Source organism: Lithobates pipiens, unplaced genomic scaffold, assembly GCF_037356315.1.
Source record: "Lithobates pipiens isolate NorthernLeopardFrog02 unplaced genomic scaffold, aLitPip1_a1.2 Scaffold_18, whole genome shotgun sequence".
In the NCBI taxonomy this organism is placed as follows: domain Eukaryota; kingdom Metazoa; phylum Chordata; class Amphibia; order Anura; family Ranidae; genus Lithobates; species Lithobates pipiens.
The window spans coordinates 62,724,359-62,868,537 of NW_027507758.1; the positions used below are offsets into that span (position 1 = coordinate 62,724,359).

Here is a 144,179-nt window from a genome sequence, read left to right on the forward strand (position 1 = left end):
GAAGACTGGGAAGAAGAAGCAGCCAGGTGGGCTGGTCAAGAGCAGCCATGTGGTCTAGCATTTCTGCAAGGAATAGAGCTGGGGTCGGTGTCTGCAGGAAAGTAGAAGGTGATGCAGGAAGCAGTTCACTCTACATGTGATACTTTTCCAAGGGACTGAGAGTTCCTAGCCTGTTGATAGGAACATGGGCTGTTGCTGAGCTAACAAAAAGACTTAGTTCCAAAAGAAGTGAACCCAGCAGAGCTGTACAAAGGAACAAGGGTTGTCCAAGAGGATCAAGTGGCAGCTGTAAATAGGGAGGGAGTTGTCCATGGTTCTGTTGTCATTGTCAAGTTGGACATCCCATAATCCCTAACCTATCCAAGTTATCCTCCCCTAATAACATAACAAAAACAAGCCAAAAGACTGATTTCTGTGTCTGGATGCAAGAAGGAAATGCTATGTGACTGATTGTGCAGCAGTGGGGAACCCTGACATTTGCAACTCCCATGGGGTAGTGCTACACTGTTTTGATATAACAACCTAAAATTTGGGATTTTCTTTTATGTTGCTAAGCGTATGTTGATTGGTTTGCGCAAAATTTATCACATCTGCAAACTATGGGATATTTTTTACTGTATTTTTATTTTCACTAATAATATCGTTGATCAAGCAGGACTGTGACATTGCGGTGGACAAATTGGACAAATTGACCAATATACGATCATGCAGTCTATGAAAATAGTACCCAATTAAAGCCAATTAGGACTGCAACTCTCAGAAACTGGGCTGACATGCAAATGGAAATCGCGCTATAGCTGGCAAACAGGCCAGTCAGATCGGCATATGTGGGAATAGTTCAAGTCAATGGGGCTCAAACCTGCAAAAGTCCTCACTGAAGGCTTGTATACCAGTTATGGGCCATAAAAAGTGTATGGGGACCTGGGTACTGCCCCAGTGAACATTTTTTAAAACAATTGCTTTTTCAGGAGCAGTAATTTTAATAATGCTTAAAGTGAAACAATAAAAATGAAAAATTCCTTTAAATATTGCGCATAGGAGGTCCCCTTAGTCTGCATGTAAAGTGGTGCATCTGGCTGATGAGTATAACAGTGCAACGGTGTGAGGATCCCCCCCCCCCCCCCGGGCCCTTCAGGTCTGGTATGGACTTTAAGAGGAACACCACGCCAAATTTAAAAAAGAAAATTGAGGTAGGCCCCCCCCTCAAAATCCATACCAAACCTTTATCCGAGCATGCAGCCTGGAGGATAGGATAGGGGGTGAGCGAGTGTCCCCCCCCAAACCATACCAAGCCACATGCCCTCAACATGGTAAAGGGTGCTTTGGGGGGGGGGGCCAGGAGCATCAGAGGAGGTTTGTTTTTTGAATCTTCAGCAGCGGCGGAGGAAGAAGAACGGAGGAAGAAGGAGAAAACCAGGGAAGAAGAAGGCCAGAGGAATAAGTGGGGAAGAAGAAGACATTTTTAATAAAGGAATTGCCAAAAACTGGCTATTGTCTTTTGTCACATTACACTACTTTTTTGGTGTAAGGGTAGGGGGACGATGTCCCCCATACTCATTCACATAGGGGGCAGGATCTAGGGGTCCCCTTGTTAAAGGAGGCTTCCAGTTTCCGAAAGCCCCCCTCTCTCAGACCCCGACAACCAATGGCCAGGGTTGTTGGGAAGAGGCTCTTGTCCCCATCAACATGGGGACAAGGTGCTTTGGGGGTGACCCCAAATCACCCTCCCCATGTTGAGGTCATGTGGCCTGGTATGGTTCAGGAGGGGGGGCACTCGCTCATTCCTCCATTTTCCTGACCTCCAGGTTGCATTCTTGGATAAGGGGCTGGTATGGATTTTGGGGGGGGTCCCACGTCAATTTTTCTAAAATTTTGCCGTGGGGTTTCCCTTAAAATCTACAACAGCCCTGAAGGGCCTTGTATATACTGAGGGGGGGGGGGGGGGCTAAGCCATTTGTTTCCTTGATTTTTCAATATCCAGATTTTTGGAATTCCACACCATAATATTTTTGAATATTTACATACCATTGGATGCATTTGAAGAGTTAAAATTATGGAATAAACCAACCTGATGGCTTGAACCTTTGAAGGTAGCTAGGCATGCCACTACGCTACAGACTTACACAACCAGATACTTTTATATACAACTAGATTTAATACAGATTTAAAGGGTTATGAATTGTTTGCACTTATAAAATATGTATTTTGAGTCTGCAAAAGTCAAACAAAGCAAAAAACAATCAACTTTTTAGTTCAACATTAGTATAAACATTTGTTACAGTAATGTACTTGGGCCAAACAAAAAAAAGGCATGGGAACAATGCTCCAGCATTTGACAATAGTTAGAAGGGCCCTGCTCAAAAGAGGTTACAATCTACAAGGGTAGGACACTAAAAATTATATACATTAAACAAATCACATTAGAAATGCAGTGATACAAATCAAGCTAATAACAAGCATGATTAATCTTTTTTGTGATCAGAAGTCCTTGCCCCAAACCTACATGGCAGAATTATCATAAGCAAAAAAAGACAAAATTAATACAAAAGGCAGCCCACAAACTACATTGACACACACACACACAGCAGGAATGAATTAGTGGGAACATTCATTTTTATCTCAACCATTACATAGCAGTTGTAAGTCTAACATGTGAGATTAAGGCCCCTTTCACATGGGGCTGTCCATTTTGACAGACTCTGCTTGCTCAGCAGGGATCAATCCGTTGATCTCTGCTGGGCAGGTGGATGACAGGCCTGTCTCTGCTCACTGTGCAGGCCCTGCTCTTCTCTATGAGGGATCAGATGAAAACGGACCGTCTGTCCGTTTTTAGCAGATCCAATCCGCCAGACAGATGGAAAATAGGGTTTCCATCCGTCTGAATTTAGCAGATCAGATGTCAGCAGACATGTCACCGCTGACATCCGTTGCTCCATAGAGGTGTATGAAGCGTGCATTCAGGTCCGCCTGCAAAAATGACACCCCCTAGAAGCAATCATTAAACCACAGCCTTAGTGGGGTGTGCAGGGTTAGGAACACTCATTGAGTGTTCTCTGTATTACGGGAGCCGACAATTCATATAGCCGTGAGTGATTTTAAAAGACTTTTTTTCCCGCAGAAATGACACTTTGTGCAGGGACAGTTCTAAGCACGGGAAACATGCGCCCCTTCACAGGCATACTATACACACCCCCCAGGTACGAAATTTAAAGGAATATTACACTTTTATTGTTTCACTTTAATCATTATTAAAATCACTGCTCCTGAAAAAATGGCAGTTTTTAAAAAAAAAATTTGCATTGATCCATGTCCCCTGGGGCAGGACCCAGGTCCCCAAACACTTTTTAGGACAGTAACTTGCATATTAGCCTTTAAAATTAGCACTTTGGATTTTGAACGTTCGAGTCCCATAGACTTTAATAGGGTTCCAAAGTTCACACTAAGTTTAGGTCTGTTCGCAGGTTCTGGTGCGAACTGAACAGGGGGTTGTTCGGCTCATCCTTAATCATAAGCATACATTAAATTATGTGTGCAGCATCACAGACGTATACATCCATACCTGGGCCAAAACACCCCAGTTCTAGATTTGGTGCAAACCCACACTTGCTTGATTTATAATGTGATCGTGGTTCAATTATGTGAAACCCATCAAAAATGTAATCTCTGGTGAAAAAGAAAATTTAACATCACAACATATAAACCTCTAGCCAGGTAGCAGGATTAGGAATTCAACCAAGAAACTCAGTACTGCTAGGCAAAAATGCTAGGCTGTGAGCCACCATGCTGGTCAACTGCATCACTGTGGTGTAAAACTGTCCAAAGTCCCAGGGGTGCAATAAGTTAATCAATGCAGATGTACTGTGGAAGACAAGAGAGCCAGTGAACAATCTGTGGTGGGGAAATGTTAAGGCTTGTTATAGTCCTTGACCATGGAAAACATATGACACAATTTGCAATGGTGGTGGATCCCTCCTACACATAAATACTACATTTAGACAAGGAACTGTCACTCTGTCAGGAGTTATGTCTACCAACATAGGAAGGACAGAACTTCTCTAAATGAAGTGGCATGTTTGGGATCCAAACCCAGAAATGCAGTGCTGGTAGACAGAAATGCTAACTTCCAAGCCACCATACTGCCATATGTGGAGCTCTCATACACATAAATACACATAAATACACATAAATTACGCATTTCTTTTGACATATAGGTGGTGGAATTACATTAGTCAGGAGTTATTCTTCTTGATTTGTTCTGTGATATTTGGTGGTTCTTGGTGTGTGAGTGTAGAATAGTGATGTTACCCTCTGAATTTTGGGAATGCCATTTTGATTTCTGATGTCGGTACACATATCCCATTTTTTTGGCTCAAATTATGATCATTTGTAAATAATAAAAAACACACAAAATTGTGACTCATTTTAAATTTGCATCAGCTGGTATTGTTTGTGGTTTGTAAAGGGAAAGTGACAGAAAAAAATATATTTTACCAAAACATTCCACATTTCATATTCTAGCATTCTTAAAAACAAAATAGATGAAGAAGAAGCAACATTGTTGCAATGGCAATTTCTTTGAGAGAAAGATACATTTCATTTCAACATGAAAAGGATTTATTTGGGGAAGTTACAATTGTAGCATTAGAATCAATGGCTAAAACTTGCATTGGGCTACATAAGTCACATTTTCACTCCCAAAAAACGCTCTTTAGCCCAGCGCTCATTTTGGTATTCACTATAACTCCAAAAAATTGTGTAAAAAAAAGCCATGGGAGTTAAAATGAGAGTAGTTTGCAGGCCTAAGCATGCTCAATTGTGTTGGCACCTAGTTGTAAAGAGACAGGGAATTTATCTCTTCTCAGACTTGTAAAGATATTTCAGTGTAGAAATCACACAGTTTAAAAGCAGATTATCTTTAAACAATATACTGCATATTTCAGTACCATTTAAGTAACTATATCATGCTCTAAACATTTACTTGTGTAATAGTCGTGGTCCTAACAAGAGTAAGGGTTTGGGCGCTTCGTTTTCTAGGAGCTATAGTAAATTCAGTTTTGAGAGTATTTTTGCACCAGCACAATAGTGAATACTGTTTTAGCGCTAATTATCATGCTTATTGCTATTTAGGGCATGGTGTTATAGTAAATGACCCCCACAGTGACACTTTTTGGGGACCGGTGACACTCTTTACAGTGATCAGTGCTAAAAAAATGCACTCTCACTGTAATAATGACACTGGCAGGGAAAGGGTTCACACCAGGGGTGATCAAAGGGTTAAATGTGCTCCTAGGGAGTGATTTCTATCTCTGTGGAGGATGGTTTAACTGGAGGAAGAAAGAGATCTGTGTTCCTGATTAGCAGAAAAACAAGATCTCTCTCTACCTCTCTGACAGAACGGTGGTCTGCCTTGTTTACATAGGCAGACCCCTGTTCTGCCTCTCCTGCAAATGATTGGCAGGTCCCGGCACCCATCGCAGCCACCAGACCCACTGATTGGACACAGCGGGAGCCAATCACAGCGGGAGTGGGTTGCCGGCAGCGCGTGTGTGCATCCAAGACTCTGAGGAGGAAACAACGTAGAGGTATGTTGTTTCATGCAGCTGGGTCGCACTGCCACTGTAAATGTGCGGTGGGTGGTCCAGAAGCAGTTAAAAAAAGAAAAAAAATGGGCCCCTGCAGGATAATGGTATAATGTTCTAGTATGCCTGGCATACAAGCACATTAGGACATACCTTAAAAGAAGCCCTCCAGCAGTGCGCTGTCAACGCCAACAGTGCTTTCATCTTCACCCGGTCTTCCCTCCGGGTTTGCGGGCTCTGGCATGTGCACAGGAGTCAAGGCCATACCTCCCAACATTTTGAGATGGGAATGGAGGACACCTATCAGCAAAAATATACATGCATAGGACACACACCTGCCACTCCCCCTTAAAGGAGACTTGTACAAAAAAACAAGATTGGTTAAACCCACAAGTGCTTTTTTACCACTACTATTCCTTTATATTGGCTTTTGAAATTTACAAATTCAGCAATTTCGAAATAAGATGAAAGGTTTAGTGTTGGGAAACACTTTTTGAAAGATAAAAAGTGCATTTTATATACATTTATATAGATTAGACTAAAATGAGGGACAAATGAGGAGGAATGAGGGACAGAGGGACATTGTTCCAAAACAGGGACAGTCCCTCAAAATCAGGGACAGTTGGGAGCTATGGTCAAGGCTGCAGCACAGCTCTCTCAATGGACAGCATGCCGTCCAATGAGAGCGCAGTGACCATGCGCTGGTGATGCCACTGGCTGCTACTAAAGTAAATATCTCGTAAATACTGCACGTTGAGGAGATATTTACTATACCTTCAGGTAAGCCTTATTATAGGCAGGTATAAAGAAAAAAGAGTTTACTTCCACTTTAATTCTTTTTTTTTTTTTTTTGCACAATGTAGAAGTTTGCATCATCAGATGTTGTGAAATGAACTGTAAATTGAGGAATACATCTGGATCGTAAAAGGTTACGTGAAGAAAAAGGAAAAGTTTCACTGCACAAATCAATGTTACAGCAAGAAGTGACAGTAAAATAGAGAAGAGAGATCGGATGTGGTTTAGGTGGGTGTAAGAGTAAAATGCCTGATTTCAAGGAAGTATTGAAGGATATGTACGGTATGTCATATAAACTGGGATTGTTTTTAGTGCCAGTAAAATTACATAACTTGTCAATTCTATAGAACATGCAGGAAATTGTCATATTAGTAGCAGGTGGGTGGGGATGTTGTAGGGAATAAAATTGGCTAATTTTAAAATTCTCATGAAGTTAATATTTCAGCTTCTGATGGACTGCGGTTGGCTGATTCATCCACTGGCTTCTAATACCTCTTGATGGCTTCACTGGCGTAATCTTTACGTATCAAAAAATATAGCTGCGCTAAAACTTATAAAACAAAATTATAAAGTGACATAATTTTTCTAATTTACAAAAAATCCCAAAAACATGCAAAAATAGTGCCAAAATAATGATTTCCAGGCATATAAGTAGTCCAAAGAAAAGGAAAGATGGATAGGATGCTGAATCTTAGTCCATTTTCGGTGACTCTCAAAAACCACCCTTTACACACGTAGCAGGTGCACCCAGAGTAGAAAGAGATTATCCACCACCAAATTAGAGGAGGCTTACCAGCTGTCAAGATCTCTTTTTAAGGAGATCATACGGGCTTGTAAAATGTTACGTTCCTGGTCCCCACACTGGGCTCAGTGCAAACAAGAGAGAGCCGGCCGGCTCGTTTTTTATACGCTATACGCTTATACTCTGCTGGGAATTCGTGAGTTGTTATTTTACTTTTTATATTTTAATAAATCTTTACGGAATTATGCTATGGGAGCTTTTTTTCTTCTCTCTTTGCCGTACTAAATGAATGTGGTGGAACGAGATATACCATAAAGAGGGAGCAGATAGATTGGTGTTACCAACAGAGCCCAGTGTGGGGACCAGGAACGTAACATTTTACAAGCCCGTATGATCTCCTTAAAAAGAGATCTTGACAGCTGGTAAGCCTCCTCTAATTTGGTGGTGGATAATCTCTTTCTACTCTGGGTGCACCTGCTACGTGTGTAAGGGGTGGTTTTTGAGAGTCACCGAAAATGGACTAAGATTCAGCATCCTATCCATCTTTCCTTTTCTTTGGACTACTTATATGCCTGGAAATCATTATTTTGGCACTATTTTTGCATGTTTTTGGGATTTTTTGTAAATTAGAAAAATTATGTCACTTTATAATTTTGTTTTATAAGTTTTAGCGCAGCTATATTTTTTGATTGTTGTATATTGTGTGTGTCTCGCATTGGGTTGCAGCAAGAACTTACTACTGTCAGTATTAACACTTATATCAAGTTTTTTGTTTTATTTACACTTGATTTTTTCATATATATTTGTCTAGCACTTTGTTTAGACCAGCGCTGTTTTTCAAAGGTTTTATAGGTAATCTTTACGTATGGCAGATTTGTTCCTTGGAAAGGGCACATGTAAAAAGCAGATGCCAAATGCGTAAAAACAAATTTTATGGAATTAACTGTAAAGCATATTTAAACTCCAGCTAATTTTCTTTTACAATGGATTTATTGAGGTTTTTAGAAATTTTACAGTATACAGTTCAATGGCTCAATACAGTAGCGCTTAACAGGGACAAGGAGCAAATATACAGGTCTATTGTAGGTAGAAAGTAACGGGACAAAGAAATACATGACTATTCCCCAAAAATCAGCAAGGTGTGCGATAGTATGTAAATGTTCCCAATGCACATGAATGAGGTAGGGTAGGGGATGCTCCTCTCCTGCGAAATCAAACATACATAAGTGTATGTGTATGGGGGGGGGGGGAGAAGAAAAAAAAAGGGGGAGGGAGAGGAGGGGAGACCTATATGACTCCCAAGAGAGTGTAAAAGCAAGTGAAGAAGGTAGAAGAAGAAAGAAAAGAATGAGATTATGGGGAGGGGGGCAGTCCTTTAGGGTCCAAACTGAGGCCCAGGATCAAGGGTGTCAGGGGGCCAATCACACTGAGAGTAAAGTGCGATCTAGATTGAGGCCATTGTTATAGGATAGCCTATATGATGTCAAGATCTTGGCATGGGTATAGTTTAAAGTGTTCCTAAACCTGCAACAGTAAAATCAGTCTGTATATGCAGTAAATCATGCTTGTTATACTCACTGTGGAACCTAAGGGGTTAATCCTCCGCATTGTGTAAAAAGGCTATTTGATCCCGTCTTCTCTGATTCTCCCCTTATTCCACTGTCCCCAATCTATCTCCTGATAAGACAGAGCCTTTGGAGTCAGGCTGCACATGCTCAGATTGGTTTGTATTGTTAGTGGGTTTTTTTTCTTGGGAGGGTGCAAGTGATCAGCACAGGGCCAATCAGCACTGTCCAGACAGAGGATCAGGGGTCCTGCAGCCTCATAGGACAGTCAGAGGAGAATGAAAACCCCTCCTACAAGCTTTAACCAGAAACCAATAGCAGTCACAAGACTGCTATATACTGCTGATGAGAAAAGGTATTTAGAGGTTTGTATTTACTAAAATAATTGCATTTCCATGTTTGGTGTACTGTGGGAGACCAGATATAGTGAATGCAGGCTCCTGGGTTTAGTAACACTTTAAAGTGGAGGTACCCGCCCCCCCTACTCACAAAAAAAATACATGCCAAATGTGGCATGTAAGGGGGCGAGGAGTGCTTAACTTCCCTGGCGGTATGATTATTTCAGATTTTAGGTGCTGAAAGCGGTACCATTATTTTGCATGGAAATTTGGCGTTTTATATTGTAGGCCTGTACTTAGAAATAATTCACTTAAATCCATCCAAACAAGATTCTAATAGACATCCCGCTTATGATAAAATTTTAAATATGAAATCATAAATTATAATATAATATATATATATATATATATATATATATATATATATATATATATATATATATATATATATATATATTAAAATAAATAACTATAAATAATTATAACAAATAATAAATAATAATATAATAATAATAAAAATTATTCAATAATGTAATGAAATCAAAAAACACTGAAATGTGCTGAGTTGCAGAATTGTCGCTGTCATTACTTTTAGTGTTTGATGACGAATATCCCCACAAATTACTATCGCTCAATTCTGCAAGTGATTCTAATTTATTATCGCTGTTTTCTAGCTGGTCTATAAACACTTTTGATGTAAACGGATATTTTTTGGTTGCTATGGACAATCTCCAGTTTCCTGGCATAAAGAACAGTATTTATAATATAAAACTGCATGCAGGACACTGGACAAACCACTAGGGACAAAGGAGATGTGTAATTATTTGATACAGTACTGTAATCTTACAGATTACAGTATACTGTATCTATACTGTGTTTTTTACTTTTTGAATTTGGCGCCGAACTCCATCCCCTTGCGTCACAACGCTCTCAGGGAACGGAGCTCTGCGCTGTCACAGATCAAGCAAGACATGGGGGCTCACAGATCACAGCGGGGAGACATCGCTGGATCCAGGGGACAAGGTAAGTAACCCCCTCCGAGTCTGGCTCAGGAATACCACTTATTTTAATTAAATCTCACCCCGAGCCAGACTCAGGAATACCGCGAGGAAGGTTAAAGCGGAAGATCCACTTTTGGGTGGAACTCCACTTTAACTTCCCTGGCGGTATGATTAATTCAGATTTGTGGTGCTGAAAGCGGTACAATTATTTTGCATGGAAATAGATTAGATTAGAATCACTATTGCTCAATTGTGCGAGTGATTCTAATTTATTGGGAAAAAGAAGGAAGAACTGCGCAATCCCTAATATTTCTTATTAGGATATAAAACCACCCCACAATGAAAGAGAGTGCTTGATCTGACTTGAAAAATCAAAAATCAAATCTATTAACTGAATATGACATATGAAATTACCTACGACATATGAAAATAACATACGTTATCACCCGTTAGTGTGAACCTAGAAATATTGACATATAATGCTGAGTCTATGTGTGCCAAGTGTTCAAAAAGAAGCAAATAAAATTGAATAAAGCAAAAATATGATATAAATGAATATGAATGAATATAACAATAATGTAAAGTCCTTGTGAATTCAGCTGAAAAACACCCCGTGTCCAAGGGAATAAGTCCAATTTAAGACCCTTTGTTGACGTGAAGCAAATTGAGGTGCACCTCCACCAAACAGATAACAATGGCCCCTTACCAGATGCCCCAGTAAGGAGCACTTTATCGTAAATCAGTTCAGGAAATACGTCAATCTTGAACCATCCAAGAGGAGCACTTTATCGTAAATCAGGTCAGGAAATACGTCAGTCTTGAACCATCCGAAACAGGGAAAAAAACCTTTTGGAGCAGGACTCAACTATATTCCGATGGAAAATCAAAAGGTCCACCATAGGAAGAAAAAGATACTCCAAATAGTGTAAAATCATTTAATAAAAACAAATATAAAAAGAAATGCACTTACAAAGGTAAGAGAACACAGGGCATATCATCAAATGGACAAGCGTCGGCCGATCGCGAACTCCAATCGATATCCCATTCAGTAACAGTTCAAATTGAGGCATAGAAGCGTGTCACGCCACCCAACGCGTTTCGTGAAAAGATCACGTCGTCCTGGGGTGTGGATTCTAATTTATTATCGCTGTTTTCTAGTTGGTCTAAAACCACTTTTGATGTAAAGGGACCGTTTTGGTTGCTATGGACAATCTCTAGTTTCCAGGCAGAAAGAACAGTTTTTATCATATAAAACTGCATGCAGGACACTGGAGAGACAACTAGGGACAAAAGGCATGTGAAATAATTACATACAGCAATGTAATCTGTAAGATTACAGTATACTGTATGTATAGTGTGTGTTTTACTTTTTGAATTTGGCGCCGTTGTCCATCCCTGTGCGTCGCAATGCTCGCAGGGTATCGGAGCTCAGGTCCGTGATGAATTAAGCGGATGATGAGCCGCTCACACTGCGGGGGGGACATCACAGGATCCAGGGGACAAGGTAAGTAAGCTCTTCCTGGATCCTGCGATGCGATCCCAAGTCTGGCTCGGGGTTAGCGCTTTTGGTTCTGAAATTCCACCCTGAGCCAGACTCGGGAATACCGCCAGGGAGGTTAAGATTGAGGTAAGCTTCTCATGAACCATGGTGCCCATGAGAACTCCAGCCGGTGCCAGGACAAGGTCATCCAGCACCCAGGACAAAGATTCCAAACTACGTCCCCTTCCCTTGCTAATGATGTGCAAGCTTAGGGGGTCCTACACCCAGTAGTCACTTGCTTGTCAAAATTATTGCTGCTGTCATTACTCCTGTCAGCCTTGCAACAGAAGGAAGGCGCTTCAATTTCAATCCATGCATATAGGTTGCCCAGAAGTCTATCTGCTGTACAACTGCCCTGTCGGGTTTTCTCCATTCAGTCAGCTCTGCAGGCTATAGTCTGCAATACTGATCAATGTATTTTGATGGCAGGTAAGTCTCCTCGCTGTCAGAACACAATAGCACAGCGGGGAAGATTCCCCCACCCACCTCAAATGTGTGGATGGGGGCATCGATTCTGTTTTTTCATTTGAACCCCCTTTTCATTTAAAAACAATATCATTTAGTCTTTCCCTAATTCCCCACACGGCAGAACAGAGTTAATCCTTATACTTTTCAGTATAACATTTTACAGTAGTGGCCCTTTTATTTATGCTTGTTTAACCAGAGTAAAGCAAACAGATAACTATACATATGAAATATATATTTGAAAACTATTTATCTGCAAAATGGTTTGTATTTCTGTCCATCCTGTCCTGTAATTTACACAGCTTCTCCCCACAGCACAGCCCGAGCGAACAGAGGAGGAGACCTAATCTTTTCTGCTGCAGTTTCACTTTCATTTACATGTGTCCTCCCCACAACCACCCTGTGACTGGACAGTAAAATGGAGAAGCAGCACACCTCTGCTTCTCTCTTTGTCACTTTGCTCTCTCCTCCTATCAGCATCACTCCTTGCACTGTAGAACACCAGTCTGGTTCCTTCAACTGCTTCTGCCACACCCTCTCTGAGCTCTGCTTTACAGGCTGCACAGTAGATTGCAAGAAGCTGATACAAATTCACATTCAGGCACTTACACTGTTTGCATTTAAAAAAAATACAACTAATTATGCATTAATGCATACAGAGCTGCATTAATGTGTGCCTTTTATATCTGGCTGGAGTTCAGCTTTAAGTATTGTTATATAACAAACTTTTAGGCACTTTAACCATTATATATGAATGCGCATCATAACTTGACAGATGCAATCCTAGCAGGAAAGATAAAGACTAATTTGAGTTTGACAAGACCTCAACCTGCATCGATTTTGAAACAAGTGTATTTATTTAATATTTAATGCATGTGAAGCATATAATGTACAGATGTGACTCATCACTATATTAATTGTCTTAAGACAGATAGATAAATCCTGGCACTGTGCTGTGCGCCCTCCGCGTATGATAGCGCTGTCGTTTATTATCTTCATAGCAGTGCTGTAATCTGTTACATAATTGCAAGCGATAGTTATTTCTCCCTATCATAAATAATTTCATGTGATGTGGAACGTGAGTCTGACTCACACAGTATTATTGGATATATCCTCATCTCCAGCCTTGGGAATCCTAGAAAAGATAACATTTTAGTAAAAATGTTATAATCAATTCAATGTACAAGGAGCAGAACTCAATACAAAGCAGTGTAGGATTGCAGATGGACTTTGCATATTCTTAGCTGATTATCTAACTATCCATTTCTGCTTGAAACATTTCTAAAGACGAAATATTTTTGTGGTTTTTCATGGAGCAACTGAAGGGTTAGAACCTCTGTTATATTTTCTATTACTGTGTCCCCTCTGGGAAGATTCCCCCTCTCTATTTCTCCTGGTGACTGATGACTAGTGATGAGCTAATGATGAACTAGTGATGTCATTCCTGGACTAATCAGCTGCGGCACAGGGCTGCACATATACAAAGGGACAAGGATGCTCGTGACATCCCTAACCATATTAGGTCAATAACATTGTCCTAATACAGCCAGTTGGCCATAATAGGTCAATGATGTCATGAGCATCCCCACCCCTTTGTGTACATGCAGCTGGAGGCAAGGAATCTCCTGTCTGCTGCCCATTGACCCGGCACTGAAATGGGTTTGGACCAAACCCCGGTGTTCTGGCAAAAGAGCCTGCTCATCAAAATCTCCAATTACATCACTTCTGGTGACTCTCCAGCAGCAGTATTTGTAGATTTTTACGATTAGCGTACACACTACGGTACACGATGAGTTGGCTGTTTTGACAGAACACTGGCTAAGGAGTAAAAAAGTTGTCACCGCCTTGGAAGCGGCCATGTTGTTGGTTACTAGCAGGCAGACTAACAATGTCCACTCATTATATTGTGTACCGTAGTGTATATGCTACCGGTGTTCTATGAAAACAGCCAACTTGTCAAAATCTGCAATTACTGCTGCTGGAGAGTCATCGGAAGTGACATGGTTAGAGATTTTGATGAGTTGGCTCTTTTGGCAGAACACCGGGGCTGAACCCATATTCATCCCTAGTGGTGATGAAAATCAAAATGAGAAAATGATGGGAGGCCCAAAATGTAAAGGTCTCTACGATGAAGCCCATCTCCTGGGCAAAACGGAGGAAGATATGGGACTGGTAGAGATCACCACTGGCATGTTTCATTAGAGTTTTCATGGTTACACTGACATTGATAATATGGGATAGAGGCCTGTATGATTAAAGTGGTTCTAAAGGCTGAAATTTTATTTACCTGCTATCTCTGCATAAGGTAAAAAACCTTCTGTGTTCAGCTCCTCCTAGGAGGAGTGGCTTTCTCTGCTCTCTCCCTCCTCCCAGCACAGAGAGGCAACAGCGGGAGCCATTGACTCCTGCTGCTGTCAAATCCTGTGACACAGGGTGGGTCCAAGCTGCACTGTCTGTCTGTATCTTTGAATAAAGGAGTGTCATGATAGGAAGCAGCTTCCTATGGTGGTACATCGAGAAGAGGAGGAGCTAGGAGGGGACTTTAGAAGAGGAGAATCAAGATTAATTCATTAGAGAAGGAGCTTGGACAAGCGGGGACCACCATTGGCATGTTCCATTAAACCATTGGTTATGTGGTTTGTCATCAGACATTTAAGGTAAGGTGTAAGGGGCCCCTTACACAGGTTTATGCCTGCCCCCCCCCCCCCCCCCGGGCCTGACCACCAACACTCTCCATGGCCCGGCCATTGGTCATCCTACTGAGTCCTTCAATACACCCACTTTTATTTTAAGACTTTTACAAATCAATACATAAAGATGAAGAGTGTATTCCAAGTCATCAAAGCTTTCAAGAATTAACATTTAAGGCCCCTTTTTAACACTGGTGGAACGATCGTGTTCACCTGTCCGTTATTCAGGTGAACTCAATCAGACACCTCATTGCTCTCTATGGAGCAATGGATGACAACGGACGTTTACACCTACCGGCATCTGATCTGCTAAAAACAGACAGATAGGGAACGGATTGGATGACAGTTGGATGGAAACAGACAAACGTTCCATTCCATTCGATTGCCCCACAGAGATCAGCATGCTGTGTCCGTATCTTCTCTGCATCAGTGGAGCAGACACCAACCTGTCATCCACTTTCTCAGCGGGGATCAGTAACGGGGGCCTAGGAAATTATACCTTGTGCAAAATATCAATACAAATTACAATTACAAATCAATATATAAAATGAAGAGTGTATTCCAAGTCATCAGAGCTTTCAAGATGATTTAACAGTTAAGGTCCCTTTCACACTGGCGGACCAATCAAACGCCTCATTGTTGTCTGTTTTTCAGGCGGACCAGATCGGGCGCCTCATTGCTCTTTATGGAGCAGAGGATGTCAATGGACATGTGTTTGTTCCCACTTGCCGTCATCCGATTCGATCTGCTAAAAACAGCATGGGAGTATTGGTAAAATTTTCACCTAACCTTCGTTCACATGGCCATTCAAAGAGCAAGCAAAAAGACAGCCCAGTCCAGCAAAGAGACAGTCTAATAGAGCAAATAGACACCCCCATTCAGCAAAGAGACATTCCAATCCAGCAAAGAGACATCCCTTCCAGCAAAGAGATGGAGATGAACCACTCTACCACCGGTCACGTGACCTGATGCCCTGCCCACCCTCTGCTGCCAGCCAAAGGAAGCCGTAGCTGTAGTGGGTCGCTCGGGCCCCCTACATTTGATTTGGCTGTCCCCCCCCATGACGGCCCTGCATGTGAATGGAAAGGGAAGGTGGACCACTGCAAGCACAGCAAGTATTTTACTTACAGCATTTTTCTTTTTATATTTTTCTTCAGTCATTTGCAATGTACCTTTGAACGTGCTAGAAACTTTGACTAGTCAATTCCCTAGGACAACCCTCCATCCTGCAATGTCACAGCCTTCTTTCTCTTCTGAGAGTGTTTACATACTGTCTGTACTGACCCAACCCTCCACTCACCTTCCTGCATCACCTTTTTTTGTAGCTGCAGAGGGAGGTGTGAAGAGGAATACTATCGCGTCTGCTGGAGATGCTGGTATCACATCCAAGATGGCAAAACTCAGCAGCATTCTCTGAGCTTTTGGATGTGTACACAAGGGAGGCTTGTACAGGTAAATAACATGCAAAAATTTTTACTGGACGATTGCTAGTGAAAAAAATGGTTGGGCGGGGTGTGTGTGATGTCATCACGTGTCGGAAGGTTGGGAGACACCAGGGCCAGTGCTTTTAATATTGATTCCTTTTAAACACTGCCTAAATGTAAGTGTAGCTCTATGATGAGGTTTTCCCTGCTTGTATCTAATACATATTGTTGCGGAAATTCACTCTCTGATGGCAAAAGGACTGGTTCACATAGTCCATTGCAGTCTGCTGATGAAACATAACATTGGGAATTTATTGCCAGTGGGAGCTTCTTGCCTGAAGACGGAGTTTGTGCTATCTTGATCTCTGTAATTCTGGGTCAATTCTTTTTGGTAAGCGGCCCCCTTTTTCTTTCAAAGGACCATGTTTAAGCAATGAAGCACTGTCAAATGGAATTTTTGCAGCACTGAACACTTGATTCACTATCAATCACACAAGGACTTTGTATTATATGAGTGGATGGTGTGTTCAGGGTGATGTGCAGTGTTAGTTTTCCGCCACACACAGCGTTTTGCTTTCAGGCCAAAAAGTTAAATTTTGGTCTCATCTGACCAGAGCACCTTCTTCCACATGTTTGCTGTGTCCTTCACATGGATTCTTGTGAACTGCAAACTGGACTTCTTATGGTTTTCTTTCAACAATGGTTTTCTTCTTGCCACTCTTCTATAAAGGCCAGATTTATGGAGTGCATGACTAATAGTTGTCCTGTGGACAGATTCTCCCCCCTGAGCTGTGGATCTCTGCAGCTCCTCCAGAGTTACAATGGGCCTCTTGGCTGCTTCTCTGATTAATGCTCTCCTTAACTGGCCTGTCAGTTTAGGTGGACGGCCATGTCTTGGTAGGTTTGCAGTTGTGCCATACTCTTTCCATTGAACAGTGCTCCGTGAGATGTTCATAGCTTGAGATATTTTTTTATAACCTACCCCTGCTTTAAACTTCCCCACAACTTTATCCCTGACCTGTCTGGTGTGTTTCTTGGCCTTCATTATGCTGTTTGCTCACTAAGGTTCTCTAACAACCCTCCAAAGGCTTCACAGAACAGCTGCATTTATACTGAGATTAAATTACACACCGGTGGACTAATATGACTAATTAGGGGATTTCTGAAGGCAATTGGTTCCACTAGATTTTAGTTAGGGGTAACAGAGTAGAGGGGGCTGAATACAAATAAACACCACACTTTTCACATATTTATTTGGAAAAAATTTGGTAAACCATTTATCATTTTCTTTCCATTTCACAATTATGTGCCACTTTGTGTTGTTCTATCACATAAAATGCCAATAAAATACATTAATGGTTTTGGTTGTAACATCACAAAATATGGAAAATTTCAAGGGGTATGAATACTTGAAGACACTGTATTTGTGATTTCATGGAGCCATGAATTCTTCTACAACCACTTGGTTTACTGCTCAACTTATGGAAAGCATAAGTATGAAACCTAACACATTTGTAACAAAGGAACAAAAACTGTGATGTCAGCTACCATATGGTTCAGATAAGACTTCAATGTGTCAGGATGTGTGGGTATCTCCCTATTTTTTTCAAAGATATATGGAAACCAAATGTAAATCCTATGTCTTATTCCCACAAGAATGTCTAGTACTCCAGCAGGTTACACATCAGTGTGGCTGAGCTGACTGCTATCTCAGAGATCTTGCAAACAACATGCAAGTTGTCTGGATTACCTCTACGAGAGCACACTGTCAGGCTAGGTTCACATGGTTGCGGGTGCGAGAATCGCAGTGAAATCCGCACCTGCAACTATCCACAGTCAAAAGGTGCTGCTCTTTAAAATGTGCAGCCATTCATTCTTAATGGCACCCCCACGTATCTAAAAAGAAAGAGCGTTTGTGGATGCGGGAATCACAGGGAAATCACATTTTGAAAATGCCGCAGGAACCTTTTTCCTGCATCAAATGTTTGGGCGTCCTTGCCCACACAAAAGCAGGCTGCAAACCCACAAGAGTGTGAATCCAGCCTCAAAAACACCATCACTAATAGAGCTGGAAAAATCTTTCATGTTGTGAATTCTGCCTGTCTGCTGCCATCTCTTTCCACAATTTCATGGACTCCCTGCATGCTTTGCAGCTTCTCCACTGCTGTTTACTTTCCAGTTCTAAGGACTACATATCCCATGATACCTTGCTGCCTGTGTTCTGTCAGATTAGCGAACCCATCAGATCAGTGAATGGAAGGGACGTTCCGTGTCAGCTGACTGACCAAAAATACTTACTGCACATGCGTTCCACTGCTAGCAGGTTTTCGAATCTGACAGAACACCTGCGGTCAGAAGGCGGTAGCGGATATCTTGTTAGATCCAGCCACGTCTTGAATGTCACATTCATTATAGCAATAAAGTAAGCATATGGATTTGCTAATCTGACAGAACACCGCGACCGAGTGAGGGTGTCCAAAAATATTCGTCAGTGCCTTATGACTATAAGTTTGGCGCTGAGCAGTGTGGGGTGTACCAAGATGGCTGTCGCCACTTTCTGACTGCAGCCTTTCAAAATTTAACATCAAAAGAGTCTTAGGGGTTTCAAAATACTGTATAGAAGCATACAGTGTCTTGAAAAGGTTTTCATACCCCTTGAAATTGTCCACATTTTGTCATGTTACAAACAAAAACCTAAATGTATTTTATTGGGATTTTATGTGATAGACCAACACAAAGTGGCACATAATTGTGAAGTGGAAAGAAAATGATAAATGGTTTTCAATTTATTTTACAAATAAATATGTGAAAAGTGTGGTGTGCATTTGGAAATGGAAAGAGTATGGCACAACTGCAAACCTACCAAGACATGGCCGACCACATAAGCTGAAAGGAGAGCATTAATCACAGAAGCAGCCATGGTAACTCCGGAGGAGCTGCAAAGATCCACAGCTCAGGTGGGAGAATCTGTCCACAGGACAACTATTAGTCGTGCACTCCACAAATCTGGCCTTTATAGAGGAGTGGCAATAAGGAAAGCCATTGTTGAAATAAAGCCATATGAAGTTTTGTTTGCAGTTTGGGAGAAACCATGTGGGGGACACAGCAAACATTTGGTGCTCTGGTCAGATGAGACCAAGATTGAACTTTTTGGCCTAAAAGCAAAATGAAAACACCATCCCCACTGTGAAACATGGTGGTGGTAGCATCATGTTGGGGGGATGCTTTTCTTCAGCAGGGACTGGGAAGCTGGACAGAGTTGATGTGAAGATGGATGGAGCCAAATACAGGGCAATCTTAGAGGAAAACCTGTCTGCAAAAGAGTTGAGACTGGGGTGGAGGTTCACCTTCCAGAAGGACAAAGACCCTAAACATACAGCCAGAGCTACAATGGAATGGTTTAGATCAAAACATATTCATGTGTTAGAATGGCCCAGTCAAAGTCCAGACCTAAATCCAATTGAGAATCTGTGGCAAGACTTGAACATTGCTGCTCACAGACACTCTCCATCCAATCTGACAGAGCTTGAGCTATAATAATAATATTATTCTTGATATCACTAGAAAAATAAAAGCCTTTTAACCACTTGCTTACTGGGCACTTAACCTCCTCGCGCCCGCCCTATAGCCGAATTACGGCCGTAGAGCAGGCGCGTTCGTTCGGGCGGTCGTCCCTGGACGGCCTGATGTTTACTTCCGCAATGCGCGCCGCCGCGGGCGCGCATCGCGGAAGTTCTGTGTTCGCCGTGTCCCCCGGGGACAGGCAAACACAGATCGCTGTAAACGGCCAATCACAGCGGCCGTTTACAGCGTGATCGGCGTGTCCAATGGGAGATGATCTCATATGTAAACATATGAGATCATCTCGCAGCGCCGCTCTCCTTCCTCGCACAGACAGTGCGAGAGGGGAGAGATGAACGGCTGCAGCGGCAGCCGTTCTGATTCTGGAAAAAAAAAAAAATTAAAAAAATGAAATAAAAAGTGCCATCCGCCCCCAGCAGTGCCATCCGCCCCCAGCAGTGCCATCCGCCCCCAGCAGTGCTATCTGCCCCAGTGCCATCCACCCCAGTGCTACCTGCCCCCAGTGCCATCCACCCCAGTGCTACCTGCCCCCAGTGCCATCCACCCCAGTGCTACCTGCCCCTAGTGCCATCCACCCCAGTGCTACCTGCCCCTAGTGCCATCCACCCCAGTGCTACCTGCCCCCAGTGCCATCCACCCCAGTGCTACCTGCCCCCAGTGCCATCCACCCCAGTGCTACCTGCCCCCAGTGCCATCCACCCCAGTGCCACCTGCCGTCAGTGCCACCTGCCCCCAGTGCCACCTGCCCCCAGTGCCACCTGCCGTCAGTGCCACCTGCCGTCAGTGCCACGTGTCATCAGTGCCACATAGTGCCATCTGTCATCAGTGCCACGTATCAGTGCCATTTGTCATCAGTGCCACCTGTCAGTGTCACGTGCCATCTGTTGTCAGTGTCACGTGTCATCAATGCCACTTATCAGTGCCATCTGTCATCAGTGTCACGCGTCATCGGTGCCATGTATTAGTGCCATCTGTCATCGGTGGCACATATTAGTGCCACGTATTAGTGCCATCTGTCATCTGTGCCACGTGTCATCAGTGCCACGTATTAGTGCCACGTGTCATCAGTGCCACGTATAAGTGCCACGCGTCATCAGTGCCACATATTAGTGCCATCTGTCATCAGTGCCACATATTAGTGCCATCTGTCATCAGTGCCACCTGTCATCATTGCCACGTATCAGTGCCATCTGTCATCAGTGTCACGTGTCATTGTCCTGGTGCTTCAAAAGTGTAATAAATAGTCAACAAGTTAGATGTGTAACTTATGTTCCTAGAACACATGATGGCGCTACCTGCATGTTGGGCCTCTCTATGTGGCCAGGCTGTGAAAAAGTCCCACACATGTGGTATTGTAATACTCAGGAGGAGTAGCAGAATTTTTTGGGGGGTGTCATTTGTGGTATACACATGCCACGTGAGAGAAATAACCTATTACAATGACAATTTTGTGGAGAAAAAAAAAAAATGAAAAATCTTAATTTTGCAAAGAATTGTGGGAAAAAAATGACAACATCAAAAAGCTCACTATACCTCTTACTAAATACCTTGGAATGTCTACTTTCCAAAAAGGGGTCATTTGGGGGGTATTTGTACTTTCCTGACTTGTTCGGGTCACAAGAAGCGAGATAGGCCACCAGTACATCAGATGTGATCAATTTTGTGCGATTCGCACCACAGCTTGTAGACTCTCTAACTTTCACAAAGACCAAATAATATCCACTAATTTGGGTTATTTTTACCAAAGACATGTAGCAGTATAAATTGTGACCAAAATTTATGAAGAAAAATTAATAATTTGCATAATTCTGTCACAGAAACAAAGAAATATGCGTTTTTTTTCAAAATTTTCGGTCTTTTTTCATTTATAGCGCAAAAAATAAAAACCCCAGAGGTGATCAAATACCACCAAAAGAAAGCTCTATTTGTGGGAAAAAAAGGACAAAAAATTCATTTGGGTACAGTGTTGCATGACTGAGTAATTGTCATTCAAATTGTGAGAGCACCGAAAGCTGAAAATTGGTCTGGGCAGGAAGGTGTTTAAGTGCCCTGTAAGCAAGTGGTTAAACACCCTTCCTGCCCAGACCAATTTTCAGCTTTCGGTGCTCTCACACTTTGAATGACAATTACTCAGTCATGCAACACTGTACCCAAATGAATTTTTTGTCCTTTTTTTCCCACAAATAGAGCTTTCTTTTGGTGGTATTTGATCACCTCTGGGGTTTTTATTTTTTGCGCTATAAATGAAAAAAGACCGAAAATTTTGAAAAAAAACGCATATTTCTTTGTTTCTGTGACAGAATTATGCAAATTATTAATTTTTCTTCATAAATTTTGGCCACAATTTATACTGCTACATATCTTTGGTAAAAATAACCCAAATTAGTGGATATTATTTGGTCTTTGTGAAAGTTATAGAGTCTACAAGCTGTGGTGCGAATCGCACAAAATTGATCACATCTGATGTACTGGTGGCCTATCTCGCTTCTTGTGACCCGAACAAGTCAGGAAAGTACAAATACCCCCCAAATGACCCCTTTTTGGAAAGTAGACATTCCAAGGTATTTAGTAAGAGGCATAGTGAGCTTTTTGATGTTGTCATTTTTTTCCCACAATTCTTTGCAAAATGAAGATTTTTCATTTTCTTTATTTTTCTCCACAAAATTGTCATTGTAATAGGTTATTTCTCTCACGTGGCATGTGTATACCACAAATGACACCCCCCAAAAAATTCTGCTACTCCTCCTGAGTATTACAATACCACATGTGTGGGACTTTTTCACAGCCTGGCCACATAGAGAGGCCCAACATGCAGGGAGCGCCATCACGTGTTCTAGAAGCATAAATTACACATCTAACTTGTTGACTATTTATTACACTTTTGAAGCACCAGGACAATGACACGTGACACTGATGACAGATGGCACTGATACGTGGCAATGATGACACTTATACGTGGCACTGATGACACGTGGCACTGATGACAGATGACACTAATATGTGGCACTGATGACACGTGGCACTAATACGTGGCACTGATGACACGTGGCACTAATACGTGGCACTGATGACACGTGGCACTAATATGTGGCACTGATGACACGTGGCACTAATACGTGGCACTGATGACATGTGGCACTAATACGTGGCACTAATACGTGCCACCGGTGACAGATGGCACTAATACGTGGCACCAATGACGCGTGACACTGATGACAGATGGCACTGATAAGTGGCATTGATGACACGTGACACTGACAACAGATGGCACGTGACACTGACAGGTGGCACTGATGACAAATGGCACTGATACGTGGCACTGATGACAGATGGCACTAATACGTGGCACTGATGACAGATGGCACTATGTGGCACTAATAACACGTGGCATTGATGACAGATGCCACTTATACGTGGCACTGATGACAGATGGCACTGGGGACAAATGGCACTGACAACAGGTGGCACTGGGGACAGATAGCACTGCGGGCAGGTGGCACTGGGGTGGGGTGGATTGCACTGGGGTGGATGGCACTGGGGTGGATGGCACTGGGGCGGATGGCACTGGGGCAGGATGGCACTGGGGCAGGATGGCACTGGGGGAGATGGCACTGGGGCGGATGGCACTGGGGCAGGATGGCACTGGGGGGGGCATGGCACTGGGGGGGGGGGTGGCACTGGGGGAGGATGGCTCTGGGGGAGGATGGCACTTTTTTTTTAAACTTTTTTTTTTACTTTTTTTTTTTTTTTTGTACACTGACGGCTGCTGCAGCCGTTCTTCTCTCCCCTCTCACACGCTGTCTGTGTGAGGAGGGAGAGCGGCGCTGAGAGATGATCTCATATGTTTACATATGAGATCATCTCCCATTGGACACGCCGATCACGCTGTAAACGGCCGCTGTGATTGGCCGTTTACAGCGATCTGTGTTTGCCTGTCCCCGGGGGACACGGCAAACACAGAACTTCCGCGATGCGCGCCCGCGGCGGCGCGCATTGCGGAAGTAAACACCAGGCCGTCCAGGGACGGCCAGGCGAGGGAAGCCGCCCGCCCTAAGGCCGTCATTCGGCTATAGGGCGGGCGGGAAGCGGTTAAAATTTGTTTGCAATAACTCCATCAGTATGACCAGCAAAGCAGCTTTATTATTATCCAATTAACCACCTCAGTACAGTGCAGTTACACCCCCTTCCTGACCAGACCAATTTTCAGCTTTCAGCGCTCTCACAGTTTGAATGACAATTACTCAGTCATCCAACACTGTATCCATATGAAACTTGCGTCCTTTTTTCCACACAAATAGAGCTTTCTTTTAGTGGTATTTAATCACTAGTGGGTTTTTTATTTTTTGTGCTATAAATAAAATAAAACGTAAATTTTGTGAAAAAAATGCCTTTTTCTTGGTTTCTGTCATATATTTTTGCTAATTAGTAATTTTTCTTCATAAATTTTGGCTAAAATTTATACTGCTACATATCTTTGGTAAAAATAACCCACATTAGTATATATTATTTGGTCTTTGTGAAAGTTATAGAGTCTACAAACTATGGTGCCAATCACTGAAAATTGATCACTTCTGATGAGGCCTTCAGTACATCAGGTGTATCTCATTTCTTGAGACACTAACAAGTCAGGAAAGTACAAATACCCCCCAAATGACCCCTTTTTACAAAGTAGACATTCCAAGGTATTAAGTAAGTAGCATGGTGAGTTTTTTTAAGTTGTCATTTTTTCCCACAATTCTTTGCAAAATGAAGATTTTTTATTTTTTTTATTTTTTTTTACTAAATTGTCATATTATCAGGTTATTTCTCACACACAGCATATGCATACAACAAATTACACCCCAAAATACATTCTGCTACTCTTCCCGAGTACGGCGATACCACATGTGTGAGACTTTTACACAGCCTGGCCACATACAGAGCACCAACATTGATGTAGTACCTTCAGACGTTCTACGAGCAAAAATTACGCATCTCGTTTCTCAACCACCTATTACACTTTTGAAGGCCCTGGAGTACCAGGACAATGGAATTTCCCATAAAATGACCCCATTTTGGAAAGCAAACACCCCAACGTATAATCTGTGAGGCATAATGAGTCTTTTGAACGGTTCATTTTTTTCCAGAAGTTTTTGGAATATGTGGAAAAAAATTAAAACGCATTTTTTTTTACACAAAATTGTCAATTTATAAGATATTTCTAACACATAGCATGTATATAGCAAAAATTACACCCCAAAATACATTCTGCTACTCCTCCCGAGTATGGCGATACCACATGTGTAGGACTTTTACACAGCCTGGCCACATAGAGAGGCCGAACATTGAAGTAGTACGTTCAGGCGTTCTAGGAGCATAAATGACACATCTCATTTCATTCCTACCCATCACACTTTTGAAGGTCCTGGACCACCAGGACAGTGAAATTACCCACAAAATGACCCCATTTTGGAAAGTAAACACCCCAACGTATATTCTATGAGACATGGGCTGCAAATAGGTACTCGGGTACTCTGATGGGCTGGAGATAGGTACTCGGGTACTCTGATGGCCTGGTGACAGGTACTCGGGTACTCTGATGGCCTGGTGACAGGTACTCGGGTACTCTGATGGCCTGGTGACAGGTACTCAGGTACTCTGATGGCCTGGTGACAGGTACTCGGGTACTCTGATGGCCTGGTGACAGGTACTCGGGTACTCTGATGGCCTGGTGACAGGTACTCGGGTACTCTGATGGCCTGGTGACAGGTACTCGGGTACTCTGATGGCCTGGTGACAGGTACTCGGGTACTCTGATGACCTGGTGACAGGTACTCGGGTACTCTAATGGACTGTGACAGGTACTCGGGTACTCTGATGGACGGTGACAGGTACTCGGGTACTCTGATGGCCTGGTGACAAGTACTCAGGTACTCTGATGGCCTGGTGACAAGTACTCAGGTACTCTGATGGCCTGGTGGCAGGTACTCTGATGGTTTGGTGACTGGTATTTGGGTACTCTGAAGGGCGGTGACAGGTACTCATATGGACTGTGACAGGTACTCGGGTACTCAGATGAACTGTGACAGGTACTCGGGTACTCAGATGAACTGTGACAGGTACTCGGGTACTCAGATGGACTGGAACAGGTACTCGGGTACTCTGATGGCCTGGTGACAGGTACTCGGGTACTCTGATGGCCTGGTGACAGGTACTCGGGTACTCTGATGGTCTGGTGACAGGTACTCGGGTACTCTGATGGCCTGGTGACAGGTACTCGGGTACTCTGATGGCCTGGTGACAGGTACTCGGGTACTCTGATGGCCTGGTGACAGGTACTCGGGTACTCTGATGGCCTGGTGACAGGTACTCGGGTACTCTGATGGCCTGGTGACAGGTACTCGGGTACTCTGATGACCTGGTGACAGGTACTCGGGTACTCTAATGGACTGTGACAGGTACTCGGGTACTCTGATGGACGGTGACAGGTACTCGGGTACTCTGATGGCCTGGTGACAAGTACTCAGGTACTCTGATGGCCTGGTGACAAGTACTCAGGTACTCTGATGGCCTGGTGGCAGGTACTCTGACGGTTTGGTGACTGGTATTTGGGTACTCTGAAGGGCGATGACAGGTACTCATATGGACTGTGACAGGTACTCGGGTACTCAGATGAACTGTGACAGGTACTCGGGTACTCAGATGAACTGTGACAGGTACTCGGGTACTCAGATGAACTGTGACAGGTACTCGGGTACTCAGATGGACTGGAACAGGTACTCGGGTACTCAGATGGGCTGTGACAGGTACTCGGGTACCCTGATGGACTGTGACAGGTACTCGGTACTCTAATGGACTGTGACAGGTACTCGGTACTCTAATGGATTGTGACAGGTACTCGGTACTCTAATGGACTGTGACAGGTACTCGGGTACTCTGATGGACTGTGACAGGTACTCGGTACTCTAATGGACTGTGACAGGTACTCGGGTACTCTGATGGACGGTGACAGGTACTCGGGTACTCTGATGGACTGTGACAGGTACTCGGGTACTCAGATGGACTGTGACAGGTACTCGGGTACCCTGATGTGTCGTGACAGGTACTCGGGTACCCTGATGTGCCGTGACAGGTACTCGGGTACCCTGATGTGCCGTGACAGGTACTCGGGTACCCTGATGTGCCGTGACAGGTACTCGGGTACCCTGATGTGCCGTGACAGGTACTCGGGTACCCTGATGTGCCGTGACAGGTACTCGGGTACTCTGATGTGCCGTGACAGGTACTTGGGTACTCAGATGGGCCGGGACCGGTACTCGGGTACTCAGATGGGCCGGGACAGGTACTCGGGTACTCAGATGGGCCGGGACAGGTACTCGGGTACTCAGATGGGCCGGGACAGGTACTCGGGTACTCAGATGGGCCGGGACAGGTACTCGGGTACTCAGATGGGCCGGGACAGGTACTCGGGTACTCAGATGGGCCGGGACAGGTACTCGGGTACTCTGATGGGCCGGGACAGGTACTCGGGTACTCTGATGGGCTGGGACAGGTACTCGGGTACTCTGATGGGCTGGGACAGGTACTCAAATACTCTGATGGACTGTGACAGGTACTCTGATGGACTGTGATTGACAGGTACTATGAGGGGTGGTGACAGGTCCTCTTTATTGGGGGGGGGCAATCAGTGTGATTGGTGTACACTGTATGCGGTAACGAGATGTTACCGCAATCTCCTCCTCACACACGATCGGTGTGTGAGGAGGAGAACCCGGTAACATCCCGTTACCGTGGTTTGTTTACATTTTAGTGATCGGCTGTGAAAGGATCACAGTCGATCACGTGGGTAAACAGCCGGCCAATGGCTGTTTACCAGCGTCGGTGACGAGCAGTGTTCCCGGGAAACACGCCGCCACCGACGTGCACGCGCAGCGCGCTCGCGCGCATGCGCCGTGCACGTTCGGGGTGTGACCATCTGTGATCGGCCGTGACTTCATCACGGCCGATCACGTGGTAAACAGCCATAACGAATGGCTGTTCACCCCCTTCGGTGGCGAGCGGTGTCTCCGTGACACGCCGCCACCGAAGAAACAGGGATGCGCGCACGATCGCGCGCATTCCCTGTTTAAACGGGAGGACGTCATATGACGGCCTCCCGCCACAATAGATGCGCCGCCTGCCCGTCATTTGACGGCCGGCGGTCAGCATCCAGTTAAAGAAGAAGAGAATGTGCGCTACATTTCAAGATTTCAACATTTGTGACGCTAGTTTGCAAGACCGATCGCTTCCAGCTCGTCCTTGTTTCCGAGCATGCGTGTATGTACTTTGGACTTTTGTCCGACGGTTGTGCATGATTGGAAAATCTGACAACAGACATTTGTCCGTGGAAAATTTTAAAGCCTGCCATCCAACATTTGTCTGCGGAAAATCCAATAACAATTGTCATGTGGAGCAGACAAACAGTTGGAATTTCTGCCAACAGCCTGTCATCACACAATTCCCGTCTGAAAATCCGATTGCGTGTACGTGACTTTAGAGCTGTGTAAAGCTCAGGACTGGACGGACACTTAGCCTAGGTTAACCTCAATGTGGGGCGAGAAACGCTGCAATCTATGCACATTTCCTACACGACATTCAGTTGGCACTGCCCTTGTGATCCACTGCCAGTGTCAGTGCAAGCTTAATGACACCCCAAATATAGGTCACAAGTTTGTGGGCATCAGATCAGATAGTACAAAACATACAATCCGATTGCAGTGCAGTTCTAAAATTGCTGCATGCACGACTTTGGTGTGGCATGGGGGTTGATTTACTAAAGGTCAATAACTGTGCACCGTGCAGAGTGCAATTGCACTCTGCAAGGGCACTTGCTCCAGAGCTTAGTAAATAAGGTAAAGCTTCACTTTGCAAAGAATATCCAATCACATGCATGGAAAAACATTTTTTTGCTTGCACATGATTGGTTGATGAAAGTCAGCAGAGCTTACAGTGGTGTGAAAAAGTGTTTGCCCCCTTCCTCATTTCCTGTTCCTTTGCATGTTTGTCACACTTAAGTGTTTCGGAACATCAAACCAATTTAAACAATAGTCAAGGACAACACAAGTAAACACAAAATGCAATTTGTAAATGAAGGTGTTTATTATTAAAGGTGAAAAAAAATCCAAACCATCATGGCCCTGTGTGAAAAAGTGATTGCCCCCTAAACCTAATAACTGGTTGGGCCACCCTTAGCAGCAACAACTGCAACCAAGCGTTTGCGATAACGTGCAATGAGGCTTTTACAGCGTCCTGGAGGAATTTTGGCCCACTCATCTTTGCAAAATTGTCCTAATTCAGTTACATTAGAGGGTTTTCGAGCATGAACGGCCTTTTTAAGGTCATACCACCATATCTCAATAGGATTCAGGTCAGGACTTTGGCTAGGCCACTCCAAAGTCTTCATTTTGTTTTTCTTCAGCCATTCGGTGGTGGACTTGCTGGTGTGTTTAGGATCATTGTCCTGCTGCAGAACCCAAGTTCGTTTCAGCTTGAGTACACGAACAGATGGTCGGACATTCTCCTTCAGGATCTCTTGGTAGACAGCAGAATTCATAGTTCCTTTTATCACGGCAAGTCTTCCAGGTCCTGAAGCAGCAAAACAGCCCCAGACCATCACACTACCACCACCATATTTTACTGTTGGTATAATGTTCTTTTTATGAAATGCAGTGTTCCTTCTACGTCAGATATACTTGGACACACACCTTCCAAAGAGTTCCACTTTTGTCTCATCGGGCCACAGAATGTTGTCCCAAAAGTCTTGGGGATCATCAAGATGTGTTGTGGAGAAATTGAGACGAGCTTTGATGTTCTTTTTGGTCAGCAGTGGTTTTCTCCTTGGAACTCTGCCATGCAGGCCATTTTTGCCCAGTCTTTTCCTGATGGTGGAGGCATGAACGCTGACCTTAACTGAGGCAAGTGAGGCCTGCAGTTCCTTAGACGTTGTTGTGGGGTCTTTTGTGACCTCTTGGATGAGTCGTCGCTGCGCTCTTGGGGTAATTTTGGGCGGCCGGCCACTCCTGGGAAGGTTCACCACTGTTCCATGTCTTCGCCATTTGTGGATAATGGCTCTCACTGTGGTTCGCTGGATTCCCAAAGCTTTGGAAATGGCTTTATAACCCTTTCCAGACTGATAGATCTCAATTACTTTCTTTCTCAATTGTTCCTGAATTTCTTTGGGTCTCGGCATGATGTGTAGCTTTTAAGGATCTTCTGGTGGATCTTACTGTGTCAAGCAGCTCCTATTTAAGTGATGCCTTGATTGTGAACAGGTGTGGCAATAATCAGGCCTGGGTGTGGCTAGAGAAATTGAACTCAGGTGTGGACAACCACAGTTATAGTATGTTTTAACAATCACTTTTTCACACAGGGCCATGATGGTTTGGATTTTTTTTCACCTTTAATAATAAACACCTTCATTTACAAATTGCATTTTGTGTTTACTTGTGTTGTCCTTGACTATTGTTTAAATTGGTTTGATGTTCCGAAACACTTAAGTGTGACAAACATGCAAAGGAACCGGAAATGAGGAAGGGGGCAAACACTTTTTCACACCACTGTATACTTATTTACCATCACCCCCTGCCTCCATCACCTGTCACCAACACCTTCTGCCTCCATCACCTGTCACCATCACCTCGTGCCGCCATCACCTCCTGCCACCATCACCTACTGCCACCATCACTCCCCGCTTCCTGCACCTGTCACCATCACCTCCAGCCTCCATCACCCCCTGCCTCCATCACCCCCTGCCTCCATCACCTCCTGCCTCCATAACCTCCTGCCACCATCACCTCCTGTCACCATCACCTCCTGCCACCATCACCCCCTGCCACCATCACCTCCTGCCACCATCACCCTCCTCCACCATCACCTCCTTCCTCCATCACCCCCTGCCTCCATGACCTCCTGCCACCTTCCCCTCCTGCCACCATCATCCCCTGCCACCATCACCCCCTGCCTCCATCACCCCCTGCCACCATCACCCCCTGCCACCTTCAACCTCTGCCTCCATTACCTGTCCCCAACACCTCCTGCCTCCATCACCTCCTGCCTCCATCTTCTCCTGCCACCATCACCCCCTGCCTTCATCACCTGTCACCATCACCTCCTGCCACCATCAGCTGTCACCATCACCTCCTGCCACCATCAACCCCTGCCTCCATCACCTCCTGCCACCATCACCTGTCACTATCACCTCCTGTGACCATCTCCTGTCACCATCACCTCTTATCACCATCACCCCCTGCCACCATCACCTGTCACCATCACCCCCTGCCACCATCAACTGTCACTGTCGGCTGGGCTGTCACTCCATCCCCATGGACTTTGCCTGGATAGACCACCACGAGAGAGGGCTCCTCAGTTCCGTCTGCTCAGCCACCTGGTTACTGTTTTTAAATGCTGGCGCAGCTGACGCGATGCACCATGACCATCATTCGCCTCACAGCAACACAGCCTGTGAAATCCGCCCCCCTGGGCCCGGGTGGCCCCGTCCACTGGCCCTAAACAGGATCGGCACGGCAAGCTCTGGAACGGTGCATGCGCTCTTCCAAGCCACCCTGATCACCACTATTTTTACTGCCACTTTTGCCCTATTACAGGCATTTACGGGCAGGGAGAAAAGTGCCTTGTTTTTACGGGTGGTTGGCAACACTGAATGTGGTGCAGGTGCAGTATAATTCCCATACGGTTCATAGTGTGAACCAAGGCTTAACCACTTAAGGAGTGAGCCTCTTTTGAGATTTGTTGTTTACAAGTTAAAACAGTTTTTTTTTGCTAGAAAATTATTTAGAACCCCCAAACATACTTTTTTTTTTCTAACACCCTAGAGAATAAAATGGTGGTTGTTGCAATACTTTATGTCACACCATATTTACACATCGGTCTTACAAGCGCACTTTTTTTAAAAAAAAACACACTTTTTTAAATTAAAAAATAAAACAGTAAAGTGAGCCCAATTTTTTGTAAAAAATAATGTTACGCCGAGTAAATTGATACCCAACATGTCATGCTTCAAAATTGTGTCCGCTCGTGGAATAGCGACAAACTTTTACCCTTAAAAATCTCCATAGGCTACATTTAAAAAATTCTACAGGTTGCATGTTTTGAGTTACAGAGGAGGTCTAGGGCTGAAATTATTTCTCTCACCCTACTGATTGCGGCAATAACTTACATGTGTGGTTTGAACAATGTTTTCATATGCGGGCGCTACTCATGTACTGGGACTGGGTGCGTTTAAAAAACATATTTTTTCTTATTTATTTTAGCTTTTATTTTTTATTTTTGCACTGTTCTTTTTAAAAAAAAAAAAAAAAAAATGTGTCACTTTTATTCTTATTACAAGGAATGTAAACATCCCTTGTAATAGAAAAAAAAGCATGTCAGGACCTCTTAAATATGAGAGCTGGGGTCAAAAAGACCTTAGATCTCATATTTACACTAAGGCCCCTTTCACACATGCGGATGGTATGTCCGTATTTCATCCATCCGTTTGCGGATGAAATACGGGCATACATTCATCCCTATGGGATAGCGGGTGTCTGCGGATGAACATCCGCAGACACCCGATTTCCTCCGCCTCCGCAACAGTCCGATTCTGCAGACGGAGGAAAATCCTATTTTTCTATCCGTCTGCAGAGCGGATCGGATGAACACGGACACACGGAGAGCGGAGAGCTGACAAGGCGGTCCCCGCACAGTGTGCAGAGACCGCCCTGTCCGCAGCCGGCTCAGCGGGGACAACGGAGCGATCCCCGCTGAGCGAGCGGATCATCACGGGGCGGATCATTACTGATCTGCCCCGTGTGAAAGAGGACTAAAATGCAATACAATGAAAAAAATTTTTTTTAATTACCTTTAAGAGCTATGGGCAGGGTCATCTTTAAGGCAGGGCAAAAGGGGCAGCTGCCCTGGGCCCTGTTATTGTTGTGGGGCCCAAAGCAGCTGCTTCATACTTGCCAACTATCCTAGTTTAAATTCCCTTGTCCCTTGAAGTTTTAGTCCTGTGCTGTGTCCCGATTAGGGATGAGCCGAACACCCCCCTGTTGGGTTCGCACCAGAACCTGCGAACAGACCTAAACTTCGTGTGAACTTTAGAACCCTATTAAAGTCTATGGGACTCGAACGTTCACAATCTAAAGTGCTCATTTTAAAGGGTAATATGCAAGTTACTGTCCTAAAAAGTGTTTGGGGACCCGGGTCCTGCCCCAGGGGACATGTATCAATGCAAAAAAAAAGTTTTAAAAACGGCTGTTTTTTCAGGAGCAGTGATTTTAATAATGATTAAAGTGAAACATTAAAAGTGTAATATTCCTTTAAATTTCGTAGCTGGGGGGTATCTATAGTATGCCTGTGAAGGGGCGCATGTTTCTGGTGCTTAGAACTGTCCCTGCACAAAGTGTCATTTGTGCAGGAAAAAAAGTCTTTTAAAATCACTTGCGGCTATATTGTGGGGTCCCATAATACAGAGAACACTCAATGACTGTACTCTGTATTAGCAGGTTTCCGTTACATCAGAGGGGGCGGGATCACCCATACGTCACTGGGGAACCCCTGGCTCCCTTCACCAGCGTCAGAGGGGGCGGGGTCAGGTGACGGGTGGCCCCGCCCTCCTAATATAAGAAACGTCAGCGTTGGGATATCCGCAGTGTCTCCGCAATGGAGACAGAAGACGGATGTATGGACAGCGCTGGACTGAGAGATCCCCCTCGCTGGATATAATCATCCATCGCTGGACCCCGGAGATTCATCGCTGGATAGCAAGAGTGGATTAGCACCGCTGGAATCTTTTTTTAATTTATTTTATTTTTAATAAAGGAATTTTTCAAAAGTGTGTTTGTCTTATTTAACCATTTTTACACTTTCTTTGTGAAATGGTAGGGGTACTTTTGTACCCCCTTACCATTTCAAACAGGGGGGGGCCGGGATCTGGGGGTCCCCTTGTTAAAGGGGGCTTCCAGATTCTGATAAGCCCCCTGCCCGCAGACCCTCACAACCACCGGCCAGGGTTGTGAGGATGAGGCCCTTGTCCTCATCAACATGGGGACAAGGTGCTTTGAGGGGTCACAGACCCCCAAAGCATCCTCCCAATGTTGAGGGTATGTGGCCTGGTACGGTTCAGGAGGGAGGAATGGGCCGCTCTCTCGTCCCCCCTCTTTTCCTGCGGCCTGCCAGGTTGCGTGCTCGGATAAAGGGTCTGATGTGGATTTTTAGGGGGACCCCACATCAATTTTTTTTTTAATTTGATGCGGGGTTCCCCTTAATATCCATATCAGACCTGAAGGGTCTGGTATGGATATTTAGGGGGACCCCAGGTCAATTTTTTTTTTAATTTGACACGGGGTTCCCCTTAATATCCATGTCAGACCTGAAGGGCCTGGTAATTGAATTTAGGGGAACCCCCACGCTTTTTTTTATTTTATTTTTTATCAATGAATGAATGAATTGTCGGCTAATACAGAGAACACTTATTGAGTGTTCTCTGTATTACGGGACCCGACAATATAGCCGCAAGTGATTTTAAAAGACTTTTTTTCCTGCACAAATGACACTTTGTGCAGGGACAGTTTTAAGCACCAGAAACATGCACCCCTTCACAGGCATACTATAGATACCCCCCAGCTACGAAATTTAAAGGAATATTACACTTTTATTGTTTCACTTTAATCATTATTAAAATCACTGCTCCTGAAAAAACGGCCATTTTAAAACTTTTTTTTCCATTGATCCATGTCCCCTGGGGCAGGACCCAGGTCCCCAAACACTTTTTAGGACAGTAACCTGCATGTTACCCTTTAAAATTAGCACTTTAGATTTCTCCCATAGACTTGTATAGGGTGTTCCGGCTTTTCGAATTTGCTGCGAACAACCCAAATTGTTCACTGTTCGCCGAACAGGCGAATAGGCAATGTTCGAGTCGAATATGAGTTCAACTCGAACTCGAAGCTCATCCCTAGTCCCGATATCTCAGTGTGAAGTGCTGCTACCAATGCTGCTCAGCTCTGCCCTATTGTTGTGTACAGGTGACTCACCTACAGACCCTGTGTTTACATGTAAATAACCGGCATTCATATGTAAATAGCGGCAGCATCACTAAGTAAATAGTTGCGGCCGGCAGCATTGATATGTAAATAAAGGCAGCATTCGTCTGTATATCATGCCCCCCTGCAGTGAGGAGATGATGTGCTATAATCTCTAGCAATTAAACAGTGAGCCGTAATCTGGTCTGTAACCTCTAGCAACCAGTCAGTAAGAAGTAATGATATGCTGTAACTGCTGGCAACCAATCATAATTTCTGCCTTATCTGATACAGTAAATAGATTTTAAGTCTAGCTGCTAGTTATATAGTTATTGTATGTCTCAGAGCAGGTGGAGAGTGAAATTGCATGGGGGGGGCCAAGAAAATTTTTGCCCATGGTCCAATCAATATTAAAGATGGCCCTGGCTATGGGCAGATGTGACATTTTGATGTCGCTTCCGCCCTGCAATATTATGGAGATGGATGGGGGCCATCTTCCCCTCGCTCGTCTCCATAGCAAGCAAGGGGAAACATCTGATCGCCTCCGCCGCTGTAGACGGCTCCGGTAAGCGGAAGAGGGCACCGGAGCATGGCGGGAGGGGGGGCCCCCTCTCCTGCCACTGATAAAGGTGATCTTGCGGCGAATCCGCAGCAGAGACCACTTTTATTGTAAAGCGGACCACAGGCCGAAGAAGGGAATACCGGGGTTATGGCAGCTAGCTGCTGCCATAGCAACAATATTCCTCTTCAAACTTAGACCGTTTATGGGCGTGCGGCGGTCCGTAAGTGGTTAAACAAACCCTTTGGCAGGTAAAACAACTCCTGTGTATGTATTTCATCTTTGATTTAGCTGATTTCCTGGAGTTCAACTTTAAACTGATTCTAAATGCAGAAGTTTTTTTTTTATCTTAATGCATTCTATGCATTAAGATAAAAAACCTTCTGTGTGCAGAAGTCCCCTTCAGCCCCCTCAGCCCCCTAATACTTACTGAACCCCATCTCGATCCAGCGATGTTGCACGAGAGCCTAGGCTAGACTTCCCTCCTGATTGGCTGCTGTCAATCAAAGCCAGTGAGCCAATGAAGAGAGGGGGTGGGGGGACGTGAGCCACGGCTCCGTGTCTGAATAGACAAACAGAGCAGCGGCTTGGGTGCCCACATTATTATTATTTTTTTTTTAAACAAAAAAAAAAACAAGACTTGAAAATGACTTTAACATCCATGAACAAAATCATTACTTTATGAGTACCAAACTAAGAATACTTGTACTGTAATTAGATTTTCCGTGTTAGTGCAATCTGTTGTCCCGGATATCAGATATTCCAGGCTGAGGACAATAACTTTCTATTGGATGACTAACTAGAAGTCTACTGAAGTCTGAAAGGGTCAATCAATCAAAATGGCGGGTTGTTTTATTTAAAGACATTCACAGACAGATATATAAAGGAAGTAAGATTTTAAAACCGATTTTCTCATCAGAGATAAAGGTGATACTACACAGGGAAGTTTCTATAAATCTGCGTTCCTGACAAGTAATGCTATGGAACATTACAGGTTTCTTTAGTTTCAGCTCCTGATAACGTAGAACAATAATCTCCTTGTTGTTACTACTATGTTACATATCACAGTTTCTGCAGATAATGGTACTTTCATACAGTATATGAGAACGTGAATCATACTAGGGTTTTAGGTTTGCATGGTCTGTTTTTTTTTTTTTATTAATATTTATTTTGGTTTATTGATGCAAATATTACCTAAAGACTACATTCACAATTTTGCAATGTGTTGTGTTGCGTTGAAGCCCAACTCTGGGCTGGTCCAAAAAATGAAATGTGGGCCCGCATCCCAGCATAGTCAGGATTTAACAAGTTGAAGACCGGGCATTTTCTGGCACTTTTTGTTTGTACGTGAAAATCACTTTATTTTTATTTTTGCAAGAAAATTAGTTAGAACCGCCAAACATTATACATTTCCTTAAAGCAGAGGCCCTAGAGAATAAATTGGTGTGTTTTGCAATTTTTTTTGACATGCGGTATTTGCGCAGCAGTTTTGGGGAAAAGAAATACACTTTTTTTTTAAAGTAAAAAAACACAAAACTTAGCCCAGTTTTTTTTGTAAAATAAGAAAAAAAAAATTGTCAAGTAAATAGATAGCAAACATGTAATGCTTTAAAATTGCACACGCGCGCACAAGGGTGACAAATGGCATAAATGTTACTATCCATAAGTGACGTTTAAAAGCCTTTACAGGTTACCCCTTTAGATGTTCAGGGGAGTTGGTGCTAGAATTACTCCCCTTGATCTGACATTCGTGGTGATACCTCACATGTGTGGAACGATCGTGACTTGCGTGCATTTGGGACCGTTTGCCTTTGTGTGTTAACGTGGGGGGGGGGGGGCTCTTCAATTTTTTTATTAAATTATTAATTTATATATATATTTTTTTATTTCTACACTGTTGCTTTCATTTTTTATTTTTATCACTTCTATTGCTGTCACAAGGAATGTAAACATCCTTGTGATAGCAATAGGCACTTGATGGAGGGATCTGGGGACTATAAGACCCCAAATCCCTCCTTTGCATTTGAGAGCATTCAAAACGCCAAGTTCGGCGTTTTTAAATACTTTCGTTTTTTTATATCTGGCGCCTTTAAAGGGGTTGTAAACCCTCGAGGTTGTTCACCTTAACGCATAGAATGCGAACACATAAAAGCAGCCCCCTTTAATTACCTGAACCCTATTGTTCCATCCATGGGGACAAGCACAGCAGTTCTGGCCATTGTCTTGGGTCCTCATTGGATAGATTGATAGCAGCAGGAGCCAGTGACACGGGAGGAGGGAGGTGGTCCTGCTGTCTGTGTCAATGAACGCAGCAGCAGGACTCGGGAGTGCGCCCACACAAGTGCCCCCATGGCTCTCCGTGGGGGCCCTCGAGAAAAGGAGGAGCCAGGAGCACCTCTGGGGGACCCCAGAAGAGGAGGATTAAGGCTGCTCTACGCAAAACCCTTGCACAGAGGAGGTAAGTATGACCTGTTTGTTATTTAAAAAAAAACCTTTAAGGTTTCAGTAATCCGGAAGTGATGTTGCAACGTCGCTACCTGGTTACCATACCCAAGTCCCAATCAAAGCTAATTCTGGCTTTGTTTGGGTCTCTGGCCAGCCGGCGGACATGTGGCTGGTTGCTCGGGTCTCCTGATGGGAGGGTAGAGTCCTTGTGAGCCGTGGAAGGTGGCGGGAGGGTGGGTGTCCCCTTCCGCTGCTTGTAACAACAGCCGAGCAGCTGCTTAGCCTCATCGGTTGTTATTACAAGAGAGCCGACCGTCTGCTCTAAAAAAAAGCGGTATCGGGGTGATGCCTGCAACAACCATTTTAAGTCAAATGATGTACAGGTACAGTATCTCACAAAAGGGAGTACACCCCTCACATTTTTGTCAATATTAAATTATATTTTTTTTATGTTACAACACTGCAGAAATGAAACTTTGCAGAAAGTAGTAAGTGTACAGCTTGTATAACAGTGTAAATTTGCTGTCCCCTCAATATAACTCTGCACAGACATTAATGTCTAAACCGCTGGCTACAAAAGTGAGTACACCCCTAAGTGAAAATGTCCACATTGGGTCCAATTAGCTATTTTCCCTCCCCGATGTCATGTGACTCGTTAGTGTTACAAGCTCTCAGGTGTGAATGGGGAGTGTGTTAAATTTGGTGTTATCGCTCTCACTCTCTTATACTAGTCACTGGAAGCTCAACATGGCACCTTATGACAAAGAACTCTCTGAGGATCTGAAAAAATAATTGTTGCTCTACATAAAGATGGCCTAGGCTATAAGAAGATTGCCAAGACCCTGAAACTGAGCTGCAGCACGGTGGCCAAGACCATACAGCGGTTTAACAGGACAGGTTCCACTCAGAACAGGGCTCACCATGGTCCACCAAAGAAGTTAAGTGCCCATGCTCAGAGTCATATCCAGAGGTTGTCTTTGGGAAATAGACGTATGAGTGCTGCCAGCATTGCTGCAGAGGTTGAAGGGATGGGGGGTCAGCCTGTCAGTGCTCAGACCATATACCACACACTGCATCAAATTGGTTTGCATGGCTGTCGTCCCAGAAAGAAGTCTCTTCTAAAGATGATACACAAGAAAGCCCGCAAACAGTTTGCTGAAGACAAACAGACTAAGGACATATATTACTGGAACCATGTCCTGTGGTCTGATGAGACCAAGATAAACGTATTTGGTTCAGATGGTGTCACGCGTGTGGTGACCAGGTGAGGAATACAAAGACAAGTGTGTCTTGTCTACAGTCAAGCATGGTGGTGGGAGTGTCATGGTCAGGAGCTGCATGAGTGCTGCCGGCACTGGGGAGCTACAGTTCATTGAGGGAACCATGAATGCCAACATGTACTGTGACATACTGAAGCCGAGCATGATTCCCTCCCTTCGGCGATTGGGCTGCAGGGCAGTATTCCAACATGATAATAACCTCTAACACACCTCCAAGACGACCACTGCTTTGCTAAAGAAGCTGAGGGTAAAGGTGATGGACTGTCTCCAGACCTAAATCCTATTAAGCATCTTTGGGGCATCCTCAAACGGAAGATGGAGGAGCACAAGGTCTCTAACATCCACCAGCTTCATGATGTCATCATGTAGGAGTGGTGTCAGCAATAGGGTATTTTCCACCATGACTTGTAATCTTATACAGGAAGTGAATTGTCACTTCCGGTTCCGGCGGTTTGGTGACGGTTTGTGGACTTCCGGTTGAGCGTCTGCATGGCGCCATAGCGGCGTGATGTCACACGCCGGTGTTTGGCGCCATGGAGAGGGGCTATTTAAACCCGGCTGTCGTTTTCAGCCAGCCGAGGAGTATAGAGGAGCTTGTGACATTCCTTTATCGCAACGTGAAGGTATAGAACACTGTATGGCTGTGTTTGGGAACTCTCTAATTGGGAACATTCTAATTGGGTACATCTGCTATTTTTGATATATATCATATTCTTCCAAACCAGGTCATCCTTTGGGAGCGATCTGATTCTTGGGGAGGCGTCTTACTCCTGTTTAAGGTTGTGGGTATTCGTTTGCATTTACCCCTCCTACGGGGGGGATCCATCAAGATACCCCATATTAGCGGTGTGGGAGTCACAAAAGGTGAGAGATCTTTTACTGTGGTTGAACACAGCCAATATAAATGTTTCCAGGTGAAATCGTGTGCCATAGCACCAGATTTTTATTTATTATTAATTTTTATATATATATTGTTTGCATACAGACCTCGTCAGTGTTAAACAACAATCTACCAGACAATTGTTCAGTGTATGGTCAACCCGAGCTCCTGAACTTATTTTGATCTTTTTGTTTACTCACTAGCGGGAGGTAGGTTTTGATCAGTATTAGAAGCCTGTTTTGATCTGCCTTCCTACTTCCCTCTATGTTTGATTAAGATTTTTCTTTTCCTTTTATGATTTGATGTTTTTACAGGCAATATATTTGTATGATATAGAAGCAAGGTTGTAGCAAATTTACCCCTCTCTACGGGTCATCTGGCACTCTATGGACCATTTCTCTGGTGTACGTGCATAACAGGATTTTTAAGAACTATCTCTGCACTGGTTTTGATCCCTATGCCCCCCTATTTTGGAGGTAGGGGTAACATGTGATATCATGTTTTGCATTGTAACATATATTTTCAGTATCTTTGTTGGGGATATGGGGCTCTGAAGCCACGCATCTGCAAAATTGTGTTTGTGTTAACATATGTTTGAATATTTGGATGCACTAATTTTTGTGTTCTTTTCTAGTTATATACATGTTGAGGATTTATTCTTCTATATACCCAGATAAAGCATTTTGTGTCATTTTCCTGAGGAAGCCCTATGGGCGAAACATGTCGAAAAATGGGAACAGAATGATCTAGTTTTTTGAGTACTGTAATCTCTGTTATTTCTGTAATGGGTTATATGTATAGGCCTATGATAACAGATTGCTCTTTTTTTAACCACTTAATAACCGCCCTATAGCCGAATGACGGCTTCAGGGTGGTTTCTTAACTGTGGGAGGCCGTCATATGACGTCCTCCCAGAATTCCGCTCTCGCGCGCCCCCTGGGGCGCGCACTCGAGAGCATCTGTGACCGCCGGGTCCTGTGGACCCGGCGCATCACGGATCACGGTAAACGGCCGCTCGTCGCGGCCGTTTACCACGTGATCGCTCCGTCAAATGACGGAGTGATCACTTGTAAACAAACCGGCGTCATGTTATGACGCCGGTTCCTCCCTCCCCCTCTCTGTACCGATCGGAACAGCGGAGGGGGAAGAGATCGGTGTCAGCAGCGATGTGGGCTGCATCTGCAGTGCCCACATCGCTGCTCACCGAAAATTAACCCCTCAATTCCCTGCAAATACTCTGCAATACCCTGCCATTACTCTGCATTACTCTGCAATACCCTGCAATACCCTGCATTACTCTGCATTACTCTGCATTACTCTGCAATACCCTGCAATACTCTGCAATACTCTGCAATAGTCTGCAATAGTCTGCAATAGTCTGCATTACCCTGCCATTACTCTGCAATACCCTGCCATTACTCTGCATTACTCTGCATTACTCTGCATTACCCTGCATTACTCTGCAATACCCTGCAATACCCTGCAATACTCTGCAATACTCTGCAATACCCTGCAATACCCTGCAATACCCTGCAATACTCTGCAATACCCTGCAATACCCTGCAATACTCTGCATTACCCTGCAATACTCTGCAATACCCTGCAACGCTCTGCAACACCCGCCAATACCCTGCAACACTCTGCAATGATCTGCAACACTCTGCAATGCTCTGCAACACCCACCAATACCCTGCAATGCTCTGCAACACCCGCCAATACCGTGCAACACTCTGCAATGCTCTGCAACACCCTCCAATATCCTGCAATGCTCTGCAACGCAATACTCTGCAACGCCATACTCTGAGATACCCAGCCATACTCTGATATACCCAGCCATACCCAGCCATAGTCGGTGATACCCTGCAATACCCAGCCATAGACACCCCCCCCCTCCCGCCGCCCTCCGGTGCTTCTACCGACTCGCCAATACTATCAAATCCAGAATCTTTTTTTTTTTTTTTTTTTTCAGGCTTCCCAGCTTAGAGGTGAGATGCGGGGTCTTATTGACCCCACATCTCACTGTAAAGAGGACCTGTCATGCCATATTCCTATTACAAGGGATGTTTACATTCCTTGTAATAGGAATAAAAGTGATCAAAAAATTTATTTTTGGGGAAAAAAATGTCAAACTAAAATAAATAAAGTAAAATGAACAATAAAATTTTTTTTTTTTTTTTTAAAGTGCCCCTGTCCCCATGTGCTCGCATGCAGAAGCGAACGCATACGTAAGTCCCGCCCACATATGAAAACAGTGTTCAAACCACACATGTGAGGTATCGCTGTGTACGTTGGAGCGAGAGCAATAATTCTAGCCCTAGACCTCCTCTGTAACTCAAAACATATAACCAGTAAAAAAAAAAATTAAATTGTCGCCTATGGGGATTTTTAAGTAGCGACGTTTGGCGCCATTCCACGAGCCTGTGCAATTTTGAAGAGTGACATGTTAGGTATCGATTTACTCGGTGTAACTTCATCTTTCACATTATGCAAAAATTTGGCTAACTTTACTGTGTTTTTTTTTTTTTAAGCACAAAACAGTTTTTTTTCCAAAAAAAGCATTCGAAAAATTGCTGCGCAAATACCGTGCGAGATAAAAAGTTGCAACGACCACCATTGTATTCTCCAGGGTGTTTGCTAAAAAAACATATATAATGTTTTGGGATTCGATGTAATTTTCTAGCAAATAAATGATGATTTTTACATGTAGGAGAGAAATGTCAGAATTGTCCTGGGTGCTCCAGAACGCCTAATGGCGTTCCCTGCATGTTGGGCCTCTGTATGTGGCCGCACTGTGTAAAAGTCTCACACATGTGGTATCGCCGTACACGGGAGTAATAGCAGAATGTGTTTTGGGGCGTAATTTGTGGTATGCATATGCTGTGTGAGAAATAAACTGATAATATGACAATTTTGTGAAAAAAAAAAAAAAAGTAAAAAAAATCTTGATTTTGCAAAGAATTGTGGGAAAAAATGACAACTTCAAAAAACTCATCATGCCTCTTACTAAATACCTTGGAATGTCTTCTTTCCAAAAAGGGGTCATTTGAGGGGTATTTGTACTTTTCTGGCATGTTAGGGTCTCAAGAATTGAAATAGGCCGTCAGTACTTCAGGTGTGATCAATTTTCAGATATTGGCACCACAGCTTGTGGACTCTATAACTTTCACAAAGACCAAATAATATCCACCAATTTGTACTTATTTTTACCAAAGATATGTAGTAGTATAAATTTTGGCCAAAATTTATGAAGAAAAAATTACTAATCTGCTAAATTTTATAACAGAAATGAAGAAAAATTCATTTTTTTACCGAATTTTCTGTATTTTTTCTTTTATAGCACAAAAAATAAAAAACCCAGCGGTGATTAAATACCACCAAAAGAAAGCTCCATTTGTGTGAAAAAAAGGACAAAAATTTCATATAGGTCCAGTGTTGCATGACTGAGTAATTGTCATTCAAAATGTGAGAGCACCGAAAGCTGAAAATTGGTCTGGTTATTAAGGGTGTTTAAGTGCCCAGTGGTCAAGTGGTTAATTTGTGTCAATAAATATTTCATTGTTATTTTATTTATTTTTTGTATTATGTGCTTTTTCTATCTTGGTATCCTTAAAGTCCCGTATCTCCAAGTGTCTTTCATGTTTCTTCAAAAAATTGGGATGTTGATATCACATTTTTGAGGAACTAAACTCCACCATCTACATCCAACACTTCCAAATATACTTTACACTATAGAAAAGTTTAATTTCTTCAGTGTTGTCACATGAAAAGATATAATGAAATATTTACAAAAATTTGTATTCACTTTTGTGAGATACTGTATGTGATTTGGCGGTAGGTGGTTAATGCTCATTTTGTCAGGTAGGGACATATTAGAGAACAATACTTTGTTGCTGATCCTGATAGTGGCGACCACTCCTCTGAAAACACTTCCCTGTTTTGGTTGTGTCCTTTCCCTCCTCACTGCCGTCCTAATGAACAATGTAGGCAGTGAAGGTGGTGTTCTATCGAGAATTACCTCCCATCAAAAAATGCCTCTGATGGGTCTGCACATGCACAGCACAAAACGTCACTCCAGCTGATATGTTGATCAGCTGGTGTGACATCAATACAGCGCATGCTCAGATCGTCTGAAGCATTTTTCTATTGGAGAGTATTTGTATAGCTGTCAGATTGTGCCCCGCTGTTGCAGGGTGTGTTTTCCGCATGCTGCAGTGTTCTAGTAGCATTGGGGAGGGCTACCCACAGTAGTTGGGTCTTTTGTAAAAGCCTGCATGCTATTAGGCTCTGGCCTAGCCATTCGAATGCTGGTTCTGCCAGTGAAGGACCTCCCATCTAACAGAACATCACTTGCTAAGCTGGTTGCGCCACATCAGGTGTGATCTCTCTGAGCTGCTGAGAAATGGCAGCAAAGTAACTTATTTTCTTTGGGAGTGTGCATGAAATCAGGGAGTTCTGGGAAAAGAAGTTAAAGTTGCCTACGTCTGCATCATTACACTCCATCCCACTTGAAAATGCTGTTTTTGGCAAACTCATTCTGTGCAAAGTCTACACAAGGTCTTCCAAAGATAGGTTTCATCTTCTGGGACAAGAGGTTCTGTCTTTAGGTACATCAGTATATGGTGGTTCAGAGAGCCTCATGGGTCTGTAGGGTCTGGTATGGCTTTTGAGGGGGACCCCAATGCCATTTTTTTTTCCATTTTGGTTCGGGGTTCCCCTTAATATTCATACCAGACCCAAAGGGCCTGGTAATGGACTGTGGGGGAATTCCATGCCATTTTTTTCAATGACTTTTATGTGTATTGCCGGGACCAACAATTCATTATAGCTGCAGGCACTTTTAAATGACTTTTTTTCTTTTAGAAATGTAATTTTGCTCTCGGACTGTTCTAAATATGGGAAACATGTGCCACTTTAAAGGCATACTATAGACATACTATAGACATCCCCAGGTACGAAATGTAAAGGAATATTTCGCTTTTATTGTTTCACATTAAGCATTATTAAAATCACTGCTCACGAAAAAACGTTTGTTTTTAAAACTTTTTTTTGCATTGATACATGTTCCCTGGAGCAGGACCCGGGTCCCCAAAACCTTTTTATGACAATACCATGCATATAAGACTTAAAAATTAGCACTTTTGATTTCTCCCATAGACTTTTAAAGGGTGTTCTGTGGCTTTTGAATTTGCTGTGAGCACCCCAAATTGTTCGCTATTCGGTGAACAGGCGAACACCCGAAGTTCGAGTCGAACTTACGTCAGACTTATGAAAAATCCACATCGTGAAAGGGGCCTTACTAAGCTCTGGAGCAATTGCTCTTTGCAAAGTCCACAGTCTTTTCCCCTTTAGTAAATCAACTCCAGTGAAACTGTTATGGCAGAGGTGCCGCTGATGTCCGAACGAGGAGAGCTACCAGCAGTATAGAGAAATCCTGGCTAGTAGCTGCGCTGCAGTACGAAGCTGCATTTTGACAGCTGTCAATGATTGTTGACTGATTTGAGCAGGACACTATTTTATATTTTTTCTGGAGGTCAGTTTTTGTGCTGGGCACTTTGGGGGGAATTTACTAAAACTGGTGCACACAGAATCTGGGGCAGTTGTGCTTTGCAACCAATCAGTTTCTAACTCTAGCTTGTTCAGTTAAGCTTTGACAATAAAACCTAGAAGCTGATTGGTTAATATGCACATCTGTACCAGCTTCTATTTAGTTCCCATAATGTTTCATTAAGGATATTCGAAATAATAATACAGAGAAGGGAGAACATAGAAAACCAGAAGTGACAAGGGCCCAATGGCCTAAAGAACTACATGTATTCCGTAACCGTAACAGTGGTTTACCGCTTGCTGACCACATTATAGCCGAGTGACGGCTACAGTGCGGCTCGATAACTCTGGGAGGGCGTACATTGACATCCTCTCAGAATCCCCACTCCCACACCCAGGAACATCCCTGACCGCTGTGTCCTCACAGATCACGGTAAATGACCGCTGATAGCGCCCGTTTACCACGTGGTCGCTCCGTCAAATGACGGAGCTAGCACTTGTAAACAAACCGGTGTCACAATCGGTTCCTCTCTCCCCTGCCCATACCTACTGGTACAGTGTGAGGGCAGAGGGGAGAGATCGGGTGCAGCAAGCGCTGTGGGCTGGATGTGTAGTGCCCACAGCGCTATGTGCCCATTCCAGCCATCCATCCATGCTCAGAACCTTATATCCATTTTCCTGGGTTGACACATTTATTGAACCCTTGAGGATGTTTTCAAATATTTGTTCCCAGTGTTTGTCCGTGAGGTCTAAAGATCCAGATTCTATTTCAATATTTTCATTAGAATTTTGTGTAAAAAGAGTAGAGTGTACAACTCGTACACAAACAGTAGTATCGGAATAGAGATAAGATAGCTGCACCAGATTCTGTGTGCTCCAGTTTTAGTAAATCTCCCCCAATTTGTGTTTTGTTCTATTCTATATAGACAATATTTGCTTAAACCGGAGTTCAGCTTTAAACTAATACATCACCAAAAATTCCAAGAATGCCGGCAAGGGATAAAGTTTGTATAAGTCTGGTTTCTTGGCAGTGGCCTGTTCCAGCATTTATTATATCTTGCACGGAAATGATCAGGCACAGCAGCATCAGTCTTCCCACTTCCCTGAAATGCCTTCTATTTCCTGCTACTCGCTGCATCTCCCTCTAGGATGACACACCAGCATGCATGGTGGTAAAACACGACACTTCTCATCAGCCGTCAGCATAATAAACGGTATTGGTCACTATCGACTGATTTCCATTTGAACCCATAACCCATTTTGTGGATGCAATGTTCAAAACAAAGCATTAATCTTGCATGGGGTAGAGCGAGAGATGAGCTCTCAGCAGTCACACCATCCTCTGGCTCTGTGACATCACAATCCGGAGAGCTCCCATTGGCTGGCTGGGCTGACGGCTCATCTCAAGGGACTTATCCTTTTCCACTCAGGTGCTTCAGATTCAGTTTACAAACAATCACATGCTCTGAGCCCAGCGATGACTTACAAATTTACTATAAAGTGCACTGCTGATGTCACCTCTGCTTAGTCACATGAGCACCGTATAAAAATCTCCAGTTACTGTACAGCCAGATGTTCAGCTAAAAGCCCGCATTAAATTATCTTTAATTAGTGATAATGCCTTCGCCCGGCTTAATGTCAAATCAATGCTTGAAGGAAATTTAACCTTCTGACTGCCGGAGGAGCAGAATATGCAATAGATATTAAAGGATATTAAAGGAGACCTGGGCAAGAGAAATGCCAGGGCTTTCATTGCTGACCTTCAAAGAATACTATTAGCTTGGCTGTTTCTAGTTCCTATGGTATTCATAAGATAGATTTACCTAATGAGTAGAACGAATTCACTTTGCAAAGCAAATAAGGCCAGACTGTGCTCATTGCAATCATCCAATCATATATAAGGACAAATGATTTTTTTTCCCCCCAAATATTCAATTGCAGTTGGGAATTTAAAGTTAACACAGATTCATTTTATTCTTTAAGCACTTTACCTCTGGAAGATTTAACCCCCCCCCCCCCCCCCCTTCAGGACCAGGTCATTTTTTGCGATACGGCATTGCGTAACTTTAATGGACACTTGTGCGGTCGTGTGACATTGTACCCAAATAAAATTTGTCCTCTTTCCCCATAAACAGAGTTTTCTTTTGGTGGTATTTGATCACCTCTGCATTTTTTATTTTTTGCACTATAACTATTTTTTTTTTTAAAAAGCCTCCAGCGGAAGCTCTTTACTGAGATCGGTGTAGCAGTGTATCAGACTGGCACACTGCACTACCGATTGCCGCGATGCGTGCCCCCCACAGGCGAGCGGTGGCTTTTATCCTGCAGGGCATCATATGACGCCTAGTCAGGATAACTGAACATCCGCCCGAAATGCGTTAGACGGCTTGGGAGGAGGCGAAGGTGAAACCTTTCTGACATACTCAGGACTGAGCTGCTCTCCAGTGTGCACTTCTATTTCCTTTTCTTTGCAGTTGTCGGGCCCCTGGGAGGCATCACTGGGTAAACTCAATGAAGCTTTGAGCAGCCCTTTGGGTTTTTGGGTCTCGTATCTCTCCATCTAATGGTCATAATGCAGTATTTACTCCTGCCCATAATAAAAGAACATTTGTCCAGCAGAAGGAATAGCCCAAGAACACAATTTTCCCCCAATTTGTGCAAAGCAAATGTACATATGTCACGTACCTGTTTGAGGAGCCCGAGATGATGAAGGTGGCTTTTTGCACAATCCCGGTCCAAGTACCCCTGAAGTTTGTGACAGGCACTGCTAGGGCATTAGAAGGGTGCAGGTGCCAGGAAACTGGAACTGTGGACTTGAACTGGGGAGTGCTGATGTCAGGTAAGCAGGTATAATGTGCATTGTCTTCCACTCAGCCAAACCTTTGCATGTGTGTCATTATAAGTTCCTTTGGGGTCAAAGAATTATGCAAAGAGCTGCAAAATGTCCTATACGGCGGGGGAAATAATCATTTGATCCCCTGCAGATTTTGTATGTTTGCCCACTTACAAAGAAATTAAGGGTCTATCATTTTTATCATAGGTGTATTTTAAATGATAAAGACAGAATATCAATCAAAAATCCAGAAAAAAAACACACAATTCAAATGTTATAAATTGAGTTGCAGTTCAGTGAGTAAAATAAGTATTTGATCCCCAAAACATGACCTAGTACTTGGTGGAGAAACCCTTGATGACAAGCACAGAGGTAAGACGTTTCTTCTAGTTGGTTGCAATGGGGGTTATTTACTAAAGGAAAATCCACTTTGCACTGCAAGCGCACTTGAAAGTAAAGTCGCTGTAGATCAGAGGGGGACATGCAAGGAAAATAAAAAACAGCATTTTAGCTTGCACATGATAAAATCAACAGAGCTTCCACTCATTTCAGATCTACCCCTCAGATTTGCAGCGACTTTACTTCCAAGTGCACTTGCTTACTGGGCACTTAAACCCCCCTCCTGCCCAGACCAATTTTCAGCTTTCAGCACTGACGCACTTTGAATGACAATTGTGCAGTCATACAACACTGTACCCAAATTACATTTTTAGAATTTTTTTTGCCCACAAATAGAGCTTTCTATGGTGGTATTTAATCACAGCTGTGATTTTTATTTTTGCTAAATAAACAAATAAAAGATGGAAAATTTTGTTTCATAGTTTGTTATAAACTTTTGCAAACAGTTAATTTTTCTCCTTCATTGATGTGCACTGATAGGCTGCACTGATTGGCACTGATAGGTACAGTTAAGGTAGCACTGATAGGCACAGTTAAGGCGGCGCTGATAGTCACAGATAAGGCAGCACTGATGGGGACAGAAAAGGCGGTGCTGATGGGCACAGATAAGGCGGCGCTGATGGCCACTGATAAGATGGCACTGATGAGCCCTGATAGGTGGCACTGATGGGTGGCACGGCTGGTTGGCACTGATGGGCACTGATAGGTGGCACTGATGGGCACTGGTAGGTGACACTGATGGGCACTGATGTGCAGCACTGTTGTTGAGGTACTGATTGTGGGCACTGATAAGTGGTACTGTGGGCACTGATGGGTGGCACTGTGGGCACTGATGGGTGGTGCTGGTGGACACTGGTAGGCGGCACTGTCGCCTATTGCTAGGTGGCACTGGCAGAAGGCACAGGTGGGCACTGAGGATCTAGCAGCAGCTCGCCGTGATCGGGACTGATGTCCCCCTCACAGCCGCCGGTGATTCGCTTTTTTTTTTCTCCTGACCCTGTCGGCGCGAGGAGAAAAAATAGCCAATTACGGCTCTGTTGACATCACATGATCAGCTGTCATTGGCTGACAGCTGATCACGTGGTAAGGGGTCGGGATCGACCCCTTACTCCGATCTGTGATCCAGCGAGTCTCATAGATTCGCTGATCACAGAGCGTTCCCCGCGCGCCCTACAGGGGGTGCGCAGGCTGCTTGGGCATGGGAGGACGTCAATAGACTCACCTCCACTACATAGACTTTGGAGTTGATTTACTAAAGGCAAATAGACTGTGCACTCTGCAAGAGCAGTTGCTATAAAGCTTAGTAAATGAGGTAAAGGTTCACATACCTTCCAACTTTTAGAGATGGGAATGAGGGACATCTATCAGCAAAAGTATGCAGGCATAGGACACACCCCTTGCCATGACCCCTTAAAGGAGAATTGTACAAAAAATAAAAGATTGGTTCAACCCACAAGTGCTTTTTTCCCCACTACTATTCTATATATATATTGGCTTTCAGAAATTAACAAATGCAGAAATTTAGAAATCAAATGAAAGGTTTAGCGCTTTGGATAGATAAAAAGTGCATTTTATATACATCTATATAGATCAGACCAAAATGAGGTACACATGAGAAGGCACGAGGGACAGAGGGACATTGCTCCAAATCAGGGACAGTCCCTCGAAATCAGGGACAGTTGGGAGCTATGGGTTCACTGTGCAAGGAATACCCAATCACATGCAAATAAAATAAAAAAACAGCATATTTGTTGCACATGTTTGGATGATGGAAGTCAGCAGAGCTTCTGCTCATTTACTAAGCTCTGGAGCAACTGCTCTTGCAGAGTGCACAGTCTATTTGCCTTTGGTATATCAATCCCTCAGTTCCTTAATGAGGTGCAAAGTTTCTGCAGTAACCTCTGACAACTATATTCTTGGACATCTTTTGACATCCTTTAAATGAAGCTTGCCCACTGTGTGCCTATAGCTCCATTCCCTTTATGAGCCCGACCTTTGTCATATTATACCGTAATTACACAACCATGAACAAAGTTGAAATGCTGACTGATTTGAGTGGGAAAATTAGAAAAGTACTCAGGAGTCATGTGAATCGTGGCTTTTCAACTAAATCTGACACATCTGTTGACCATACTTGTGACTAGACTTGCCAAAAATACTCAGAATAATACCGTTTATAAAAAATTATGTTTATAGTTTCATTCTAACGGGATAGAATTCAGAAACAGTTACAGTTCTACTATGCTGAAACAGGGTTCAGTTCATGACTACTGTAATAGTCCAAAAAAGAGAAGGTGGAAGTAAAGGCCGTTCTTTGTTATGATACAGGGAGTGGTCTCTTTTGGCAATAAAAGTTGCATCATGTTTTTGTGGGACTGCTCGCAACTGAAGCAAAAGCTCTCATCACAGGAGGAAGTGAATGAATATGCAGCAAAAAACGGTTCGGAGGAGACCTAGCATTACAATGAAAGGTCTTAACTTTTGGACCCCAGCTATCCCATGTAATAAAGTGGTGTTATATGTAAATAGAAATTTTAAAAAATGCTTGCCTTACTCCCTGGCTTTCACCAGCAGCACTTAGGCATGGTCTTGTATCATGGACCTTTTAGGCCGGGTTCACACCGCTGCGATGCGGGAACGCCGCGAATCCGCGGCGTTTTCCCGCATCGCACACCTCCCGCCGGCAGTTCACACTGCCCTATGCGGACGGCTGGGAGTGTCAATGTTATGTTAATGACACCCCCAGATCCGTCCGCATATCGCAGTGCGATCTGCCGACTCGCACAGGAATCGGATCGCATGGTGTGAACCCCCATGCGATCCGATTCTGTTGCAGACCAAAAAAAGGGTCCCGTGCGAGTTTGCTGTATGGCTGAACTCGCATCGCTACGGAGATCGGATGTGATTTGCTGTGCGAATCACATCCGGATCTCCCCCCGCAGCAGTGTGAACCCAGCCTTAATGAGATATCAAATAATTAGGGCTCCTCAACCGCACAAGAAAATGCACACATTTGGTCCAAAGGTTAAAGCAGACCTAGCAACTAAATGCAATGTAAAAAGTGTAGAACGCCACTTACCCGGTTCGATCCATGTGAATGTGTGTGATGGCCTCAGCCAATGCTGTTCCACTGGCCACATCAACTGACGCATTTTACCCCCGCCAACGGGTATAGTCATATCCCCCAGTGGGGAGTGGAACGTGGCAGTGGGTGTAGCCAGTTGAGGCCATCACATAGATTTACATGCATTGGGCTGGGTGAGCGGCATCCTACACTTTTTGCACTGGCATTTCTGGATAAATGAAACCTGAAGCCAGAACTCCTTTTCCTAAGTTCCAGCGGGGAAACACATCACGCCTCGAGCTTAGAGTGGTACTACAATGTTTTCAAGGCTGCAACAAAATGCAGTGTCCACTTATTAGCTAGACCCTCATCTGCCCCAATAATAAAACAAGCAAGTATGATATCAAGGGTCTCCCTCACGGAAGCCCCACCTAGTACTTGGATGGACCTTCACAAACACAGAAACTATCCATCCTAAACTCTATATAAAATACATAGAACAGCAGCTAGCATCACATTTGTTGATTACAAATAAACAATAAATATATAAAACATGCAGCGCTAGATTTAAACGAGTGAATCAGAATAAAGCAAAGTGCTTGAAAAGGGAAGCCGGAGGAGAGAGTATCCCAGCACCAGTCTCAGTGTGACAGATCGGACCATACACCACCACGGTGATCAAGCAATTCTCTTTACCGGAAGGAGTGGACCCTCATATTATAGAGAGATCAAACTCACTAGATGGACATCGAATGGGACTCTCAATCCAGGGGAGCAGTGACACTTCATGTGGGAGATTCCAACAGGGATAAAGCCAGTGGCCCAATGACCACCTCATAAACCTCCGATTTCCAGCAAACTGACACAAATCCACTTCTGATGGTAATGCAATTCACTGTCTCCAGAGCTTCTCCCTTGTGGACTCCCTGGCCAGGGAGTCCTGCTACTCACTTGTTTCAGTACTTCAGGTCAGTGATCCAGAACCAGTGTGCAGAATTATTTCTAATTTTCCTGATCTGTGTACTTGTTCCTGGTCACTGACTTCATGTGCATTGAACCCAGATGTTTAGCATACAAGCTAGGCAAATAAAATAAAACTTGGTAAAGGGAACCTTTTCCCCCACATGGTTCACTTAAAAAACATGAAAAACCCTCAGGATCCAGGTGGACCCCACCAATGGACTCATCCTTAAGCCATTTTAAAGCATTTATGCCACTAGGTAGTGGCATAAACACCCAAAGAAGAACCAACAAACCCAAAGAAGATACCAATGGAATTCTAGTGGCAGATGGAATGAACGAACGCCCACTTTAGTCACTTTTTTAAGCTGCGTTTTCATCCCCTGAAGCATAGGAGTCCACGGGAGTGAAATAATGTCCTATTTGCACGAGGCCTAAGGATTTAGGTAGAATAAGCCAAAATGCAGTCCAATTTTTTTTTAATCACGGGCCAAGAATGGACTGACTGAATGCCTGTGTGAATGTTGCCTTATGCCCCGTACACACGAGCGGACTTTTCGACATCCAAACTCCGACGGACTGAGTCCGTCAGACTATCCGATCGTGTGTGGGCTGCAACGGACTTTAGCTTCGCAAAAGTCTGACGGACTTTAGAAATGAAGCATGCTTCAAATTTTCCCGACGGAACTCCGCCGGACCCGGTCCCCTTCGAAAAATTCGCTCGTGTGTGTGCTACTCCGACGGACTAAAACCGACGCTAGGGCAGCTATTGGCTACTGTCTATGAACTTCCTACGTCGAATCCAGTCGTACGTCATCACGTTCGACTCCGTCGGAGTTTGGTGTGATGGTGTGTGGTCAAGTCCGTTCGGTCGAAAAGTCCGCCAGAACTCCGTCGGAACTCCGTCGAAACTCCGGCGGAACTCCTTTGGAGGTCTGTCAGACTTAATCCCTCTCGTGTGTACGGGGCATAAGGGATGAAACTGTAACCAACTACTGTTCATGTTGTTTTGAACTCCAAGACCCTGAAGCAGGAAACTACCTGACTCTTGGAAACAGACTGATCACACAAATTGTACCTTCTGGTATACTTCCCATAAACTGTAACTACAAAACCACATCATTTTTTTGTACAGCACTGTATAAATTGTCAGCACTATATAAATACCTGTAAAGCCCCATACACACTATCAGTTTTTCTGCTGAGTTTTTCCTTCAGATTTACCAAAACCATATAATATGAGGTCAAACCTTAGGAGTTCCAATTTGTATGCAATCAGGCAGGCTCTTGCACTACATGGTTTTGGTAAACCTGAAGGAAAAACTCAGCAGAAAAACTGATAGTGTGTATGGGGCTTAATAGATAAATATTCCAAATCCATATGAATTCTAGGAATGAGAAGTGTTCAATAAATGTGGGGACTTTTAAGAAGTCGGCATGACAGGGAAGTAGGATTTGTCATAATAAAAAGGGGAAAAGACAAAACTAAATGTCCCATTAGAAGACTAAGTGAAAGTATGTACTTTACATTTGATCAAAATAAATTATAACTGCTGCACTTGGTAAGGAATGTGCACGGTCACCAAAATAAGCTGCTAGCACAATATTGATGAAGGTCAATACAGGTAAATAAAAAGGGTTAAGCATGCAGGGCTAAACATTAGAACCTAAATTTCATAAAAGTCCACGAACAGAAAAGTCCACAGGAGATATCCAGAAAGGGCTTCTGAGGTTAAAGTGCAGATGGAGGAGCTGGAGATGTACGACACTTCTGTATTCTGGGACGCGGCGGTCAACGTGCTGGTTAGGAGCGCTGCTTTTTAACCAAGACATGCTTGTGTACACTTCTGCCATGTGAGTGTAGTGCTGGCTCCTGACAAGCATACGCTATATATTTTTGAAAATTAATATTTCTAAAACAACAGTTGGGTTTTTGGCTAATTTTGCTAAATTATGGATGCAGTACCAGTCTAGCTTGGATTGTACTGAGTTCTCCTTGGCTGCAGGTGTCGCTGTCACCGGCAGCAAGTGGTAGAACGCAGTCTAGTTAGGTGTATTGAGTGCCACGTTTTCTCAGAACCAGCCCAGTGGGAGTGTTCTCCTGCTGGGAGGTGGTATTTAAGGTGCTGCGATCACGTGCTTTGGGGTTCCGGTCCAGAAGATATTTTCTGTCTGTTTGGTCCTGGTCCTCCTGACCAGCCCCCATGGCCCTTCTGGCATGGGGTGCGGATCCATGCAATTCCGAGCCTCAGGGCTGGATAGCCGAGGCGAAGCAACTGCAGGGACAGGCCTGAATGGATTTGAGGCCCTAAAGATCCAAGGGTGGTCCGGTGTCATCTCATCTGAGGAGAGGCCCAGCAACTGGAGAAGCATCCAGGGGAGGACTCTTCGGGAGAAGTCCATGAGTAAGGCTGCTTTCTCTGAAGGAGTCTGGAGGCTCAGTTGAAGGACACTTTATGGATCCACATTCATACGGTATCGCCGGACCGCTTGAGAGATACTGGTACTGTATGATAGTTCTCGAAATTTGTTGTCTACGTCCCTCAGTTATATCCAAGTCTGTGGCAGAGACTTTTTCCTCAAGTGTTCTATATCCAAGTCTGTGGCAGAGACTTTGCTTTATTTAACACCGTATCGGCTGCTAGGCCTAGTGAGAGGAGGTCTATCCGGAGGTTGTGAGAATCCAGCTGTGAAACAGTAATTCTCTGGATTTCATCTATAAAGAGACTTTCTATTTTTGTAGTCCAAAAGTACCTGAACTTTCCTCTTAACCCTCTACCCTCCATATAAGAGACTGTGTTATCTTCTAAATAAATAACCCAAAAGAAGATCCAGTGTCAGTTTCTGCATTTCTTTGGGTCATCTACCACGGGAACCCCTAGACGGAGGTAAGGTCAAGAAGGTAACGGTAAGCCCAATAAAACCAGCAGCTCCTTCAGGGGTCAGTGTTACTCTTAATTATACATTAAATTGGATTGAGATCTCTGCACCATGAGGGGTGTCTCTTTTTGTCCCTCTACATGAGTGATCAAGCTCTGGAGGATACGATTGTATTACCTGGAAAGTTATACAGAGACTGGCGATTTCACTTGACTGCTGCCTGTTGCATTTTTGACCTTTGTAATGAGGGTCTGGAGAGGAGGGTAAAAGGCAGTGTGATTGGGTGCTAGTGAGGGTTTCCTCACTTATGTGCTATGTAGCTGCACTTTATCCTCAGTAGCCCTTTCTGGAAATCTCCTGTGAACTTTTCTCTTCATGGAATTTTATGAAATTTAGCTTCTAATGTTTAGCCCTGCGCACTTAACCCCTTTTACATTACATTTGCATTATACTTGCTTAGGTTTGCAAGAAATCATTTTAGGGATAATGGATTTCTTGGATTTTGTCGGTTTTACCAATACATGGGAAATCCCATGGAATATGCAAACACAAGTATGCTATTCCTTATTGAATCACCATGCATATCCTTTTCACTCTGAATATTCTATGCAAGGTTACTATTCCCCATCATAAAAAAATATTTCCAGAGCTAAAATGCCTTCCAAGGGTCTCATGATCACAAAAATTCAACACATGCTGGTGACTATTGTGAATAGGCCACTATATATATGCCCAACTCCTAATCTTCAACCTCATTCTTAACTCAAGCAAAATGTTAACCTAAAGTCAACCTCATAACCAGCACTCATAATATTATGCAGTTCGTTATTGTATGGGTGATTATTTTAGGTATCAATAATATTAGCAATAATATTATAAAAGTTTTATGTATCAAATCCATTCAAACTTGGAATATATGAACAATAACATTTTGGCACTATTGTACAATGTGCCAAATTATTAGCCCTCAAAACCCATTCTTATAGATTACACCAGTGTTTCTCAACTCCAGTCCTCAAGGCGCCCCAACAGGTCATGTTTTCAGGATTTCTCTCAGATGAAACTGCTGTGGTAATTACCAAGGCAGTGAAACTGATCAAATCACCTGTTCAAAATAATGGAAAAGCTGAAAACATGACCTGTCGAGGCGCCTTGAGGACTGGAGTTGAGAAACACTGGGTTACACTAAAAAGCCCATGTTGAATCATTGACACTTAAGGGCCCATGTTCAAATGTCCACTCTGAAGGGCCAATGCTGACGTTTCTACACTAAATGGCCAATGCTAAACACCACACTGAAGGACCCATGCTGAAATTTCAACACTGGAAGGCCAGCCTGAAATGTTCACCCTAAAGATCCACTGTAAGGGCCTGTTCTGAAATGCACACACTAAAAGACCTATGCTGACTTTTACATACTGAATGACTAATGCTAAAATAACCAGACTGAAGGGCTCATAAAGACATTTTCACACTAAAGGACTGCTCTGAAATGTCTACACCTTAGAGCCAATGCTGAAATATCCACACTGTAGGTAGAATAATGAAATTTTCACACTGAATGGCTATACAAAAATGACCACACTGAAGGCCAACCTCAAGGGAGTGTGCTGAAATGCCCACAGGGTAGGGCTCATGGTGAAATGCCTACACTAAAAGCTCATGCTAAAATGTTCACATGGACGGACCTATGCTGAAATGTCCATACTGATGGCACCACACTTAAGGGCCTGTATGGAAATGTCCACACTGAAGGTTTTACCCTGAAATGCCTTCACTTGAAGGTCCTGTACTGAAATGCCCACACTAAAGGGCTCACCCTGAAATAACCACACTGAAAAGTTTACCCATAAATGTCCACACTAAAGAGCCCACATGGAAATGTCCATATTGAAGGGTTCACCCTGAAATGTCAATAGCAAAGGGCACATTGTGAAATGTCATCACCAGAGAGACCAGGTTGAAATGTCCACACTGAAAGACCCACACTGAATTGTCCACATTGAAGGTTTTACCCTGACGTGTCCACACTGAAGGGCCCATACTGAAATGACCACAGTTCAGGGCCCATAGGGAAATGTTCACACTTAAGTGTTCACTCTGAAATGTCTACACTGAAGGTCCCACACAGAAATGTCCACACTTAAGACCCCTTTCACACTGCTAGCGCGGCTGCATAGTTTTAGCAGCGCTTTTCGTCTGCTAGCAGGGCACTTTTAACCCCCGCAAGCAGCAGAAAAAGGGTTAAAAGCTATTCGGCGGCATTGCCCATTGATTTCAATGGCAGGGGTGGTTTAGAAGCGGTGTATACACCACTCCCGCCCCACCTCAAAGACGCTGCTTGTAAGACTTTTTTTTGGGTCCTGCAAGCATACCACCCTAGTGTGAAAGCACTCAGGCTTTCACACTGGGGAGGCTTGAGAGGTGCTTTTCCGGTGCTTTACAGGTGCTATTTTTAGCGCTAAAACGGTTGAAAAGCGCCTTCAGTGTGAAAGGGGTCTAAGGGTTCACACCGTAATAACCATGCTGAAGGGTCTACACTGAAATATGCACACTGAAAGACCCACACTGGATTGTCCACGCTGAAGGGTTTACCCTTAAATGTCCATAGTGAGGGGCCCATTGTGAAATGTCATCATCAGAGAAACCAAGCTACAATGTCCACACTGAAGAGCCAATACTTAAATGTCCACACCGGATGGCTCACACTAAAAAGTCCACACCAAACGACAAAAGTAACTGGAATAACTATTTTCAGACCGTAAAGGGAACAATGTGTTGTGATATGATAGGAAACAAAAAGGCCAGGGTCTGTATATTCCAAGGGATTTTTTACAATCCATTATACAAACAGAAATCAAGAACCCAGTGTGTGAAAGTTTAAAGGTTGACATAAACAATTTAGGAGGAACTCTTGTCATAAAAGAAAGTATATATTTATGTAGCCAAAACAGCCCCTGCCATCAGTAAAGACATTTTCTCTTTCTGTCTATTCAGTCCTTGGATCTGTCAGTGTCATAAATGCTAAAAAGGACTTTATAGTGAAGACATTTTCCACCCTGTAATTCAGAGCAGTCCATTTGTAGACACAGGACTCTTAAGCTGGACATACATTATACAATTTACTTTAGATTTACCATATACTATGTAATCCAAGGGCCTGACTGATTGCATACAAAATGAAAGTGCTTAGGTTTGATCTCATATTATAAGGTTTTGGTAAATCTAAGGGAAATTGTACAAGAAAATTGTATGATGTGTAGCAGCTGGCTTTAGTTCTGCCTAAGTACCCTGGTGTCTGTACCATGAAACTATCAGATCTGCTCTTAAAGCTGATTTCTTCAATTCTTTTTACCCCATTCCTCTATAGATTATCAACCAGATCAGTTTTTTTAGTTCAGGACCGCTGTATGCATTTAAATTAATCCATAAGCAACACAGTTTTGAACAAACTGAAAATGTACAGGTTTATCTTGCTGATGTCATATTACTCCTGTATTCTAATTAACATTCCCTGTAGAACCTGGAAATAAATGCGCATATATAAACATTATTTGGCTGTAAACATTCAGCCAATGGGGGATAGTTCCATTACCTTAGTTCACAAGGGAAATATATGTGAGGGAAATTAGATGCTCTAATAAGAAGGCATACAGAAAATTGAAAGAAGCTTTAATTAATTCAGTGTACTCTAGTGTACTAAAGAATAACAAAAACTCTCAGGGGATATTGAAAAGTGGACCGATTTATTACAGAGATACAAAAAGACAAAATGTCCACAGCTGTATTTAGATTTATCAATCTTTCAATTTGAATAATATTTTTTGTTTTAAAATATATTTATTGACTTTTATCGTGATGAACAAACAGAAGATAATAAAAAAAAAAACGTCTGTCATATATTCAGACATTTTCAATAAAATTACATATAGATAAATTCTCATGTAACAACTATATAATAATCAGGAAAGAACCAGGTCAACACTATGAAATGCTAGGCCTTAACGCAAAGGGTGTCACCCCACTCTCCCCGTCACTGCATATGAGAGCAAACTGTGACAGGGGGCAGGATAACAACACCCAGCCTTAGGTTAAATTGTTTAACATTATAAATTCAGTCCTTGTTTTCATTGTTGAGGGCTTTAGGACAATGGTTCAGTTAGGCAAGTTCCTAAACCAGTGAAAATTAAACTAACAAAGAGGTGACATCTGGTCATTGTGACACAACTCACTAACACTTTAAAGAATCTAACAAGTGTAGAGAAGAACAGAACCAAGAAGGTGAACTTATTTATCAGTCTTAAATCACAGTTAACGCTACCTATCACCCTCTATAATATAACCGGAAGTCTCATAACTGACCCTTGAGAGATAATTTCTCTGCGTTGTGAAAAAAGAGGGAACGGAGAAAAGGATAGACAAAATAAGGAGAAAGGTAGAGGAGAGAGGGAAAGAAGGGGTTGTTTATTTTATGATCTTTGGGACAAGAGGAGGACTAGGACAAAGAAGTAGAAAAATTAGGGGAAGAGGAGCTCGGTGTCTGTGTTATACCTATGGTCATGATAAAGGTACATGAATGTATGATGGCCAGGGCTCCCACATTCGTTCAAACAAAGCACTTTGGCCATTGACAATATAACAATTCTTTAATATATCATAATTCATGATATTTTGTGTTTAAACTGTAAGATACTAGGAGTATCTTCCATGCTCCCACAATAGTGATCTTAGCTGTCAGCAGTATAAAGTAAATCAGACGTTTCGACGGACACAGCCACTCTTTAGGCACTAAATTGAGCAAGGCCAAGCTTGGTTGCTGATCAATAGAGAGCCCTTGCGAAGCATCGAGAACAGCCTGTTTCAGAATGCCCTAATTTTAGGGCATTCCCACCATATATGCAACATCGAACCCTGCAATGAACAGCCCCTGAAGCATTCCGAAGTTTGCGTAGCATACATCCTGGCCAGGCGAGTGGGGACCAAGTACCATCTGGTGAGTAACTTTAGTCCGGCCTCAACCAAAAATACGTTGATTATTCCCTTATAGGCAACCTGAAGCCTGGCCAACCAGGCTTCCAGGTCCTCATCACAATTGAAGTCCCTATCCCAGGCCAGCATGTACAGCTGTTTCTGAGGTGGGGTAAGCAGCGACTTATACATCGTAGAGATGCCCCCTCTAGTGCCCTGATCCCTAGTGCATTGCTGTCCGTATGTAGTCAATGAAGGGAATTCTCTTGTTGGCGAAATTGGGCCTAGGAAATGAGGAATTTGGAGAAAACTGAATTTTTCTGAGACAGCATTTGTAGGACAGAGGAGCAATGAGTAAGGGTGAAGGGGCATCTATAAGTGAAGAAGTGGCCTATACGATACAGGCCCTTGTCTGTCCGCCACTATGTCCATACCAGGGGGAGAAAGGCAGGATTATGGAATATGTGTGCCAATGGGTCCCAGGGGATCCAATAAAGCAAAGGAGTGGGATAAGGTAGGTGCTCTTATTAAGGGGCAATCTTTGAAACGGCGCCATAGTAAAAAATCGATTTTGAAGGAGGGGACGACCTGACGTTCCATCTGAACCCATTCCAGTCTCTCGTGGCGAGAGTACACAACCGACAGTTGCATCAGTTGGGCTGCCTTATAATACGCATAAAAGTCACGTACACCAAGACCTTCTTTGACCCTAGGAGCGAACAAAGTTAACTGAGCTAATCTATGGCCTTTTGAGCCCCAAATAATCTTTAAAACTTTTGACTGAAAACAGTAAATCCACCATAGAGAGAGACACCGGTAAGGATCTAAATAAATAGAGAAGTTTGGGCAGAAGTGTCATTTTGACTGGGTGTATCCTACCAAGCCACGAAAGACCATATAGGGCCCAGCTAGAAAGCAGAAGTTCTAAATGTCGAAAGCAAACCAGATAATTTACCACGTATAATGCTGAGTATGTGGGAGGGAGGTTAATTCCAAAATATGGGAGAGCTGTATCCATCCATTGAAATGGGAAGGAGTCCTCTAAACCAGTGGTCATCAACCCTGTCCTCAGGACCCACTAACAGGCCAGGTTTTATGTATTACCTCGGGACTAGAATACTGCAATCACTGAGCAGCAAATTATATCACCTGTGATGTATTTCAGTTATCTTGCAAACCTGGCCTGTTTGTGGGTCCTGAGGACAGGGTTGATGACCACTGCTCTAAATGAGAAAATGTTGATTCAGGGATGTTGATGTTCATGGCGGAGGATTTTGTTTCATTCACTCTGAGCCCAGACACCTGACCAAACTCATGTAGGGTCCTAAGTATATTCCGAAGGGAGATAATGGGAGAGGTGACTATCAACAACATGTCATCCACAAATAATGAGCACTTGTGCATAGAAGAACCGCACTGCACTCCCTGTATGTTCGCGTCTTCTCTAATGGCTATAGCCAGTGTCTCAATCGCCATGGCAAAGAGCAACACATCCTTGCCTTGTGCCATTTTCAATTGAGATGGGGCAGAATGATATCCCATCAATTTTACCCTAGCTTGTGGGTGAAAGTAAAGTGTTCCCAGGGTACACACAAAAAAAATGGACCAAATCCCCAGTGTTCCAAAACCTGAAACAAATAACACCGAATCGAAGGCCTTCTACCAGTCTAATGACAGGAGAAGTCCCTCTGAACAAAGTCCACTGGCCAACCAGTCCATAATAGTGAGATAACGTCCACCATTCTGCGAATCTGATCTGGTCCTTGACACCCCGGGATAAAGCTCACCTGATCCCTATGGATATATTTATTTATAAAGGAGGACAATCTGTTAGCTAACACTTTCATGAACAATTTAAGGTCATTATCAATAAGTGAGATGGGCAGATAGTTCCCAACTTCCCCAGGATAGTTATTAGGCTTCGGTACTACTGAAATATAGGCCATGTGGGAGACAGGGTCCAGAGGGACCCCATCCCAAAGAGCAATCAAATATCAAACCAATTTGGGATCAGGGAATCTTGAAATGTGCGATAGAGAGCCGGAAATCCATCCGGTCCCAGAGCAGAACCCAACCTAGTAAACTTAATAGCCACCAACACCTTCTGTGCTGTGAAAGGGGCTTCCATACATGACCTAGTGCTGAAACAAGACACCCTGCAGGTATTGGGTACATAATTGCGGGTCCTCTCCACCCTGATTTTTATAAAGAGATGAGTAAAAGTTACTGAATGCTTCCAATACCTTATGGGGATTCTGGGAATATGCAGAACAGCGTATCCTGGGAACAGCAACAGTTCCCGCACGTGGGTTAAGCTTATGGGCAAGTAAGGACCCAATCTTATCCTTATGCATGTAAAATTTAGTGGAGGCCCAATGGACACTTCTCTGCCCTAGTTGTCAATGCTAAATTTAGCCCTACCCTGAGCTCATCAATTCACTGAAGCAGCGGGCCATTAGGGGAACGCTTATGACGTTTGAGCATGGATTGTAGCTCAGTGCCCAATGCATGGATCCGCGCCTTCCATGTTTGATGTATTTGAGATGATAGTTGGATTAGTTTTACCACATATTACTGCCTTGTGGGCTGCCCAGTAACAGGGGAGATACCCTCCATGATATTCTCACTAAATTACTGCTTTAAGCTGATCCGTATGTCCTCACACCAACATGGATCCGATAGGAGGGATTCATTGAGCCTCCACTGGTGAGAGCGAGGGGGACCCGATAGCATGGAGAAAGACACAGAGACCATAGAGTGATCAGACCATGTCATTTCTATGATCATGGCTTTTTCAGACACTGGGGACCAGAGTGCACGAGACAAATATATGGTCAATTTGGGAGTATGTTGTGCGGGTTGGAGAGAAAAGGGTGTAGTCCCTTATTACAGGGTGGTACTCACGCCATCAACTAGGTTAAGAGAATGTACCATCTTTGCCACCCGTAGACCTGCCTTAGGAGCTCGCTTAAGGCACGTACGAGCAGGGTTAGATTTATCTAAGGACGGATCTAAGGCAAGGTTGGTATCTCCCCCAAATACAACCTGGCCCTCTAAATAAGGGGTTAGAGTATCTAGCATCTTGGTAACAAAAGGTGCCTGACCGACGTTAGGAGCATAATAAGAGATGAAAGAGCAAAGTTGCTCTCCCACCATACCCTTTACCATTGGGGTCACTGATTTCCTGTTTGAGAGTGAAAGATACGCGTTTCGAGAAACATATAGCCACTCCTTTGGTTTTATCAATGGCATTAGTCATACAGAAGTGTGGGTAATGTTTGTGAAGAAAGGATGGTTGATAAGTCTTAGAAAAGTGGGTTCCTTGTAGAAGGCTATCGGCCTTACAAGAATGATAGTATTGAAACACCTTCCGACATTTGATAGGGGAATTCAGGCCTTGAGTGTTGTGGGATATCACCCGGTAGGGGGGCATCGTATGCCTAAGAGTAATTATGGTGCCCTAGGGTAACAAGAACACTTAGATCAAAATTGCCACTCACCTCAACCCAAAGTATGGATTCCTGCTGGGGATAGGCACCGAGACTCCTCATCACGTGATATCCAGGAGGTGACCTAGTTCTCCAAATGGAAACAAAAAGAAGAGAGATAAGAAAGACTGAAATAAGAGGAGGGGGAAAAAAAGAAGAGACAAAGACCTCAGCCATGGGAGAAAAAGAGGTCCCAAGACTAGGGCAAAAAGGGTTTGTGTCCCAAACCAGTGTGACACGAAAGTCGGGCCAAAAGTCTGAAACATCAGGATATCAGCTTGAGTGAGTGCACACATCAACCCGGCCAGGCTTAAGCAATTTAAGCATATGTAACATGGAACATATGAGAAGACCTACATAGTGATGAGCTCTAGGATCAGGTCCAAGATCCTCCAGAGTGAAAAAGGGGAGGTTAACAGGAAGGGCCAACTCTCAGGGCCCCCCATAACCAGATAAGCCCCACCAATCAGAAGAAGGGCACAACAACCCATCCAAGATATCTAGGAATCACAATGTAAATCTCCCCCAACTATATAATGATAGTAAACCTGTGGAAGCACCAATACAAGGAGGTGCAGGCAAATAAATGGTCTCCCATATAAAGAGCTAAAACCACAAAATGTTTAAAAGTTCCATGTAATTTCCAAGGGGTAACCCATAATTTGAATAATATTTAAGTGTTAATGTATATGTATATGTTTATGTATACCCTAAACTTTTTTTTTCTTTTTAGCTTTGAGAAGGGAAGGTAAAACACTTGCAGGGTTATTTTTTTAAGCTGTGTACCATTTGGGAAATTTTCTTTCTCTTCCTGTCCCAGAGACACTACAAGAAATTACAGTTAATCTCCCACAGTGAGGAGCATTCCTCTCTAAGCCCTTGTACACACGGTCGGACATTCCGGTGGACAATGTCTGATAGGAACGTGTTGTCGGATAATCCAACGGTGTGTGGGCTCCATCAGACTGTTTCCGTCGGACCAAGTTTTCCAGCTGGGCTATAAAATTTTCCGACAACAAGATCCGATCGGACTTTGTCCGATCATGTGTAGAGAATTCCGATCGGACAAAGTGCCACGCATGCTCAGATCAAATTCCTAGACCAAAGCTATTGGCTACTAGCCTGAACGTAGTCCCGTCCTAACGAAATAACGTCATCACGTTAAGTACGATCAGATTTTCTGACAACTTTGTCCGACTGTGTGTATGCAACAGTTTCGGACAAAATCCGTTGGACAAAATCCGTCTGACAAAATCCGACGGACAAAATCCGACGGATTTGGTTGTCCGAATGTCCGACCGTGTGTACAAGGGCTTAGACAGTTGTCCCTGGAATAAATGTCTTCATTGAAAAAGTTACCCTTGTCTCTTGTTATCGGACAGCTCTAAAATATTATATCTCCCCTCAATTTTTTTTTTTGGGGGTGATAATGGTCAGTTGGTCACCAATACAAATACATATTGCCACACAGAAGAAAGATTACCATGTGAAAACAAAGGGAAAAAAGCCTAAAAATAGTATATAAAAAGTATATATATAGTCTGTATAAAGAAAAATTAAGGGACTTGCTTTCATAAGATTATGTGAATATTGTGTTGATTTTGATGTTAAACTATAATGAAATTATAAAACCTAAAAAATAAAACAAATGCAGCCAGGGCACTGTGCTATCATGTGAGGTGGGGGGGGGGCATCACAAGGAGGTTGGGGGGGGGGGGGTGGGGGGTAGATAAGAACTGTTCTAGGAGGGGAAATTTTTGGAGTTGTGCTTTGAGGGCTTATGTTGGGAGGGGGGGTGGGAGAAGAAGATTTGTGGGGGGTGGGTTGTGCTAGAAAGGGTGGATGGTGCTGCTGCTGAATGCAAGCCATTCAAATGGCCTCGCTGCAACTGCTCTAAAACTGTGTGGTGGTTTGGCCTTTTCAGGGTTAAAACAGGCGGTAAGGAGGCAATATTCTACCCCCAGACTCCTGCTAACCACCCTCTGAAAAGCAATTCACATTGGATCACTTTTCAGAGGGGCAGCAAGGGCTGCAACCCAACTGAATGTGATCTTAGAGCAAATTGCCCCATGCTTTATACGTTTTTTTTCCTTCCTCTGGATCGACTGTGGGTTCAAAGGTCTGGGAAAGAGTTTTTTATTTTGTCTTCTTTTTTAATCTTACTAACCATGTAACCAGGGCTGTCTTTAATGCAGGGCAAAAGGGGCAGCTGCCCTGGGCCCCATCATTGTTGTGAGGTCCAAAGCAATACTTGCCAGCTATCTGAGTTTAAATTCCCTTGAAGTTTTATTCCCGTGTTGTGTCCAGAGATCTCAGTGTGAAGTTCTGTTACTAATGCTGCCCAGCTGTGCCCTATTGCCTTGTACAGATGACTCACCTGTGTTTACATGTAAATAACCTGCATTGATGTAAATAGTGGAAGCATTAATATGTAAATAGCCACGGAATGGGGCATTAATATGTAAATAGAGGCGGCATTCATATGTGCTGTATATCATGCCCCCTGAGGTCATATCTACCATCACTTCTGCTGAATGCTGCCCACTAGGGAGGTAAAGGGGCATGTTTGAAAGTCCTGCCAACAATTGTGTTCATTAAGCCTAGCATCAGCCTGTTCTGTAAAGGTAAGCAAATTGGAGGTGGAAGCCATTTTCAAAATAACATGGTGCCACAGCACCCTGACTTGTGGTGAATGTGAATACGCACATCTCAGCAGATCCATGAGGGTGTCATCAACAATTAATGGTGCTGCTATGTATCTTGCTAAAGCACCGCACTTTTCTGTGGTGTCAGGAAAGCGATTTTGCATGCGTTCCCGACACACAAATGTGAACGCAGGCTAAATGTCTCTGTTACATTGGTGGTCAGTGTAAATCTTCTCATTACATTGGGGCTTGATGTATAATCCTTTCATTCACATTAGTGGCTAATGTGAAGGTCCCCCTTACATTGTGGTCAGTGTAAATCGCTCCTTACATTGGTGGCCAGTGTAGAAACTCCATAAGGAAAAAATACAAACTTGCATTTGTGGTCAGTTTTGAATACTCCCTTACATTGATGGTCCATGTAGAAGCCCCTTTTAAATTGGTGGTGAGTGTAAATCACCCCTTACATTGGTTCCCAGTGTAGAAACCCCCCTTTATTGGTTGTTGATGTAAAATCCCCCATTATATCGGTTGTCAGTGTAAATTCTTCACTACATTGTTTGAAATTGTTTGCACGGGGTCCAACCAATATTAAAGATGGCCCTGCATGTAACTATGTGTTAAACCCTGGTTGCCAGCTGTTCAGTATTGTATGTTTACTTTGTACAACTTCATTCACTGTGGAGACCTGGGACAGAGAGGTCACATTTATTGGATAAACATCTGCTGGAGTTACTACAACAACATTAATGTTTTCCATAAGAAGGGAGGTCAGGTGATGGAGCGGGTCCTGATAACGCACATACATCCAACGGCGGTGAGCAGACATTTTCCTAATCTCTATGGAAATGTTATCTGACTCACCAAAACAGGAGTCTGCAGAAAATGATTTGTATTTGCTACTGTCCACTACAGAAATGTGTAATAGTAACAATCTCTATTATTTATTACACAGTGATATATTATGTCAGACTTTCACTAAGCGGAATGCCAAGAATTATCTTTTTTTGCAAATGCTCCATGTAATTATCTGTATCTGATATCCAGAGAACCACCGCAGATGCTGAAAATCACTGTTTGAGTCTGTGCTGCATACAGTACAGTGGGAGATGGGATCTTCCAGGTACTGTTCCAGTGGCTTCCCTTCTGCACACTGACCACAGGGGATCTCTCGGTACCACCAATTAGAAAAACATTTTTATCTATTGAATACAAGACATTTTCTGATTGAATGAGGATAGATTGTGATGTCATCCACCCCTCATCTCCACCTTGTCCAATCAGGTAAAGTCTTGTATTTATTGAAAATTAAGGCGTTTTCTAAAAAAGGGGCAGTGCCAGGTGAGTGAATGTCTATGTTCAGTGTGCAGAGGGGAAGCCACAGGAATAGCAACCAAAAGATCGTGGCTATCACTGTATGTAGTGCAGACAACTGCAATGATTTTGAGCATCCCTGTTGACACTCTGGATATCAGATATGGATATTTACATTGAGCCAAGCTAGACAAATGGAAGTTTGAAAAAAATAATTCCTGAAGTTAAAATCTAGTTCAATTTACCTCCAGTCATTATTAAAGTGAACCTGTGTTTAGGCTATGGACATTTATGTATAAACACATTTCTTATCAAACAGTAATTGAGCTTTTGAACAAGCCTTCACTGACCTCTGTAGCAGTAGCCACTGCAGAGCAATTCATCCTCAAAGTTAAGAGCAGAAGGACTGAAGTTGTTAAGGTGGAGCTTTACCCTCCCCATGCACTTAATACATTTGCACGTCTCCCTCCTCCCACTCTCACAATGGGACAAAAATAGGATTTTTGTACTCACCGTAAAATCCTTTTCTCTGTAATTCACTGACCCACACAGCTCCTCTCTGTAACAAAATGGGTTGTTAGCCCTATCACTGGAGATTACTAGGCAAAGTTGTAATGCAACACTTCAGAACTTTTAGTTCCGCCCAGGGGGCGGTCCCTAGGCTACAATCCCCATAGTCTAGAGAGAATGAAAGGATAAGTTCCCCTTGGGGTTTTCAGGCAGCAACAAAAAGCAGAAATAGATTCGTAAAAAATATATTTGTTTTATTGGTTCAACGGCTTATTCGCCATCATAGATTTAAAATACAGGCTCTGGTATATATTATTACAGCATATCAATGGATAGAAAATATATGCAACACTTAATACAAAAATGGTTACCGGAACAATTTGCAAATACAACAATTTTTCAAAGGTTGCAAATAACACCCAGGCTGCCCCAATGCATTTCGACCTTCAAGGAGTCAGGGTCTTCTTCAGGGGGGGAAAAAAACAACAAAGCCCAAGCGAAAGGGATAATTATATTGTGTATTCTGCAAGTAATCAAAGGAAAAAAGACTTTCACTATAATAGGTTTTTACCAAAAAATAAATTAATTTTCATAACTTGTTTCAATAATATTTACCAATTCCACCGAACCGTTACTGTTCAACCAGAGACTTTTAATAAAATCTGAAAAAAGAAATGTGCCTTCGCTCAAAGGGTCATCCTGGATCCGCTGCCCTGCTGTTCTGGCCCACCTCAACCACCTACCAAATGGAAAAGGGAGCAGAGGAAAACGACTTCACGGGGGCATCGATCGCTAGCTTGCAAGAATTGACAGTATCTGGAGTTTCCCCAGGGAGACCAGAGGAACAGAGGAGGAGGTTCTTGGCACACCCAAGGTGGCCGCACCTAAAAATAGTAAAATACAATCAGATATAAAGCAAATATATCATGAAAAAATATGCTAACTAGATATTTAACTAGTGTGTTACACAATTGTGCTAATCTGCAAAAGCGTATGTGAATGGGAATAACAAAATAGGAGGGGAATAATACTTTGTTGCCCAAATAATATTTATATAGGTAATAAACAGGTGTGAAAATCCCACTGTGATAATCGCATTATTGTAAAATAGTGTGGATGTAGTTCAAAAACCAGTTAACTAGTAGTGCAACCAGACCAAGATGTGTGAATGTGTGTAAAAAAAAAAAAAAAAAACAATCCCCACAGTCTGCCCTACCAGCCTCAGTATGTCAACAAGCAGTATAACATAAAGAGAAAAAAAGGAGGGGCGGGTGTTGTGTCGGTCGGTAAATTACAGAGAAAAGGATTTTACGGTGAGTACAAAAATCCTATTTTCTCTTATATTCACCGACCGACACAGCTCCTCTCTGTAACAAAATGGGACGTCCCTAAGCAGTGGCAAACGAGGGGTGGGAAAAACAGCATAAAAACTTCATCCACCATGGCAAGTGGGAACTAGTAAAACTGAACCCACAAAAAAAAACACAGCAGTGCGTGGAAAAATCACCATAAAACCACAGGGTATCCTCAACAGGAGTGATCCCCAAGACCGCAGACAACTGTGGAAGTAATGCAACAGTGCATTAACATAACAGTACTGCATTTTTTCGAAAAACCAGGAGAAAATATCGGTTGCATATTTAATTGCAACTACACGGCCGTCTGCAAAACTTTGTGGCCAAAACAGGCATCAGCCGATGCACTGACGTCTACCTTGTAAAACTTGGTAAACGTATGGACAGACGACCAGGTCGCTGCCTTACACACCTAAGCAACCGACGCTTGGTGTCGGAAGGCCCAAGACGTTCTGATTGCCCTTGTGGAGTGGGCCATGACCGGAAAGGGGGGCACCTGCTCCTTCAAGGCGTAGGCTAGTACTACAATCTGTCTGATCCACCTGGAAATGGTGGCCGATGAGACCGCCATGCCTTTCTTGGGACCAGCTACCGAAACAAACAGTGAGTCTGACTTCCGAAAGGGAGCTGTGGCAGACAAATACACCTTCAGAGCCCTAACCACGTCCAAAGTGTGCAGGGCCACCTCTTTAGGGTGCTTTGGCTTAGGACACAGCGATGGTAATACAATGTCCTCATTAATATGAAAAGCCGAGACCACCTTCTGTAGAAAGGACTGTTGCGGACGCAACACTACCTTATCCCTGTGGATAACCAGATAGGGCGACTTGAAGGACAAGGCTGCCAATTCCGAAACCCTCCTGGCCGAGGTGATGGCCACTAGAAAGACCACTTTCTGGGAAAGAGTCAAAAGGGGAATCTCCCTGATATTCTCAAAAGGCGGTTTTTGAAGCACCGACAACACCAGATTCAAATCCCATGGGGGTAACGGTGGACACACCGAAGGGACTACGTGTCGTACCCCCTGAACGAAGGTACTCACTAAGGAGTGCGATGCCAGGGGTCGTTGGAAAAAGACAGCTAAGGCTGAGATTTGCCCTTTGATGGTGCTTAATGACAATCTCTGGTCCACTCCCTGCTGGAGAAACAGCAGGATCCCGGATATGGAAAAGGATCGCGGATGCCATCCTTTCTCCTCACACATGGAGATGTAGGCCTTCCAGGTACGATGGTATATCTTCCCAGAAGAAGATTTCCGTGCCCTCAACATAGTTGGAATCACTGAGTCTGACAGGCCCCGGCTCCTCAACACTTGGCTCTCAATAGCCATGCCCTTAAAGCTAGCGATGGTAAAGCAGGATGGAAAATTAGACCTTGAGATAGGAGGCCTCCCGCAACGGCAGTCGCCAGGGAGCATCTGCCAGCAGACGCACCAGGTCTGCATACCAAGGACGCTGAGGCCAATCTGGGATCCCCTCGTCTCCCACTCTGCGAAGCAGACGTGGCAACAATTTCAGTGGAGGAAAGGCATAATTCAGCTGGTACTGATCCCACCGAGCCACCAGCGGGTCTGACGCTTCTGCCCATGGATCTCTTGTCTTGGACACGAATCTTGGCACCTTCCGATTGAGATGGGAGGCCACATTTGGTGTTCCCCACTTCAGGCACAGTAGCTTGAATGTCTCCGAATGCAATGCCCATTCTCCTGGGTCCATCATCTGTCGACTCAGCCTGCCAGCTCTCCACCCCCGGGATGTAAATGGCCGACAGGGCCGGTACGTGACGCTTTGCCCACCAAAGTATGTGAGCGACCTCCCGAGCAGCGGCTGAGCTTCTTGTTCCCCCTTGGTGATTTGCGTATGCCACAGCCGTGGCGTTGTCCGACTGTATCCTGATCGGACGCCCTTGAAGACGACCTCCCGAGCAGCGGCTGAGCTTCTTGTTCCCCCTTGGTGATTTGCGTACGCCACAGCCGTGGCGTTGTCCGACTGTATCCTGATCGGACGCCCTTGAAGACTCACCGACCATGTGTGGAGACACAGCCTGATCGCTCTCAATTCAACCAGATTGATCGGCAACTCAGATTCTTTTGTCGACCAGAGGCCCTGAGCCGACTGAACCCCCATCACTCCACAACAGCCGGATAGACTGGCGTCTGTAGTGATCACCGTCCATTTCAGAGGAAGGAACGATTTTCCGGACTGAATCACCAGGGACCTCAACCACCAGATCAGAGAGTCCCTGACTGGCTGGCTCACCTTGATCTGTCGATCTAGGGGCAACTGAGATTTGTCCCATTTTAACAAGATCTCCTTGTGGAACTGGGCGTAGGGTACTGCCTAGAAGGAGGCTACCATGAGTCCCAGTACTCGCATGCAAAACTGGAGCGACGACCACTTGCGGTTCATCAGTAGTTTGACTGTGGATCTGAGAGTCTGCAATTTGTCTGAAGGGAGAAAAACTCTCGCTTCCCTGGAGTCCAACAGCAAACCTAGGTACTCCAGACGCTGGGTCGGTACAATCACCGACTTCTTTAGGTTCAACAGCCACCCAAATTCTTGCAGGGTCTGCATGGTGATCGCCACATCCTCCTCTAATCCCTCAGGAGGAGCTCATCTAGGTATCCCACGATCGCGATGCCAGACCAAAAGGAAGAGCCACACATTGGTAATGGGCTTCCCCGACTGCAAAACGCAGACATTTTTGATGCCAAAGGCATATGGGTATGTGCAGGTACACATCCTAGATGTCTAAGGACGCCCGGGAGTTCCCTTGATGGAGCGCAGCGACTACTGAGCAAACTGATTCCATTCTGAACCTCTGCACCTTTACAAAGTGATTGAGGGTTTTCAAGTCCAAGATCGGACGTACCCCTTCCTTCTTGGGAACCACAAACAGATTTGAGTAGAATCCCTGGAAGTGTTCAGTTTCTGGAACTGGTGCAATCACCCCGCGATTCAGAAAATCCCTTACCGCCCCCAAAAGGGCCTCCCGGCGAACTGGGGATACGGGTATGCTGGAGGGGAAGAATCTGTTTGGCGGCCAAGAGAGAAACTCTATCTTGTAGCCTGTGGAAATCAGATCGCAAACCCATTGGTCGGATAACCGGGAGGAGAACAGGGCTGCAAACTCCCGAAGGCGACCCCCCACCCGAGACATGGGTGGGGGCAAACCTTCATGCGGTAGCACTTTTATTCACAGGCTTGTTAGGCTTGCAGTTCCAGGGACGTTTTTGACCGTCTGTGGGAGTCCTGTCGGGCTGGGGACGTTTCGTCGAAGCTCCGGGCGGACGAAAAAGCCACTTGTGAGCGGAAAAAGAGGGCCCTTGCCTACGGCGTGGCTCCTTAGCTTTCCTGGCCTGTGGGAGTAGTGTACTCTTACCACCAGTGGCATTTTTAATAATGTTATCCAACGAGGCTCCAAAGAGCCGGTCGCCAAGGAAAGGAAGGTCCGTCAGGGCTTTAGCCAAATCAGGCACCTCAGCACCACAGCTGACACTGAAGCCCTGGATAACAGAGGGAGAGTATCCAGGGCCGCGTCACAGACGTACTTAAGGCCTTGCACTAGTTGGTCTGCTAGTTCCACGCAGACAGGGGAGGTCTGGTGCTCTCCCAATTCGCGGGTGCAAACGTTTTGCCCACTCAGTCAATGTCTGCGACACCAGTGCAGATGCCAGTACAGGTCGCACGGCTGACCCCACAACCGTAAACAAGGAACGAGCCACCGCCTCGGCCTTCCTATCCATGGGATCCTTGAATGCAGGAGTCCCCTCAACAGGGATTGTGGTTACTTTATTTAACCTGGATACTGGGGGTCCACGACCGGAGGAGCCAACCATTTTTTGAGAAGGCTTTCCTCAAATGGGTAACGCACCGCCATGTATTTAGGGGCTGAAAAGGTCCGTTGTGGGCGACCCCATTCCTTGTAAATGAACTTGTCAAAATAAGTAAAATACGGGAATATCTTAGGTGAACGTCGTGGCTTGCGGGACCCAAAAGGGACCGGTACATCAGCAGATGCATCCACTGGCTCCTGAATCTTCAGGGTATCACGCACAGCTGTGATAAGTGCTCCAACAAGCGCTTTGTCGCGCACGGACGGGGACTCATCCTCACTGTCTGAACGGTCCTGGTCAGCTTCATCTGACAAGACAGAGCAGGGATCACCAGCCTCAGCAGGACCAGAGTCTGTGTCAGAGCTCTCCCCAGAGGACGGGGGGAGGGGGCAGGGGCCGCTTTTTAGCACCTTTCTTCCCACGCACCGCCTCTATCTTGGCAACAAACTTGAGGACCGCCGTCTGGGTGTCCATAGGGACCACGCAGTCCGCAGGTGACCCGGTTGCAATTGTCTGGATTTCAGGGGGAAGAAACACCAGTTTTTGAAGCCATGTTGACCCTACCCTGTCTGCCACCCGAAGGGGACTTAGGACAGTGACAGTCGCACCCTCCTTGCTGCCGCTGACTGAGGGGTTCTAACCCGCCGGACTCACCGCCCTGAGGAGTTCTGCGCTGCTTTACAGCAGTGCCTGTAGATCCCTAGCACGCCCAGATACAGAGGGACCAAAGCTGTGTCAATGACAGTCCGTCAGCACGATCGGTGAATGATCGCTGAGCGATCAGACACACGTGTCCAGATTACACAGAAAGCCTCCCAGCGCTCTGTGATGACAAAACAGGAAGCTGAGGGCACAGGAGCTGCTGCTAGAGCACAAAAAACATGGTCCGGCTTCAAGAAAATGCCCGCCAGTGTTCTGAATAGGAAATCACTGGGAAAATGGCTGCCTGAAGCCCAGAAGCATGCTGTCCCTTGCCCACACTGAAAATGGCTGCCAGCCAGCACCATGAGAAGTAGAAAGAAACATGTGGCAGGCACAACGCTGCACCAACACAGTGGCAATCCTCACAGGCTCCCTCCGGGATTAAGGCACACAGGATCCAGCCACCCCAGCACAGCCAGAACCCAGGTGAGAGCCCAGGGCACACACCGCTCAGTACATGTACAGCCCCCCTGTGAGGGGGGGAAAGGAGGGGAGTTAGGGACAGGGGAGAGAAGAGAGGGGGGTGAGGGGGCCCCCGAATCGACCTCCCAGGGAATGCCCAGTTGCTCAACCCTGCCGAGACAGGGAGAGCTGTACTTACCAGTCCTGAAGAGCTGGGAGACATTCCATTGTAGCCAACTCCTGATCAGTACAGGGAAGTCTACTGGCCCGGCATACTGTGACGCAGACATCAGTAGCCCGGTCATATGTATGCCCCAGAACATAAAAGCTCACGACCACCTCTGGAGCTGAGGTATGTCGTGGCCTGCTGAGCCGTAGCTGCGACCTGCACATGCTCGATGGCCGGACTGGAGAGACTACAAGGATAAGTGAACCAGCCTGTCACCCAGTCGGCTGTTGAAAGAAGATCACAGGATCATTCATCTTGCGCAAAAAGCCAAGCTTCTGCATCAAAAAAACATGGACCTATGGGCCCGCAAGGTTCCAAGGTGTATCTCCTTCACTAGGCAAAATAAAACTGAGGCTGCTAGGGCAGACTGTGGGGATTGTAGCCTAGGGACCGGGCGGGACTAAAAGTTCTGTAGTGTTGTATTACAACTTTGCCTAGTGATCTCCAGTGATAGGGCTAACAACCCATTTTGTTACAGAGAGGAACTGCGTCGGTCGGTGAATATAAGAGAAAAAATGTTTTATCTCATATTACCTTTTCAGGGGAATATCTGATGTTTCTGGGATTCTCACCTAGGTGAGAATAATGCCCATTTTGGTCATAGCCTCCTAATGTCATGGATCTCAGTAGGTGTTGCCTATGCTCATCATTAGGGGACCAGCTGGCTCTTTCTGGTTCTTGCAGTCAACCCACTGATGACATGCAATGATGCATGAGCATCATCCACAAGAGCTCAGAAGAGACAAAAAAGCATCTATCAAGAGTTGATAGCCCACAAATTTTGTCAGCTATATACAAATCCTCCTTCATCAGGGCTTAGGTTTGATATAGCTGTAGTGGGGATGACTGAGGCTGGAGTTTAGCTCAAAACCAGGGAAGGTGTCACGTAATACAGGCAACTGGTCCAATCTGTTGAGGCCATGAAGTTCCCCACCCCAAAGCAGCAGATAACAAAGTTGTGGAGATGCTGGTGATCTAAATATGGCTACATGGTCACGTGTGGGCAATGTCATTCTCTAAATATGGTCATGCGGCCAAATTAAGTTAATGTCATCAGCATCTCTGTCCCATTGTTACATGTAGCTATGGGGTGAGGAATTCCATGGCCACAGCCGATTGGGCCAGTGGCCTGCTATCATGTGACAGTTTTTTACAGGTTTTGGCCAAACTGACATGGTAGCTGGCGGGGATCGGTAAGCGCCTGATGCATATTTGCGAAAAGGGGGAAAAGATTCTAAATAGTTGGTAAAGGTGTACCTAAAACAAATATTACAAATATATGGACCATGTACAGTACTATAAATAAATTCTGTACAAAGAGGTAGGAGAAGAGGGTCACTGTCAGGGACTTACCAGCGATGGACAGGCACAGCTGGGTGCGCGCATGCGCACACGTGCTTCTTCTCAAACTGAGCCTCAGCGTGTTCACACTGGCAGGCGTCGGAGCGTGCTTCCGGCGCGCATGCGTGCGTTAGGCGTGCATGCGATAGCGCTGTTTGCCGCCACTGAATGCTTAAAGGTTCTCCTAGTACGCTGGTGCGGCGCTGTTTCATCTCAGCTCCTGTGTATCTGACTACCTGAACCTGATCATCTGCTACTGTTACCGACCCGGCTTCGTCTGACTTCTCTGCCTTCTCCAAACCCGACCCGGCCCGCCTGACCTTGCTACCACTTCTGCCTGTGATTCTGTTGCCGACCTCTGCCAGTTTTACTGACGCTGCCTTGCCTGTTGCTATCACCTGTCTGCTTGCCTACTGACCCGGACCGCCTGACCCTGCTCCAACCTGCTGCCTGTTCAGTGTTCTGCTGTGCCTGTGGTTCCTCTCATCGGCTCCTGTAGCTGCTGCTTGCATTTCTCAGCTCTTCTAGCAACTTCCAGCCCTGGTTCGCCAGCCGTCCAGCCATCCAGAAGGATCTCTTCTCCGCTATTAGTCCCAGCGGGCCTATTCCAGCAGGCACTCCTACCCACTGTGCTCTCGAGACCACTGTTCCCATTCCAGTGGCTCCTGAACCAGCGTTGTAAGAGAGGTCTTTTTCTACAAGTCGGGCTTCAACACCAGGCACCTAACAGTCACCGATTAGCTTTATGCATTTTGCAATCCACAACGTTTTATCAGGGGCAGTACATATCAGAATCTATATTCTATCCATCAGCCCAAGATCCCCCCAAGGGAGAGAAACACCCCTAGAACCATGCGCCATTCCCAAAGTGAGACCACTGGAGCATACAAGCACAGAGTGGACCATCACTTCACCAACCTCCAACATTTGCAGTGTACCCTACATGGTGGTATAAATATACAGGTGCATCTCAAAAAAATTGAATATCATCAAAAAGTTAATTTATTTCAGTAATTCAATTCAAAAAGTGAAACTTAGTGATATATTTCAAGCATTTCTTTCTTAAAAATTTTGATGATTATGGCTTACAGCTAGTGAAAATCCAAAACTCAGTATTTGAATATTGTGAAAAATTTCAATATTTTATACTCATGGTGTTGCTCTCTAATCAGCTAATAAACTAAAAACACCTGTAGAAGGTTTCCTGAGCCTTTAAATGGTCTCTCAGTCTGGTTCAGTAGGTTACACAATCATGGGAAAGTCTGCTGATTAGACAGTTGTCCAGAAGACAGTGATTGACACCTTCCACAAGAAGGGTAAGCCACAAAAGGCCATTGCTAAAGAAGCCGGATGTTCACAGTGTGCTGTATCCAAGCATATTAATGGAAAGTCGAGTGAAAGGAAAAAGCGTGGTAGAAAAAGGTGCACAAATAACAGGGATAACTGCAGCCTTGAGAGAATTGTGAAGCAAAGGCCATTCAAGAATTTGGGGGAGATTCACAAGGAGTGGACTACAGCTGGTGTCAGTGCTTCAAGAGCCACCACACACAGATGTATCCAGGACATGGGCTACAACTGTTGCATTCCTTGTGTCAAGCCACTCCTTAACCAGAGACGTCAGAAGCATCTTACCTGTGCTAAGGAGAAAAAGGACTAAACTGTTGCTCAGTGCTCCAAAGTCCTCTTTTCGGGTGAAAGTAAATTTTGCATTTCATTTGGAAATCAAGGTCCCAGAGTCTGGAGGAAGAGTGGAAAGGCACAGAATCCAAGTTATATGAGGTCCAGTGTGAAGTTTCCACAGTCCGTGATGATTTAGGGAGCCATGCCATCTGCTGGCGTTGGTCCACTGTGTTTTATTAAGTCCAAAGTTAGTGCAGCCCCCCTCCAGGAAATTCTAGAGCACTTCATGCTTCCCTCTGCTGACCAGCTTTATGGAGATGGTGATTTCATTTTCCAGCAGGACTTGGCGCCTGCCCACACTGCCAAAAGTACCAGTACCTGGTTTAATGATCATGGTATCACTGTGCTTGATTGACCAGCAAACTCGCCTGACCTAAACCCCATAGAGAATCTGTGGGTTATTGTCAAGAGGAAGATGAGAGACACCAGACCCAACAAAGCAGATTAGCTAAAGGCCGCTATCAAAGAAACCTGGGCTTCCATAACACCTCAGCAGTGCCCCAGGGTGATTGCCTCCATGTCACGCCGCATTGATGCAGAAATTTTATGCAAAAGGAGCCAAGAGCAAGTATTGAGTACATCCGATACTGTACATGGACATACTTTTCAGTAAGCCAACATTTCTGTATTAAAAATCCTTTAATTAATCCTTTAAATGTAATATTCTGGTTTTCTGTGATACTGAATTCTGGATTCCACTAGCTGAAAGCCATAATCATTGAAATTAAAATAAAGAAATGCTTTAAATATATATCACTCAGTGTGTAATGAATCTATATAAAATATAAGTTTCACTTTTTGAACTGAATTACTGAAATAATTTAATTAATTAAATAAAAAAATATTTTTTCGATGATATTCTATTTTTTTTAGATGGACCTGTATAGTATCCAGCAAAATACTAACATATGTAATCATAACACAAATTCTTGGGTTTAATTCTTAGTAGGCTGTAGCTAAAAGCTTGGCCTCTCAAGAGCTATACATAGGACCAGTTAGGCATCATAGCCTAACCTCCACTGTTACATTTGTGTTATCTTTAGGTTTCTTAGACCAGAAGAAAAATCCATTCTACTTGCACTTGTGTGTAATCCAGTAAAATTCTTATTTTAAACAAACATCCAAAAAAAGATATAATCAGTTTAGGAAAAAAATAACAATTGGCTTTTTGTAACAGGAGTACTCTACGGTGTATAGGTGATGTGTATGTAAACAGCAGAGCACATTTCCTGGAGCCTGGCCACTTCCTCAGACAAACTTCTAGATACCGAAAAGGTATCATAATTAGAAGGGTCGGGGTGTCTAAAACATTACAAAACACAATACTGATAAAAAAAAAAATCCAGATCACTGCTCTTTACAGTAAAAATAATACTCTTGTTCACACCGGATAGCACAGCTTTTGCAGTACTTGCTGTGGCCATGAGAGCTTACACTAGTGTCATTTACCTGCCCCTCCCTTCCCCTTGTACAGTCACAGAACACCTTCCATTTTATAAATGGTTCCTGGAACACAAGGCATTCTGTGAATAGACAAAGGGAGGGGTGGTGTGAATAAACAACACTAGCGTGAGCCACAGCTCTCATAACCACAGCGCGCAGGAAGAATGGTGAGAGGAGATGTACTATCCAGCATGAATAAAAGTATTATTTTTACTGTGAGGCTCCATTCACATCTAAGCATCCCGGATCACAGCAAGCATGAAGCACTTGCCATCTCTGTCACTTCCAATGGCACCCAGATTGCGGTGCGATTTTGCCACAAATGTTGCTTGACTAATCGCAGTAAAACCGCACAAACAGAATGTGGGTTGCCTGTTGCCCAAAAGATGTTCTAGATTTGGGATCGTGGCGATGCCGCCCATGATCCAGGATGCCAGATGTGAACAGAGCCTAAGGGGAAGGGATGTGTGATAAACATCAGCAGAGGTAACTTCTTTTTTTTTTTACAGAACAAAAATAAGAAAAAGCTCTGCCTGGAATTCTGCATTAAAAATTTCACCTTTGGTATCATTATAAGTAAACCATGTCAGCATAAAACTATACTGTATAAATTATATAAAAGAAAAATGTTATAGCATTCTCAAATTGTTACATAGAATAAATACATGAATGTGGAGACATTTCAGTGTTATCTGTCTATTTTGTTACTTTATTTATGAACAATTATAAATTATAATCTAAATGATAATTTTAGCCCTGCTTCAAACTGATGCGATTTCGGATGTGTTCCAGGATGCATTGATTCGCATTACAATTGAAATAATATGAGTTTCTGTGGAGGGCGATCACATGTATGCCATCTGAATGCGGTGCAATTTTAACCCCTTGGCCGCATATTTGCGTGAATTAGTGGCACAGTTAACGGTGGATAACGGAAAGCTCCTGAACGCCACGTTTGATTGGGGGTTTTCCGATCATGTGACTGCCATGACAGCCAATTATGGTGATCACATGAATGTAAACCCTGTCCCGCCTCCCTGCTGCCTAAACCCCTTAAAAGGCTGGGAGGCACCATCACTAAGATTTAAAGAGGGTCCTGTGTGTGTTTGGTGGTATGAAGTTTTCTTTTATCTAATATCTATCAATTAACAAATATTAACAAATTAATGAATAGATTTGGTCTTTATAGAATGATTGAGTTTGGATATATTTGTCTTCTAAATATGGAAAAGTGAAATATATAGGCTTTTATATATTTATGTGAAAGTATATACATATTGTTAGAAGTTTCATAAGCATTCCTTTGGAGAGCTCACATATGGTAATAGTTAGGGTTGAGTGAGCTAGCTCTCACCTCCCCCATCACATGAGAAGAAAGGTATCACATTTCTTAAGATGCAAAATATTCTAGAGCACTTCTTCTTGAAGTACTTCTAGCACTTCTAGAGCACATATATATATATATATATATATATGTGTGTGTTATTTATACTACAATATTTTGAATAGGATATTAATCTTGAAATCTTGAATAGGATATTAATAAGAACATTGGGTTTTCAATGAATATAATGTATATATATTAGTATATGTAGTATTCGATTTAGATGATATGTTAAACGCTTTCACTCATTGTTCTTGCCCACTCCTCAGGAATGCTAATGCATAGAGACTGAACAACTCCCACCCTTGCGTGAGAGGGGAGAGAAAGCTAGCTTTCATTATAAGAGACTGTAGGACAATAAGACTCAGAAGAACTGTAACCACCTCAATACAGTGCACTTACACCCCCTTACTGACCAGACCAATTTTCAGCTTTCAGCGCTCTCACAGTTTGAATGACAATTACTCAGTCATGCAACACTGTACCCATATGAAACTTGCGTCCTTTTTTCCACACAAATAGAGCTTTCTTTTAGTGGTATTTAATCACTAGTGGGTTTTTTATTTTTTGTGCTATAAATAAAACAAAATGTAAACTTAGTGAAAAAAATGCCCTTTTCTTTGTTTCTGTCATAAAATTTTGCTAATTAGTAATTTTTCTTCATAAATGTTGGCCAAAATTTATACTGCTACATATCTTTGATAAAAATAACCCACATTAGTGTATATTATTTGGTCTTTGTGAAAGTTATAGAGTCTACAAACTATGGTGCCAATCACTGAAAATTGATCACATCTGATCAGGCCTTCAGTACATCAGGTGTATCTCATTTCTTGACACTAACAAGTCAGGAAAGTACAAATACCCCCCAAATGACCCCTTTTTAGAAAGTAGACGTTTCAAGGTATTAAGGAAAAAACATGGTGAGTTTTTTTAAGTTGTAATTTTTTCCCACAATTCTTTGCAAAATTAAGATTTTTTTTTTATTTTAAATTTTTTACAAAATTGTCATATTATCAGGTTATTTCTCACACATAGCATATGCATACAACAAATTACACCCCAAAATACATTCTGCTATTCTTCCCGAGAATGGCGATTCCACATGTGTGAGACTTTTACACAGCATGGCCACATACAGAGCACCAACATTGAAGTGGCACTTTCAGACGTTCTACAAGCAAAAATGACACATCTCATTTCACAGCCACCTATTAAAATTTTGAAGGCCCTGGAGTACCAGGACAATGGAATTGCCCATAAAATGACCCCATTTTGGAATGCTAACACCCCAACGTATAATCTGTGAGGCATAATGAGTCTTTTGAACGGTTCATTTTTTTCCAGAAGTTTTTGGAAAATGTGGAAAAAAATTAAAACGCATTTTTTTTTACACAAAGTTGTCAATTTATAAGATATTTCTAACACATAGCATGTATATAGAAAAAATTACACCCCAAAACACATTATGCTACTCCTCATACCACATGTGTAGGACTTTTACACAGCCTGGCCACATACAGAGGCCGAACATTGAAGTAGTACCTTCAGGCGTTCTAGGAGCATAAACGACACATCTCATTTCATTCCTACCCATCACACTTTTGAAGGTCCTGGAGCACCAGGCCAATGGAATTACCCCCAAAATGACCCCATTTTGGAAAGCAAACACCCCAACGTATATTCTATGAGGCATGGGCTGCAGATAGGTACTCTGGTGCTCTGATGGGCTAGTGACAGGTACTTGAGTTCTCTGATGGCCTGGTGACAGGTACTCGGGTACTCCAATGGCCTGGTGACAGGTACTCAGGTACTCTGATGGCCTGGTGACAGGTACTCGAGTACTCCAATGGCCTAGTGACAGGTACTAAGGTAAGGTACTCAGGTACTCTGATGGCCTGGTGACAGGTACTGGGGTACTCTGATGGCCTGGTGACAGGTACTGGGGTACTCTGAAGGGCGGTGATAGGTACTCAGGTACTCATATGGACTGTGACAGGTACTCGGGTACTCAGATGAACTGTGACAGGTACTCAGATGAACTGTGACAGGTACTCGGGTACTCAGATGGACTGTGACAGGTACTCAGATGAACTGTGACAGGTACTCGGGTACTCAGATGGACTGGGACAGTTACTTGAGTACTCTGATGGGCTGTGACAGGTACTCGGGTACTCTGATGGACTGTGACAGGTACTCGGGTACTTTGATGGGCTGTGACAGGTACTCGGATGGACTGTGACAGGTACTCGGATGGACTGTGACGGGTACTCGGGTACTCTGATGGGCTGTGACAGGTACTCGGGTACTTTGATGGGCTGTGACAGGTACTCGGGTACTCAGATGGACTGTGATGGGTACTCAGGTACTCGGATGGACTGTGACAGGTACTCGGGTACTCGGATGGACTGTGACAGGTACTCGGGTACTCTGATGGGCTGTGACAGGTATTTGGGTACTCTGATGGACCGTGACAGGTACTCGGGTACTCTGATGGACTGTGACAGGTACTCGGGTACTCTGATGGACTGTGAGTGACAGGTACTATAATGGGTGGTGACAGGTCCTCTTTATTGGGGGGGAAATCAGTGTGCTTGATGTGTACTGTAGGCAGTAATGAGATGTTACCGCAATCTCCTCCTCACACACGATCGGTGTGTGAGGAGGAGAACCCGGTAACATCTCGCTACCGCAGTTTGTTTACATTTAGTGATCGGCTGTGAAAGGATCACAGCCGATCACGTGAGTAAACAGCCAGCCAATAGCTGTTTACCAGCGTCGGTGATGAGCCGTGTTCCCGGGAACACGCCGCCACCGCCGTGCATGCGCCGTGCACAGTGGGGGTGGAACCATCTGTGAGCGACCGTGACTTCATCGCGGCCGATCACATGGTAAACAGTCATACCCAATGGCTGTTCACCCCCCTTGGTGGCGAGTGGTGCCTCTGTGACACGCTGCCACCGAAGGAACAGGGATGCGTGTGCACGATCGCACGCATTCCCTGTTTAAACGGGAGGACATCATAAGATGGCCACCCACCACAATAGGTGTGCCGCCTTGCCATCATTTGACGGCCGGCAGTCAGCATCTAGTTAAACTAGCCCTTTTAAAGATAAAGTGGGGGTCAGATTTTTGGAGTAAAAGCTAGGAACAGAAACATTTTGGGCAGATTTGCGTCAGACACTCAAGGAAGCTGGCATAGCTACACACATACAAAGACACACATCTGATTATATATACAATCTTCATTTCAATAATATAACTACAGTAATGGTTATTTTTACGTTCTACATTTTGATATTGTTCTTGTAATATTTTGTTATTTTATTATTAGATCAATTTTTGAGTTTTTACACAAGAACCGAGTGGACTTTCTTGGAACTTTACTCACCAACATGAGTTATTGAATATCAATAATTTTTCCGAAATAACGATTTCTAACAGTGGCAAGCCGTAGCCAGTTTAATTTTGTCAGAATATTGAACATTTTTGAATAATTTCTCCTTCCGCTTGCCATTAGGGAATACAAGCATTGATTATGCAGTCAAGCTTCCAGGAGAGATAAAAACAGCAAATGAACTTTCGGCATCATTGAATGAACCTGGAATTATAAAATTATCAGAACTGGTGAGACGTTTACGCACGTGCAAGAAAACCTTGTTTCTTGATGATGTAATTTCCCGCCAAGAGAGGGGACGCGTGCTACATAAAGGATGTCTGTCCTAAATTGGTAAGTAATAATTTTATTGATGAATTATGTAGTGAGAGTAAATTAGAATTAAAAAATCTGTCAAAATGTGTTAAAGATGATGAATTATGGTATTACATGTTCAATGAATACTTACAGGCTAATATTAAGATACAAAAATCTAAATGTACTTTTAGGAGATTCAACAAACAGGTTAAAAATGTGATAAAGTTATAGTTTTTGACACAATAATATTAGGAGTTTCTAAAAGGAATGTTATTTGTACAAAAGGGAAAATAAAGACTCAGCAGGATAACAGTGTATGTGCTAATTGTCTGATTTTGTCTGAGCGAATAGATGATTTGCAAAGTAAAATTCAAATAAAAGATATTCAGTTGTCTGAATTACAGAATAATGTAAAAAGGATTTGTGTAAATTCTAAACAACAGTCAAGCAAGAGTTTAGAGATTAATGATACTGCAAACTCTAAACAGAAGTCTTTTGTACCAGATATGCAGTCTATAGAAATAGATGACCAGGACCATGAAGTTTTGCTTAAATCAAAATTAATTAATAAAGATGCAGAATGCACAGAAAGTTTAGACAAACAAAAGATTGATAGGGTAACTGTTCAAAATGGCGATCAGAGCGTTGCTACATGTATGGCCACACCCAGATATGGTGAGATACGCATCACAGGCAGAACCAAAGTTTCAAAGCACACAGTAAGGCCCCTTTCACACATGCGGATGGTATGTCCGTATTTCATCCATCCATTTGCGGATGAAATACGGGCCATACATTCATCCCTATGGGATAGCGGATGTCTGCGGATGAGCATCTGCAGACACCCGCTATTGTCCACCTCCGCAACTGTCCGATTCTGCAGACGGAGGAAAATCCTATTTTTCTGTCCGTCTGCAGAGCGGATCGGATGAACACGGACACACGGTCCGTGCTCGTCCGATCCCCATAGAGGAGAGCGGATAGCTGACAGGGCGGTCCCCGCACAGTGTGCGGAGACCGCCCTGTCCGCAGCCGGCTCAGCGGGGACAACGGACCGATCCCCGCTGAGCGAGCGGATCATCACGGGGCGGATCTTTACTGATCCGCCCCGTGTGAAAGAGGCCTAAATGTTATTTGCTTACATTGTAAGGAAAGTTATCATGTACAGAAAGAATGTTTAAAATATAAATTCGATTCTTAAATAAAAACGTTGGAATTAGAAAACGAGAACATTTCTGAGCAATTTATTCATCCTTGTCCAAACAATAGGTTGATTAATTTGCCTTATGCCTCAGAAGTCACACAGATCAGTACACTAATTGTTAATGACAGTTCAAACAATATGACAAACAATCCTGTCAAAGAGAGAGATGGATTACTTCCATTGCCAAAATCACGAAAAAAAATGTTTTTTTTTACTTCTCCAACATTAAATTATGTTACTCCAATTTTAACCACTAGAGATCTGCGCTATAGCCGAATGACGGCTACAGCGCGGACCTGCTTTGCCGGGACAACGTCTATTGACGTCGTCCCGTGCACGAGTGGCCTGCGCGCCCCCTGAGGGGCGTGCGCGGCGCACTCTGTCATCAGCGAGTCTATGAGACTCGCCTGATCACGGATTGGAGCCAATGACAGCTGATCATGTCACACAACAGAGCCGGTAATCGGTTGTTTTTCCTCCTTCCGCTAACAGCGCGAGGAGAAAAAAAAAAGCCGATCACCGGCGGCCGTGATCGGGACATCAGTCCCGATCACGGCCAGCTTATCAGTGCCCACCTGCCCCCTGCCAGTGCCACCTAAATAATAAAAAAGTTCCCCCCATCAGTGCCACCCATCAGTGCCCATAGTGCCACCCATCAGTACCCACAGTGCCACCTATCAGTGCCCACAGTGCCACCTATCAGTGCCCACAATCTGCCTCAACAACAGTGCTGCACCCCAGTGCCACATATCTGTGCCTATCAGTGTCATCTACCAGTGCCCATCAGTGCCGCCCATCAGTGCCCAGCAGTGCCACCTATCAGAGCCACCTATCAGTGCCCATCAGTCCCATCTATCAGCGGCACCTATCAGTGCCCCTTAGTGCCACCCATCCGTGCCACCCATCAGTACCATCTTATCTGTGCCCATCTTTGCCCATCAGTGCCGCCTTATCTGTGCCCATCAGTACTGCCTTATCTGTGCCTATTGGTGCCACCTTATCTGTGCCTATTAGTGCCGCCTTAACTGTGCCTATCAGTGCCCACCAGTGCAGCCTATCAGTGCCCACCAGTGCCGCCTCATCAGCGCATTTCAATGAAGGAGAAAAATGACCTGTTTGCAAAATTTTCTAACAAACTAAGAAATTTTTATTTTTTTATTTTTATATTTTGCATCTTTTTTTGTTTGTTTAGCAAAAATAAAACTCCCAGCTGTAATTAAATACCAAAAGAAAGCTCTATTTGTGGGAAAAAAAAATGATAAAAATTTCATATGGGTACAGTGTTGTATGGCCGCGCAATTGTCATTCAAAGTGCATCAGCGCTGAAAGCTGAAAATTGGTCTAGGCAGGAGGGGGGTTTAAGTGCCCAGTAAGCAAGTGGTTAATAGATGAAGGTGGAAGGCTTTGGTTACATGGTTTATTAAATGGTAGATAAACTAAATGGTTAATAGATTTAGTAGCTGAACGCAGTTTAGCCACAAATTACCTGTGAATATTTTTTCTCCAAAATGTAATTTAATTGGTTTCAGCGGAAAAGAAAATACAGTTGCAACTAAAGTATCTGATGTGATTTTGGAAATTCCAGGACTTTTGGAAACTAAAATAGATATCTGGTGTTGTCAAAATGTAGAGAATGGTTGTGATTAGTAAACTAAATTGGATTATTGATTAAGTAATTCTACTACATGGAAATATTCATCTAGGCCCAAATCTATGTTAATAGATCCTTCCATCTATAGTAATATTGGAAGTATTTGTACAGCAGTCTTTAGATTATAATTGCCCACATACAGGAACCAATCTTGTATTGGAACAATTGGTTCGATCACATAAAAGTCTTTCGAGTCAGACCACAATTGATACAGGTTTGTTTAAAGATATTGAAATAGCCATTGAGGGAAAAGATCCTAAGCCCCAAATTCAATATAAGTTGCCACAAGAATCAATAGTTTCAGTTTCTGACATTGTACAAGAATTTTTACAACAACAAATATTAAAGAAAGCACAATCAGTGGTAAATTGTATTGGATATATCAAGAATGCTGATGATTCGAATATTTTATCAGTTGATTTAAGATCACTGAATAAATGCATTACTAATAACAAACCTATTATTCCTTAAATTTTACGTCACACCTGGATGCCAAGGCCAAATTATTTTCTGTGCTGGAAATCACAAATAGTCATTGTTCAGTACCATTAACTAAAAGCTGTCAATATAAACTTGCCTTCAGCTTTAATAAAGAAACCTATGCATTCACTAGAATAACTCCAGGATTGGACATTAGTGATGGTATAGTACACGAGTGTTTAGAGAAAATATTATCAAAATTCTCTAGACCAGAATGTATTTTCCAGCATGTGGACAATTTTTGCTGTCTATACAGAGTATAGCGGAATATGTCACTCTTTTGTCTGAGTTATTTACTCTGTTACAAAGGGCAGGGCTAAAATTGAACACCGAAACAGTTCAGTTGATGAAAAGTCAGGTAGCAATCCTTCATATGCAAATTAGTCATGGACAGAGACAGCTATCACAGGAAAAAGTTAGAAACATTTCTGTTATTCCAATTCCAACATCTTACAAGGCATTATGTAGATTTTTGAGTGAAGTAAATCATTGCAAAGAGTTTTTACAGGAATGTGATGATAAAGTTAAACCATTATTTGATTTTTTGAGACAAAAAGATGTTGTGTTTGATCAATGGGGTCAAACCCAGACAGATGCCTTTGAAATGTTGAAAAGGGATCTGCAGAATGCTCCTTCATTGAATACAATTGAAGTTGGTCCGTCAATTCCCGTTGTATTGCATACTGAGGTATCTGAGAATTCTATTTCAGTAACTTTGTCTCCATTAAAAAAGGTAATCAGACAAATAATAGGCTTTTTCTCCAGAGGTTTGACAAATATGGAAAAGACCTTTGACACACATATTAAGCAATTGTTAAGTGTCTATTTTGCAGTCAAAGTAACAGAAAAGATTGTGAGCTCTAGTAAGTTCATATTACAGACAACCGATCTATCATTAACCACTTGAGATCCGCGCTATTGCCAAATGACGGCATTAGCGCGGATCTACTTTTCCGGGACTACGTCTATTGACGTCGTCCCGGTTACGAGCAGCCTGCGCGCCCCCTGAGGGGCGCGCGCGGCGCGCTCTGTGATCGGCGAGTCCACGAGACTCGCCTGATCACCGATCCGTGCAAGGGGTAGATCCCAACCCCTTATCACGTGATCAGCTGTCAGCCAATGACAGCTGATCATGTGACAGAACGGAGCCGGTAATCGGCTATTATTCCTCCTCGCGCTGACAGCGCGAGGAGAGAAAAAAAAAGCCGATCACCGGCGGCCGTGATCGGGACATCAGTCCCGATCACGGCCAGCAATACAGCTGATCACCTGCCTCCTGCCAGTGCCCACCTGCCCACCGCAGTGCCATCCTGAATGAAAGTAAGTGCCCCCCATCAGTGCCACCCAGCAGTGCCCATAGTGCCCACAGCGCCACCCACAGTGCCACCCACAGTGCCACCCACAATGCCACCCACAGTGCCATCCAGCAGTGCCACCAACAGTGCCACCCACAATCTTCCTTAAAGGTGCTGCACCCCAGTGCCGCCCATCAGTGCCCAGCAGTGCCGCCCATCAGTGCCCATCAGTGCCCAGCAGTGCCACCTATCAGAGCCACCTATCAGTGCCACCTATCAGTGCCCATCAGTCCCATCTATCAGTGGTACCTATCAGTGCCCATCCGTGCCACCCATCCGTGCCACTTATCCGTGCCACCCATCCATGCCATCTTATCTGTGCCCATCTTTGCCCATCAGTGCCGCCTTATCTGTGCCGATCGGTGCCGCCTTATCTGTGCCTATTAGTGCCGCCTTAACTATGCCTATCAGTGCCCACCAGTGCAGCCCATCAGTGCCCACCAATGCAGCCCATCAGTGCCCACCAATGCAGCCCATCAGTGCCCACCAATGCAGCCATCAGTGCCACCTAATCAGCGCACTTCAATGAAGGAGAAAAATGACCCGTTTGCAAAATTGTATAACAAACTATTAAAACATGATTTTTTTATTTATTTTTTTTGCATCTTTTTTTGTTTGTTTAGCAAAAAATAAAACTCCCAGCTGTAACTAAATACCACCAAAAGAAAGCTCTATTTGTGGGAAAAAAAATGATAAAAATTTCATTTGGGTACAGTGTTGTATGACCGCGCAATTGTCATTCAAAGTGCATCAGCGCTGAAAGCTGAAAATTGGTCTGGGACTGAGGGGGGTTTAAGTGCCCAGTAAGCAAGTGGTTAAAACTTCTTCTAGAAAAAATTAATTTTAGGAGAATTATAGAACAAATAGTGCCCATTTTTTAAAACTTTACAATTTAAATCTATATAGGTAGATTTGGTAACAGAACATTCTCAGCAATATGCACAAAATTATGTTTGTACAAATGTATCCAGAAAACCTGTAAATTATGTTTTTAAAACAAGTGCTGAGAGAGGCTTTAAGCCAGTATTTGGTAATAATATTAAGAGTCCTTCAGCAGGTCTTTCTATGTGTTACCCAAAGAATGCTTTTGCTATTCTGCAAAAATTCTACAGAAAATGCTGAAGTGGAAGATGCCAAAAATTACAGTAGAACAAGCATGACTCTAAATCTTAAAGAGGAATAGTGAATGGATACAGTTCACTTCAGGCTTCCCGGGTTGTTTTGAAACCTTTCTTTGTTTGTGAAAACAAGGTTTCAAATCATGACTAAAAGGAGAAATTGCATCCTGTTATAGTTAAAATACACTGACTACTAGCATGAGGAGTATAGGCCAGTTTAAGAAAAATAGAGCAAAGCAAGGTAATTAGAAATGCTATTAACAAAATATGTCTTTCATGTCATGATAAAATATTAGGGTTGTGATATGTAAAATGAATAAGTAAATTAAGGTATATTTTGCATTAGTAAATTCAAAGTAATGATACTGCATTCTGTTTCAGGATCACCTGACTTATAAGTCACCAAAAGAAAATAAATTTAATATTTCTACACCTTCCATATGAAAACAAACTCAAAGCTTAAGAATATCAGTTCTGTAAGAGATTAATTTGTTATAATTATTGTTGTCTTTTTATGTTCAATAAAGGTTTTCCAACTTTACAGAGTGCAGGAAGAACAAAAAGAAGAAAAAATAATCTCAAGACCTTGAATAAGAGAGAATCTTCTAAAAACAATTAACTTTTGATTTTTGACTACTGTTGAAATATTTTATCCATCAGATATATTGCAGTTTTTATATATCAACATTTTTATGTGACGTGATATGTTTAACATATCAAGATGAGATATTGTTTACACATCAACTTTTACAATCACATGCAACGTACTTTCAGAGTTGAAAGAGTTAAACCTCTTTACAATAGAGTAACTTTAGTTAGCAGGAACATCTGGAGTTAATTAAGATAAGAGTACATTTTTCCTAAAGTACATATAGACAAGTTAGGACTAACTTTACATTGTAATATGTATTTATTTTTAAAATCATCTAACATATATTAATGAATTGAAGTTAAGAAGCATATTTCTTAACTTCTTTTGACAAGGTTATTTGAAAGGTTGTATGGATTATAGATTTATGATAAACATTGGAGGTAAAGTATGGAACATATATTTCTGAAGTGACATCCATACTTCAAAGTATTGTACAACAATGTTACATTTATGAATGTATGAATATTAGGCCGGGTTCACACCGCTGCGATGCGGGAACGCCGCGAATCCGCGGCGTTTTCCCGCATCGCACACCTCCCGCCGGCAGTTCACACTGCCCTATGCGGACGGCTGGGAGTGTCAATGTTATGTTAATGACACCCCCAGATCCGTCGGCATATCGCAGTGCGATCTGCCGACTCGCACAGGAATCGGATCGCATGGTGTGAACCCCCATGCGATCCGATTCTGTTGCGGACCCAAAAAAGGGTCCCGTGCGAGTTTGCTGCGGGAGCGCTGCGAATTCAGCCATACTATCTGTATGGCTGAACTCGCATTGCTACGGAGATCGGATGTGATTTGCTGTGCGAATCACATCCGGATCTCCCCCCGCAGCGGTGTGAACCGGGCCTTAAGGGGATTATTTGGTAAAAGAAAAAAAAAATAAGGGGGAAAATATTTTTATGGTATTTGAATCAAAAGGTTTATAAGTTCACTTTTCCTTATATAGAATCAAAATTGAAAATATATTGAAATCAATTATCTTAAGATATAAAAGCATGTATGGATACGAATGAGATGTGGTTGTAAATGGATTTAGGTAAGAAAATGATTACGATTGTTTAATCAATCATTTTTAAGAGGGAAATGTTAGACTTTTTTAATCTAATTTTTATCAATTAACAAATATTAACAAATGGATGAATGGATTTGGTCTTTATAGAATGAATGAGTTTGGATATATTTGTCGTCTAGATATGGAAAAGTGCTGTTTTATTTATATATATATATATATATATATATATATATATATATATAGTTATAAGCTTCATAAGCATTCCTTTGGAGAGCTCACACGTGGTAATAGTTAGGGTTGAGTGAGCTAGCTCTCACTTCCCCATCACACAAGAAGAAAGGTATATATATAAATATAAGTTCTTTATACTACAATATTTCTTGAATAGGATATTAACAAGAACATTGGGTTTTCAGTTAATATAATATATTTGATTTAGATGTTAAAGGAAACGTATATTGTATACGTTAAATGGTTTCACACATTGTTCTTGCCCACTCCTCAGGAATGCTAATGCATAGAGACTGAACAACTCCCACCCTTAAGTGAGAGGGCACCTACACCCCCTTCATGCCCAGGCCATTTTTCAGCTCTGTCACACTTTGAATGACAATTGCGCGGTCATGCTACATTGTAACTACAGTGTGGACAGAAAGTATTCAGACCCCCTTACATTTTTTTCACTCTTTGTTATATTGCAGCCATTTGCTAAAATCATTTAAGTTCATTTTTTTCCCTTGTTAATATACACACAGCACCCCATATTGACAGAAAAAACACAGAATTGTTGACATTGTGATATTTTCAGTTTTTCTTTTTTAATAAATCTGCACAAATGTCAACAATTATGTGCTTTTCTGTCAATATGGGGTGCTGTGTGTACAATATTGAGGAAAAAAATTAACTTAAATGATTTTAGAAAATGGCTGCAATATAACAAAGAATTAAAAATGTAAGGGGGTCTGAATACTTTCCCTCCCCACTGTATGTGAAATTGTTATCATTTTCTTCACACAAATAGAGCTTTCTTTTGGTGGTATTTAATCACTCCTGGGTTTTTTATTTTTTCCTAAAAAAATAAAAGACCAAAAATTTTGAAAAAAAAAAAAGTTTTTCTTCGTTTCTGTCTGTAAATTTTGTAAATAAGTACTTTTTCTCCTTCACTGATGGGCACTGATGAGGGGGCACTTATGGGCACTGATGAGGTGGCATTTATGGGCACTGATTAGGTGGCACTGATGAGGAGGCACAAAAATGCTGCACTTATGGGCACAGATAGGCAGCACTGAGTGGCACAGATAGGTGGCACTGGTGGGCACAGATAGGCAGCACTGGTGGGCACAGATAAGTAGCATGGATAGGCGGCACTGATGGGTACTGATGGGCATTGATGGGTGGCATTGATGGGCAGCAGTGAAGAGCAGTGATGGGCAGCAGTGATGGGCACTGATGGGCATCACTATTGGCCACTGATTGCTGGCACTTGTGGGCACTGATTACTGCCACTTGTGGGCACTGATTGCTGGCACTTGTGAGCACTGATTGCTGGCAGTGGTGGGCAGTCATTGCTGGCACTGGTGGGCACTTAATTAACTGATGATCAGTGCCCTGATTACATACCTAGCTGTCTCCTGTGAGGAGATGCCACTGATCGGCTCTCCTCTCCTCACACTCTGACAGTGTGAGGCGAGGAGTGCTGATTACCAGCATCTCCGTGTTTACACATGGTTAAAGAGCCATGGGTGCTGCTCTTTACATAGATCGGGGTCGCGCTGTGTTCTAGCAACATGGCTCGACCACGATTGCCACGCTGCACGCCCCGGGGGCGCACGAGAACAGTCGTTCTGGGAAGCCATCATATGACGTCCACCCAGATCGAGAGCCGCACCGCACAGCTGTCATTTGACCGGCAAGAGGTTAAAGATAAATTGGGGTTCAGATTTTAGGAGTAAAAGCTAGGAACATTAGCATTTTGGGCAGATTTGCGTCCGACACTCAAGGAAGCTTCCATAGCTACAAAAATACAAAGACACACATCTGATTATATATACAGTCTTCATTTCAAGTATATAACTACATTATGTATGTTATTTTTACATTCTACATTTTGATATTGTTCTTGTAATATTTTGCTATTTTATTATTAAATCAATTTTTGAGTTTTTACACAAGAACTGAATGGACTTTCTTGGAACTTTTCTCAGCAATATGAGTTATTGAATATCGATAATTATACCAAAATAACAATTTATAACAGAAGTGCAATTTTGAGCCCAATATAGTTCAATGGAAACTGTACAGAAATCGCACAGGTTTTCAAATACAATGCAAATCCAGTGCGTTTTCTAGGACTCTGTGCTATGTTGAGAGAGGGAGAAAGAGACCATAAATCAAAATCGCGAACGTACTGGAATGGCATATGAATGCGGATGAAGTTGTATTGGCTGTGATCCTCCAAATCGCACTACAAAACTCATTCTAATCGCACCAATAGCATCAGTGTAAACCTAGCCTTGGGTAGGAATTATTTTCAGTGCTTGACAAAAATGACAGCTAGGACATAAATGTAATGGGGTAGAGAGAGACTTCATGTGTTTTTGTGTGAAACTTTGTATTTTTTTTATATTCACAGGTGTGAAAAACGGTGTAGCAATTTATAAACTTTGCTCTGCACCCTAAGCCCACCCTTTTTTGAAGCCAGTTAGAGCCTCTGGAATCCAGGTGTCTGGCGCCCTGCATGCAGATTATGGGCCGGGCGCATGGATTAGGGGGGTGGTGCCCCTGCGCATCTTATGGACGGGCTGCCACTGGTAGTCTTATGTAATTTCCACAATTGGGTTTTAGGTCTGTCATTGCCATGTCATGTCTTGATATCCTATCATCCAAAGGGGACAAGACAACCTGTAGTGCAACAATGTTAAGTTTCCCATTAATTCAATTAAACTTTTAGCCTGCCACAGCAGATTGATATAGAAGAGGAGTCTTTTATATCAATTTGTCCAGGGCAGGCCAGAACTTTAATTTAAAGTGTATGTAAAACCACCCATTCAGTTTAAAATAGAAATTAAAGGTAAAACATTTTTGTATAGCTATAAAATAAACATTATAAATACCCCCCCGCCTTTTTTTAATATGTGATCCTATGTGTTCTGGATAATAGCTAGGGGGAGAGAAACAGCAGCACACCAATCTTCCCAGTGAATGGGTGTGCAGGAGGAGCACATCGGCACAGGTCTTTCTCATACAAGTACAGGGTACAGCAGGCACATATCAGGAATATGAAATGTTGGGTTTACATATTCTTTCACCACTGTGAACCATGACACAGAGGATTACTTTGCCTGCAACCAAAAATCAATAAATAGTCCTCTTTCTGCCATTGGCCCCCTGCTGAATTAAATGGGGTTGGGGGAGTTAATTGTTAATTGCTGCAGAACTGCAGTAAAGATTCCCCTCTCTGTCCCAGGCCCCCTGCTGAATTGGCTGGGTTGGGCCTAGTACAGAAGGGCGTGTTCTGCCCCCTATGGGCAGCCTTGGTTATGACAGTCATTGATTTTTGCACCATAATTCAAGGTAACTCGCTGCAGATAGGTGTTGTAGCACATTTCCACTTAAGCTTATTTGCATCCCAGAGCACATCTACAGTACACTAGAATGCACATACATAACAATCCAATACATCTTCAAAGAAAATAATCTATAAAAAACATCATGAAGCAGACCCATGTGCATGAAGTGAGATGAATGGCAGCCTCAGCCTGGACTTAAGCAATGTTTTTGCTCCACCCCTTGGAGTTTAAAGTGACACTGAAGTCTATACTAAAGTTATACTTACTTCCTCTGTGTAGTGGTTTTGCACAGAGAAGCCCTGATCATCCTCTTCTCTGGATCCTCTTCGGTGCTCCTGGCCCCTCTCTCTTGTTGAGTGGACCCACAACAAGCATCTTGCTATGGGGGCACCCTAGCCGAGCCACAGGTCTGTGTGCCTATTTAGACACGGAGGCGCAGCCTGTCCCCGCTCCCCTCATTGGTTAACTGACTTTGATTGACAGCAGCGGGAGCCAATGAGGTGGGAGAGTCCCAGACAGCAGAGACTCTTGTGCAACATCGCTGGGTCGAGATGGGGACAGGTAAGTATTAGGGGGGCTGCTGCACATTAAAGGCTTTTTATCTTCATGCATAGAATGCATGAAGATAAAAAAACCTTCTGCCTTTACAACCACTTTGATCATGGGGAACAAGGGGAGGAGCGAAACGCGTTGGGGCATGGCCTGGCTGGAGTCTGGGCTGCCATTCATCTCACTTCATGCACAGGGGTCTGCTTCATGGTGTGTGGCTCATGCTTGGAGCTAGGAAGAGCTCCCTGTCTCTGCCTGCACTCATAGAGGTCTAGTTGTACTTTACCTCCAGGGCAGTTTTTAAGGCAGGGCAAAAGGGGCAGCTGCTCTGGGCCCTGTCATTGTTGTGGGGCCCAAAAACAGCTGCCTCATACTTGTCAACTATCCTGGTTTAAATTCTCTCGCCCTATTTACAACTAATGCTGCCCAGCTCTGCCCTATTGTTGTGTAAAGATGACTCACCCACAGACCCTGTGTTTACATATAAGTTACCGACATTCATATGTAAATAGTGGCAGCATTCATATGTAAATAGGGGCGGCTGGCAGCATTGATATGTATCATGCCCCCCTGAGGTCATATCCACAGTAATCTCTAGCAACCAATCAACAAGCAGAAATCATATGCTGTAACCTCTAGCAACTAATCAGTGAGCCGTAATGTGTTCTGTAACCTCTAGTAACCAGTCAGTGAGCGGTAATGATACACTGTAACCTCTGGCAACCAATCGCAATAGCTGCCTGATCTGATTCAGTAAACTGATTTTGAGTCTAGCTGCTATTTATTGTATGTCTCAGAGCAGGTGAAGAGCAAAACTGCATGGGGGGCCCAAGAAAAGTTTTGTCCAGGGTCCAATCAATATTAAAGATGGCCCTGTTTACCTCTCTACCTAAGTGGAACCCAAGGTTTGTCTTTTTGGGTCACAATGCAACACAACGCTATGCTATGTGTGTTGTGTTAAATATATATATATATATATATATATATATATATATATATATATATATATATATATATATATATATATATATATATACAGGATCTATTTTTTTTGTACATTGAAATCCAAGATCAGACATCATTTTGGTATAATGGGGATATATAACGACCCTTTACCAAACACATAAGAGTTTATTCTATGGCTGTGCCCTGAGCTGAATGATTGCAGAGACATTGCCTAAGACTAAACTCTAGAAACATGTCCCAGCTAGTCTCTCTATGACATTACAGGTATTGCTGCTGTTTTTCATGTTCGGGATTATTGGTTTGTTTATAAAGCTCTGACTCATCTCAAACAATGTGATGAACTCATATGCACCTTGCACCACTCTAGGCTATGTGTGCAATGGGAAGAATATGACAATACCTAGTCTTTAAATATAAAATTCACTTCCACAGCAAGCATTAAAAATGTATCACTTTAATTGACATTGATAGCTTCCAAATAAATAGTTGATTGCATGATATCAGCTACGCTTACCATTGTCCTAAGAGTTCATATAAGATAAATATGGATCATGATATAATTGTATAATAACGTTGTTATCATTCCCTCTCCAGATATGAAAACTTAAAGCTAAACTGCAGAAAAACAGCTTAATAGAAAAGGCAAAGGATTTGTATTTCTGGCCATCCAGTCCTGAGATTTACACAGCTCTGCCACAAAGCACGCTGGGTTAGGTGATTAGTAGCCTCAGGACAGAGAAGGAGAAACTAAAGGAGGTGAAAGAGACCGATGAGCTCATCTTTCTGTTGTCTTATCTTGTTCCTTGTCAGTATATTTGCATACTGGTGCTCCCCCTCTCTTTTCCAGACTGAGTTCTGTTGTCCAAGAGATTACAAGAGGCTGACACTTATGAAGTATGTGGTAAACCCACGAACAAAACCTATTACAAGAGGCTGACACTTAGGAGGCCTTAAAGTGGTTGTAAACCCACAAACAAAACATAGGAAAAAAAAAAAAACCTGCAAGACAAAGGCATAATGAGCTAGTATGCATAGCATACTAGCTCATTATGTATTACCTACCTTAAATCGAAGCCCCCGCAACCGTCCTCGTACACCCCTCCGGCTGGCTACATCGCTCCCGGAGTTGCTTCCAGATATCGCGGGCTCCGGAACTGTGATTGGCTGGAGCCGCAATGACGCCACTCCCCCGCATGTGCACTGGAGCTGCCGGTAATGGCACAGTCTAACTGAAGCATGTATGTGCCGTTGCTTCAGTGCGCATGTGCCGATGACGTCGGCACATGCAGATAAAGGGGATATCTCCTAAACCGTGCAGGTTTAGGAGATATCCAGTGTAGCTACAGGTAAGCCCTATTATAGGCTTACCTGTAGTAAAAAGTGATTGTAAAGGGTTTACAACCACTTTAACCACTTGCCTACATGGCACTTTAACCCCCCTTCCTGCCCAGGCCATTTTTCAGCTTTCAGCGTTGTCACATTTTGAGTGTCAATTGCACGGTCATGCTACACTGTACCCAAACAAATGTATCCTTCTATTCACACAGAGCTTTTTTTGGTGGTATTTAATCACTGCTGGGTTTTTTATTTTTTTCAAAAAAAAAAGACCAAACATTTTTAAAAAAACATGTTTTTCACTTTTTTTCTGTCAGTAAATTTTGTAACTAAGTCATTTTTCACCTTCACTGATGTGCGCTGATGAGGCAGCACTGATAGGCTGAACTGGTGGGCATTGATGAGGAGGCACTTATTGGCACTGATTAGGTGACACTGATAAGGAGGCACTAATATGTAGCACTTATGGGCACTGACAGGTGGCATTGATATGTGGCACTGATGAGCACTCATAGGCGGCACTGATGGGCACTGTTAGGTGGCACTGATGGGCACTGTTAGGTGGCACTGGTGGGCACTGTTAGGCAGCACTGGTGGGCACTAATAGGTATCATTAGTGGGCACTAATAGGTGGCACTGGTGGGTGACACTGATTGGCATTGGTTGACTGCAGTAATGGGCATTGATGGGCAGCACTGATAGGCGTCATTGTTTGCCAGCATTGACTGGATTGCTGCCACTGGTGGGCACTGATGGCTGGCATTGGTGGGCACTGTTTTTACCCTTTTTTTTACTATTGTAATCAGGGCACTGATGATCAGTGCCCTGATTAAATTCCTAAATGTTCCCCTGTGAGGAAATGCCGCTGATCGGCTCTTCTCGCCACACACTCTGTCATTGTGAGGCGAGGAGAGCCAATTACCGGCACTTCCTTGTTTACATGTGACCAGCTGTGATTGGACACCGATCACAGCCGATCACATGTTTAAAGAGCCAAGGACTCGGCTCTTTCCACAGATCGGGGTCGCTCTGTGTCCTAGCAACACGGCGCGGCCACGATCGCCGCGCCGCGTGCCCCCGCAGGCCCGGCTGTTCAGGGCCGCCGTCATATGATGGTGGGCGGATGGCAAGCAGTTAAAGTGGAACTGCAGTCTGCTCACATAATTTATAATAATAAAAACTTCTTTGCCATTCTGAACCTTCTCTCCAGCCACTTTGCATATTATTTTATATATACTGTGATTCTGTACTTGCCAAATATGCTGCAGAAATCTCCCTCCACTGAGTCTGGCTGCAACCATATTAACTGTGGGCAGCTGAAGCTGCTGCCTGTTCATTACCTGGATTTACACAACACACAGAGGCACACCTCCAGCTCTGCCGCTAGTTGGCCCTCTTATGACTCATCCCCCCCCCTCCCTTCCTGGAAAACTCTCACAAGAGAGAGAGAGAGAGAGAGGGAGAGAGAGCTGAGCATGATGTCATAAGCCTAGGCTTTTTACCAGACAAGAAACAGGAAGTGGCTGTATAAGGTATTTACTGGCAGAAAAAAAATGTTTTACTATCCAAAGTTAAAACAACAAGGGCAGAAGATTTAATAGATGTAAATTGAAAAAATGACTGAAGAGCCGCTTTAAGCTGGTTGCATAGAAAAATATAGTTCATTATTAGGGATGTCAAATGTAAGTCATCAGGAAAAAGGGAATGATAATATGGGATCACTTTGGTTCAGTAATGTGGCTTCAAAGATCACATGGCACCACTGCCTATGGTATCATGACATCACTGATCTGGTGATCTTGCACACCAGTACATCACTGCTCTGTACTAAGATTGTGCTCACTGTGCACTCTCACTGACAGCTCCTGATCACTGTTTATAATCAGGAGTCAGTGGGCAGGAATTCCAATCATGTGATTGCTGCAACAGCCAGGGACTCTGTCGCCCATCTTTCAGACCCCCTCAGAGGGCCAATAGGACTGTACTTGCCCATCCAACTACCCCTTAGTTTTTTAAAGTGATGTTAAAGCTTTGGATATTTTTTACATCAAATAAAACATGTCCTACGTACCTGCTCTGTGCGGTGGTTTTGCACAGAGCAGCCTAGATCCTCCTCTTCTAGGGTCCCCCGCTGGTGCTCCTGGCCCCTCCCTCCTGTCCCCAGCTACTTGCTGCTCAGTAATCGGGCTTAGTATTAGGGGAAGCTGCTATACACAGAAGGTTTTTTACCTTCATGCATACAATGTATGAAGATAAAAAACCTTGAGCCATACAACCACTTTAAGTCCAGCTTTAAGTAATGTTAAACCCTCAGTTTGTAAGCACTTTCAGAAGCTGATTTAATCACTTACTCAGTATGCAGTTTCTTTATCCTTTAATCCTTGCCCATGTTCTTTTAGATTGGTGCCATGAGTGCTGCCCCAGGTTTCTTGTTTCAGGCTGGTTCCTTTCTCTTGTAGCTTCCTATGGTGCCACCCTTGTATGGTGGGACTAGAGTTGTGTCTTCCTACACTGTGTGCATCAATAGAAACACAAAACCCTAGGATGGCAAGGCATTATCCTTCTCCACCCACCCCCTCAATTCTCCAGGTAAACAGACTGACTCTAGACTGCACTGTTTTGTTGCTATGGATATTTTAATAATTTTGTAGCTTAGATATGTGAATTATAATATTTTAGTTACAGTTGTTGTTTTGGAAGCTAGGCCTCCCCCACTGATATGCAAATTAACTTGTTGGACTTGTTTGTGAAGTTCAAGATCAGGACAGGAAATTATGTACAGGAAGTGGGGGGGGGGGGGGGGGGAGGCTTGAACAACCCATGTTCAGATGAAGATAGGGTTGTTATGGAGGACTTTGGAGCAGCAAGCACTCTGGAAGATCCTGGATCTTTGAAGATGAATCTACCACAAGGAAAAAAACAAGTTAAAGTAGTTGTAAAACTTCTGTGTTCTCCTGGGTCTGAGCCTTCTCCTGGGTCTCTCCCTCCTCATAGACTGAGACAGCAGTAGTAGTCATTGGCTCCCGCTACTGTCAATCAAAGCCAGTGAGGAGAGAGTGGGGCAAGGCCGAGCCATGGTCTGTGTGTGAATGGACACACAGAGCAGAGGCTTGGGAGCCTGCCTGCTTGGGTGCCCCTATAGCAAGCTGCTTGCTGTGGGGGCAGGAGGAAGGAGCAAGGAGAGCCGATGGGGGACCTGGGAAGAGAAGGATTGGAGCTTCTCTGAGCAAAACCATCTGCACAGAGCAGGTAAGTATAACATGTTTATTCAAAAAAAAGAAAATACTTTAATATCACTTTCATTAGCAGTTGAGTATACTTACTTCATACATTGTCTGTGTTAATTTGTTGGGAAAGATAGATAGGTTGTGCACATGTATTCATTGTGCCGGAAAGAAATCTCCCGCGCGCATGCATGGGAGTGAAGTTATCGCTGCTCCGGCCACTCACAGTGCCGAAGCCGCGATATCCACAAGACACGCCGAGGGAACATGTCAGCTCCCTCGGCGTGTATCGGGCCTCGTTCTAAGGCCGTGTACACACGGGCGGACTGTTCGCCCAACTTAGTTCATCAAACAATCCGACAAACAGTCCGCTCAAAATTTGCATGAACGGACTTGACCACACACGATGAACGAACAGTCCGCTGAAAGCGTGCGCGATGACGTGAACGGCACGTACGACGGGACGAGAAATTCGACGTCCAATACACTGCAATGCAACCTTCGCCGTGTAAATCCTTTCTGAGCATGCGCCAAACTTAGTATGTCGAACAAGCCTACACACGAGCGGACTGTCCGCTGAAACCAAGTTTGGACGGACTGTCTTACGGAAATTCCGAAAAACTTTGTTCGTCAGACTGTCCGCTGAAAAAGTCCGCTGAAGCCCACACACGAGCGGACTGTCCGCTGAAACACTGTTCAGCGGACTAAGTTGGGCGAACAGTCCGCCCGTGTGTACGCGGCCTAAGGCAAGTATTTCATAATGAGCTAGTATGCAGTGCATACTAACTCATTATGCCTTTTCCTTTACAGGTATGAAAAAAAAAATCTGCAGGTTTACTACCGCTTTAAATAGATACAAAGGAAAACAACTGTCCACTGTTATCTCTTTCCTATGAAGACTGGAAGTTCAGGAAAGCAGCACTGGGAGAGCAGGAGCCAGCAGCATTGAAAGTTGTAAACTGCAAGTGCTGGGCTTGAGAATTTTAACAAATAGTTTACCGGGGAATGTTTACTTTATTGTGCTCAATTTGTTAAAGTGGTTGTAAACTCTTGAAAAAATTAATAAAAAAATAAAAAAAACCTGCAAGACAAAGGCATAATGAGCTAGTGTGCATCGCATACTAGCTCATTATGAAATACTTACCTTAGATCGAAGCAGTTGTAGTGGTCCCCCGCATATCGCTGTGACTGGTGAAATGTCTCCCGGAGGTATTTCCGGGTTCGCGGGCTCTGGCGATGTGACTGGCGGAAGCCGCAATGACGTCACTCCTGTGCATTTGCGTAGGAGCCGCTATTTACAGCATAGCTTCTGAAGAAATGGCACGAGCCAGCTGTTTCTTCAGTGCGCATGTGCTGATGATGTTGGCACACACTAATACAGGGGATATCGGTGCAGGTTTAGGAGATATTCATGGTACCTACAGGCAGGGCAGCCACCAGAAATTGTGGGGCCCCTTAGACAGCTTTAGGCCTGGCTCCCCCCCCCCAGGCCTGACCACTAACATTCCCCAGAGCCTGCCCACTGGCTGTCCCACCAAATCCGCCCACTAGCCATTTTTTAACATTTACAATGTCATATATGAAAATGAACAGTGTATTATAAGTCATCAGTGCTTTCATATTTATATTTTGCCCAAAAGAGACATCCCAAACAAGCAGCTGTATGCTCGCAGCCCCCTAACACCTGTACACTCTCAGCCCCCCTAACACCTGTACGCTCTCAGCCCCCCTAACACCTGTATGCTCTCAGCCCCCCTAACACCCCCTTAACACCTGTACGCTCTCAGCCCCCCTAACACCTGTATGCTCTCAGCCCCCTAACACCTGTACGCTCTCAGCCCCCCTAACACCTGTACGCTCTCAACCCCCCTAACATCTGTACGCTCTCAGCCCCCCTAACACCTGTTTGCTCTCAGCCCCCCCTAACATCTGTTTGCTTTCAGCCCCCCAACACCTGTACGCTCTCAGCCCCCCCTAACACCTCTACGCTCTCAGCCCCCCTAATATTTGTATGCTCTCAGCCCCCCTAACACCTATATGCTCTCAGCCCCCCAACACCTGTATGCTCTTAGCCCCCCAACACCTGTATGCTCTCAGCCCCCCTAATACCTGTACGCTCTCAGCCCCCCTAACACCTGTACACTCTCAACCCCTCTCACATATGTACTCTCTCAGCCACCCTTACACATGTACACAGGCACACACATATGTACACAGACACACATGAACACAGGCACGTACACATGCACTGGCACACACACATATGTACACAGACACACACATGCATAAACATACACACACACACACATATATGTACACAGACACACACATGTACACATGCACATAGACACACACACACACACACACACACATATGTACACAGACACATGCACACAGGCACAAACATACACACACAAACACACACACACATACACATACATACACAGACACACACATGTACCCATGCACATAGGCACACACACACATATGTACACAGACACACACATGCACAAACATACACACATACATATGTACACAGACACACACACGTGTACACATGCACATAGGCACACAGGCACACACATGTACACAGACACACACGCACACAGGCACACACATGCACACAGACACACACACACATGCACACACACACATATGTACACAGACACACACATGTACACATAGGCACACACATATGTACACAGACACACACATGTACACCACCCCACCCTTGTTCCTCTTCAGTTGTACATTATTTCTTACTTGGAAGGTGCTGTTCCTGGTCCCAGCTCTTGTGCAAAAGACACGAGGAGTGCACATGCTGGAATTGACCAGAGGTGGCAGCAAAGAGCCGATGTTAGTGACACAGCAGCAGCTGCTGACTCGCACACATTCTGAAAGTCAGCGCAGCCACAGAGCTTTCATGCACCCCTCCCTGCCTTCTCTCATCTTTGCCTGACAGCCGGGCCCTTCTAGTATCTGGGGTCCCTTACAAGTGTGTGGGCTGTACCCCCCTGATGGCGGCCCTGCCTACAGATAAGCCTTATTATAGGCCCACCTATAGGTAAAACAGGTGTAACAGTGTTTACAACCACTTTAAGTTAAATAACTCTGATGCCATGTACACACGGTTGGACTTTCCAGCAGAAAAAGTCAGACAGAATCATTTCATCGGATATTACGATCGTGTGTGGGCTTCATCTGACTTTTTTTTTTCAAAAATTCTGACGGAACTAGAAATAGAACATTTAAAAAAAGAAGAGAGCAACAGGCGGGACTTTATATGAGGCACACGGGGGCAGAAGCATAAAATTTGGTAAAAAACAAGTTTTTAATAAATACAGGTAATCATATATTTACATGTTATTGCACAGTCATAAATTAGTATTTTCTATTTCATCAATATATACACATTCCAACAAGGACTTAATAGTAAACATATGAAGAGCTGAGTGTTCAATAAACACATATTATATATAAATACATGACACATTGAAGCGTCATTTAAAGAAAAAAAACACAAAAATAAGAGGACAAAAATCAAGAAGGAACGTTCATGCTTTGTTGAAAATTGTATACACAAAACGGCAGTTGAAATCTCTACGCGTTTCGTGACTTTATAGCCACTCGTCAGGAGCAACACTGTAGTGGTAGCCTATGGATAAAGTAAACAACCATATTTTAATAAAAAAAAAAAGATAGACAAATGTACAGACATGGAGAACCCCCACAAATGCACATTCGACCCACAGGCTTACATATATATCTGCACAGAGGCGGCACAGCACACCGAGAGTCGGGCCGGCCTAAAAATGTCTGTGGCAGCGCCATCCGCATGGGCTTCCCCCTGTGCAGGGTCTCACCTTTGGGATTTTCCCCCCTCACTCCCTAATTGTAACTACATGATCTATGGCTTCTTTGCCCTTACTCACACAGCACAAGGTATTCTCTCTTTCCTCTTCTCCCACTCTAGTTTCCCACTCTTTCTCTTTCAGTTTACACTTTTATTAATTTCTTATACACATTTTAACACACATTAATACTAATCGCTTATTCTCCATAGGTCCCCCCATGAGGGCCACCCCACTCTTAACACTCAATTCTAGCCACATCCCATACCTCAACCTGCCGGGGGTGTTGTCTGTGCGTTTTGGTTGTCGCCCGGGGCGTGCTCCCTCAGCCCCGGTCCGCGGCATTTTTGGGCCGGCCCAACTCTCGGTGTGCTGTGCCGCCTCTGTGGAGATATATATGTAAGTCTGTGGGTCGAATGTGCATTTGTGGGGGGTTCTCCATGTCTGTACATTTGTCTATCTTTTTTTTTTATTATTAAAACATGGTTGTTTACTTTATCCATAGGCTACCACTATGGTGTTGCTCCTGACGAGTGGCTATAAGGTCACAAAACGCGTAGAGCTTTCAACTGCCGTTTTGTGTATATAATTTTCAACAAAGCATGAACGTTCCTTCTTGATTTTTGTTCTCTTATTTTTGTGTTTTTTTCTTTAAATGATGCTTCAATGTGTCATGTATTTATATATAATATATGTTTATTGAACACTCAGCTCTTCATATGTTTACTATTAAGTCCTTGTTGGAATGTGTATATATTGATGAAATAAAATATACTAATTGATGATTGTGCAATAACATGTAAATATATGATTACCTTTATTTATTAAAAACTTGTTTTTTTACCAAATTTTATGCTTCTGCCCCCGTGTGCCTCATATAAAGTCCCGCCTGTTGCTCTCTTCTTTTTTTAAATATTAAATCGGGATGGAGGAGGGGATGTGAACGGCCCCTATTACCTCATTTAAAGTCCCAAACAATTTCTTTTTTTCCCCTTTTGTCAAATTAGAAATAGAACATGTTTTACATCTTTCCGACGGAATCAATTCGTATCGGGAAAACCGTTCGTCTTTATGCTATTCCGACGGACCAAAAACAACGCAAAGGCAGCTATTGGCTACTGGCTATTGAACTTCTTTTTTCTAGTCCCGTTGTACTTCATCACGTTCTAAACGAACGGACTTTGGTGTGATCGTGTGTAGGCAAGTCCGTTTCAGCGGAACTCCGTCGGAAAGACCGTCAGAGTTTATTCTGACAAAAAAACGGTCGTGAGTACGCGGCATGAGGGTTTAATACTACTTGAAGGCTTTTCTGGATCAGAAGAATTGATCTGAATATTCATTCCAGTTTCTTTGAAGGAGACATAATAAACAAGATCACAAGACTAGCTGGATTTAGTAAACACAGGAAAGTACTCAGAATTATAGCAACAGAAGTACTGAAATACCCAACGCAGAAGAAAACAATACACCCCATGTGGTAATATCACTGCGGGGAAAATGATAAAAGCCATCAGCATGTGTTTATAATTATATACATCTATATATAGAATTCTTTTTTTTAACTGGCATGAATTGACATTTCCTTGTTCCTCTGTTATAATCAGTTCTTTGGAAAATACCAAACCTGACACAACTATGCTAAGAGCAGTATCAGGTAGTAAAATACTCAGTCGGATGCCTGAATGGAATTTTGTTGACAACCAATCAGATCCTAGGTGTTAGTTTATGAGAAAATGAAATGAGGGCTCTGATAGGGACAACACAACTTCCCTTTCAGCCTGTAGATAAATGAAGCCACGTGTCTCTGAATACAATTATTTCCAGACGGATCCAGATGCTGAAAGTATAAAACTGCATTTTTTGTTATTTTTGGATAAGGTGTGGAAGGGTTAAGCTGATCATAAACTAGTAGAATTTTGCATAAAATATTTTGCTTTGGGAACATTTGTTCAAATTTCTAATCGTTAGTGGGGTGTAAATTACATTCGTTATTCACTGCAGTGACAAGAACATTCAAAAGAGTAGGATGGAATTTTTTTTCTTGATGAACCACCTCCCACCCGTTGTATAGTCAAATGATGGCGGGCGGGATCCTCGTTCTGGGACGTCATATGACTGCTCTCACGCACCCACGCGGGGGGGGGGGAGTGTGCATCGTGGCGGTCACAGGCACGCCGTGTCCCTGGGACACAGCACGACCCAGATCTCAGTAAAGAGCTGATGACGCGGCTCTTTTGCCATGTGATCAACTGGATCCAATTACATGTAAATATGGAAGTGCCGGTAATCGCCTCTCCTCAGCTCACACTGACAGAGTGTGAGGAGAGGAGAGCCAATCAGCGGCATCTCCTCACAGGGGAGACGTGTACAGGTAATCAGTGCCCTAATTATCAGTGCAGCCCCAACAGTGCCCAGTAGTGATGCCAGTCAGTGACCATCTGTGATGCCAATCTATGCCTATCAGTGCATGATCATCAGTGCAGCCCATCAGTGCCCATGAGTGCCGCCTATCAGTACCCCCCATCAGTGCTGCCTATCCGTGCCACCTATCTTTGCCCATAAGTGCTGCCTATTAGTGCTATCTATCAGTGACCATTGGTGCTGCCTATCAGGTGCTCATGAGTGCAGCCTATCAGTGCCCCTTAGTTCCCCCTCATCAGCACACATCAATGAAGGAGAAAAATTACTTATTTAAAAATTTTTGACAGAAACTAAGAAAAACGTTTTCCCTTCCCCAACCTAGGGAGATTTATGTCTTTTATTTGTCCTGCTTACCGTTATTGTCGAAAGTAAAAGTAAATCTCAAAGTTTGGGTTGACATTAGAACACTAATAGAGGGGAAATCTTCCAATGGGGATACTTTTTCTGATGGCCCTGATGACACACCGGGATTCCCTTACTTTGGAGGGATTTTCTCTCACTTCTGCATTCGTGAAGGGAAATCTCCCCAATGGAGTTTTATAAATATATATATCTACAGTATAATATATATATATATATATATATATATATATATACGCACAGTATCTCACAAAAGTGAGTACACCCCTCACATTTTTGTAAATATTTTATATCTTTTCATGTGACAACACTGAAGAAATGACCCTTTGCTACAATGTAAAGTAGTGAGTGTACAGCTTGTATAACAGTGTAAATTTGCTGTCCCTTCAAAATAACTCAACACACACACAGCCATTAATGTCTACAACAAAAAGTGAGTACACCCCTAAGTGAAAATGTCCAAATTGGGCCCAAAGTGTCAATATTTTGTATGGCCACCATTATTTTCCAGCACTGCCTTAACCCTACAACACTGAAGAAATGGCTGCACTCCAAGATCCATCAAAATGCTTATTTAACCACTTCAATACAGGGCACTTAAACACCTTCCTTCCCAGCCCAATTTTCAGCTTTCATCGCTCTCGCACTTTCAATGACAATTGCGCGGTCATGCTACACTGTACCCAAATGAAATTTTTATCATTTTGTTCGCACAAATAGAGCTTTATTTTGGTGGTATTTATTCACGACTCCGTTTTTTATTTTTTGTGATATAAGCGCAAATAAAGCAGAAATTTGGTGGTATTTATTCACGACTCCGTTTTTTATTTTTTGTGATATAAACGCAAATAAAGCGGAAATTTGGAAAAAAAAATATTTTCTTTTTTCTATTTTAAAAGAAATCCAATAAAATCAAATTTTGTCATAAATTTAAGCCAAAATGTATTCTGCTACATGTTTTTGGTAAAAAAAATTCCGTTAAGTGTATAATAATTGGTTTGTGTGATCACGGACATATGTGCACAAATGATCATGTACATATGTGTGCAGATAATCATTGGAACATGTGATTTTAGTGGGACATATGTGGGGGACATGTGTTTTTTTATTTGGGGATATGTCTTTTTATTATTTGGGGACATGTGTGTTTTGGGGACATGTGTGGAGACATGTGTTTTGGGGACACGTGTGGGGACATGTGTGTATTACACTAGACTAGTGATCAGTGAGTAAAAAGCTGTAAAAGCTCATACTCACTGATCATCAGCCGGCTGCAGCGATCTGCTCTCCTCTCCTCAGCGACGACTTCCGTGTGAGGAGAGGAGAGCTGATTGCCTAGCAACCGGCTGTTTGTTTACATGACATGACGGCCGTGATTGGACGCGGCCGTAATGTGATCAGGAGGGCCAATCACAGAGCCCTCCTGCCGATCCGAGATGCGCCGTGTCCGGGTGAACCGAGCACATCAGGATCGCGGCGCGGGCACGAGCGCGTGCGATCCCCCTCCTTCTGAAGGACGTTCCTGAACGTCCTCTCAGAAGTAGAGAGCTCCCACCCGGCCGTATATATGTACATTGGCCGGGTGGGAAGTGGTTAATAACAAACATCCCAAGTGTTACAGACAGTTCAAATGGTTCAGTGTTGATCGTATGCGGAGGCGAGCCGAGGCGGGCACCTGTGATATCATTAGGCTTCCTGTCTCACCTGGAGCAGCGAGTTCTTTTGTTTGGATATACTGCCTTAACCCTCTTGGGCATGGAGTTCACCAGAGTTTAGACATTAATGGCTGTGTGTTGAGTTACTTTGAGGGGATAGGAAATATACACTGTTGTTGTAAGTGTACAAAGCTGTACACTCACTACATAGCAAAGTGTAATTTCTTCAGTGTTGTCACATGAAAAGATAGAATAAAATACTTACAAAAATGTGAGGGGCGTACTCACTTTTGTGAGATACTATAAATATATATGTATATATATATATATATATATATATATATATATATATATACACACACAGGGCCGATCCTAGGGGGTGGCTATTGGGGCTATAGCCCCGAAACTGGGGCCTATAGCCCCCAAGTCTCTTGCCGCAGGGTTCCTGCCTAACCAGTGGGTTGTGGCTGCTGTGGCAGGTGGGCTGGCTGCATGAAAGAGGCGGAGGAGAGGAAAGAAGTGAGCCGCGGATGAGCAGAGATGACATCTCTCTCCGCTCGCTTCACATCAGCACTCTTCATGGCCGAGCCTCTACAATTTGGGAGCGAGGTGCGGCGAGCAGCAGAGAGATGACATAATCTCTCACTGTCCGCAACAAATCAGCGCTCTTCCATCCTCACAGCACGGTGGAGTGGAGGTCATGTGCTTCCTGTCATCGTGGTGCTCCACTTTGCAGCCAGACACCCCTTGCTTCAATGTCGGAGGTGTGGCGGGGAGCAGCAAGATGACATCTCACTGCTCGCCCCGCCTCACCACTCTCCTGCTCGCAATGGTGGCAGGAGACGTGGCAAGTGACAATCCACATCTGGTGACAGGCGACATGGCAAGTGACAATCCACATCTAGTGGTAGGTGATGGTGGCAAAACACGTTGCATCTGATGACAGGCGACGGTGGCAAGTGACACGCTGCATCTGGTGGCAGCAGATGTGGCAAGTGACACGCCCAGGGCTCCCACTGATTCTGCAGTATGGCGAGTTGAACCACTTCATTATATATTAGAATGTAACAATAGAAATAATGCACTTCAATCATCCTGACATCATATCAACCATTGTGCCATGATGATTGAAGCACCAACACCAGCCATCGCCCGTAAAAAATTGCTGACCACTGGTCCTGAGCTACGCCCTGCCCACAATCCCTCTCCTCACTGGCTGCTATTGACAGCAGAAGGAACCAATGGTTCCCGCTGCTGTGTTGGAGTCAACCAGGAGGGAGAGAGCCGAGAGAGCTGTTGCTTTCATGCACATCAGTGGATCGAGATGAGGCTCAGGTAAGTATTTAGGGTGGCCCTGGTGGGGGGAGTTACTTGCGGTAGGTTTTTGTTACCTTATTGCAAATAATGCATTAGGCCCCTTTCACGGATCAGTAACCTCCTCTGGCATCAACTGTTCTGGCGCATGTACAGATGTACCAAAGGGCTCTGCAGCTGTTTATGTGCATGCATATTTGTTTTATCTTTGCACATGCAGAGGGCAGAATTCGGGGGGGCTGTGGGTGGGCGTGAATGTCAGTCTTGCCTAGGCAATTGCAGCACCAAAAAACATTAATATATATATATATATAAACACACACATATGGGAGAGGGAAGGGGAGGAGTCAGGGGAAAAGAAGTTGGAATTTAGGATGAAGTAAACTTTGTTTATTGCAGCAGAAGACAGCAATGATGGGATGTCTGTCATGCTGTCATTTTTTGGGAAATATAACCAAATATAACTCACCCAGTAGGAGTAATTCAGTTAGGGGGCTTTTGCCCTCTCTCGCCGTTTTGGTGACATATTTAATAAAGGCAGAGCATGGTGTCACTGTGATGTGAGGATCTATTGAGACGCACACAATGCTGGCATTAACATTGTGCTGTACAGGAAGAAGTCAGGGATAAAAAAACAGCTTAGTCACTGTAATCATCACACCACGAGGTTTCTTGTTCACCTTCTGTGTGGTTGTCAACAAATGATGTCACGATTCACATGTCCTTATCAGGCATACACTCCTAAAGGGGCACCCTGTATTTACACAACGGGGGGGGGGGGGGGGGAATTTCCATAAACTGGAGCAAACAGAATCTGGAGCAGCTGTGCATAGTAACCAATCAGCTTATACCATCAGCTTCTTTAGTTAAGCTTTGAAATTGAAAGCTAGATGCTGGTTGGGTTCCATACACACACTGATCCAGATTCTGTCTGCTCCAGAATAAATTCTTCTCATTTGTTTTCTGATATACACTGATCGGCCATAACATTATGACTACTGACAGGTAAAACGAATAACATTTATTATTTTATTACAATGGCATCTAAAAGTGGGTGGGATAATATTAGGCAGCAAGTAAACATGTTGTCCCTGAAATTTATGTGTTGAAAGTAGAAAAAATGTCAAGTGTAAGGACTTGAACAGCTTTGACAACAAGGACCAAATTGTAATGACTAGATGACTGGGTTAGAGAAATAACAGAACTGCTGCTCTTGTGGGATGTTCCTGGTCTGCACTGGTCAGGACCGACAAAAAGGGGTCATGAGCGGCCAAAGCCCATTAATGCACTTGGGAAAGAAAGGCTTCCCTGTGTAGTCTGACCTAATAGAAGAGCTACTGTAGATCAAATTGCTGGAAAAGTTAATACTGGTTCCAATAGAAAGGTGTCAGAACCAATTTGTTTTGTATGGGCTGTGTAGCCAAAAACCAGTCAGAATGCCCATGCTGACCCATGTCCACAGCCAAAACGCCTACAATGATTTGAACACCGTTTACATATGCGGGCACGACTTCCGTATGCGTTTTCTCTGCTGCGCGAGCTCACGGTTACGGGGACGGTTTGAAATTGTCTTTTTTAATTTATTTTTATCTTATTGAATTGTGTTTTTAAAAAAAATAAAAAAAGATCACTTTTATTGCTGTCACAAGGAATGTAAACATCCCTTGTGACAGTAATAGGTGGTGACAGGTACTCTTTATGGAGGGATCGGGGGTCTAAAAGACCCCAAATCCCTCCTTTGCACTTCAAACCCCCAAAAGCCGAGTACAGATATCTTCGTACGCTCGACGGGAATGGGTTATAATAGCAGAAATTTAAAAAAAAAAAAACATTTTTTTTTTAATTGTCTGTATTTGTTTGTTTATAGCACAAGAAATAAAAACCGCAGAGGTGATCAAATACCACCAAAAGAAAGCTCTATTTGAGAGAAAAAAAGGGCATTGATTTTGTTTGGGTACAACATCGCACAATCACGCAATTGTCAGTTAAAATGACGCAGTGCCAAATTGTAAAAAGTGCTCTGGTCAGGAAGGGGGTAAAATCTTCCGGGGCTGAAGTGGTTTGTGATTTAAAAGGTATCATTGAAAATAAACAGAAAGGAGAAAGGGAGAACTATCAATGACAGCTCTGAGCTGCAGGAAAGAGACACGCTCTCAGCTCAGAGACCTGCGATTAGCAACCCCGCTGGAGCCCCCTGACAGTGGCGGAATGCCAGGGCCCATTCGCAAGTGCAACTACTGCGACTCTGGTAGTCCCGCCACTGCATGGATGCCTCTAGACCTCTGAAGGTATGCTGGGTTATCTGGCACCAAGCTATCAGTAGCAGATACTTTAAGTTCTGTAATTTTTGAGGTGGGGCCTCTATAGATCGGACTTGTTTTTCCAGCACATCTCACATATGCTCGATTGGATTGAGATCTGAAGAATTTTGAAGCTAAGTCAACACTTCAAACTTGTTGTGTTCCTCAAACCATTCTTGAAGTCATCAGACCAGACCACCTTCTCCCATTGCTGCGTGGTCCAGTTCTGATGTCCACATACCCATTGTGGACACTTTTGGCTGTGGACATGGGTCAGAATGGGCACCTTGACTGGTCTACGGCTATGTGGCCTCATACACAACAAACTGTGATGCACAGTGTGTTCTGACACCTTTTAATTGAACCGGCATAATGGTTCTAAAGCCAAAACATTGTTTACCTTAAAGTGGATGTAAACCCTTTCCTATGCCCAGTGAAGTGAACAGCCTCAGATGATACACAGAGATTAAACAAATCTCCCTACATAAGTTTTACTTGTACTGTGCCGTCTTCAGCTTTCTATATTCTTTAGAATTCTAACATCATGTTACAATTTTTACTTCCTCATTCAGCAGGAGGAGTGGATTCTTGGCATACACTGTGTGACAGCTGATTGGAGGAAAGCCCCCCCTCCACATAGGCCAAGAAACGAATATACTTTCAGAGCTGTACTGTGACAAGACAAGCTTTCTGCTAATCCATTTATAGCACCCACCCCAAAACAAATTTCCAGCTGCTTTTATCCCATCTCGGAGAATGTGCCCGAAGTTATCATACTGTTAACAGAGAAACAAAGCAGTAGAAACAAACAGGACTTAGGGCTGTGGAGAGAGATAAGTAAACACTACAGATATACTGTATGTGCCCAGCTCAAATTTCATGAATCGGATTTACATCCACTTTAATGTATTCCCTGCATTAAAGTATAACTAAAGGCAACACTTTAGCTTTGAATAGAGTGGAGAGGGATTAGAAAGCTTGGCAGATTTTATTCCTGCCTGTATCCCCGTTAGGGAGATTCATCCTTTCTATTTGTCCTGTTTATCATTATCATTGAAATTAAAAGAGAATCACACATTTTGGGCTGTCCCCAGAAAAGTAATAGGGGGAAATCTTCCAATGGGGACACTAGTTCTGGTGACCTGGGGGGCCCCAATGTATTCCCTAAATTTGCAGGGATTTCCTCTCACTTCCTGTTTTGGCTATGAGACAGAAAATTAAGGGAAATCTCCACAGATGGGTCCTGTATCGATTCAATGCTGTGCCTGTCATCAGCGGCTCTCTCCTCTATCTTAGGCAGCAGTGGGATCCATTGGCTCCTGCTACTGTCAATCACATTCAGTATACACAGAGTGGGGGGCAAGGGGCAGGGTTGAGTTGCACAGACAAAGGACGCACACAGCCTGGCTTGGGAGTAAGCCCGCAGGTGCACCACCTTAGAAAGTTGCTTTCCATGGTGGCACACTGGGAAGAGGAGGAGCCAAGAGGGATCCTAGAAGAGGATGATTGGGATTTTCTAGATGCAGGGCTGTCTTAATGCATCGGCACCCAAGGGCTCCAGGTGCATGGGGACCCCATGATAGTCATGCATTACATCATATTTGCCAACTATCCTGGATTTGCTGGGACAGTTGCACTTTTTACTAAGCTGTCCCAGAAAGATTACATCCCGGGAACCTGTACTGTGCCCTCCTGATCCCAGTTCTGTGCCCTCCTGACTCCCCCTGTACTGTGCCCTCCTGATCCCAGTTCTGTGCCCTTCTGACTCCCCCTGTACTGTGCCCTCCTGACTCCCCCTGTACTGTGCCCTCCTGATCCCAGTTCTGTGCCCTTCTGACTCCCCCTGTACTGTGCCCTCCTGACTCCCCCTGTACTGTGCCCTCCTGATCCCAGTTCTGTACCCTCCTGACTCCCCCTGTACTGTGCCCTCCTGATCCCAGTTCTGTACCCTCCTGACTCCCCCTGTACTGTGCCCTCCTGACTCCCCACCTACTGTGCCCTTTGTGTTGATTAGTCTTTGATTTATGGAATGTCTTCTTATTGTTTACAATCTATTGAAAGTACTAGAAAAAATATATATTTAATTCTATCAACTATTTATACTTTATTTCTTGAAAGTATTTTTGCAAAAAATTGGGGCAGGCTGGTAGGGACCCTAGTGCATTACTTTGCCCAGGGGTCCATGATGCTTTAAGGATGGCTCTGTCTAGATGCACATGTTCTGGGGATGCAGTTCTCTAAAAAGCCATGATTCGTGATCTAACAGATTCAAGCTATCCCACTACTGCTATGCCAGGAAACAAATAATATGTAATCTGAGTGATAGCATGAAAACCTCACTCATGTAGAAAGAGGTTGTTGGAAGAATCCATGGGTAAAACAGAAACCCCTTTGATGAAACAACTTCTGTTCTATTGTACAATCAGAAAGCAAAAGTAAGGCCTTAGCGATTGACGATGAAAAAAACGATGAACGCAACTTCCTTGTTATATAACCCTTTCATTGTGACATTTCCTAGCAATGCTAAGAAAACAGAAGGAGCGTCAACAGTTCGTAAATAGATCATCAATCAACGTGTGTGCAGCTTATATAAAGTGTCCCTTCACTTTCTATTTGACTGGTTAACGCTAAATGAAATTCTTTACAGGAACGTCATAACAATCTCAGGCATGTCCTTTCCTGAATAAAATGAATTAGGGTGTGAATTATGTCCTTTAAAGGACAGGTCCATTTTTATGTATCACGATTCTATTAGGAAACTGCTCCACCCCCAAATATCCTTATAAAATAATTGGGCATTATAAATAAGGCAATCCAGTATGTGATAGACACATTAAAGCGACACTAAAGGATATCCGTATTCTCCAAAAATCATCCATAAACATCCTCTCCTTAAAGCGGAGTTCCACCCAAAAGTTGAACTTCCGCTTTAAGACCCCTTTCACACCAGGGCGTTTTGCAGGTGCTATAGCGTTAGAAATAGCGCCTGCAAAACGCCCTAAAGAAGCTGCACCATTGTTTCTAGTGTGAAAGCCCAGAGGGTTTTCACACTACAGCGGTGCGCTGGCAGGACGTCAGAAAAAAGTCCTGCCAGCAGCTTCTTTGGAGCGGTGAAGGAGCGGTGTGTTTACCGCTCCTCCACCGCTGCTCCCCATTGAAATCAATGGGGCAGCGCTGTAATTCCGCCGGCAAAACGCCGCTATTGCGGCGTATTGCCGGCGGTTTTAACCCTTTCGCGGCCGCTAGCGGGGGGTAAAAGCGCCCCGCTAGCGGCCGAAATGCGCCCCAAATCCGGCGGTAAAACGCCGCTAAAAATAGCAGCGTTTTACCGCCCACGCTATCAGCGGTGTGGTGTGAAAGGGGTCTTTGGCCTCCTCCCCTGCTCCTGTTTGTGAAACTAAGCTTGAGGAGGGGAGCAGGTACTCAATTTTGACAGGTACCTGCTCCCACTTCTGTTCCAGTCCCCTTAGGTGATCGGAACTTCTCCTTCCCAAAGTCTTCTGGGACACATGAGAGGTCCTAGAAGACTTTAGGGCCAGTCACAGAACGCAGCTCCGATGGCACATGCGCAGTGGGCACCCAGCTGTGAAGTCGCAAGTTGTTGCAAGCCGGGTGCCCGTAATAGAGATGCCGATGCCATTGAGGGAGGACACAGGTAGAACACGTCTGCAGTGAGTGCACCACTGTTAATGGGACAGGTGAGTACATGTTTAATAAAAGTCTGCAGCTACAGTTTTTGTAGCTGCAGACTTTTAATAAACAAACAAATGACTGGAACTCCACGTTAATGGCCCAGTCATCTCGTTTTCTTACTGTGTTTTTCTGCCTCCTTGTAATGTCCTCCTTGTATTCCCCCACCTTTCCTTTCCCCCCTCACTTCCATTTGTTTGGAATGAGCAGTGGACAGTATGGCCATGTGCACTGCTCTATGTATACTACAAATCCCATAGTCCATCTCAGGAGAAAGCATGAGAGGGTGGCTCCCAGGCATATGGCCACTGTGGCAGCCAATCACAGTAGTCAAATGATCAGCTGATCCTTCCCTCCCCCAGACATACAGACCTTATTAAAAAAGAAACTATACTACTTGGGGGTTAATTGTAATCTTAACCCCTTCTTACCTGGATTGGTGGGTTGAGCTGGAATAACATACTCACCTGCAGTGATGTCCTGCTGTGATCTGCAGAAAGCAGCCACACTCTGAATCCTGCTCTTTTTTTTGTGATGTAAACAGGGGGCCGGCTGTCTTATTTTGGGCTCTGGCAGTCAGCCTCCTGATGACGTAGTCTATGCACGCGCAGTGGGTTCCATTTCTATACAGACACTGTAAGTGAACCTTTATTTTCATTGCAGGTTGAAATGGAAGTAAACCCATCCATAAAACAGTTTCATTTCTGGCATGTACCGGAAATGTAACACTCCCATTGGTTGTGCTCTCAACCAAACTGTCAAACCATCCAATGGCCGGTGTCTAAACTAATCACATGTGCAGCATCATGGCAGTTGTAGATGAACCACTTCCCGACCGGCACACGCCAATGTACGTCGGCAGAATGGCATGGGCAGGCAAATAGCCGTACAGGTATATCCCTTTAAAATTTGCCGCCGTGCCATTGCGCACGTGCGCCGGTCAGGACCTCCATGAGTCCGATCGTGGGTCCCGCGGAGTCGATCTTTGCGGGATACCAGTGATCATCTCATGGGGAGGAAGAACGGGGAGATGCTAAAGTAAACAAGCATCTCCCTGTTCTGCCTAGCAACAGTTAAACTGATCTCTGCTCCCTATGATTGGACCAGAGATCAGTGATGTGTAAAACACAGCCACGCCCCGCACAGTTAGCAACACGCCCCTGGGACACACTTAACCCCTACACTGCCACTTAGAGGTTAACGCCTTCACTGCCAGTGTCATTTACAGAGGAATCAGTGCATTTGTATAGCACTGATTGGTGTATAAATGACAATGGTCCCAAAAATGTGTCAAAAATGTCCGATGTGTCAACCATAATGTTGCAATCACAATAAAAAATAAATCGCTGATCGCCGCCATTACTAGTAAAAAAAAAAAAATGTATTAATAAAAATGCCATAAAACTATCCCTTATTTTGTAGACGCTATAACTTTTGCGCAAACCAATCAATAATCGCTTACTGTGATTTTTTTTTTACTAAAAATATGTAGAAGAATATGTATCGCTTAAACTGAGGAAAAAACTTTTTTTATACATTTTTGGGGCATATTTATTATAGCAAAAAGTAAAAAAATAATGTGTTTTTTTCAAAATTGTCGCTCATTTTTTGTTTATAGAGCAAAAAATAAAAACCGCAGGGGTGATCAAATACTACCAAAAGAAAGCTCTATTTGTGGGAAAAAAAGGACAATTTTGTTTGTGAGTCACGTCGCACGACTGCGCAATTGTCAGTTAAAACAACGTTGTGCTGAATCGCAAAAAGCGGTCTGGTTTTTGCCCAGCAAAATGGTCCGGGGCTTATGTGGTTAAACAGAGCAAAGATGGCAGCTTCCTTGGCTGAAAACGATAGGGGAGTTACTTAAACTTCCTTTTCATATGGAAATCACGGACATTTCCAAAGGTTCACAATCTTTTCCTTACACTTGTTACAGATACCACTATTTATCTGCCCCCAAAAACTCATAATAATTATAAAATAATAAGGATGATGATTTATTATATCTCAGTGTTCGTTACAAATACATTTGTAATGATTTTTATTGATACCAATCAACACAACAATGTTGAACATCATATACTGTATATATTATAAGCTCACTTACATTTTAACACCATGAGCAAACTAACTCTGAAGAATGAAGGGTGAATGTAGTTATATATTATATGATGATTCATCTATATGATGCTCTCCTGATCACCCGACTATTCTCATCAGATCCATTTCAATAGAGATCTCTGGATATTTCCGTAAGAGGCTTCCCCAAGCAGGAAATTCTGTTCTCCTAACCTGCAGCTTCCAGGAATCAGCATCACATGGCAGAAGCCATCATTATCTCTTCTCATCATCATTATCCTGCACGGTGATGAGAGGGATGCACTTCCTAGGCAACCACAGCAACATCGTAACCGGGAAAACCTACCCCCCCCCCCCCCCAGCCCTCCATCTACCGAGAGCCATGAGAGCATCACTGGCAGTCCCAGGAGGACACAATTCCCCCCTGCAAATACCCATGATAGTAATGATGATAATTTATTATATGTTTCCAGTGTTCCATACTGATACATATACATTAAAGTGGAACTTTAGGGCCCATTCACATTGGCTGCACACTAAAGGGTGCTTAATTTAGCTATACAGTGTCCCTGATCACATATAGAGTATATGTATATATATATATATATATATATATATATATATATATATATATATATATAGTATTATATGATGATTTATCTATATGATGTCCTGATTTTATATATATATATATATATATATATATATATATATATATTTTTTTTTATATATATATATATATACACAGATGCATCTCCAAAAATTTGAATATCATCAAAAAATGTATTTATTTCAGTAATTCAATTTAAAAAAAATAATTAAACACTAGAGTGATATATTTCAAGCATTTCTTTCTTTTAATTTTGATTATTGCTTACAGCTAGTGAAAACCCCAAATTCAGTATCTCAGAAAATTTGAATATTACACAAGACCAAAGAAAAAAGGTTTTTAATAGAGAAATGTTGGCATACTGAAAAGTAATGCGGTGTGGCATGAAGGTGATCAGCCTGTGGCATTGCTGAGGTGTTATGGAAGCCCAGGTTACTTTGATAGCGACCTTCAGCTCGTCTGTATTGTTGGGTCTGGTGTCTCTTATCTTCCTCTTGACAATACTCCACAGATTTCCTATGGGGTTTAGGTCAGGCGAGTTTACTGGCCAATCAAGCACAGTGATACCATGATCACTAAACCAGGTATTGGTACTTTTGGCAGTGTGGGCAGATGCCAAGTCCTGCTGGAAAATGAAATCAGCATCTCCATAAAGCTGGTCAGCAGAGGGAAGCTTGAGGTGCTCTAGAATTTCCTGGTAGAGGGCTGCGCTGACTTTGGACTTGATAAAACACAATGGACCAACACTAGCAGATAACATGGCTCCCCAAATCATCACTGACTGTGGAAACATCACACTGGACCTCATGAAACTTGGATTATGTGCCTTTCCACTCTTCCTGCAGACTCTGGGACCTTGATTTCCAAATGAAATACAAAATTTACTTTCATCCAAAAAAGCGACTTTGGACCACCAAGCAACAGTCCAGTTCTTTTTCTCCTTAGCCCAGGTAAGACTTCTGACATTGTCTCTGGTTCAGGAGTGGCTTGACACAAGGAATGCAACAGTCTGTGTGTGGTGGCTCTTGAAGCACTGACACCAGCCTTAGTCCACTCCTTGTGAATCTCCTCCAAATTGTTGAATGGCCTTGCTTCACAATCCTCTGCCTGTTGCTTGTGCACCTTTTTTTCCACCACACTTTTACCTTTCACTCAACTTACTAATAATATGTGTGGATACAGCACTCTGTGAACAGACAGCTTTTTTTTGTGACTTTTGTTTTTTGTGACTTACCCTACTTTTGAAGGGTGTCAATGCCTGTCTTCTGGACAACTGCCAAGTCAGCAGTCTTCCCCATGACTATGTAACCCAGTGTTTCTCAACTCCAGTTCTCAAGGTGCCCCAACAGGTCATGTTTTCAGGCTTTCCATCAGGTGATTTGATCAGTTTCACTGCCTTAGTACTGATGTACTGAGGCTTCAGTACATTCAAAACTCTGCAGCAAGGATCCTGATGAGAATGAAATGAGCACATTACCCCCATTCTCCACTCTACTGGCTTCCTGTCTCCACCAGGATTGAGTACAAGGTTTCTCTCCTCACATACCAATGTATCCATGGATATGTCCCTCCTACCTTAAAGAACTTCTCAAACCATTAAACACGTCTCCTCCGCTCTACTCACTCAAACCTTCTTCATATACCCAGAACTAGACTGAGGACAATGGGAGACACTTTTGTGTAGCTGCCCCGCGCCTGTGGAGTGCCCTACATGACACCTTGAGGGCTCCTCAAATCTACTGTTTTAAAAAAGGTCTTAAGACATTTCTTTTTAGCAAAGCTTTTTGTCCATTTCAGATGTTTGAGTCATTGTATAAATTGTTCAATTTTCTTTTTTGTTTTAACCTGTAGCACTTTGAGATCTTTTGATGAAAAGCGTACTATAAATAAAGCGTATTATTATTATTACTGCCTTAGTAATAACCACAGCAGTTTCATCTGAAGGAAATCCTGAAAACATGACCTGTTGGGGAGCCTTGAGGACTGGGGTTGAGAAACACCCTACTGAACCGGACTGAAAGACCATTTAAAAAGTGTCAGGAAACCTTGAGGGCTCTTTCACACATGCGGACCATTCAGGTCTGCCTGTATGGAGCAACGGATGTCAGCTGTGACATGTCCACTGACATCCGATCTGCTAAATGCAGATGGAGGGAAACCCTATTTTCCATCCATCTGGCAGATCGGATGAAAACGGAGAAGCAGTCCGCTTTCATCCGATCCCCATAGAGGAGAGCGGGGCTCTGACAGGTCCGTGCCTGCACAGTAAGCAGAGACAGACCAGTCATCTGCCGGTTCAGCGGGGATCAGCGGATCGATCTCTGCTGAGCAAGCGGAGTCCGTCAAAACGGACAGCCCCGTGTAAAAGGGGCCTTACAGGTGTTTTGAGTTAATTCGCTGATTAGTGTATGAGTCTACAATATTGAACTTTTTCACAATATTCACATTTTCTGAGATACTGAATTTGGGGTTTTCACTAGCCGTAAGCCATAATCATTGACATTAAAATAAAGAAATGCTTGAAATTTATCTGAATCTATATAATATATGACTTTCACTTTTTGAATTGAATTACTGAAATAAATTAACTTTTTGAGCATATTCATTTTTTTTGAGATGCACCTATTTATATATATTGTGGGGGGTTAGTTCAAATGGGGATCACCTTCCCTGGGAAAAAGATAGTCCAGACAGCATGCCTTTCTTAAAATTTGACTTGTAGCCAGCTTTATTTAGAAGGTTGCATAAAAGTCAGACAAACAAAACAGAAAATAAATTCTTGCCGTCCATGCACTAACTAAACATTTCAGATTCCTAGCTCAGGGAACTCAGTCACCCACAAAATAAAGATAATGTAAACCCTTTTCTTTCTCTCACAAAGCAAACTTCACATTAGCAGCTCTCTCAGGTTTTTGGCTTCCTGAGTCCCAGGCCAAGTGCAATCTCTTGCTCCAGTCCTGCGGTATTTATACCAGCTGCTGGTCACTAGTGGACCACAAAAGCTGGTCTGGAAACAACCCTGCCAAGGTGGCTTGTAAAACCTGGACCAGATTCCACCTTAGTTCCCTGTAAATGAACGCATCAGAAGTAAAACATAATGTCCATTAATCACCTCGCCTTTCAAACTGTAACAATACATACAGTATATAATATATATATATATATATATATAAACACATACATATATACATATATACACATACACACACACAGTATCTCACAAAAGTGAGTACACCCCCCCACATTTTTGTAAATATTTTTTCATGTGACAACACTGAAGAAATGACCCTTTGCTACAATGTAAAGTAGTGAGTGTACAGCTTGTATAACTGTGTAAATTTGCTGTCCCCTCAAAATAACTCAACACACAACCATTAATGTCTAAACCGCTGGCAACAAAAGTGAGTACACCCCTAAGTGAAAATGTCCAAATTGGGCCCAAAGTGTCAATATTTTGTGTGGCCACCATTATTTTCCAGCACTGCCTTAACCCTCTTGGGCATGAAGTTCAGCAGAGCTTCACAGGTTGCCACTGGAGTCCTCTTCTACTCCTCCATGATGACATCACAGGGCTGGTGGATGTTAGAGACCTTGCGCTCCTCCACCTTCCGTTTGAAGATGCCCCACAGATGCACAATAGGGTTTAGGTCTGGAGACATGCTTGACCAGTCCATCACCTTTACCCTCAGCTTCTTTAGCAAGGCAGTGGTCATCTTGGAGGTGCGTTTGGGGTCGCTATCATGTTGCAATACTGCCCTGTGGCTCAGTCTCCGAAGGAAGGGGATCATGCTCTGCTTCAGTATGTCACAGTACATGTTGGCATTTATGGTTCCCTCAATGAACTGTAGCTCCCCAGTGCCAGCAGCACTCATGCAGCTCCAGACCATGACACTCCCACCACCTGTTTGACTATAGGAAAGACACACTTGTCTTTGTACTCCTCACCTGGTTGCCGCCATACACACTTGACACCATCTGAGCCAAATACGTTTATCTTGGTCTCATCAGACCACAGGACATGGCTCCAGTAATCCATGTCCTTAGTCTGCTTGTCTTCAGCAAACTGTTTGTGAGCTTTCTTGTGCATCATCTTTAAAAGAGGCTTCCTTCTGGGATGACCGCCATGCAGACAAATTTGATGCAATGTGCAGCGTATGGTCTGAGCACCGACAGGCAGACCCCCCAGCATTTCAACCTTTGCAGCAATGCTGGCAGCACTCATACATCTATTTCCCAAAGACAACCGCTGGATATGACACTGAGCAAGTGCACTCAATTTATTTGGTCAACCATGGAGAGGCCTGTTCTGAGTGGGACCTGTCTTATTAAACCGCTATATGGTCTTGGCCTCCGTGCTGCAGCTCAGTTTCAGGGTCTTGGAAATTTTCTTATAGCCTAGGCCATCTTTATGTAGACCAACAATTCTTTTTTAAATATCCTCAGAGAGTTCTTTGCCATGATGTGCCATGTGGAACTTCCAGTGACCGGTATGAGAGAGTGAGATCGATAACACCAAATTAAAAACACCTGCTCCCCATTCACACCTGAGACCTTGTAACACTAACAAGTCACATGACACTGAGAAAGGGAAAATGGCTAATTCGGCCCAATTTGGACATTTTCATTTAGGGGTGTACTCACTTTTGTTGCCAGTGGCTTAGACATTAATGGCTGTGTGTTGAGTTATTTTGAGGGGCCAGCAATGTATACTGTTATATAAGCTGTACACTCACTACTTTACATTATAGCAAAGTGTAATTTCTTCAGTGTTGTCACATGAAAAGATATAACAAAATATTTACAAAAATGTGAGGGGTGTACTTACTATTGTGAGCTACTGTATATATTTTTTTTTTCTCTACCAGGGGGTCTCTACACTTTTCAGTACATGGACTGCTTTGTATTTTCTACAGAAATTCGGGGCCTGAAAAATTCCCCATCAGGGTTCCTCTTACATTTGCATCCCATAGTCTCACCTTATAGTATATCGGTGTCCCCATCAGAGTTCCACCTTACAGTAAAGATGCCCCTCACATCAGGGTCCCCATCAGTTTCCCCCAATTACATCAGGGTTCCCATCAGAGCCCTGCCTTACATCAGAAACAGAGACTATAGGCAGCCACCGCTGACCTTAAAGCGGTAGTATAGTCAATTTTTTTACTTTTACCTACAGGTAAGCCTATAATAAGGCTTACCTGTAGGTAAAAAGAATATCTCCTAAACCTGTACGGTTTAAAATTTGACTCCCGACTGAGCAAGCGGATTCCACATAGCGGAGGCGCCCGTGTGAAACAGTGTTTATTGGGATTTTTTAACCAAAGGCATATAGCAAAATACATTTTGCCTAAATTTATGATGAAATTTGATTTTATTTGGTATATTTTATGACAAACTTGAAAATATCAGTAAAAAAAGTGGTCTTTTTTTAGCAAAAAATATAAACCCAGTAGTGGTCAAATAGCACCAAAGAAAGCTCTTTTTCTTTGAAAAAAATTATAGAAATTTAATTTGGGTAAAGTGATGCATAACTGCGCAATTACCAGGTAAAGTAGCACGGTGTAGAATAGCCAGAGCTCAAGTGATTATATAATGACGCACACCCATATGTACTATATAACCACTTGCCGACCACCCCATAGCAGATTTACTGCTACTGGGTGGCCACGCTATGCAGAATTACCTATACATAGGTGATTCTGCACTTCTGAGTAGGGGGAACGTGATTTGTCACAGCAGATGCCAATCAGTGGGTGCCGACCAATGGATGTCCGCTGGCACCCGCTGATCGTCGAGGAGAGACACTGGGTGGAGCTCTGCTTTTGTAAACAATGCAGAACTCAGACCTGACAGGGGGGACGTGATGGATTTTCTTTTCCTTCAAGGCAGGGCATAAAGTCCTTCACATCTCTAAGTAAAAGCAGCACACATAATACACACAAACAATGGTTAGGCACACAGTTAACCCTTTGATCCTTCCCTGAGGTTTAACCCCTTCCCAGCCAGTGTCATTAGTGTAGTGACAGTGCATCATTTTAGCACTGATCACAGTATTACTGTCACTGGTTCCCGCAAAGTGTCAGATTGTCCGCCGCAAAATTGCAATATAAGTCGCTGATCACTGCCATTACTAGTAGGGCTCCAACTAATCGTTAAAAAAAACTGCGATCTCGATTCAACTCCCCTCACGATCTTAATACTGAATTCCCACAATTCATTCATGTAACAACTGCAGAGCCTTCTCTACTCACTCAGCTGTTAAAATAAAATTAAAAAGCTGGCAAATGTTTATCACCAGAAGAGCAGAATAAAGAAACACTGTGGAGGATGGAAATCAGTGAGACATTAAAAGCCAAGAAGAGACCCTCTCTAACCAACTGCCCCTTCCTCCAAATACCCTGTCTTACTCCGAGGACCATCAAAATGTGACTTTTACACTGGTTCTCTGGATTTACGTTCCTGCCCAGTTGGGTGCATCATTTTTACACAGTTTAAGAATTCTAAAAGTTGTCATCGCTGGGAGATAACTATAAACAGTGTCATTTAGTTATTTTAGATCAAAGGGATGAACGTTGGTCTGTAAATGAGGTTGGTTTAACCACTTTAAGACCAGCCGGCGCAGTTGTACTGCGCTAGGTTGCCTCTCCTGGCCGAATCACCATCACTGTACGTCGGCCGATTTAGGAGCTCTAGGGGGAACGCGCATGCGACACCGGAGCGGATGAATGTGGTCAGCGGCTGCGATGTCCGTCGGCCAGCCGCGATCGCTCCCAAGAAAAACAGAATGGGGATCTGTCAATGTAAACAGACAAAAAAGGACATAAATTCTGTTTGGATACAGCGTCATGCGACCGCACAATCGTCAGTTAAACCGACGCAGTGCTGTATCGCAAAAAATGGCCTGGTCATTAAGGGGGAAAATCCTTCCAGTCCTTAACTAGTTAAAGAATAAACCTTTTTCTGACACTTGTTGCTTACAAGCTAATATCAGTATATCAGTGTTTTTTACTAGAAAATTACTTAGAACATCCAAATATTTTATAATATATATATATATATATATATATATATATATATATATTTTTATTTTTTTTTATTTAGCGGAGACCCTAGAGAATAAAAAGGCTGTTGTTGCAATATTTTATGTCACACTGTATTTGAGCAGCGGTCTTTTAAATGTTATTTTTTGGGAAAAGAATATACTTCAATGAATTAAAAGGAGCTGTAAAGTCTCCAGGGTTTTCACTTTAATGCATTCTATGCATTAAAGCGAAGTTCCGCTTGAAAAAAAAAAATTTAAAGTCAGCAGCTACAAATACTGCAGCTGCTGACTTTTAATAATCGGACGATTACCTGTCCCAGGGTCCAGCGTTGCGGGGGATTGAAGCATCGCTGGACCCGCGCAATCATCTGGGGCTTGTGACGTGTTCCAGATGATTGCTTAGAGGGAGGAGGGAGCGGTGAACTCCCTTCCGGTGCCGAGGGAAGTGACATAAGGAGCTGAGGTAAGTAAGGAGGCAGATTATGAGGGACCTCCTAGCAACACGCATTAAGAGGCGAGTTAAAAAAAAATATTCTTCAAATTTTTATTTTTTTTCATTTATTTCATGCACATTAATGACATTTTTTTTTTTTTGGGGTGGAACTCCACTTTAAGGTGAAAAACCTTTTGTGGCACAGCTGCCTCCCAGAGTCCCCCTTTTACTTACCTGAACCTGATTGTTCCAGCATCGAAGACGAGCCTATCATCTTGCTAGATTGATCCATTGGCTCCCTCTGCTGTCAATCAAATCCAGTGACACAGGAGCCGGGGGCAGGGCCGAGTCCCGCTGTCTGTGTCAATGGACGCACCAGCAGAACTCGGGAGTGCATCCGCACCAGTGCCCCCATGTAATGCAGCTCTCTGTGAGGGCACTCGATGTGGGGGAGGAGCCAAGAGCGCCACGGGGAGACCCCAGAAAAGGAGGATCGGGGCCACTGTGTGCAAAACCTTTGCACAGAACAGGTAAGACCCCTTTCACACTGGATGCGTTTTTCAGGTGCTACAGCGCTAAAAATAGCGCTTTCATAGCGCCTGAAAAAAGCGGCTCCATTCACGTTCATACTGGAGCGGTGCGCTGGCAGGGCTTCAGAAAAAGTCCTGTCAGCATCTTCTTTGGAGCGGTGAACTCACCGCCCCTCCACATTGAAATCAATAGGGCAGCACTGCTATACTGCCGGCAAAACGCTGCTGCAGTGTTTTGCGGGCGGATTTAACCCCTTTTCGGCCGCTAGCGGGGGGAACCACCACGCTAGCGACCGAATAGCGCCGCTAAAAATAGTGCCGCTTTACCGCTGACGCCCTAGGTGGCACAGTGTGAAAGAGATCTTAGTATACACATTTATTTTAAAAATTAACCTTTACAATCACTTTTTGAGAATCGGGGCCACAAATAAAGTTGTTGCTTCCAGCTTAAAGGTCCTCAACCTGTATACCTGTCTACCTGTTATTTTGTCTCAGAGTCTGCCAATTGTTATTGTATCTGCCAAAGGGTGTCCTGGCCCTAATCCTCCCTCCCCAGCTCTTGTTAAGAGACAATAAATCTACTTTTTCTTGCATTCAAAAAGTGACTGGCGCCCATTTTTCCAACTTGCATTACACCCACCATGCCTAATAACCGACACTGCCAGGAAGGATGTCAGCTCTCCCTGACTCTAGGGACACCACACACACACATATATATATATATAGTGGTGTCCTGACCCCTAAAGACCTAAAGGTGACCTCCAGAGTCAGGGAGAGCGGACATCCTTCCTAGCAGTGTGGGTTATTTGGCATGGTGAGTATAATGCAAGTTGCAAACATAATGTATACAAAGCTCCCCTATGTCCCTGATCAGATCTGATGGAGATCTCTGGACATTCCCAGCTTTCCCCAATCAGAGAATGATATTCCCCCATCCTGCAGCTTCCAGTAATCCTCATCACATGGCAGAAACCATCCTTATCCCTTCTCATTATCCTGCAGGGTAATGGGAGGAGACGTTTCCTAGGCAACCAACAACAACACTGTAACCGGAAACAACCCCCCTTCCCCTCTCCACTTCTTCCCTCCTTCAGTCCTCTATCAACCGGGAGCCACGGAAACGTCACTGGCAATCCCCGGAGGTCACATGACCTCCTCCTTCACCTCAGCGCCCCCAAAACGCCCAGCACTGACCCCTACACACTACCGCTTTCTAGCGGCGTTACGTCAGTGGGCGGGGCTTCTGTGGCCGGGATTGTAGTGCGCAGGCGCGCTGCGGCTTCCTAGTGAGAGCAGTGACAACAGGGTGACGTGTGTGTTTCCCGGAAAGTGACGTGACAGCGGTGAGGAGAAGGAGGGGCCGAGAATGTTCTGCGGCCTCAGCCTTAACCCTTCATAGTGCTGCTGTGTGTACAGTATGGGGCTCATGTATACAGAGATCACCCTGTATACAGAGGGCGAGTCATGGCAACATATAGATTGCTGGGAGGTTTTTTATTTCTTATTCTGATTGGTGTTAATAGCTCTGTCCTTGTCCTTCATAGACTTCATTATCCGCTTCCATGACTGAAGGCAAAGCTCCCAACTGTCCCTGATTTTGGGGGACTGTCCCTGATTTGGAGAAATGCCCCTCTGTCCCTCATTCCTCCTCATTTGTCCCTCATTTTGGTCTGATCTGTATAGTTGTATATAAAATACTCTTTTTATCTTTCAAAAAGTGTTTCCCAGAGCTAAACTTTTCATCTGATTTCTAAATTGCTGCATTTGTAAATTTTAAATGCCAATATAAAGGAATAGTAATGGTAAAAAAAAGCCCTTGTGTATTTAACCACTTCCCACCCACGCTGTAGCCTACAGCTACAGCAAGGACATTACCTGCCAGGAGGGCGTCCCTGGACGTCCTCCTATTTACTTCCGCAATGCGAAAGCACGCATCGGGGAAGTTCTGTGCTGGCCGTGTCCCTCAGACACAGCCAATCACAGATCGCTGTAAACGGCCAATCACAGCGGCCGTTTACAGCGCGATCGGCATGTCCAATGAGAGATGATCTCATATGTAAACATATGAGATCATCTCTCAGCGCCGCTCTCCCTCTTCACACAGAGACAGCGTGTGAGGAGGGAGAGATGAACGGCTGCAGCGGCCGTAAGTTACAAAAAAAAAGTAAAATAAACTGCCATCTGCCCCCACTGCCATCTGCCCCCAGTGCCATTTGCCCCCAGTGCCACCTGTCCCCAGTGCCACCTGTTAGTGCCATCTGTCCCCAGTGCCACCTGTAAGTTCCATCTGTCCCCAGTGCCATTTGTCCCCAGTGCCATCTGTCATCAGTGCCACGTATAAGTGCCATCTGTCATCAGTGCCACATCCGTGCCACATGTCATCAGTGCCACATAGTGCCATCTGTCATCAGTGTCACGTGTCATCAGTGCCACATATTAGTGCCATCTGTCATCAGTGCCACGTATCAGTGCCATTTGTCATCAGTGCCACCTGTCAGGGTCACGTGCCATCTGTTATCAGTGTCAGGTGTCATCAATGCCACGTATCAGTGCCATCTGTTATCAGTGTCATCGGTGCCACGTATTAGTGCCATCTGTCATCAGTGCCACGTATAAGTGCCATCTGTCATCAGTGCCACATATTAGTGCCATCTGTCATCAGTGTCACGTGTCATCAGTGCCCCGTATTAGTGGCATCTGTCATCAGTGCCACATCAGTGTCACGTGTCATCAGTGCCACGTATCAGTGCCATCTGTCATCAGTGCCACATGCGAGCCATGTGTCATTGTCCTGGTGCTCCAGGGCCTTCAAAAGTGTAATAAGTAGTCAACAATTTAGATATGTAATTTATGCTCCTAGAACACGTGATGGCGCTCCATTGCATGTTGGGCCTCTCTATGTGGCCAGGCTGTGAAAAAGTCCCAAACATGTGGTATCATAATACTCAGGAGGAGTAGCAGAATTTATTTTGGGGCATTGGGGCATTATTTGTGGTATACACGTGCCATGTGAGAGAAATAACCTATTACAATGACAATTTTGTGTAAAAAAAAATTAAATAAATAAAAAATCTTAATTTTGCAAAGAATTGTGGGAAAAAATGACAACATAAAAAACCTCACCATGCCTCTGAATAATTACCTTGGAATGTCTTCTTTCAAAAAAAGGGGTCATTTGGGGGGTATTTGTACTTTCCTGGCTTGTTCGGGTCACAAGAAATGAGATCGGCCACCAGTACATCAGATGTAATACATTTTCAATGATTTGCACCACAGCTTGTAGACTCTCTAACTTTCAAAGAGACGAAATAATATCCACTAATTTGGGTTATTTTTACCGAAGATATGTAGCAGTATAAATTGTGGCCAAAATGTATGAAGGAAAATTAATAATTTGCATAATTTTATCATAGAAACAAAGAAAAATGCGTTTTGTTTTTTTCAATTTGTATAGTACATATCATCACAACTACTCCATGTACCCAGGTGGATCGGACCAGGATTTTATGGGGCTTTTATTTGGTGGTTAATGGAAATGGAGATCTCCTGATTTGTTTTGATTATCAAAGGAAAATTTGTAGACAATAGCAAAAAAAAAAAATATATATTTTTATTTTTAAAAATGTAGCCCTGTATTTCTTTCTATTTCAATAACTTACTACCAAAGAACACAACCCCAAATAAATTCTACGGACACTCGCAGTGATATCACATATGTGTATGTTAGTTGTTGTTTGTACTCGCAGTAAGACCCAGAAACATCAGGGCCGGTTCACACCACATGCAGTCCAGTGCGTTTTTTTTCTGCATCAAAAATGCATGGAAAGTAGGTTATATGGTTTTCAAAGGCATTGTTCACACCAGTGCTTTCCAGTTCCAGAAAAAAGTAGAACATGCTGCATTTTTCCTGCACTGGATTGTTCTGGAATGCTGTAAAACGCACAAAAAACACACTGGAACACACATGTCCTTATTTAAGGTTAAAGGGATTGTAAACCCTAATATTTTTTCACCTTAACTCACCCAAGGCCGTTCGTTCCCACGCCGGAGACACGCTCACACTCTCTGCCCCCATTGGCTCCCGCTGCTGTCAATCAAATCAATCAAAATGATGCGGGGGGGCGGGCCAAGTCTGGCATTCTGTGTCTATGACGGAAATGCTGGACTTGGGAGCGTGCCCGCAAGGTAACAGCCCGGGAGAGCTCTTCTCCTAGGGGGTTTCTAGATGTGGGGAGCAGCTGTGAGGGCCACCGGGGGGATCCCAGAAGAGGAGGATCTGAGTCACTCTGTGCAAAATGAACGGCACAGTGGAGGTAAGTATGATATGTTTGTTTTGTTTTTTAAATAAAACAAGGGTTTAGTAACCCTTTAAGAAAAAAGAGGGGGGAAAAATACACTGGACTGCATCAAAGATGCACTGGAACGCATCAAAAACACGCATGCAGAAAAGGATCTGGAACACATCCAGACTGTGTTTATATGGTGTGAAATGACTCTGAGTGCACATTTTACTTTTTTTATCCATCCTAAAACTTCCCGGATGCACTGTATATTGTATCCTGTGTGCATACAATGCATTTTATAAAGTATCCTATGTGTAGAATTCTATCCTCCAATTTCCCAATAGTTAGTATGAGACCCGGAGCTGTCTGTGACAGTTCGGTCTCTGTGCTGGTAGCATGTTGTGCAATCTGGTCTCAGTGCAAACACATTAACGCACATATATGGCCCCAAAGATTTGCTACTGCGCATGCGCAAATCACGCTGTGCTTTGTGAATGGGCGGGCTGGGATGGAGGGGGGGTGAACTTTGCCGCACCAAACTGAGCCGAAAGTGGGAGCAAGTACTTGTCAAAACCAAGAAGCCAAATGTGGCAGCAGAGGTGGGGAGGAGGCAAACAAGTGGAGCTTCCCCTTTTGTGTGGCGCTTCAATTTAAATTGAAAAAAGGTAAATTGGGCCTAGAATTATTATAATTTAAAGTGAAAGTGATCCCAATCCCAATAATTGAATGGTTCCCCATAACTTTCAAGACATGCCGTGAATTGGTGGTTACGACTAAGGCCTTAAAGGCTGAAACGTGTCAACCTTTCTTATTTGCGTTTGGTCACTGTGGCTTGTTAATAAATACTACATTTTTTAAGAGCAATCACCGGAGTGCGGATCATCTTTTCCTCGTTTCCCTACTCATTTCCCTACTCAGCCAACGAGATCGAGCACCTGGGAGCTCTGCTATCTATGTGATGTATGGGTAGTAGCACTGACTTTTTTTTTTATATGCCATGAATGATAACTGTCACAGATACTTGTGCTCTCAACATCTCTCAATAGTGTCATAACTGGTCACACATGCAGCACCATGGGATTTGCAGATCAAACAGTAAAGGATCGGAGGCTTTAGTTGTTATTATTATTATACAGAATTTTTATAGCGCCGACAATTTACGCTACGAACCCCCAAACATTATATATTTTTTTTCAGACACCCTAGAGCAGTGATGGTGAACCTTGGCACCCCAGATGTTTTGGAACTACATTTCCCAAGATGCTCCACTACACTGCAGAGTGCCAGAGCATCATGGGAAATGTAGTTCCAAAACATCTGGGGTGCCAAGGTTCACCATCACTGCCCTAAAGAATAAAATGGCAGTCATTGCTACTTTATGCTACTTATGCGCAGCGCTATTATAAGCGCAACTTTTTTGAATTAAAAAATAAGACAACAGTAAAGTTAGCCCAAATATAATACGAAAATGCTAGTGCGCTCCACCTAAGATAACCTACAGGAAAGAAATAATGTATCTAGGAAGCAGCCAGCATAAAAAAGTGTTCTCTGCACCAGAATAGATATATAAATTAGTAAAAATGCGGCGCTACCAAAAAATTGCTAAATAAAAAACAGTGTATAATAATCTCAAATATATGTGAATCAAATAATATACACTAAATATAAATACAATAAGTAATGAATAAATATCAAAAAATGTAAACAAATATACGTGTATACAATAGACGTGCAAAGATAGTGAAATAACGTGAAAAATAAATAAATAGATTGATATTTAGTCCATAATTAAAGTGCATTAGTGACTGATGCCATTGCAAAATTAATGGATAAAGTTCATGCAAAAAATGTGATCAGACGATTCCCACAAGTGCCAAATCACTGCAAGCTTCAGTGCTTAATGGGTGCACCACCTATTTCCCCCAGCCTCTCACCTCCAATAACTGGTATACAGGCACTGTATAAAGGGTAACTGCTGGCTTCTACTTTGTTCACACTGCTTCACCGCTGATACTGTGAGGATATCTATTACTTGCCCTCCCAATAGCTCCAGGGTATCCAGGCCATACAGGATAAAAAACACAGAGGGCTCTCATGTGCAGTAACTTCGCTATTTTATTGAAAGAAACAGTAAAATCCACACTTACATTTAAAATCTCAGCAAAATGTGCAGCAGACGCGGACTTCCGGTTTCGGCCGAAAACCGGAAGTGATGGGTCCGACACCGAATTCCTTCCCTTAACGGACTTCTATTCACTATCTTTGCACGTCTATTGTATACACGTATATTTGTTTACATTTTTTGATATTTATTCATTACTTATTGTATTTATATTTAGTGTATATTATTTGATTCACATATATTTGAGATTATTATACACTGTTTTTTATTTAGCAATTTTTTGGTAGCGCCGCATTTTTACTAATTTAAGTAAAGTTAGCCCAATTTTTTTCTATATTGTGAAAGATAATGTTACGTTGAGTAAATGAATACCCAACACGCGCCTGTTTGTGGAATAGCGACAAACTTTGGCACTTAAAAATCTCCATTGGCGACGCTTACATTTTTTTAGAGGTTACCAGTTTTGAGTTAGAGGAGGTCTAGTACTAAAATTATTGCTCACGCTCTACCAATCGCCGCAATACCTCACATGTATGGTTTGAACACCGTTTTCATATGGACTTACGTATGCGTTCCCTTCTGCACGTGATTTTTTTCTTATTTATTTTACTTTTTTATTTCATTTGTTTTACAATCCTTTAAAAAAAAAATGTGTGTCACTTTTTTTCCCTATTACAAGGAATGTAAACATCCCTTGTAATAGAAAAAAAGCCTGACAGGACCTCTTAAATATGAATTCTGGGGTCAAAAAGACCTTAGATCTCATATTTAAACTAAAATGGATTTTAAAAAATCCTCCCTCAGTATCCAGTCTCAGAGGGGACAGGACACGATCGTCTCCGCTGCTACTGATGGCTCTGGTAAGCAGCAGAGACGACTGGAGCATCCCACCCCTGATAAAAGTGATCCTGTGGCGAATCCGCCACAGAGACCACTTTTATCTGAAAGCGGACCTCCCGCTGAAGAAGAGGATACTGGGGTTAGGGTAGCTATCTACTGCCATTAGAACGGTATTCCTCTTCAACCAGCCGATGTAAAACGATGGAGGGCGGCCTGCAAGTGGTTAAAAGAAGCTGCCCTCTTGCCGTGCTCCAGTCGTCTCTGTCGCTTACCGGAGTCATTGGTAGCGGCGGAGACGATCGTGTCCGGTCCCCTCTGAGTCTGGATGCCGAGTGAGGATTTTTTCAAATACATTTAAGTGTAAATGTGAGATCTGAGGTCCATTTTGACCCCAGAGCTCACATTTAAGAGGTCCTGTTATGCTTTCCGCCGCAGAGACCACATGTCGGGACTCGGGAATGTAACTGTCACATTGCTTGTGCTCTCAACCAAGCTGTGTTACCATCAAATGGCTGGTGTCCTAACTGATCACATGTGCAGCACCATTGCAGTAGCCGATCAAATAGAGGCCAAGATGGCAGCTTCCTTGGGTGAAAAGGAGAGGAGGGTTTAGTTCTGCTTTAAGACCCCTTTCACACTGAGAGCATTTTGCAGGCGCTAGAGCGTTAGAAATAGTGCCTGCGATCCGCCCTCAAACTGCTGCTCTGTTGTCTCCAGTGTGAAAGCCCTAGCCAGCGTTGCGCTGGCAGGACGTCAAGAAAAGTCCTGCCAGCAGTTTCTTTGGAGCGGTGAAGGAGCAGTGTGTTTACTGCTCCTCCACCGCTGCTCCCCATTGAAATCAATGGGGCAGCGCGGCTATACCGCGGGCAAAGCGCTGCTATTGCGGTGTAATGCGGGCGGGTTTAACCCTTTCTCGGCCGCTAGCGGAGGGGATAAAAGCGCCACGCTAGCAGCCGAAATGCGACGCAAAATCGACGGTAAAACGCCGCTAAAATTAGCGGCGTTTTACAGCTGACGTTATTAGCGCAGCAGTGTGAAAGCCATCTAAGGCACCAGGCCCCACCACCAGCACATAACAGGCACCATGTCTCGATCCAAAGTCATCGACTTCCAGTAATGGTTTACTTCCTGGCCACACTGGTGCATTACAGCTCATGGAAGTCAATAGCGCTTGTGTGCTGAGGACAGAGATGGCTGAAGATAGCCCCATAGAAGTCATTGGAGCTGTAATGCACCGCTGCAGTGAGGATGTAAGGAAGCCATTGCCGTGACCATTGGATTCAGGTAAGTATGAATCTGTGGAGAGGGAGGTCAGGGGAAAAAAGGCTAAATGCACTTTTTCAAAAAACTGTAAAAACACAAGAGGACACAAATACCTAGGGCATTACCACCACTAATATTTATTAGATCCAAAACATAAAAACATTAAAAGTAACAGACATTTTACATCACAACTCCAGCGGTAAGTTGATATCTAACTGTGTATGCCACAGTTAGACGGCATTAGAATAGTGCAGAGCGGAGTGACCTTTGACCCATTTAGCTGTCGTGGCTCCGCCCATGTACTCGTTGAGGCTCAGTTCACTACTATGGGTTTTTTGGTGCTTTTTGCAGAAACGCACTGCAGTTCATATAACATGGTTTCCTATGGGACACGTTCATATCTATACTTTTTTCAGCCGCTGCGCTTTTAGGAAAAGGTCAGGGACTTTTAAAATGTAAAATGGTTCTTTGTGCTTTTTTGGTTCAATAGACTTCGATGGAGAAACTGCAGAAAAGCATGTAGTGCTTTTTGCCATGATTTTACTGCAATTTTGCCTCATTTTGCATCTTAATCTGCCAAACAACAAATTGTCAAAAAAAAAAGCATAAAAAAGCAAATCATGGCAAAACGCACAGCAAAAAGCATTGCAGAAATGACCAAAAGCAAACTGCATAGGTGTGAACCAAGCCTGAGAGAGGAGGTACCTTATGTTGTTTGAACATTTATAATGTGGTGTTGCACTAGGTTGGTTAAACTCTGAAGAAGTGGGCACATCCTTCCTACTGGGGCATATACTAGAGCTGCATGATTTTGGCTGAAATGAGAATCCCGATTTTTTGCTCAGAATAAAGATACGATTCCCGTGGCGTAACATCATCTTTCACATTATACAAAAAAATTGGGCTAACTTTACTGTTTTTTTTTTGTTTTTTTTAATGAATTAAAGTGTATTTTTTTACATAAAATATTGCAACAACCACCATTTTACTCTCTATGGTCTCTGCTAATATATATATATATATATATATATATATATATATATATATATATATATATATATAATATTTGGGGGTTCTGAGTAATTTTCTAGCAATAAATATTGATTTTAACTTGTAAGCAGCAAGTGTCAGAAAAAAGGTTTAAGCCCCGTACACACAATCAGAAAATCGTACAGAAAATACCACTTTCGAAGCGATCGTACGATAATCAGATCATTAGTACAGAGCTGGGGAGAGCTGATCATGACAGCTCATCAGGCCAATAATAAATAACACGTTATCTCCTCTGATTTCGCAACACGTCTGGTTGACGAACAGCCGTTCAGAAACAAACTGAAAAAGCGTGAATTAACACTCAAACTTCTACTAAAACTAAATTAGCAGAAGGAGCCCAAAGGGTGGCGCTAAAGAGCTGAAAAAACACATAGTACGTCACTACATTTGTGTTTGTTGGCCGACAATTGTGTGCCGTTTGTATACAAGACAAGTTTGGGGCCAACGCCCTTTGGACAAAAGCCCGAGGTGGAAAATCCGATCGTGTATAAGAGGGAAGATGGCGTCACCTCCACCAGGGAGCCGAGGGACCGATCGGCTTCGGTGGCTGACATCGCGGGCGCCCTGGACAGGTAAGTGTCCATATTTTAAAAGTCAACAGCTGCAGTATCTGTAGCTGCTGACTTTAAAAAAAAAATTGGCATTAACCATTAATCGTGCAGCTCTAGCACACATGATTACAGCTGGAGTTGTGATGTGAAACATTTGTTCCTTTTAATGTTTTTGAGTGTTTGTGTGTGTTTTTACAGTTTTTGAAGATTTTCCAATCTGAGGAAGGCTGCATCAGGTGAAATATTACGGGTTGTGACACAATTGAATGTACAACAGTCTGAGTGCTGGGGTGGTTGAATGTTTCTGTGGACACATTTTGTCCTAAAAATGCACTCATCCTTTAAAGTGGTTGTAAACCCTTCTATATACCCTGTGAAGTGACTGGCCTCAGGTGATACACAGAGATGCAAAAGCGGCCTTAACAGTGTTGCCAACCTACCAGATTGAAATTTACTGACATGACACCCAAAATTTACCAACACAGCCAAGTTTTTACTGGCATATACAAAAGCTACAAAATGACAGTTTAAGTGCAAATTTCTGTATTTAGGCTACAAACAAGTTACAATGTGCAATTAACAAAGTGATTTAAGGTAGATATTAAGGCAAAAAATAATTTCTTATTTTATTTTCGATATAGTAAATAAGTAGCTCAGGGACAGTAATCGAGAAAGGAAAGAAATTAGAATGGGCGACACACACGCATGAAATTGACTCTCACAGTGACGCTGACAGCAGCACAGATGATGATGACACCTCACCAACATGACACGTCCCCTCCTGAGTCACAGTGACCCTCTCTCTCCATGCCAGGTGGTCCCTTCAGTCCACTCCTGGCTTGCGTTCCTCCCGTTCTGCAGACCTGCACTTGAGGCTCCGGCTGCTCCGTTTCCTTGCACCATGACTTCACACAACACACTGCCGGTGTTGTGCCGAGAACTGTCCCCTCATCGGATGGTGTCCGTCCCGTACTGCGCAGGCACAGCGCTTGCGCAGTACGGAGGACAAGGAAATGGCGAAAGTCTTCGAAGATGAACGGTGCCTGCGCACTTAATAGTACCTTGTGCCGAGTCCAGGTTCAAGCCCCACCATGCAAGTGGACATACGGTAGATGATGTTAAACAGCACTTAGTAAGACGGCCCCTCGCGGGCTCGCTTCGCTCGCCACGCTTCGGGCGCAGCCTCGCTACGCTCGCCGCGCTTTGGGCGCGGCCTCGCTTCACGAGCCACGCTTCGTGAGCGGCCTCGCTTCGCTTGGCAATTTTTTATTCTAACTCTATGTCCACTTGGATGGTGGGGCTTGAACCTGGACTCAGTGCGCAGGCGCCGTTCATCTTCAGAGACCTTCGGGGTCTCCTTGTCCTCCGTACCACACAAGCGCAGTACAGGGCGGACACTATCTGACGGGGGACAGTATTCGACAAGACTCCGGCACAGTCCAAACACATTGTAGCAGGCACTTGGATGGTCTCAGCCAAGAGTCATAGCCATATTTTTTTACTGGCCACCTTTTTCTTTCACTGGCATTTACTGACAGGAGAAAAGTGCCCATTTTTTTATTGGCTGCCAGTAAGAATACTGGCGGTTGGCAACACTGGGCTTTAAAGTTCAACCCAGGAATCAGCATATATTGTCTAACTACAAGACTTATGCGTTTCCTAGTGGATCTTGGTGCACGTTGTGTGTTTGTTCCAGATCTGTGCAGGAGCTTCCTATCATGAAGACCTCTCTCGGAGGGAGGACCCTGCCCCACTAAACCCCAGTTATGTTTCTGTTTAGTCCCATTTGTTGGCATTTCTCCCTCAGCTGGTGTTTATGACCAGGCAACGAAGTACAATCATTGTAATGGAAAAGAGTTTTAGCAGATACTAAATCATAGAAAACAGATCTGAATAAGCGTTTTTAGTTATTGAAAACATAAGGTCTTGTTTGGAAAACGTTTCTAGACACGTACAAAGGACACAAAATAAATAGATGGCTTATTATTATTTTTTCATTCTATTATATAAAGCTGAAGTTTAATTTGCTTATGTTTTGTCTTCTATCTCAGCAACATACCAATGACAATACTACTTTCTCCTATGGGACTTTAGCACAGCAAGCAAAAATAGAATTTATAAAATCCACATATTTTATTGGTACAATATGATTAAAAAAATAACACATCCTAAATCCACATTGCTCTGATATAATTGTTCAAAAATAGGTAGATACATTATAATACTTTTACATCTCTAGGTAGGGTAGTTAGTACAGACATATTTTCCAGAGTTTTTTCAGAAAATGTGCCCTTACAATATTAAAGTGGTTGTAAACTCTTCCATATACCCAATGAAGTGACTGGCCTCAGGTGATACACTGAAATAAAATACATCCTCCTATAATTTTTCCCTTTTTATCTGCAGTCCTCTCTTCTCTAAGTTCAGATATTATAAAGCTTGTCTGAGAATTCATAAAAAGGGGGCGGAGAGCTGAAGTTACACTCTGCAGAGCTCAGTGAGGAGAGCTGTGAGAGCTGATTGGAGGGAATAGTCTATTTTCCCATCGCACACGTTCCTGGGGAAAGCTTGAAGATACTGGGTGCTGTAACAACCACCAGCTGGAGACTGGATCATAAACGTCAAAAGGAAAATATTTGCCAGCACACCTTGGATCTTCAGTCCAAACTGTTTTTATTTCGGCATGATCACATCAAAAGCAAGAAGGTGGAGTCACGCAGGACCCCTTCATCATCACATGCCCGACGAAGGGGTTCTGCGTGGCTCCGAAACATTTCACCTGCTTGCTTTTGATGTGATCATGCTGAAAAAAAAAATGTTTGAACTAAAGATTCAAGGTGTACAGGCAAATATTTTCTGTCTGATTGGAGGGAAGGGACACACCCCCCTTCACACAGCACACAGGAACAGAACTGAGGCTGTCAATCAGCTTGAGATTCTTCCCCGTCACCTTTTTTTCTCTTGGTGTCAGGAAAACTTGTCAGAAGTGATTCATGCTGATAGCAGAGGAACGAGGCAGCGGACAGAAATGACACTTAGTACTTTTAAAGTTGTTGTAAACCCTTACATATAACCAATGAAGTGAGTGGCCTCAGGTCATAAAAAAAATCCTCCTACATAAGTTGTTCTTGTTTATCTACAGTTGTCTTTCCCTTACATACATTCAAAGTGTAGAATTCACACAGGATTTCTCAGCTCTGAAAAGCTGGGGGCAGGGAGCTGAAGTTACATCAGTAAGGAGAGCTCTGAGAGCTGATTGGTGGGAAGAGACACACCCCCCTTCACACAGCACACAGGAACAGAGCTGAGGCTGTCAATCAGCTGGAGTTCCCTTCCATGTCACCATTTTTCTCTTGGTGTCAGGAAAACTCATCAGAAGTGATTCATGCCGATAGCTGAGGAATGAGGCAGCAGAAGTTAATTACACTGTGGGATTGATTTAGTAAAACTGGAGAGTGCAAAATCTGGTACAACTTTGCATTGAAACCGATCAGCTTCCTTTTTTTTATTTATTTTTTGCCAAAGCTTAAAGTATAACTAAAGGCAAAACTTTTTTTTTTTTTTTTTTAGTTTTGGCTAAAGTGCAGAAGGATTAGAACACCTGTCCATTTTTATTGCTGCCTGTATTTCTCTATTTGTCCTGTTTACCATTACCACTGAGCGTGAAAGTAAACAAAAATCCAAAATTTTGGGTTGTCTCCCAAAAAGTAATAGAGGGGAGATGGGGACGCTAGTTCTAGTGACTTGGGGGGGGTCAAGGAATTCCCATAATTAACAGGGATTTTCTCTCACTTCCTGTTTGGCTATGGGACAGGCAGTGGGACTCAGCTGGTGTAAAAAAGACAGGGGTTATAACCTTCCCTTACTCTATACAAAACGGAAAAAAAAAGTTTTTCCTATAGTTTTACCTACACTGAGCAAACTGAAGTTAGAAGCTGATTGGCTGCCAGGCACAGCTGCACCAGATTTTGAGCTCTCCGGTTTTAGTAAGTCGACCATACCTCCCAACTTTTAGAGATGGGAATGAGGGACACCTATCAACAAAAGTATGCAGGCATAGGACACACCCCTTGTCACGCCCCCTTAAAGGAGAATTGTACAAAAAAAATAAGATTGGTTAAACCCACAAGTGCTTTTTACCACTACTATTCCTTTATATTGGCTTTTGTAATTTACAAATACAGCAATTTAGAAATCAGATGAAAGGTTTAGTGCTGGAAAACACTTTTTGATAAATAAAAATTGCATTTTATATACAACTATATAGATCAGACCAATGAGGAGGAATGAGGGACATTGCTCCAAATCAGGGACAGTCCCTCAAAATCAGGGACACTTGGGACCTACGAGTCAACCCCTTAGTAATCTGGAGTGAGACAGGTACACACTATAGAGGCATATGCTTTGTTCATATTTCATGTCTGAGGTTTACGATCAATACCTTTTTTGTTGGTGATATATGATCAAATTCGCCAGTGTAACTTTAGTTTGCTCACACCAAGTCATTTTATTTTTAATTCCAAATAAAACGTAAAGAAGAATTCTAGGCATAGTATATTTTTACATAGCTACGTTGAACCTGGTTGGGCCAATGTATCTATGTATATACCATACTTGACTGATGGAAATCACAGAAGCACACACCGCTACTCCAGTGATCCCCACTTGCTTCTGGGTCCCGAATTGAGCGGCTGCTCAATGATGTCACTACCCCGCCTCTCCACCTTGTCCAATTAGAGAACACTTTGCATTCATTCAAAAAATGCAAAGCATTCTTTGAATGGCGCCTGCGCCCACACCCATGCCTGTGAGTTCCTATGTTCAGAATGACGCAGGGCAGCCACTTGGCATGGGACCCAGTCACAAGTGGAGATCACTGGAGTAGCGGTGTTCCCTACAGTGATTTCCATCTTCTAAGGGCATGAGCCAGGTATGGTATATATGTAGTTGCATTGGTCTGAATGAAATATACTGTACCTGGAATTCTTCTGACTTTTTTTTCTTCTTATTGAGTGTGACAATTTCTGAGCTCTATGCAGTGGGTGACTGTTCATCTAACCACTTATTTCTCTCCTTCATGTAAAAATCATAATTTATTTGCTAGAAAATGACACAGAACCCCCAAACATTATATGTGTTTTTTAGCAGAGACCTTAGAGAATAAAATGGCGGTTGTTACAACTTTTTATCTCACACGGTATTTGTGCAGTGTTTAAAAAAAAAACTTTCATGCATTGAAAACAAAAAAAAAAAACAGTAAATTTAGCCCAATTTTTTTGCATAATGTGAAAGATGATGTTACGCCGAGTAAATAGATACCAAACATGTCACGCTTCAAAATTGCACACACTCGAGGAATGGTGCCAAACTTTGTAACTTAAAAATCCCCATAAGCGACAGTTTAAATTTTTTTTACGGGTTACATGTTTTGAGTTACAGAGGATGTCTTAAGATAGAATTATTATTTTCTGTTAAAAAAAAAGATAGAATTATTGCTCTCCCTCTAATGTTCGCGGCGATATCTCAGATGTGTGGTTTGAACGCTCTTTCCATATGTGGGTGCGATTTACGTATGCGGTTGCTTCTGCAAGCAAGCACACGGGGACAAGGGGTGCTTTACTTTTTTTTTTGTTAAGTTTACTTTTATCTTTCTAGTTTGATGCTTTCTTTTTATATATTTTTTTATCACTTTTATTCCTTCCCAGCTGAGGTGGCGTCATTTTTTCAAATGCAGAGGCTGGGCATGACGTCATAACATTGTGCCCGGCCTCCGAACAATCATAGAGACTTCGGGGACTATCTGGCCCGCCGGAAATCTCTATGGTCATCATCCGGAACCGGTCGGTTGCTTCTCTGGGGGGGGGGGGGGGGGGGAATGTCCCCTCCCGTCACCTGTAAGAATGATCAAGCGGCTGAACAGCTGCTATGATTGTTTTTATGTTCTTATGGGGAATCACCGGCTGTAAAAGAAGATATCTGAATGATACCTGTAACTTCAGGCATCATTCAGATATCACCGCTCATAGTGCTGCTGATAAGGCAGTACAACTGGTCCTGTTGCATACCTCCCAACATTT

At 43.5% G+C, this 144,179-nt stretch overlaps 1 long non-coding RNA gene across 1 annotated transcript; it reads left to right on the top strand.

The window, feature by feature from the left end:
• The first annotated feature begins 16,042 nt into the window (after nt 1–16,042).
• On the top strand, nt 16,043–91,515 carry LOC143987173 (uncharacterized). The gene is made up of 3 exons (XR_013276607.1): nt 16,043–16,167; nt 84,234–84,629; nt 90,929–91,515. It is a non-coding gene; the product is annotated as an uncharacterized LOC143987173 (long non-coding RNA).
• The last annotated feature ends 52,664 nt before the right edge of the window (nt 91,516–144,179 follow it).